Source organism: Anser brachyrhynchus (genome assembly GCF_964034855.1).
Source record: "Anser brachyrhynchus genome assembly, chromosome: 1".
Taxonomy (NCBI): Eukaryota; Metazoa; Chordata; class Aves; order Anseriformes; family Anatidae; genus Anser; species Anser brachyrhynchus.
In genome coordinates this window covers 151,573,038-151,717,216 of record NC_137694.1, presented here as the reverse complement: position 1 = coordinate 151,717,216, position 144,179 = coordinate 151,573,038, and the positions used below count along the sequence as shown (strand labels likewise).

The 144,179-nt window shown below is 37.7% G+C and overlaps 2 protein-coding genes and 2 long non-coding RNA genes across 16 annotated transcripts in view; 2 read left to right on the top strand and 2 right to left on the bottom strand.

Annotated features, from left to right (window-relative positions):
- Positions 1 to 1,069, bottom strand: part of EFNB2 (ephrin B2) — a 48,186-nt gene extending 47,117 nt beyond the window's left edge. Inside the window, exon 1 of the mRNA XM_080576766.1 lies at positions 1 to 1,069. This exon is cut by the window's left edge and continues 47 nt beyond it. Coding sequence (XP_080432892.1) covers positions 1 to 81 — 81 coding nt within the window. The 5' untranslated portion in view covers positions 82 to 1,069.
- Positions 1,070 to 1,189: 120 nt separating this feature from the next.
- On the top strand, positions 1,190 to 8,714 carry LOC308188111. The gene is made up of 2 exons (XR_013945171.1): positions 1,190 to 3,890; positions 5,564 to 8,714. It is a non-coding gene; the product is annotated as an uncharacterized lncRNA (long non-coding RNA).
- On the bottom strand, positions 6,752 to 17,354 carry ARGLU1 (arginine and glutamate rich 1). Of its 3 annotated transcripts, none has more exons than XR_013945157.1 (4): positions 16,739 to 17,354; positions 10,530 to 12,647; positions 10,014 to 10,097; positions 6,752 to 8,734 (listed from the first exon to the last, which is right to left on the bottom strand). XR_013945157.1 is itself a non-coding variant. In XM_080576767.1 (4 exons), exons 1-4 carry the CDS (start codon positions 17,092 to 17,094, stop codon positions 8,570 to 8,572), a joined length of 831 nt encoding a protein of 276 aa, XP_080432893.1. In that variant the 5' UTR covers positions 17,095 to 17,354; the 3' UTR covers positions 6,752 to 8,569. The 3 variants fall into 3 exon arrangements, 1 of the variants encoding a protein (XP_080432893.1); XM_080576767.1 differs by having other exon boundaries at positions 12,422 to 12,647; XR_013945158.1 differs by having other exon boundaries at positions 8,587 to 8,734; positions 10,014 to 10,587; positions 12,422 to 12,647.
- Positions 17,355 to 76,524: 59,170 nt separating this feature from the next.
- On the top strand, positions 76,525 to 128,745 carry LOC308188110. 11 transcript variants are annotated; one of them, XR_013945160.1, is made up of 8 exons: positions 77,600 to 79,717; positions 84,850 to 85,010; positions 85,773 to 94,703; positions 118,640 to 119,816; positions 124,374 to 124,465; positions 125,867 to 125,957; positions 127,853 to 127,911; positions 128,510 to 128,745. It is a non-coding gene; the product is annotated as an uncharacterized lncRNA (long non-coding RNA). The 11 variants fall into 11 exon arrangements; XR_013945162.1 differs by lacking the exons at positions 118,640 to 119,816; positions 124,374 to 124,465; positions 125,867 to 125,957; positions 127,853 to 127,911; positions 128,510 to 128,745 and adding exons at positions 76,525 to 77,585; positions 102,099 to 106,540; positions 107,147 to 107,415 and having other exon boundaries at positions 79,655 to 79,717; XR_013945164.1 differs by lacking the exons at positions 118,640 to 119,816; positions 124,374 to 124,465; positions 125,867 to 125,957; positions 127,853 to 127,911; positions 128,510 to 128,745 and adding exons at positions 76,525 to 77,593; positions 102,099 to 106,540; positions 107,147 to 107,415 and having other exon boundaries at positions 79,655 to 79,717.
- Positions 128,746 to 144,179: the final 15,434 nt, after the last annotated feature.

Genomic DNA, 144,179 nt, shown 5'->3' with positions numbered 1-144,179 from the left:
GGCCAACGCAGTTCTGCATAAAACCATCGCGACTCCCCAGCAGTACTTCCAGGCGGAGCCGTCGCGCCTCCGCGCTGCCATGGTCGCGGGCGGCACCGAGCCCGTGCCCGGCGCCTCGCCAACTCCGCCGCACCTGGGCGGGCGCCCGGTATCCCCAAGGCCGGGACGGGTGGGAAAAATAAAATAACAATCAAATAATAATAATAATAAAAAAAATCACACAAGGCGGCGGCGGGTCGACGATGCACTTGGCGAGAGCCGCGACAGATCTACTGAGTCATGTATGCCACCCGCACGTAGGGCATTGATTCTCCTGCGAGGTAAGATCCCAGCTGCCTCCGAAGTAACGACGGCGGTAAGGAAAAAAAGCAAACGCCTCAGTCCTTCCTCTCACTCGGGGTCTGCCGGCTGCCTTGGAGGATGCCACTCAAACTGCCAACTCCCATTTGGATCCAGTGCGCCATACACATTCACAGTGTCTAAGGCTCGCGTGAAAAGGAGTAGGAAAAAAAACAGCAAACGGTGCTGGGAGAAATAAAAGGGCTAGGGAAGGGGGCACAGCCCCGGCAGGAGGCTCCTGCTGCGTGTCTCTCAGCGCTGCCCGCAGTTTGCAATCCGCACAGGCACCAGCCCGGGCTGTTTCGGGGAGCTCGGGCGCAACCGCGAGTCAATAAATCCACTCCGAGAGTCACCTCCCCCGGTCCCGGGGAGGCGCATCCGCAGGGCTCCGGCTCCCCCGGGGGACACCGCCGCTGTCCTTGCCGCCGGCGCGGGGCGAGAAATAATATTAATTAAAAATAAAACAGAGGGAGGGGGGGTCGCGGCGTCAAAACCTCTCTCCCTTACAAGATCCGCAGTGCGTGCCGCGGCGGCAGGAGGACAGAGCCGGGCGCGGGGCTCAGCGCGGAACAGACGCGGCGCCAGCCTCCGCCGTTCCCCCGCCGCCTTCCTTCACCCGAGCCCCCGCAGCCGTCGTCACCGCTCTACCGCCGCCACCGCGGCGAGTCCCCAGCGCAGGAGCGCGGCCGGCGGCAGCGCGCCGCCGTAGCCATATAAGCGCGGCCCCGCCGCCCCGCCGCCGCCGCTCATAGGGCCGCCGCCGGGCCGCCGCGCTGGTTGGGCGCCGCGCGTGTCACTTACCGCCGCCGCCGCGGCGGGCGGGGCCGAGCCGTGCCGTGCCGTGCCGTGCCGTGCCGTGCCGAGCCGGCAGGTAACACCCCCCGGCTGTAACACCCACCCCGGCTGTGCACCCCCCGCCGGGCCCCGTAACACCCCCCCCACGGTCCGGGGGAGGCCGGCGGGGAGAGGGAGAAGCCCGCTCGCTTCGAGTCGCTTTTTAGCTGCGTGGGGCGAGAATGAGGAAAACGAGAGAGATTGGGGAAAAAAATGAAAAAAAAAAAAAAGTCTTGGCTAAAATTGAGCACGCTTCCGTCTAAAGGGCCGGGCACTCGGTGGGGAGCGGGGCTGCGGGCCTCATCCTGCCGTGCCCCTCCGGTGCCCCGCCGGCCCTGCCCACGCCGTCTGCGGCTCCGCAAAGTTTGGCCGTGCTGGGCGATCGGCCCCGGGCCGCCCCTGAGCCCGCAGGACTTGGCCTCGGCTCAGCCCCCCCGGCTCGGCACCGGCTTCCCTCGCCGTCCCCCGGCCGCCGCTCAGCGCCGCTTTCCTCCCCGCCACACTCACGGGGGACGATGGGAGGGAATTTTAGGATCCGGCTTCTTTTCACACCCCCGCACACCTCCCCGGCACCTGGCCCTTTTACTTCTTGTCGGTATCAATATTATTTTATTATTATTTTATTCGTTCTTAGGCCCGGACAAGGCTGGAAGTGCTTCCCCGGAGGTCCCGAGGCGGGGGTTGCGGAGAGAGCCGGGGAGGGGGCGCCGCGCCCCCGCCGCCGCCGCGCTCGGTGCCCGGCGCCCTGCGGCTCCCGCGGCACTTCCACGGGGCCACAGCTCCCACTAGCGGCCGGTGGCAGCCCTCGGAGGGGGACGGGGGGTCCCCTCGGCCGGCCCCCGGCCGCGGAGCCCTCGCGTCCCGTCCTCCGCCGGCGCCCACGCGGTTCCCTTCATGCCCCCCCCCCCCCAAAAAAAAATTGGCCGGTAGTTGGGGATAAGGAGCCAACAGCGCTTGCCCCGGGCTGTGGCACTGGGGAATGGTCCGCGCCCAGAGCCGTACCCCGGGTAAATCCTGGGTGTGTAATGTCACGGCCGCTCCCGTAAAAACGGAGGGGCTTAGCGAATTTCTTCCAGCAGGGATTTCTTTGCCAAAACAGTATCTGCAGAAAGGATTAAAAGTTAAATCCCAGGAAATTACGGCGCTCTTTCGGTCATTTCCCAGCCTTTTATTTCAAGCAGGCAAAGAACGTGCAGCAAAAGACTCTAATAAAGAGCCAATTCGGTCTAATTTCATTCCCGGAGTACCACTGGCATTTATTTAAAAACCGGGTTAGCGGCGGTGCTCGTCCGGCATTGAGGCGAACGCGAAGCAGACCGTAGGAGGGAAACGGCTGCCCAAATCCTTTCTTTCCCCGATCAATTTGGAAGAAAACGATCGCTCTCCCCTTTCTTTTCCCCAAAGCACCGCTGGCAGGGACCGCTCCCCTCGCCCGCAACAGAAGGAAAAAGGGTTTTGAGGCGCGCTCGATGGCCCATAGCTTTTGCGCTAATTGCGTCTGGTGGCTCCCTAATGCAATCTACCACTCAAGGAAACAAGGCAAGCAGTTTCCTTTTCGCGCAAAACATCGAATACGTTTTAAGCAAACTGCTTAATTCAATTTAATTTGCGGCGGGGAAGGAATTGCAGATCCGGCGACGCAATTTGGTGGAATAGGATCTGATTCCCAGGCGGGAGACTTAGCACTCATGTGGGAGACAGGGCTTGCGTATCTATGCACATCGAGGGGCATCAAAGGATACCTTCGCCAGCGAGGGAGAGAGAGAAGTACTTAATTATTCAACTTTTAAACAAACGGGTGGTGTGCGGCCAGGCGGGAGCCAAGGCAAACGGGGAGCCCGATAAATGCTTCTAGCAACAGAGAGGTGCAAATCAGCTTTACTTTTTTTTTTTTTTTTTTTTTTTTTTTTTTGTAACGCTGCTGCTTCTGTTTGTTTTGAAGTGAAAGATTACGGGCGGTGTTTTGTAAAAGCTGTGAGTAAACTGTGACCTCTAACTCGCCGTATCCTTGCTTTAAGTAAACCAGAGGAAATGAAGAGCCCTGGTATTGTCTGAAAATATCCTCCCGTGGCTAAATATATCCCCTGACTCCTATTGTCCAGCGGCTAATCATTTTACGTAAATACAGCTGTTGTAATCTACTCTTCAGCATCCCCACGATGCTCGCTATAAAAACCCGCGTGAATAAAATCACCGCGCAGTAGGGACGCGGAGCAAAAGTTATTCCTGAGCTGACCCCAGCAGCAGCTAAGAAACCCAGAGAACGAGTCGCTGCTCTCCTCGGGTCCCCCCTTTTGACATAGGGGGTCGGGGGAGCCGTGCCCAGCCGCCGAGCATCTCGCAGGAGCGGGGCGCGGACAAGGAGGGATGGAGAGGCTGCGGGCTGGGGCGGGAGGGAGGGGCGAGATGAAATAATCCGTGGGGAAAAAAAAAAAAAAAAAAAAGGCAAAACACGAAGTTAGCAGTAGAGCTGCGGCCGCGGAAGCGGTCTTCTGCAGGGGCTGTTTGACGGGGAAGGCGCACGGCGAGGGATTTCGGGATTCGCGGGGAAGGTTTGCTGCTAGACCGAGCGGCGAGGGCCGGGCTGCAGGGGGGAGCAAATCCTGCTGGCGCCGTGGGGAGCGACCCCGAGGTCCCCCTGCGCCCGGCCTGCCCTTGCCGGCAGGAGTGGTCCGCGGACAGGGATGGATGGATGGACGGACGGACGGAGCTGCTGGGTGAGCGTTACCTTCAAGGGGGAAAAAAATAAATCAGGACTCTGCCACTTGCACTCCGCAAACCTTTATTTCCTCTACTTCCGCCAGCCTTACGGCAAAAAAAGTCGGGTTTATCCCGGAATAATTCGTTTTGGCTTCTTTCCGGCAGCGATGCGGGCACTACTAACAATAACTATTTGCCCTGATCCTAAGAAACCCGCGACAAAAAGACAGTCAATCGGAACGGGAGCGGGACTGGGGCCGCGATCCTCGATTCTTTTTTAAACATCAGTCTAAGCGTCGGGAATGAGAATACGTGGGACAGGGTCTTATAAATGTAAATTTTTAAGAGGGAAACCCCACCTTCATTCGTTGTTACATGAAAATTCACCAATGTCAAAGTGGTAAAGATATAACTGAAGAGCATTGCCAAATCTAATGACAAATAAAAGCAGGTTATTGACACTTTTAAAAAGTGATTTAAACAGAGTTTTTACTGTCTGTACAAAAGGCCAAGCATGCTAGATACTTGAAGAAGCTCCTAAAATAACATTAACTCTACCGCAAATACAGAAGATACATTGTAATGGTGTTAATGTATATCTAGATGTTTTTTGTCTTCTCCGTGTCTGTTTTATAACCACAATTTTGGTTAACCATAGCTCTTTAGAAAAGGACCTTGGCTGCTCCTAAATATAGCCATAGAATTCAAGCACCCTTGAAATAAAAATCAGAGAAGTTGGTACATCCTAAAAGTGCATTTCAGTCCTTGATGTATTTTTATACTGATTCTCACTAGCATTCAGTGAGAACAAAAATTCTTATTTATTTGCGGTATAGGGTAGGAAACAAGACCAGGGACCACACTTCTGCTATCTTACCAGTCTTTGTATAAAGGTTTATGTTTCTTTGTACATTGCTGACCACTGAGCCAGCATAGCCCTTGGTTCTACGTGTCACAGTCTGGGAAAGGTGATAGCAAAAATAAGCTTGTTTTGTATGGAAATATCAATGAAGACTGAGCCCTCCTCAGCTGGCATTGGAAGAGGTGGATAACCCCGACATGCATGCATTTGGTGGTACTAGCATGAAAATGAAACAGAGATGCATGAAAAAGTCATGGTTCTGCTCCACTTGGACAGGACTTAGTCCAAAACTGTTTGAGCCTGGGCACTTCTACCATTTCCCTTATTGGAAAGGGCCTTCGGCACACAGACTACTTTACAATTCTCCTTCTGAAATAAATCACCTCTGCAGTGCAAACTGAAATGTATTCATCAACTTGAATTTCACCTGAACTTGCACTTGACACCCTACAAGAGCACAGCTAATCATTTTCCTCCCACTTGCCAAAGTACACATCCCAAATACCCTGAAAACGTTTAACACAACATTTCATGCAGTTAAAAGCAAATCACAAACAATTCTAAGAGACCTCTCCATGGTTGGGGTACACTTTTAGAACAGCAGAGAAACACTCAAATATCTTAAGAGGGTGCGTTAATAGCACGGGGAAGGTGGGTTTCTGATCCTCAGGCCAGCAAGGGCAACAGAAAGGTCAAGGTTTACGAGCTAGCACAAAGATTAAGAGAAAAGGAGAGATGATGAAGACATACACTTTTAAAAAAACAAGATAATAGATGAAGTATTGATACTTTAGTAAGTTAATACTGGAATCTTTTTTCTACATGTAGGTGTGCCACTGCTTGGCAGCTTAAGACATCTCACCAACCAAAATGCTTTGAGCAGCGTCAAGGACACCAGCTCTCCAATACATTTCACAGCAGTCAGCCTTCCACATGTACTTGGAAAAATAACGATAACGGACATAGGAAGTTTAATCTCCAGTGTAACTTTCCATTATGAAATACAGATATGCTAGGATAATGCTGTCTTGTCTTCTACTTTTCCTGCATCTGCCGGATGGCAGCATTGTCTGGTATTAAAATAATTCTCCAGGACATTTATGAACAGGGTTAAGAAAAACTAAGCTCTCCTCTGTTATCAGGTACAGAAACTGACTACTGCTCAAGGCAGGTGGCAACAAAAAAATGCTTACCCATCTCACTGTGGAGAGGGGGAACAAAAAAATGGTACAACAAACCTGCTAGAGTAACCAACAATTGTAAATTTAAAGTTCAAACTGTAAGAAGATAAAACAAATTAAATAAAAACCAAACAACTGACACATTCTAACAGCAGTTTCAGCAAGTTTTCTGGGTAAACTAGTATCTTCATGGAAACTGACACACATGCAAGCTTACACTGTTTAATCATTACCTAAATACATGTCCACATTCTAACATACTTTGCATTAGATGAGTATCAGAGGAAAATGAGAACATCTGAAGTTCTTACCATTAAATGTCAGTTTACCCCCCTTCCAAAGTGAGAGTTATTTCCCTAGAAATCAACAATATCCCAGAGGTCCCAGAGTAATTTAAAAAGAAAGAAAACCCCAGAACAATGCAAATACAAGATACACCCATTCCAGGTCTGTAAAATGCTAACAACTAAAGAGTGTTTTAAGACATTAAAGACAGTGGTTTTTACTGACTATATTTCTGCCCACCTCCCTCCACACCAAAAAAAATGTAGCTGTTTTTACTTTTTTGAGAGACGGGAGAAGGAATCACACATAAGAAGCTGTGGAATTGTGGAAGGGGCTAATTCTGACTGTGGACTTTGTCTACGGAGTAGTCCTAAATGTGTGAACGGAAATAAAATTGTGACTTAAGCTTGGAGAGGTTAAGTATAAAGAACAACTACTATTTGACAGCAAGTTGGTGACGTAGAACATAAAAGCCTAATACCCCAGAGCTGCTTGTATGAGAATGTAACTTCTCACTTTTAGAAGAGGAGAGGAAACAAAAATGCGTAGGTCTGTTTGAGTATTGACTTTTAATAGCTTGTTTCTCTTAAGGGAACAGGGGTTGTTTTCTGTTTTAGAAATACAGGTATCAGTTGAGCTTTAAATACAACCTGCTCCTGCCAACAGGTCACGTACACAATTTATTTGGCTTCAGTTTTTGTTTTTATGCATTAAGCAACCTTCAACCTTCTCTTGTAATACAATATATAGAGACAAATTTAAATACAGTAATAGTGTAGGTATTTTACTCTTTGCATTTTTTTCTTGACATACTGGACAAAGAGATACACATCAATCTGCCCCAAAGCCCAGGTTTCATACAAAGCATATTGAATGTATTGCTGTCAGTGACACACTCAACTTGCTCTCACATTTAATTTGCCAAATCTACAGAAACAGATCCGTAGGGAATATCAGGAATTATTTCCATCTTTGTCCAGCAACATTCCAATGCTCAGGCAACTACTGATACTTGTCATCCTATGTTTACTACAGATGTTGCATACCAACAGGAAAAAAGTTTTAAAACTGGAGAAGACATAGTAATCCAGGTTTTGGTAGAAGAATTGTAAACAAAAAGGGGATTCTATATATAGTTTTCAATCTGTATTTTTCAAAATAAAACCTGTACATACAAGTGGGTAACATTCAACAAGATCTTGTATATGCGTAACAGTTGCTTTCTGGCTAAAACAATACATTTAAACAGAGTCTTACTTTCTGTTTTCCTTTGGGGGGGAAAAATTTAATTTTTTAAATCCTTTAGGATCCATCAGATTTATTATATGGTAATGATCTTCACTTATAACAATATACTATATTATGAGGCAAACTGAAGGGGATTAGATACTGAAGTATTGGTGTGGGTGCAGTAAGCCATACAGCTGTTTAAACACGATACTACAGTTGAAATAAGTCTCTGTCAGAAGAAAAAAAACAACATTCATGAAAACAGCAGCAGCCATTAAAAACATTCACAACTGCAGGGATTTTTTTACTGTGTGTAATTTTGCATTTTAAGTAGGAGAAGCCACAATAGTTTAAAGCAAAATTAAAAAAATACCACTATAGTCTTGAATTTAATAATGTGAATTGTCACTTACAGCTGTTTATAGAAGTGTACTAAAAAAATTTACTTAAACATATGAATTTAAGACTTTCACTTTATTCAGCAAATTGGTTTATTTACACAACGGGGAACGCTGGTTGAACGCTGTCAATGTAATAAAAACAAATCTAACAGAGACAATACTGAACTCTCTCTATGTATTCATAGCAGAAATGACAAACTATTTCCTTACCTGTATCAGGAACATCAAGCGCAACAATGGGACAGTATCATAGGACACTGATTTAACAGTAAGCCACAGAGGTCCAGTAATACCATGGCAATTTACTCATGTATTTACTGACTTAAAAAAAAAAAAAAAAAAGGGGAGTCAGCAATACCCAGTATAAAGTTTTGTCAATTATCAGAGTCAAACTCTGATGAGTAGGTCAAGTAAAACCTTATCAGATCATCCACCATTCATAGTGACCTGATCTTTCAGACCACTAATACATAAACAAAACGTATGAGAACAGATTTCCCTCTAAAAGGCAACAATGATCTGATAAGGGTTTAACTTAATGGAAGTTTAAAAAAAATTAAGAATTGCAGAGCACAGCCCCTATTAGAACAAGCTAACTTTCCAGACTTTCAAAAAAAGACAAAAAAAATTGAGAGAAAAAAAACCACTTCAACATGAAGCTACCATACAAAGTTTTTGTTGTTATTGTTTTTTGTTTCCTTTTTTTTTTTTTCCTTGTAAGAGTTCAGAGTTGCAATTTAATCCTGGCTCTTTAGCGAGAAGGACAGTTTTGGCCTAGACTTTCCTTTGCCCAAGATAATTTTTTGCTCTTCCTTTTGCTGACGTTGCCTCTCTTGTTCTAGTTTCATCCTCTCCTCATGAATCTTTCTTTGTTCTTCAACAATTTTCAATTGTTCTTCAGCCTACATATGAAAATGGTAGAATTTAGGCCAACATGTTTTGCAGTCATAACAGCAATTTACAAGTCTGTATCCAATATCCAATCCTGCATACTGCAAGCATACTTGAGCTAGATGCCATAGCTGGTTCAATGGAACTATTTATAAAATGGTGACAAAGTGAGTTTAGAAGAAACGCTGAAACTTTTTACATTCATAGCTAACATTATCAAAACCTTGAATGCTTACTTCAATGTTTTTCAGCATTGCTATGCAAACAACGCATTACATTTTAAATACGAAAATCAGTGTATAAATAGAGAAATCTTCCTGACACCTGTCATGTCAGATGAAGTCATAATATAATGAAATAACAGACCTTCAAACAAAGGTCTCCCACCTCCGAGATCTATCTATAAGACCCTCCTAATTCAAAGCGATTTCTATTTGATTTGTAACAAGGTCAGTCTTTACACTGACTTAAGATTCTTACAGCTACTCCAATGGTCTTCTAAAGGTAGGTGGTCTTCTGAATCTTATTTTGTTAATTACACCATTTAACAGATTTCCTTATTATCCTGTTCCCCCCGTATAAGGTTGGGAAAAGGATAAAGCACAAACACCAGTGGAGAGCGTGATCTGAAGGAGACGTAGCTTAAGCAGTTTTAAGAAACATCATACTTACTTGAGAAGGTTATAAACACTTCAGCAATTGAAACTGATAAAATTCAAACAGGATTTAAAAAAAAGCTTAGTTTGGTTTATCGTGAATTGATTAGAATCAGCTAAGTGATACTGAACATTTGCATGAAGAAGCAACCTGCTTAAATAATTTTGGAGATCAACATAAGATGGACTTTCATAACTTAGAAGTTTTAAGCACATGTTGAAATTCTCTTTCAGCACTTCGCATTATCAACCTTATCCTAGTCTCAAATCCAGTTTATACTTGTCCTGCTCAACAAGGTAGAATAAGTTATTTCTGTTCTAGAAGCTGAGTATGTTTGCAAATTCATTTCAACCTTCCCCATAAGATACAGTTAAAAACATATTTTTTTTTAAATAACGAAGGCAGCAATCTTCCTCCAAATTAATAAATGACTAGTAGTATTTCTTCAGACTAATGTTATTACTAAGGGTCTGGTCTCTTATTCTCAAGGAAAACAGAGCACTGCTACCGACATAACCGGCAACAGAGAAGTTAAACTCTAGAAAGCTTTGATTTGCTTATTTTAATTGTGTTGCAAATCAGGCAGAGAGACCTGTATTCCTCTATAAAACTGTTAACTGCGTCTTTACATACCAGTTTAGCTTGTGCTTCTGCAATTTTTCGATTATTCTCTTCTAGTATTCGCTCTAGTTCCTCACGCTTTGCACGCTCTTCTTCCTAAACGGGAGGACAGGGCAAGATGTTAGTAAAGTATAACATTCAACTCCGTATGTCACTAATCTTTCTCAGAATTCTTTCGTGAACTGACTTAAAGTGGCAGCTTTACAGCCACCTATCTTGTCTCACAACAGTACATTGTGCAGCCACTAAAACTGGTCTCATCTCTCATACTAAATTTAAATCATCCCCGCCCAGTCCAAACAGCAACCAACTAAACCCTCCCTAAGCACAGAATCCTGACAGTTTATTACTACAATTTTAATATCACACAAATCAACAAGGACAACTACAAAAACTCGATAGTATTTACCAAATTAAAAAGTAATATATAAAATATAAATAAAGTGAATAGTTTGTCTCACCAATTAAGTATACCTACGTATTCTTTACCTATACTCCTTTAATCAGCATTAAAAGTTGAATATTTACTGTCTTGTCCAGTGTCCTGCAGAGTGTGCTCCTCGGCTGCCATACGCGCCAGCTTCCTCTTTAAAATGATTTGTACTGTTAGCTTGGCAATACCTGCATCAGCAGCTCAACCATTTATAAAGAAACAACATACAAGGAAGGCTGAGCTGAGGAATGCAGATGTTTATGATAGGAAGGAACAAAAATATGTAAATCATTCCTAAGGCAAACAATTAATAAGAAAAATACATTTACTGTTAGTGAAAAATACAAATGGTAATCCATACTTCATGGAGCTATGGGCTTCCTTCATGGGGAGAATGGACTTAACATTCAATATTTTGACAATTTTAAGACAGATGAAACTGTCATTTGCAGTCTGAACTTGGAATTCTGGAATCCAGGAAAGGCAAGATCAGGAAATAACGCCTTGTAATTGTTGTTTTCTTGGTGAATTTTATGGAACTCTTTTATGCAACCCATAAATATGAAGACTGCGTGAAAGATTTTGAGGTGTTTCAGTTCACATAATATATATCCAAATTATTTGAATATTTGGAAGATTTAAAGTTAGCCAGAGGTTTGTGTCTGTGTAAGAAAAAAAAGTTAATATGAACAAAGCAAGCATACGAAGAGAAAACTTCTTACTATGACTAGTAACCAGCTACTAGCTAGCACACTTCACTCCAGGCATGGAAGTTTATTCTGCATTGCAAAGAACTGATGGGGCATCTCCACATCATATTGACTATAGCAAAAATACTTAAAAAAAAAAAAAATTCATCAATCTGATCAAACAAAAACCTGTATATATAAAGCATTTGCTGAATATACACATCTAAATGTCTAAATTCAACTTCAATTCCTTTACAGTCAAGGTTTGAACTTACAAAAAAATGTTATTTAATATCCCTAATATTTGTTGTAACTTTTTTTTTTAATTTTAAAGACTGTGACAGACAGGTCACATTTAAGATGAAGGGTAAATCTTCATTGCTACTATCTCTCCTTTTGTAAGCCAATCAATATATTCATTTAAAATAAACTGTACATGAAGTGCAGAGTAAAAAAGGTGCTTGACACACGACTGTTTACTGTAAATTTTCTTCACACAATTTAAAGTTTGTCTTGACATTTCTGGATCCTGGAATGACTGGTGCAGGCAGGCAGGCAAAGCCTTTAGTAGCAAATTACTGTCTCACAGAAAGACATTTTCAGCTTCTGCTCCAGCTGCTGATTAAAAAAAAACACAACCCAAGTCACATGTTCAGCTTGCCTTCAGACATGGGCAACCTGCTCTTTTATAACTTCTAGGGAAAAAAGGAATTGTTAGTAGATATTAAAAATGGAAATAATGATTTGGACATAGATCCTTCGTGAAGACGTGGATGGGCTTATGCTCGAAGTTCCAGAATTAGTCCAATGTATGCTCAAGGAAAATGTTTGTTTTGAATGGAGAGTAAGAAACCTATTCGTTAAAGACAGGTACTGCAGCTCAGTGCTGGACCCTGCTCTTTGCCTGACTGAAGGCAAAAGCCTCTTACAGTCTAGGTAAACAAAATGAAACAAATGAAGGATACATAATTACAGATTTTTAATACCCTTCCCCAAAAAAGAAAGGACCGTTGATAAATCCTGCAGCCATGGCAAAAGTTTCAAACAATTCTGAAATATGTAGGTCAGTTCCATTAAAAATCAAGTATCCTTGTTCAGGTTTTAGGAGAATAACTGTTTAAGTATCAGTGAGCTCCTCTGAATAGGCTAAAAATTAAGTTTCGCAGCAATGCAAGTTTATACGAGAAGGGAATTAGATTTGCAGTATTCCATCTCTTTCTGAACCGAACAGGAGGCACAAACCGACACTGAAAGTTTTGCCATGGACTGTCTCTACTTTCCAAACGACCGAGCGTTACCTCTCTGGCTTTTTGTGCTGCAAGTTCAGCTTGTCGCTGTCGCTCGAGTTCTTCGAGCAACTGTTTTTCCATGATGCGCTTAGCCTCTTCCACCCTGCGGAGAACCTCTCGCTCAATCTCATCCTTCCGTTTCTCCAACTCTTCTTCTACACGTTTAGCCACAAGCTCTTCCACTCTTCGAGCAGTTTCTTCCTCTATAAGTTTCTCTTCAATTTCTTGTTGACGGCTAGAAAATGCAAACATGAAGATTACCTTTTTAATCAATAAAAATGGTTGCCCTCTTGCAAATGCAGAGCACCAACCACACTACTGAATCAACTTCTAATAGTTTTATGCTTTACTCACGTAGATTGGATATTTCAATGTTTTTCCCTACACTGAAGAATGTATTGTAGTGAACATTCAGGCAACCTGTGTTTCAACCACAGGGACCATTAAGACCATACCATATTTAATATCGCTCCTTATCTCTAGACCGTTAAGCTAAAGAATACAGCTTATCATACTACTACTTGATATGAAAACCCATAGTTTTTAGGGAAAGAACACCACTCCACCAAGTTTGGCCATCCTTCACACTTTAGGAATTTACATGGTTTCAAAGGTAGTCGTAATATATTGCAAAATCTTGTCTTAAAACAAAGATCTCAGTGTCACCAAACTAATCAGAAGTGATACATTTTATAATTTGAATATTTAGTAAGAATTCTAGGTGTTGTTTCTGCAATCTACTTATCCAATACCTCATCAAATTTCAAATATTTCAGCTCTCCTCTAACTTGTCTACTGCAGCAACCTGTTTCCACCATAATTATCCAAAACACAATATACCAACACCAAGCACTAAATAAATCCTTGCAACCTTTACAGTTTTTCATGTTCTGAATTTTGGAAGCATTTTTAAATGTCAGCTTTTCTTTATATATGTTTAGCAACAGCATTATTACTTAGTTTGATCACTGTTTAAGTTTTCATTAAAAAGGATACAGAATGATTAGATCAATTCCCAGGTTTACTACCAAATGAAGAAAGAAAATCTTCCAGGTAGTAATCACCAGTACAGTATAGCAATTAGATATCCGAATATTAACTATGCTCTTTTTACACAAAGTGAATACTGTATAGCTATGTTTCAGATGGCACTATTCATTTAGGATTATTACGGGCTTTGGGGGAGAATGCTGCTCTTTTTTAACCTTGAAACTGAACCATCATTTTAAATATTCCATAAAATACAAAACAATCTTATAAACCTATCTTGTAGCCTGTCAGCACCAGAAAGACATCAATCATTGTTAGTATCCTAATATACTGTCATTTTCATAATTCTTGCATATTTCTATTTTATTTATACTGAGACACACAAAAAGAACTTTACATATTATCATTATGAAGTACAGGTTGCAAATCTACATAGTCAGCTGAAATACCAAGGTGAAAAGCTCAGAAATGGTTTACATATCTTCTTTTCAACCAAACGCATAGTCCCTCTCCCTCACTGAAAGGTTTTGGAAACCCCAACATTCAACCCCAGAAGACAAAATTTATTCTTCCATTTCTCAGCAGATAGCGAACTTTTCCAATGACACACTGGGCCAGTGCTCTCTTTTTCTAAAGTGACGAAGTATCTTGAATTAATTTTTTTGAGGGGAAAGAAGGTCCCTATCAGTATCCAGAAAAATACATCAGGCCCATGTCTTTGCCAAGTCATTAACTTGTGGGCCTTTTTTCGACGGAAGTTGGAGAAGGGGTCAAAAGTTTTTTTTATTTATACACACACACACACACACACATATATATCTGTTAATACCCTTTATATCCAAATAATTCTTTATTTTTTCAGAAAAAAATTTTTCCCTCTTAGGATTATTTATTCAGTCATGAGTACTTTTACAGTTCTGAAATGATACACAAGTCTTTTCTACAGAAATCTGTTTTTCATAAAGCTGTTTATTCAATTATTTTAGCTTTCCTTTAATATTAAGGAAAATGAGAATAAAAGTTAGCTAATTGAATAATGATAGTACAAAGTTATACAAAAAACCTAACACTCACGCCTAAAGTAACTTTTCAAATATCCTCAGCAATCAATGATGCACTCAAATTAAGCACTATGCGTTGCACAGATTTCATTCTTCTCGCCTCCACAAATTCCATTTGTATTCCACTAAATCGAGCAAATATATCTTTTCACAAGCACAGGCAATGACAGTTTTATAAATATAACTGTTCAATATACAGGACTACATTTATTGGAGCACTGGAAACAAAACAAAGTGAAACAGATTAAGATCAAAATCTATTCTCAAAATTCATTTATAAGACTACCTTATGCTTATGGATAACGACAATATACTTCTAACCATTTACTGGGTGTCTCAAGAAAATCAAGTTACAAAAAAAGATATGAACCTCAGCGATTTGGTAGTGAATATCAACTACTCTTTTTTTATCACTTATAGTACATTATATACAGATTTAAGTTTATCACCCTGACTTACTGAGCAATAATCCCAGGGAAACAGAGAAGCCATTAATGTAAAAATATTTTAGTATGCTCCATTTAATTCCTAAAGACTAATTTTAGAAAATCTGCAAAAAAAATAAAAGCTTAGCATTTAGCAGATTTATGAGGAAAAAAAAAATGCTTATTTACCATCTTTATGAAAACTTTGCTATGGAAAACTATAATTACAGGTAAAATCGGGAGTTAGGCTGTGTGTTAAGATTTGAACAGACACTAGAAGAAAGTCACTTTCAATACACAAATTGTCTGCTAGTTAATTCAGTCAGCAAGGAATTACTTATTTTCTTTCCTAACTTGAGTATATGTAACACAATTTATAAATGAATTCAGATATCACACTTGTATGCTGTATTAAGATTTATTGTTTGATATTGTTTTTGAAATTTGAAGTGCATTTTGGAAACATCAAAATTCTATGTCTAATCTTTTCCAATGCTGCTTCTCACTCAATAGTTTACTATTCTGTTGCCAATATCAACCAAATATTTGTTCTGCAGAGACTTCATGAGTACAATTTCAAAGTTTTCTGACTTGCATAGAAAACATAGCAGAAAATAGACTTGAAATGTATGTTGCTACATGAAACTTATTGAATGAACAGGCTACTTTCAATTGAAGCACTCAACTGAAGCAAAACAGATCAAATATTTTAAACGTATTGTTAAGCACATTCCGAAGGTGTGTGGATTTTTTTTTTTTTGTTTAGGTACTGAAAAAACTGTAAACTGCAAAATTTGGGTTAATGATTCAAAAAACATGTAATGATTTGGGGGGAATTTGTATTGCTACATTAAGTTTTTATGACATCACTCTCAAATTCTGAAGTTAGCAAAGGAAATTATCGACAAAAAAAAGTGACAATTCAGGGTGATCATACCTTCTGAACTACAATTAGTATTTCTTTAGAATAGCACAGCTGAAATAAAATTCAAATGTCCACCAAAGAATTAACAGAACTAGTTGGCTTCACATGTACAAGTGCTATCTCTAGACTTGGTGCTCTGAGGAGTGAGGGCTGCATCAAAAAAGCATCACTTTAGCACAACTCTTACATCCATTGTTACCTCTGCTGCAGGTCTCTTTCTTAACTTAAGGACATTGCTAGACATTTTAATGTACACCAACATTCGCTTTAAAACGTACACCCAACATTAAACACGATTTACTTATCTTTATGGACTTTAGGAATTTATTACATTCTCCACAATGCAAACTGAAATAGGAAAAGCTTTATATGAAGCAAGTCTCTGGATCTCACTGTCCCATTTGAAGACAAATGAAAAAAGTAAAGTAAAATGCAAGGTTACAACAATGGTTGCTTAGCACTTCTTGAAACCCTAAGACGGGCAACTCTTAAATGCCTTCGCTGGACGCATAATAAGCACCACGCACAGAAGGGGAGGGGCAGAAAGTGTGGCAGTGCAGCACAAAGCCTGCGGGGAGCGGAGGCCTCAGAGACAGAAAGAAGTTTAAGAGCAACGCAGCAGAGCGACAGATAGGAAGTGAGCAGCACGTCTGGGTGACAGGGAAGCGACGTGCAGCAGGCTCTCGCTCTGAGTGGGCGGCTTTAGCACACTTGATAGAACAAGCCTTTAGGAAAGGGGAGGATGGCGGGAAAACAGGCAGAAGTTAGGCCTCAGAGAGGGCCTAAGCGCCTTTTCCCCATAAGCAAAGGACTCCAGCCTGGGGGGAGGAAGGCGAGGAGAGAAAGGCACTACGGCAAAGCGCACCTCCTTCCTTCCCTCCCCCTTACCCCCCCAGGATGCCCCCAGCCCAGGCCCAGCACTCACATTTTCCGCTGCCGCTCGAACTCGGCTTTTTTCTCCTCCTCCTCCCGCTTCTGCTTCTCGTCCAAGCTGCTGCGCTTGCTCACCGTGCGCCCGAAGATGTCGATGCGGTCCGGCGGGGACGAGGCGCGCTCGCGTTCGCGCTCCCGGTCGCGGCGGGAGGAGGGGGCCGTGTTGGAGCGGGACCGGGACCGCGACTCCCGGCGCCGGTTGCGTTTGCTCTCCCGGGACTTGGAGCGCTTCCGCGCCCGCTCCTTCTCCCGAGAGCGGGACCGCGAGCGGCTCCGGTTCTTCTTGTTGTGCTTGGAGCTCTTGGTGTGCTTGGAGCGGGACGAGCTGCGGCTGCGGGACCGGCCCATCCCGGCCGAGGAGAGGAAAGGCCGCGCCGGCGGCCGCCCGACTACCCCCGCCCCCTTCGCTAGCAGCGCCCGTGGAAGGCACGGGGAGGCTCCGGGCGCATCAGCGCCGGCCGGGCGCCTCGTCCCCTCTCTGTCCCCTCGCTCTGCGCGGCGAGGACGAGGAGCGGGCCCCGAGAGCGGCAGCAAGTCCGGCCGCAGACAAGATGGCGGCCCTTAGCAGAGCGGTGACTCTCCTCCCGCCCCACAATGCACCGCGCCGCGCTCGAGCCGTTTTCTCCCCCTCCCCGCCACCCCCGCCTCTGGCGGTTTTCCGGAGGTGCACGAAGCCACTCGGCAGCGTTCGGTAGCCAATGAGAGGCGGCGCTGCGGGAGGAAAGCCCGGCAGGCAGCGTTTCGTTCTGTGTATGCGCGGGGCTGGCGACCGTTGCGCAGTCGCCGACGCCAGTTTCGGGGGCGTTGTGGGGCGGTTGTGCGGGGCTGGCGCTCTGTGGGATGGTGTGTTTGTGGGGAGGGGGATGAGGTGGGTTGTCGGCGTTGGGAAAGGTCTCCCGGTCCCAGGTGTTGTCCTGGGTACCGACCACAAGCGGGAAGCGTGGCAGAGCCGCCCTCAGGTGTTCCCCCCCCACCACGGGGGGCTGGGAGCTGCCTCAGCAACCACCGCGTCCTGTGGCGAGGTGCTACGCAGCTGAGGAGTTACTGCGCTTGTGTTACCCAAAACTTTTATAGGCCGTGATTATTTTTTCAATTAATTTACATTATGTCAACGTAGGAGGTATTGTCTCCCTGCAGATTATGCAAGTTAAAAAAAAAAAAAACACTTAACTGCACCCCAAGTAAAATACTGAAAATTATTTTTGTCAGTTCTCTGGTGAACTCTGTAGTTACTGGGAGTGGTTTTACTGCAGCTAATCTCGAGCTTAGCACCAGTGGATGTCTGCCTTGATACCTGTTTGGGAGTAACTTTACATGTATGTATTGCTGTCCTTTGTTAACTGTAGGTACATTGGCAAAAGCCAGTTCAAGTCAGGTGGAGACTATGAACTGGTGGTACAGTGAGCATCTGTGTATGAGCTTTTTTAACCCTGTTCTGCCACGTAGTCATTAAAGTTTTCTCTCAGAACTTGTGTCTGATGCTATCCTTGATTTCTGATATTGGTGAATTTTCAACTAACATAGTTTCTACAGCATAATTTCTACAAAAATTTTCTAAATTTCTTACATTCAGTATTGGATGTGCTGGGCCTGACTTGGAATGTAGGGGAAAAAAATGGGACACATTAATTGCTTTACCATCAGTTATGGGTCATAAATGTGTTTTTAAAGTAATTGCTGTAAGCGTAGTTTTATCCTTGGTAAGGCATTGTTAGCAGAGTCTTTGCTTAACTTTTTGAAGAAATACCAACTGCAGAATTCAATTCCTTTTTAAAATCACTGATTTTTTTCAGAAGTATACAGATGCATTATACAATATCAGAACAATTTATGGTCAGCTTGCATAGTAGAATTAAGAAATGATATAATGAAATAATTGCCCTAAATCCTTATTATATTGCTCCGTCTCTGCTTGTTTAAACTTCTGAATTAATAGGAGAACAACTTATGTACCTATACTAGGATAATGACAGGCCTCTTACCAGAATCTAGTCTTTATAAGTGAGAAAGTACCTCTGGAAAAGAACTCTTATAAAAGTCCCTGAGAGCTACGCAATGCTGGCAAATTTGTAGAGGAATATTCCGACTTGTGATTTCTGTAATTTCTTAGAAGTTTGGTAGTTTTTTTCATCCTGTCATCTTACTTTGCATAGCTTAATAAAAATAAAATACATTTTTTTTTCAGGTATTGCTGCAATGGGTATGTAATAACATAAGAAAAGTGTTTATGAATTCTAAATTTAAGAACTTAATGTCATTAAGTATTTTTATTTCCCATATTAATTTAAAAGGAAGAAGGTCATTTCCCTGGTCAGTTCCCTTTTGAAATGTTCAATATTTAAATAAAATATTAGGATTTTTTTCTGGTTTATATTGTGAGAATTCTTGAGTTTTTCATCACGTGTAAACACCTTTATTCATGGCTGGTTAGCCATACTTAATTTCTATGAACTCTTGTGGTTTTGCATTATTTTTCTGCATTTTAATATGTTTGGTATATTAAAATGCATAATTTGCTTCTTAAAATAGTTGCCCTAGAGTTGGAAAGCACCTTATTTGATAGCCAAATAGTGGCATAATTAAAGCACCTCACCCATCAGTAATATGGCTACTATCATATGAAATCTCCCAACCTGTAAGTATTTGGTGGTAGCCCTGCAGTTACATTCTGTATCCTGATAATCTGCAGGTCATGCTTGCTCTCATGCCGTCACTTTTGTTAGTAGCTAGGTCAAGGGAATCTTGGGAGATTGAAGGTGGATTACTTGGTTTGTGTTGAGTGTAGCACAGCTGAATATTTCTGTAATAGGTCTAAAAGGGAAGGATTCTGAAGGGTAAGTAGAGAGAAAGTAACAGTACAGTTAGGTAAAGTGATCAGTATGTGATTTGCATATATGGCTCTGTCAGGTCATAGTAGTAGTAAGAGGAGAGAAGAAGTACAGAAGATCTAGTTCTTGGAAGGGGAAATGATTTAAACTGTCAATTCTTTCAAAGTAGCTATTTCAGCATGAGTTTATTACGAGGTCAGGAGCTGGGTATGCATGGTTTGTTTTTTTTATGTATGAGTCAGCACTGAGATTCATGCCACACTGTGGATTACAAAAGTTATGCAGGTGTAGAGATTGTATTACTTAATCACTTTTTCACACCTGATGCCAAAGTTGCTTATTTTACTTAGGCATTTTCTGTCAGCTGCTTTGTTTCTCTTTTAGTAGCACTATGGAGTTCTGAGCTGCTAAAATACAAAGGTAGAGAGATGAAGCATCAGGCAGAGTAGCAAAACAGTTGTGAGGATGTTTTTTCACATTGTACCTATACAGAAAGACTGTGTGGATCATCTGTGTAAACATAGTTAATAGCTAAACTTTCAGAAAAGAGAATTTTAGGTGGTAATTGTATCCTTAGAAAACAAACTGTATAGTGCAGGACTCTGTTGGAAGTGTTTTGTAATTTGGATATGGGAAAAAAAGGCACAGCTTGAGCAATCTGAACTAGCGTGTGGAGGTATGATAACATAAAAACATCTACTTTCATTTCCAACTAGATTTAGTTTTAGAAAATAAAATTACCAAATCCTGATCAACGTGGTAACTTTATACAGATAATGATTTTTTTTTTAAGTCTACTTATCTCTCTATTAATAAATATTTGGGTTATTTCTTAGTACATGGACGAAAGGGAAAGTGATGTCCATTTGCTTGCTTTGGTCACATTACCTAGTTCACTTACTGACTGAATAAAAAGCTCTTGAACACTATTAGAAGTAGTAAACGTAAGTTTTGATCGCAACTTGCGGCACTGATCTGCAAGATGTATATCCATATTCAGTTTTTCTCAGTGAATATTTTTAAAGACCAATGTTACATAGAATATGCAGATTTAATATTGTGCAGAAGTATTTATATCTGGACCTAAGACTTGGTTTACTGAAGACTGATGGTAGTAAAAATCCAATCAGCCTTGTCCAGCAGCTGCATAACTGTGGAGATATTTCAGCACTGTAGGCATATTCTGATTTACCTGAAAGATTTCGTGGCATTTGGCGTGTCTGACTAGGGACTTAACCAGAAATGAGTTGGGGTTTCCTTTAAGTCTCATGAGGGACTGATCCAATAGGAATACATGGATAGTACTTTTTTTTTTTTAATAGAGTAGAAACAGATACTTATTCAAAAACAGGTTGCTCGTGATCCACTGGTTAGCATAGTAGTTAGACTAGCTGGGCGGGTGTGAAGATTGAATTCAGGTGTGTCCTTAGTCATATCAACATCACTTCCCTCCCATGACAGTATGTTAATCAACAGGCCTCTGTCTAGGCTGGAGGAAGGTGAAAAAGGGGTTAGGAGCAAAGTCCCTTCTTAGTTGAAGCCAAGTGGATTTCACAAAATATGGAATATGCAGGTTCAAAGGCAGGAGGCAATATTGCTGTAACGTAATGACTATAGTGCTCTGGAAGGGGGAAGTGACTCACCCTGGATTTTGGTCCTTACTCACAAGACTGTTTCTGAATTTTATTAAATAGTCATGGGAAGAAAGACTAATCTTGAGAGCTGGAACGCAGAACTTGGCAAGTGCTGCAACCACTTGGATATTACATAACACTACTCCTACGGCAGCTGTATTTTAAAGAGGGTGAGCCATGCTCAGTTCTTCAAAGACTTGTAGGCACTGCCCTCAGGAGAGGACTCCCAAGTTTTGGCTCCTAAATAGATGAAGATGCCACCCTTGCGGTGCTGACTCAGACACCTTAGCTTTAACAGAGACAGCCACACCTCCCTGCACAGTGTTTCCACTTGGCTTGGTGACTCCTAATTAGTGCGTGTATTTTGTGAGTTCATAATTCTTCAATTTTGAAAAGCTACTTGGATAAAGTCCAGGCAATGGAAATTTTATTTGTAACCAGATTTTTCCTGTTTTTTTCCTACTTTTTAACGCTAATCTGCACAGCAGTACTACTTGTTCTGTGTGAATATGAAAATGACAGGAAGTGATGACTTTTTTTGAAAAGTAGACAAGAAGTAACTTGTTTCTTCAAAAAAAAAAAGTTTGGATAAAAAAAAGTCAATGTTTAAAAATTGAGTCAGTGCTACAGCAATTAATAGGAATGGACCCTGAAGCATTTTTGAATGTTCAACCCTCAGCCATGCTGTTAAAATTCTATCAAAAAAGGTTGGATAAAACCTTTCTTTTTTTCTTAACATTAATTCATCAGTTTGCCTAAAATTTGCATGTATTAATGGACAGAAAAATTGAGTTAATACTTTCCTATTTTTTTGTTAAAAAGTATAAGACATGTGCTGTATTATATGAACAAGCCAGTTTAGCAGGAAGTCTTCTGAGTGCCAGGTTCTGCCTTCTGTATTCCGAAAAGTAGTGCTCCATTTTGCAAGTTGATTCATTAATTCATTTGCCTGGCTAAATAGGCTAAAGGTTGTATGAATAAAGCATTGAGGCAGAATGCAATTTTAGTTAGCTTAGTTTTAACAGAAGCTTTTAAATTTGCTTTGTGCAAATATCATTAAAATAGCAAAAGCTGAGAGACTGTACTCGTAGAGGTCTTTCTTAATGATCTGAAGAAAAACAAAATACTAGAGATAAAATAGGCATCTTGAAGTCCATCCTTCTGGGAGTTCTCCAGAAAGAACAGTTTTCTAATGAAGACATCAACAATGGTATGGTATGTGTTGTTTGGCTCTATTGTTGTTCTTCGTGTCCTTTATTCCAAAATTGTATCAGTAGTACATATCTGTAGATGGTTTGATATTTTTAAACCACAAAGATAGCAGTTGTGCAGGTTAAATTGAACTGCGTTTTGATGAGGGATCTGGCTAACTTTGTCCCAGCTCACAGTCTGCCAGAGAGCCATAACCATGACTTTAGCAATACTAGACAGGATTGACTTGAATTCTTGGTAAGCTCTTAACACTGGGCACCCTCAGCATACATAGCATCTAGCTCACTGCTTATGTAGTGTAGTCACCTGTATTCACCTATACATGCTGTAGAATTTGTGCATAGTGCATGTAATCTGCCATCAGACCCTGTGCATTGATTTCCAAATGGTCTCGGGGCCTATTTCATTTGGATCCGTGTCTAAGATGGCAGTGTGTTAGAGCAGGATAGGTTTCCAAAGGCATGTATCTAGTGTCTACATGCACTTCTGTAGAGATGTAACTGACGTCAATGCGTATGTGGTTACTGTTCGTTGATAGTGTTTTGTGTTGGCATACAAATTTGATAAAGTCGTGTTCAAGTTTCTATCACAGATGCTAATTACAGCTTTATGAATTCTTGGGGTGTAATCTCAGTAGTGTGGGAAGCAATGTAAATGTGGAAAGGAATCCTTTCTTTTATTTGCATTATTTAAAAAGGTTTGAATGAACGAAGCATATCCATTTATGGTTTAAACAACTGCAAAGCATAGTGTGGTGGTATCTTGTTTGGACAGTTCCCTGTTAATTTGCTGTGTTCTGTTTTTGGAGATGAGGAAAAAGAAAAGTGTAGCAAGCTAAAACTTTTAAAGAAATATTATATTAAACACCATTTTTAAAGTCAGGTACTGCTGATATTTGCAGAACATTGTTGTAGTAGAACCGCCAATCTATGGATCAACACTAGCATTTTAGCTAGAATAAAGAGTTGTATTTTTACTGTTGAGACAAATCTGTTGAACATCGATTTGAATTGTGGAGTAATCTCAGAGTAGGTAAACTGAATTGTTTTTGAAAAAAAAATAAATCTAAACCAAACAGAAACACAGGAGTTAGAACATCAGTAAAAAAGTGCTTCCGTTCTGTGAAGGTGACTGAGCACTGGCACAGTTTGTCCAGAGAGCTTCTGGAGTCTCCATCCGTGGAGATGTCCAGAAGCCATTTGGCAGTGGTCCTGGGCAACTGGCTTCAGGTGACCCAGCTTGAGCCAGGGGGTTGGATCAGATGATTTCCAGAGGTTGCTTCCACCCTTAACCATTCTGTTGTGTTTCTGTGAAATCAGATGGTATACTGTAAGTCTCCATTTGCTGTTGAAGTTACAGTCTGCAGGACTCCGTAGACTGTAGTCTAGAGCTAGTCCGAAGTAAAGCACTTCCTAAAAGTATGTAGTGTGAGCATTTGATTCCCAGCAGCCATTATCTTAGTTCACAGACTTCTTATTGCAAAGCGTTACTTGCTGATGCAGACATAGCTGCTAAAATCACATACAGCTGAGTTAGCAAGTCTTTCAGTGTTGACTTCTTTGCTCAGGAGCACACAGATATTGCAGAAAGACTAGGCCAGAAGTTGACACGATTTCTTTGTGTATTGGATATATACTGACATAGCCCCTTAAGCCATTTTTTTTTTCCCTGCAGGATAGAAGACTGTGGTATTTGACTGCCAGCATCTGATAGATAGGCACCAGGCCAATCTGAGTATATAGCATTGGAATATCAAGTCAATCTGAATTTGTAGACTTTCCTGCTAGTTGGTTGATGAGTTAGCACTCTCTAGTCTCTCTTCATTTAGCTCCTCATTGGGCAATTATGTATGCTTTCCTGCCGAAGGAAGGTAGAAGAAATGAGTGGGGGAAGGTAATACTGAAGTTGAATGACACAGGAGGCATGGGAAGAGATGAATGCATTGCACTACATGGTGGAGGAGGATGTATGTAGCTTAGGGTTCGTATGTTGAAGGTTCCTCTGCATGCTTGAGTCTGGAGTTCCTGCTGTATATATTAAGTAATGAAATAATGCACTGACATGCTCTGACTGTTCAGAACAGGACTCCCAGGGCAAGATGCCATCCATGCTAACTCACCCTGCTGGATAGCATCGTCTGCAATTTTTCTCAAGCTGTTCCTACAGGTATTTGATCTTGATGGTGCAGAGGGATCTGGAATTCTCTAAAAGAAGCTGTACTTCAGGAAGAGGTGACTTTGCATCTGTATAAAGATGCTGCTGCAAAAAGAAAATGCAAAAAAAAAAAAAAGTCCTGAACTTCCATCAAGCATAAAGCCAAGATTCAGCTGATCATGAGACATCTGTTATCGGCAGGAGTTGCCAGTAGTGGAACTGGGGGCTACAAATTAGAGTGACAGAAGTACACAGTGACCTAGTGAAAGAGATGGGTTTTCTAGGGCAGAGGGTAGCAGTTAGAAGACAAAAGAAACTACGTACCTGAAAGAGAAGGGTTGAGTATGGTTGGGGGGGGTGGGTAATTAGGGGGCAAAACCACACCAAGACAAACTGTGGATGAGTAAGGGACAGATAGTAAAATGCATGCATTGCGGAGAAAGGAGCGAGCATGGTGAGAAGACATAGAAAGTGAACAAAAAAGCAAAGAAATGATGTAAAACCCTCAGAAAGTACTCACTGCATTAAGGAAAGGAAAACCACTAAAAATGTATTTTTTGATACTACTTTTCTGTATAGTCTGTTGCTAATGTTGCCAGAATGAGTGTTAAATAGTTTAAATGAAATGGTGTCTGAGATGAATTCTCTTGAACAGTACATCTCTTAGACAAATGCGTGAGAACTGCTGATTGGTTCATCTTTTTCAGACCACATGAATGTGAACACAGGAGAGGCTTGACTTGGTGTCCACATCTACAAATGTGGGGGGTGGGGAGGAGGGAGGAAAAAAAGTCTCCCCTGGGAAGAAAGGGAGTGATCCTATTATAAATGAGAGTCATACAACATCACTTCTGGAGGCATGTTGAAATTTCCCATGGGAGGAAGAAGAATAAACAAAGGTCTGTATTACTAATAGAAGAAAAATAGTTGGCAACCAAGGAAACAATAATTATTTGATTGCAGTGTCCTGAAAAGCTAGCAACAGAAACAATGCCAGTTAAAAGCAACAGGCCAAATGCATCTTACTTGCAACCCTACCTGTCATTACACCAAGAATGTGTTTGCATTACTGCTCTGAGAGCAGTGCTTTGCCAGCAAAATAAATATGCCCTGACTTTTTGCCTTTGCTACTTTACTCTTATGACCACATTGTTCCTGAGGGTTTATTGTGTTTAACTTCACAACACTATTGTGAAGCAAGGAGTTGCTATTACCTCTGCTTCACAACTGAGGAACAGAGCCTGAAGGAGAGCTGTGCTTACAGCCATGCAGACAGCTTATGGCAGGCAAGGGAGTTTCCAAAACACAGACCAGTAGCTATTTCTTGCTCACTTTCTGAGGTAACAGAAATTGTAATGGACTATTAATGCTAGGAGGGCATATATGATTTTTTTTTCCTCTTGAACAGTGAAGTTCACCTGCCAGGAGAAACTTGAGCAAAGCTCTGTATTGGAAGAAAACAAACAAACAAAAAAAACCAGCGCCATTCCCAAGAATTCAATTATGACTTCAAGAATTTCTAGCGATCTACATAGTTTTGAAAAAAAAAAAAAAGTAAAATACTTATTCATAAAGCATCAAGGTTATTTAAAACTACCTGCATTTCACTTTAAATTCAAGCTGACGAAGGCTGCTAACACGAGATTGTAGCAGGCATTATTGTTTCAAATGGAGGGGTGCGTGGTGAGCTAGACAGAAGGAAGCTCTGCAGTGCTGTGGTCATGTTTCCAGTCTGCATGACATTGCAATCACAGTCCCAACCCTGCACTTCCTCATTGAAGGGCACCATCTACCTTAGCTTTGTCATAGTGGCAACAGCTGTTCCACATTCCCAGTGATGTTATCTTTACTAACAGTATAAGTGAATTGTGGGATGTTGCTAGTTCACTGCGAGTTACCTTCTTCTTTGTTCTGGGTATGTGTGCAGAAGGGAGGCCTGGATTTGCTGGGAAGGCTAAAACACGGGTGTGTGTTTCCTGCCTTTCCCTATGTGACAATTCATGTTTCTACAGGAGAATGCTGCAGCTTCTTTCCAAATGTTTAAATCATACAGCAGAAAGAAGACAATGTGCTATGGCAAGCATCATTTTCTCAAGCCTCAGACTATGTGGAAAGTGATGGAGAGGCAGCACTCTATCATTAGAGGCCATCCTAGTCCTGTTGGGAAGGGCTGGGTTGTGTAATGTGAGCTCAGTCTTCCTTTGGCTAGAGAAAGAAAGGGAATGTAATGTTCCCCACAACGCAATAAATAATGACCCATCTGTATGGGCTGTAGCCCACTGCTTTTTATCTGTAGGAAGACAATGCCATTTGACTATATTTTTCCTGATTATTCTTTTTTTCTTTGTTTCAGTGATGCCTCTTTTTTACATTAGCTATTAACATTAGGGCAGGTCTTCAACAGCTTAAAAGTCTTCCTGTTTTCTCCATTTGCATCTTCTTTGCTTTTTTTACTGCATTTTTGCATTTTTCTTCTATCTCCTTTGTATCTACACTGGGCATCACTACCCCATAAATGATTGTTGTCTTTTAGAATTGTTACTTCCTGTTAGAGTAGTTACACTGGAGAACAGAAGAAAAACATCCCTTTGAGTTCTTGAGTTTTTGTTTGTTTGTTTGTTTTATTTATTTATAAGAAGCAGCATCTTAGTTGTAGCATAGGAGCAAAAACTACAGACCATGTAGGTTATTTCTACTACTGCTATGTTTTATCGTGCCTTTAGATTTCTAGGTATTTTAATGTTAAATAATATATTCTCCTTATTGAAAGAACGATGGACCTGAAGCTAAGTTTATCAACTTAGTTTGATAGACTGATAGTCTTAGCTAAAGACTGATAGTGATAATTGTACAGGGACTCTTTCAAGTGGTTGTGTATGAAGCTGTGTGCTTCATTTTGTAGTGGAGACTGTTAATTTATGACAGGAATTTATGCTATGAATGAAGTTAAATGCTCTTTTTCTGACAACTCTGAGAAGTCGCATAGTGTCAGCAGTATTTTCCAATGAGGTTAGAAATGTATCTTTCATTAGACTTTTGCATGTAGCTATTTAAAAATATCAGCCTCTTGAATTAGTATGAAAGCAATCAGTTCACATACACTGTTTTAAACAGCGATCTGAAAAACAGCATGCAAAAGTGATATTTTCTGAAATATTCTCTTTCTCTTTTCAGTGACTGTCTTGTTTGTAAGAAAAAAAGCGCCACATTTTAGTTTCTTCTTCTGATTTCGCTCTGTGGAAAATGAGGATAACAATGCTTTTCAGTCTTTTTACAATTCTTAAAGATATGTAGAAGGAAAATGCAATCAAATAATTCAAATATTTTGTGTTATACATAGTTTATTTTCCTTTGTCCATAAAGTGTGCTTGAAAATCTATTTTCTTGCCTCTTTCAAGATGGAATAAAGAGTTTTACCTCTGACTAGGTACTTTGGTGAACATTTTTGAATTGAAAATACCATTTTCAGGTCTCCAGATACACTCATGGAGGTTGGCAAAAGGATTTGCACTCACACCTGTGGATGTTGGATGATGGTCTAACTGTGTGCATTAAAGATGAATGCCAACATGATTGTATAAATATTACATTAGTATGCCCTCCTGAAAACAGTCTGTGAGACACCCTTGGATTGCACTACTCTAGAATTCATAAGTGAGTATAACTAAAGTAGGGATAGCCTGGATAAGTATGTATTTACATGTGCGCTCAGGCTTTGTACACATGGAGATAGATGCGTGAATGGCTAGTGAACTGGTTAGGATGCCAGTAGGTGGCACTCAAGAATTCATTCCCCAGTTCTACAGCTCCAGTTTTGTAGGGTGGATAACCATGTTGTGGTCATTGGGACGTTTTCTGTCCGAAGTTATCTGCATGGTATTCTTAATGAAAGTTAAGTTTGTTCTAATTGCACAGCTAAAACCTGGACTAAGGTGTTTGTATTTGGAAACTGCTACCCTCTAAATGTGAATTATACATTTTTTCTACTGAAGGTCACCAGCTTCATTACAGTTCTCAACACTTGTTTTTCTTGTACAATTTTTACAAAGCATGGGTGAGTTTAAATGAATGTGTTCATTTGAATGTATAAAAGGCTGCAATGAGAAGATTTAGAATGGTACAATTAGAGGAACCCTGCTTCCCATTCTGAACAAAAGCAGTGTAGACAAAAATCTACAGGAGCAGGTCAACCTTTGTTGAACAACATTCAATTTCCTGTTTCATGGGCACCACACTAAATGCAGTCCTTTGCCTTTGATTGAAATAAACGAGCTGTTTGTCAGACCCAGTGGAAGCAGAATTCTTGAATGAGCCTAAAGTTCCTTTTTATATGAAAGCAAATAAGTAAGAAAAGTCCTCAGTGACTAGTCTGATTTCTATTATTACTGGTTTATCAAAGCCTCCACCCGTTCCATGTGGATAATGGACTCGCTTTGTCCTTAACATAATTATTAGTCTAGACTGGAGACATGTCAGGTTAATATTTCCACAGAGAGGGTTTTTCCCCTTTAAAACCTGATGGTGTCTTGAATCATGGGACTAAATCTGGAAAGTGCTCCTCATAAGACCATGTTTTGGTCCCATTGGCAAAGATTATACTGGGAACCTCTCCCAGAAAGGGAAAAAAAATGTGAACCAGAAGTAAGCTGGTCAATTCCCTGTGGAAAGGATTTAGTGAAAAAGAACAGAGTAGGCTAAAGGTATTTTACAGTAGCCATGAGTTTTTTGTCATATTTGGGTTTGTCCTAGTACTGTATAGAAATTACTACAGCCAAATATATGATTCATTTCTGGTAATGTCAGATAGTATTTTTTGCTAAACCGTAATGAAAACCCTGCATGATTTGATTAGGTTACTATTTCTCAAGCTTGTATCAGATAGATAACGTGAAACATACCTTCAGCTTGCCCTGAAAAGAGAAAATAACTTTGCAAAGAGATTTGGCCGTGGAGACCTCTCCAAAGTACAGTCTCTTAAAAAAAAAAAAAAAAAAAAGTAAGAAATGTAACTCATGTCTCATTAACACTTTTCATAATACATCTTCACTTATGACTTACAATAATTCCTGCTTCAAAGCTATTCTGGGAAGTCAGGAAATTTGCAAGATAGTGATTTCTGTGCTTACATCTGTACTGAATTGAAAAGCCAGGAAAGGCTGTCATTCACTTTTTATATACTGAAGCAGAGTTTATCAAAGTAAGCTTCAGATTTTCACAGTGTGTCTGTGAGCATTTGTATGTCTAGCTAGCATTGGTGAAGTTAAATGTCCATCAGCATTTCCATTATGAACATTCATTTTCAGTGTTTTGTAATAGTAACAGTACCTAAAATTTCTTTCCAAGTGGAAACTTGGCCTGTAAATTCTCAGTCCAATTATTTCTCTATAAATGCTGAGACAAATCAGTTTGTCCATTCTTAAGTTTTATGGGAGATCATAAATTTTTTTGGCTTCAGTTGCTTTATTACAGTCTTGTAACAGTACAGGAATTCATTAAAAAGAGTTCTTCATTGAAAAGAGTTTGCAATAACAAGTATAGTTAAACAGAGCTTTTTATATTTTTGTATTTTGTTTTATTATTATTATTTTAAATCAGAAGGTAACTACTGTGTACGTTATTCTATTTAGCATATGATAATGTTTCACAGAAACATCTGCTGATTGTGGGGTGCTTGGCAGTCTCCTGTCAGAGATCCGTAATAAAGGACTATATTAAGTGTTAAGTGCCTGAGAATCAGTCTTCAATTAGGCCTGTGCTAGGAAATGTAGATAGGCCCAGGCCAGATGACCATTGTGGTATTGTCTAGCATAGACCCTTTTCCTAGCTAAAATCCAGAGCATCTGTTTTTTCTTTTTTTTTACCCTCTTGATTTAGCTAGCTGGCATCCATTTGAAGTTCCCATCATAATTAAACTCGCATATTTAAGCTAGGCTAAAGAGTATTAACTTGCATCTTCATGAGGGGAAAAAAGTGAGGTTAGGTCATGTGTGGGCTAACTCAGAACTAGTCTTGAATAATTTTCTCATTCTAGATAAACCCTTCCTTGTAATTCAAAGTGATAGAACATCATAAAAGTTGCTTTCATATCTCTACATTTCTTGAACTCCCTATTGTTGGTATGTTTTTAAGGGCGTTTTCTATCATTCAAGACTGGTGTAATATCAGATGCTCGTAAGTAGAAAATACCATACTTGCATATACTTGAGTATGTCTGCTTTATACTTGCTCATAGGTGAATACAAAACATTTTAAAACATTAATGAGGTTAAAAAACATATTATATTTAAAACCTATAAATTGACAAATAAACGGAATATTATCCTACTTGCTGGCCAAGGTGCTTTATGTGATAAAACCACTCTTGAGCAATACCTCCTCAGTATTAATGTTAGAGCAGAACAACCAGGAAGTTAACAATTCACAGAAAAAAGCACCTTTCCCTTTATTGTCCACACATTTGAATCCACAATTCTCTGAAAAGTGTATTAACTTCCTTGATGGAGAAATAACTTCATCATTAGGATAAAGTCATTCTTATTTATAGAAAAAAAATATATTTGTAATGGCAGATAAGTCTGTAGATACAGCAACATATCAGTCAGTAGACTTTTTTCTTGATCAGAATGTTTTTGTTGCCCATCTGATTTCTGTACTTCATTTTCATAAAAACAATTATAATGATAGCAATAATGGCAATGAAAACAATAGTGGATTATAATAGAAATACAATAGCTTGCTTCACAAAAACATTTGAACTCAAGTGCATTCAGAAAACCTATGCAGTCTGATACTCTGTTTTATAGTACATCTTTTAAATATGCCCAAATCCTTGTAGGGTTGGTGAGCGTCAACACAGCATGGGCCTCAGAAAGACAGGTATGACTGACTGAGGGCCTGACTTCATAGCTGATTTTAATTGGTTCTGTAGCTATCAAGACCTAAGAGAACAGCATTTTGAATGCCCCACTTAGCAGATTTTTACAGAGACCAAAGTTTACCAGCCATCTGAAGTGATTCTGCTCTCATCTAATGTCAGGAAACACTGTGTTATGTTTAATGATGACTCCAGCATTACTCCTTAGGATGTTGGGTTGAATGTTCCTGTAGAAATGCAAATGTATTTTTACTGTTATCATCATCATCATTATGAAGAGTTCAAAATCAGGCCTCAGACTGAGTAATCCTGTACAGTTCAGAGAAAGTGTTGCTTGTGTATGTCTTACATTCTGTGGCTGTGGGTGTCAATGTTTCCTTCTCTGAACCTCCAGTATATGCAATTAGGTTAGGCTGCCATAGTATGAAAGAAGCCAACTGAATATTTTGGATTTAGGAAATTCAGAGGCTGTTTTCCCTAATTCAGACACAGAAACTGTGTTTTGTATAGCATCAGTGAGATGCATCACTCATCCTAGAAGCCCATCACTTTGTCTTTGATCTTTTGTAAAGCATAGTAAAACTTCTTTTAAGTGAAATGTTTGGTTTTGTTGTACTTGATCTCAGTAGCATCATTGTAAAATCATCTGAGCCCTAAATGAGCATCATTTAAGCAGGACCTCTTCCGGCTTCACGATAACTATGATTCCTGCCTTGACCACTGCAGCCTTACTGCAAATGAAAGGGTGAGACTCTTCACTATGATTGACATCAGGAAGGGATCACCTCCCTGGGGCAGTGCCTGTGGGTGACTCACTGTTATCCTTCCCTGCTGGACTGCAAATACTTATAATAATAAAGCTTTGTGAGGGAAGAGACTTCCTGGCAAAGTGTTACTTGTGTCAAGCCACAGGGGTTTCAGATTTTCTTACGTAACCTTACAGTAGTGCCTCCGTACTGGCAAACCCTGGAGGAAACAGAATTATTCGAGGGTAGCAATTACCTCAACTGTAAAAAATAAAACATTCTAGGAATACAGTGTGGCTGGAGAGATTGAGTATTTTATGTAATGATTTCCTTTAATAATAATCATAGTGTAAACCATGTAACTTTAAAAAAAAATCTGTATTAGAGAGCCATGCTAATTTCATCTGAAGTTGTGTAAGAAGAGGAGCATACAAAACATCACAGAGTAGGCAAGTTCATTACACAGAACTTTGTTCTTAGCAGTAATATCTATTAAGGGAGTTTGTAATTTCTAAGGATGCCATTTTAGAGATGTTTATTGCAATATGATAGCTGCACAAGAAATTAGACCTTTCTTTGACTTGTCTGTGTAGCTATTATTGGATTGCTGCTGGTAGAAAGACGACAATTAAATATTTCTCCTGAAATCATTTTGATTTTGAAATAATACAAAATTCCAGTCCTGCGTTAGAATTAAAGATCACTTAATTGTTCATAGAATCATTAAGGTTGGAAAAGACTTCCAAGATCATCTGGTCCAACCGTCCCCTTACCAATGTCACCCACTAAACCATGTCCCTAAGCACCATGTCCAACCTTTCCTTAAACACCCCAAGGGACAGTGACTCCACCACCTCCCTGGGCAACCCGTCCCAATGCCTGACTAATCTTCCTGAGAAGAAATGACTCCTCATTTCCAACCTAAACCTGCCCTGACACAACTTGAGGCCATTCCCTCTAGTCCTATCACTAGTTACCTGTGAGAAGAGGCTGCTGCAGCTCCCCACACCTTCCTTTCAGGTCATTGTGGAGAGCAATAAGGTCTCCCCTGAGCCTCCTCTTCTCCAGACTAAACAACCCCAGTTCCCTCAGCTGCTCCTTGTAGGACTTGTGTTCCAGGCCCTTCACTATCTTTGTAGCACTTTTCTGGACATGCTCCAGGGCCTCAATGTCCTTGTACTGAGGGGTACAATGACTTGTACCTCATCCCATTGGCCTCTGCCCATCGACCCATCCTGTTCAGGTCCCTCTGCAGGGCCTTCCTACCCTCTGGCAGATTGATACTTCCCCCCAACTTGGTGTTTGCAAACAGTGAGGGTGCACTCAATTCCCTCATCCAAATCATCAATAAAGATATTAAAAAGGATGGGCCCCAACACTGACCCCTGGGGAACACCACTCGTAGCGGGACACCAGCTGGACTCAACTCCATTAACCACTACTCTCTGGGTCATCTCAGGGGAGACCTTATTGCTCTCTACAATGACCTGAAAGGAAGTTGTGAGGAGCTCGATGTCAGCCTCTTCTCGCAGATAACTAGTGATAGAACTAGAGGGAATGGCCTCCTGTATCTCCAGCCAGTTTTTAACCCATCAAAGAGTGTACCTGTCTAAGCCATGGACTGCCAGCTTCTCCGGAAGAGTACTATGGGAGACAGTGTCAAAGGCCCTGCTGAAGTGTAGGTAGACTACATCAACAGCCTTTTCCTCATTCACCAGGTGGGTCATCCAGTCATAGAAGGAGATGAGGTTGGTCAGGCAGGACTTGCCTTTCATGAACCCATGGTGACTGGGCCTGATCCCCCAGCTGTGTTGGGTGTTTTTTTAATTGGAATATATCCTAATGTATATATTCTTTGAGAGTAGCGCATTATAACTTAAAATGTTCTTTAAAATTCAAATATTTCTGAAGAGAAAATGTTTGTTTCTATTTATTTATTTGTTTATTTATTTAGAACTTGGAGTGTAGGACTTCTCATCTAACTTTAGCTATCTCTAGGGGTCAATTAAGTCCCTAAAATAGAAGAGAGAGGAACGTGCTGAGGTCCTGTCCCAGGAGATGTGGTGGTGTATGTGGGAACCATTGTCCCTGGCAGATGCTTGTCTTTCTTTTGCCTGGAGTGGGTTCTCTTCATGATTGCCTTGGGCAAGATCCGCAGTTGAGGGGTGAATCCCTCTTCAAATTTACAGAAATCGGGGTTATAAAATGGTTTAAAAAGTGTAGATTTAAAAAAAAAAAAAAAAACAAAAAAAACCAAAAAAAACATATTTGTCTCTATTTGTTTCTGAATGCATAGAACTCAGTTTTGAAATGATTCTCAGAAGTTTTGTAAAATAGAAGCTTTATAAAATGAAAACTGAGGAGAATAATGCAAACACTGGGAGCTAAGATTTGCTTGTTTGTTTGTTTGTTTGTTCTAAACGTATTAAATAATCCCATGAATAACGATGAAATTGTGAAGATTATCCATACTGGTAGGTAGGGACAGCTTTTTTATTGACCACGTAACTATGACATGTTATTTCTGTTCTCACTGGCATCATTTTTACTGATTCTCGTGGTGTTCTTATTACTTATAGTAACACATCATTGCAGACCTTATTAAGTTCAAGGACACTTAGACTTCTCTTTATTTGTGACTGATTCTGCAAGAAAAGGTCTCCTGTTTTGAAAAATAAATAAATATATATATGTATATATAGTGATTAGGATTTTGTTTGTTAGTTGGTTTGAAATTCATTTTGTTTTGGGGAGAGGGAGCAGAAATCATCTATTTTGCAAGCTTTAACAGCTTGGCTGAACTGTGATGATACCAGTTAAGTGAACCTTTTTCAGTTTTGCTGCATAAGGATTGTTGCCTGTTGCAACCTCTTGTCGGTGATAACAGTATCTCAAGAGATTTATGCAATAAAGAAGTACATTAAATACATTTGCAGCATTGGATGCAAACCATTTAAACCAACTCTGCAATTTGCTCTAGGGAACCTGCTTTGGCAGGGGGGGTGGACCTGATTCTCTCGAGGTCTCTTCCAACCCCTACAATTCTGTGATTCTGTGATACCATTTTGAAAGTATGGAGAACATGAAATTCATGACATGGTATGCTTCTGCATCCTTCTTCTGCCATCATACTCAGAAACAAACAAAAGACATTTTTTTCCCTTCACATTCATTTTTTTTTCTCGTAATTTTACATTGGCAGAATTTTTCATTGGCTTCTGTACTTCCAAGGTTGAAATTTGTTGTTCCACTGAAGGAAAATGGTTTTCCTTCATCTGTTGTTGCAGAAAATGAATAAAGGGGGGATGTTAAATAGGAACACACGTAATTTCCACTCTTATTTATTAACTTTAAGACATGAGTTCATGGCCTGCTGTTACTTAAGAATTTGGCTATTAAATGTAAATCATTTCTTCGCATTAGGTGTTTATAATTTCTTTTCATTTGTACCAAGTCTCTATAGCATTTTAAACAAGTGACAAGAAAGGAAAACAAACAAACCAAAAAACCTTTATAAATAATGAGATTGACTTTTATAGAGTGTAATCCTCAAATAACTTGAAAATTTGTCTGTTTGCTGAACAGTTTAAATTGTGTGTGAGGAGCATGCAGCATTGCTGAGGAGCTACAGAAATATAGTTTCAAATCATCTTTGCACTTCAGTAGAAATAATTAAATCATTCTAGGCAAGCCAATTCCTCAGGAGAAAGCTGCAGAAAAAAGAACTGCAAAACCACAGTCCCTACACTGTTGTGGTGTGACTGGCAATGTCAGAACCATTTTGCACCACCATAGATCTTCCTACATGGTGAGGAACTGCTCAGAAGCCACTGTCATATTTAGAGCACATTTTATTCTTTATTCTGGGAAGATGTTTGGCTGAGGCCAAACATCTGTGATAGCTTCATTTGTGACAGCTGTCTAGCATGGCTGCTACTGAACAGTGTGCAGTCATGTAAGATGAAAGTGAAGAGTACCTTTTTGGAAGCGTTCAGTCTTTCACCCAGCTAATGTGGAAGCTAAACCACTGCTACCCACTAAACTCTGGCAATAGTGCAGTAGAGGTCAGCATAGCTGTCTTTTTTTTTTTTTTTTTTAAAGGATGTTATGGGAGAATCACAGGAGCTCAGGAAATCAGTCTAAAAACATAGACTAGTGTTACCATGGGACAGTCTGGTGGACTGTGCTGGGACATTCTGAATCAGAAAGTTGAGTGGTACTAATACCTTGCCTTTCCTATGGCACAGAAATTAAATAAAATATATGTATTTGTTTGCATGTATGCTCTATTTTTTTATGCCCAATACGTGCTATTGTCCAAGTTACAGCTTGGTGCTACCTGACTTGTGATTCTTAAGAAAAGCCTTCTTTGGATTTCTATCTGTGTATTTCTCTTAGGTAGAAGCTCCTTTTTTTTTTTTTTTTTTCCCTTTACCCCAGTAATATATTTTCATTGTGCATTTCAAACAGTGGTGAACAATAGCTCTGATTACTCCACACAGACTGTGTCCCTTCAGAATGTATTATCTCAACAGGGACTCAGAATGAAAAGAAAGCTATTTCCTTGCTTTCTAGCAATAAGTCAATGGACTCTTAAGAGGACAAGCTTTGCCACAGATGCAATTCTTAGGCTATGAGCAAGCAGGAGATAAAAGAGATCAAAAGCTTCAAATTCTGGTGAGGGGGGAAAAGCTGCTGTTAGCAAGAGGCCAAAAGCTATAGCAACACAACTATTCTCTAAGAAGTGAAAACTTAAAAGGAACTTTTAAATGTGTATCAAACAAAATCTAGTGTATGTTCTCCGTGGACAAAGGAGCATATGCAGGCTCACCACTTTCTATCTCTCAGTGAAAGGTAAACAAAAATCGTGTTTGATTGGTCTCTTTTGTATTTGCCTAGTTACATAGAAGACAGTGGGGGAAGGAGCAGCTGAGAAGCCAGGACTGTGCTGAGCAAAACTGATTTTATTGTTCAGGGAGATGAGTTTTAACTGCTGGGTTGAATTAGTATATAAAATACAGCTTTGCAACAACTTATGTTTTATTAGACAATTATATTCATTTGTTCACGGTTCTCTTTTTAAGGATTCACAACTTTAGCTGACATAAACAACAACTGAAGCAGAGGGATACCACTAAATTATCTCCGATACTAAAGCAGCATTCAGGCTGTCATTTGAAGTATCTCGTATTTCTTTCTTGCTGTATATAAAAGCATTTACTGCAGAGGACTTCAAGGTTTGCTACATTAACAAACACATTAAGTTCTGAAGATGAAATCTATCTTCCTAAAAACATAAAAGTAATTATGTAATTCATTTACATTTAGATATGCAATCATATATAATTTGTGAGTTCATATAGACTTCCATACCTTTTGTACAAAAGCAGGTCATCATTGCATATGCCCAGGAGATGCATTTCTCATCAATAGAATATATGCTGGAATTTAGAGATACCAATTCTCATACTGTGCTTGTTCGTAGCATTAGGAATACAATCTTTGTGCTGCAATAACAGCACAGAAGAATTATATAGTTGTGACATTTTGTTCTGCCAGATTTTAGTTCTTTAGTTCTTTTTTTTTTTTTTTCTGGGAGCAATGTTGCTAGGTCATTTTCCATTGTGGACAAGGAAACTGGAAACTGCTCTGTCTCTGAGGTCCTAAATTTGGAGGAAAAATTATTCCTAATTAATTGCCTTTTGCCATTAAGGAAAGATGCTTCCCAGTTCACTGCAGAGCTTAGGCAAAAGTAGCTGCTTGTGGAAAGAGATAAACTCTCTAAGGCAGATAGTTGAGTATGTTACCAGAGTTCACAAGAACTTCCACATGTTGCACAGAGTTTGAGAGAGAGAGGGCTTTAAAATACTTTTTAGGACTCTAAATCCATTTTGCTCCTTTTATTTTTAATTTTCTCCATTTGAATCGGATTAGGTTCAATGCAAATCTTTTACACCTTTTTCCTCTTGCTAACAGAAAATATTTTACAGCTATCTATCTTCTGAAACACTTGTGCATGTACAGATAAATCAGGAGCCTGAACAAGATTTAGTAAATACATACAAGGATACAGGTTTTCATCTTAACCAGATGGCATTATTCTATGAGAATGAGTGTCTCTGTCTCAGGTCACAATATACTTTGTTGGTGAGAGGTTCAGCATTAATTGAATTAAAAAAAACAAATCCACAGATAGCTGCTTTTTGTTTGTCTGTTTTTCTTTCATTGCACTCAGATGGCACTGGTCAAATTAGACTTCTGCTTGAGGTCCTTTTTTGTTAGTTCAGATTTGGTGTAATTCACTTTGTACTACCACTAACCCAAACTGTTCCTTAAGCCTTCATGAAAATAACCTTTCATAAATCCTTAGCAAAGTCTCTCACATAATCAGCAGGGAAAATAATCTCTTCTTCCTGTTCTGATATCTGTATGCTATCTATGGCAATAATCCCTTCATTTAATAAAGATAAGAACACAATAGCTAGGTTAAGTAACACAGAACAAATAACATTCCTGGTTTATCCTTCTGTTTAGCTTTATTGATTTAATTACAGTTTAATTATCCACATGGGTGCACTGGTCTCTATTACAGTATATAGATCCATTCAAATGTCTCTGCAGATCTGCATTTCTTTAAAACCTTTTCAGAAAAAAAAATAAAATGGTTATGAGTCAAATGTCTTGCTGGCATTCATGGTCCAGAAATTCTTAAGTTCATTAATTATCTTGGCTGAACTTCCTGTGTGGAGCAATTTCATTATGGTGATCAGCAAACAGTGCCCTTTATTACAACTGCTTTAGCCAAATCAACTAACTTGGGAATCAGAGTCTTAGACTTTGCATCCCATAGCTTAAGAGAGACTTTAGAGTGTACAATATGCAACATTGGTGTGTAGGATTTACAGTGTCCTGTGCTAGGTTTGACATCATCTGGGTAAATATAGACAATATTACAATTAGCTTACCTACCAGTGTAAGAGAAGGTCTGCTTTATTTTAAATGTAAATGGCCTAACATTTATTTCAGTCTCTCTTGTATTTTGGGCACTCCCCAGCCATTAATAATTAACAGTTTGATTACAAAACTACATTTATGTAGCTAATATCTCTTTTAAATGTCTCTCAAAAAAAGTTCTTAATTGTATTAGTACGAGGCTTGGTTATTCATTTAATTTTAGTCCATTTTCTTTTGATTTAATAGGGAGAACATATCCTGTGGCTTTAATTAGGATGTAAGATTGTTTTATGGGGTATACAGTGTTCAGCAGCACTTTCTTTTGAGTCTCTTCAGTCTCTTCCATGGGCAAATTGCCCATTGTTGAATTGTCTTTGAAACAAAGCTTTTCCCCAGCATGTCATAGAATCATAGAATCACTACGATTGGAAAAGACCTCCAAGATCATCTGGTCCAGCCGTCCCCCTACCACCAACATTACTCACTAAACCGTGTCCCTAAGCATCACATCCAACCTTTCCTTAAACACCCCAAGGGACAGTGACTCCACCACCTCCCTGGGCAACCCATTCCAATGCCTGACTAATCTTCCTGAGAAGAAATGTCTCCTCATTTCCAACCTAAACCTCTTTTAGAGCAACTTGAGGCCATTCCCTCTAGTTCTATCACTAATTACCTGTGAGAAGAGGCTGCTCCAGCTCCCCACACCTTCCTTTCAGGTCATTGTGGAGAGCAATAAGGTCTCCCCTGAGCCTCCTCTTCTCCAGACTAAACAACCCCAGTTCCCTCAGCTGCTCCTTGTAGGACTTGTGTTCCAGGCCCTTCACCATCTTTGTAGCACTTTTCTGGACATGCTCCAGGGCCTCAATGTCCTTGTACTGAGGGGCCCAAAACTGAACACAGTACTTGAGGTGTGGCCTCATCAGAGCAGAATCCAAGGGGACGATCACCTCCTTGGTCCTGCTGACCACACTATTCCTGATTCAAGCCAGGATGCTGTTGGCCTTCTTGGCCACCTGGACACACTGCTGGCACATATTCATGTAAGCATCAACCAGCACCCCCAGATCCTTTTCCTCCGCACAGCTTTCCAGCCACTCTGCCCCAAGCCTGTAGCGTTGCACAGGGTTGTTGTGACCAAAGCGCAGGACGTGGTGTTTAGCCATGCGTAACCTCATCCCATTGACCTCTGACATTTTGAGTCAGGTTCTTCAAATTTGACTAGGATAAAAAGCTACTGTTTAAAATTGCTGTTTTGAAATAACATTTGCTTTTTTTTTCTTTTTGATGGCAAAAAAAAAAAAGAATTTACTAAAGATCTGACATGCATTTCTTGACTTTTTTTGACCCATTTTGCTTTTCTGAACAGTCACTGGAGTAAGCTATATTCTGAGTAGCACTACAAACTGTATGTTTTTGTGGTATAGTACTGGAGATGACAAATTGTAACACTTAAAAACAGTGCCAGCGACCAAAATAATAGTTAAGTAACATAGGCGATCAGGTCTAATGCCTGGGCTCCCTCCTCAGTTCTCTTTTATTTAGCACTATACCTCCATTCCTTGAAGAATTTACAGTATGATAGATGTCTTTCTAAAAGATCTGTTACAGTTGAAACAGAAGTTATGAATTTGCTGAAAAGATACCCATTAAGAAACAGTAGAATAATTTATGCATGAAATTAGTCTAAATAAACGCCGCAATCCTTCGTAGTGTTAATATGTGTGACCATATGTGCCATGGCTGGGTTCTCAGCAAAGTATTCTCAATAATAAGGATATTTTATATTTCTCTCTGAAGATTATAACTCCTACATTTCAAATTTTTTTTGGTCAAGTTGGAATAATAATAATAGTAATAATAATAATAAAACCTGTTTTTCACTCTTCCATATATATCTATAAGATTCATATTTTGTCTCTGTAGGGTTATAGAATTGCATATCATTATTATATATTGGTTTCTGCATGCTTCCCCGCTGTGTTGTACTACCTCTAGATGCATTCAGTTTTAACTGTTGTAGGTATATAGACTGCAGCTAAAGAAACAGGGTTATTTTTCCTCTGTTTTCTCTAGTAGTTCAGTATTGCAGATGTTCTTCCTTTTCACACTTTTTGTTCAAGTCTTCAATTCACCACTGTTTTCATCAGCTGTGTAGTTTGTTAGCCTATTCTATGTCTTATCTTTAAAGTCCAAAGGCATTGTTTAACATTTGGTACAGTTCCTGGGTTGTTACAATGCTGCTGTTTGTATTTTCCAGGCTGCAGAGCTGCAGAGGTTCATATCTGTGGTTTAAATCATGTAATGACTTATACGTGCCTTTTATATAGTAGAAAAATTCTTGTGATTTCTGTGGGAACAGTTAGAGAGTATCAATTTGGCATGACAAAATGTTGGTAAAAATTTACCAATAAGAAGCAGTTTTGAAAATAAAACAGTACTTTTCTGGAGAGCTGTAGCTTCAAATAGTAGAGGCATTTCTCCCGTTTTTTTTTTTTTTGTTCCCCTCTGTCTGAAATTGTATATTTTTAATCAGATATACCAGTACTCATTTGAGTGGCTATTGTTTCTGAAACAATGTAATGGGTCTCTGATGAGATAGGCAGGTAGTAAGCCTAACCAGATTGAAGTTCATTGTTTTGACATGGATTTCAGGAGGGCCAGGACTGATCCCCAGAACCTTAGTGGCACAGTGAAATGTTGCATACCCCTACCCTTTGCCTTTCATGAACTGTACATGTCTTACAGGCCTCTGCTGTGAACCAAGTACCCAGGGTGTGGCTTAGTGGCCAATATAATTATTGCCACAAAAACTGGCAGTCCCAATCCTATCTCCTTACTCATTTGTAACCCTGCACCTATTTCTAGCCATATGGTTCCACCTCTTTCTTTGTGCCAGCTTTTGCAGTACGACAATTCGTTTTACTAGTCTGGCAGGAAGCTAGTCAGGTTTTCTTCTGCCAGATAAGTAAAGTGAATTGGCTTGCCAAGGGATCTGATGACAGCTTACTTTCCATACTGACAACTGTCTGAGAAAAGAGCTCTGCAGACAAACCATACACCATCTCTGAAGCAAGCTTCCCCACAGCCAAGTTCTCCCAAACACCCCACGAGCTCAGTTTTGGGGAACACATGCTGCGTGTAAATACAGGCCAAACACTGATCTGCAAGGTCCTTGGTTTGGGCGTGTTATTTTCCCACTGGAATTTCACATGTAGAATGAAATCACTTAGGACAGATGGATAATTGGCAAAAGAGGCCTAGTCTTGATTTGAAGGTCAGCCCCTAGGGCACACCTGTTATGTCTTTCTTTAGTGCAGTTCTGTGCTGGTTAGAGCCAAGGATTTTAAGTGCTATGCCATTAATTTACAGAGTATTTTGGAAGGTCTTTACACAGGAGGCTTTTTGTGATGTTGCCTGTCTTTCCTGGAATCTGCTGTAGGCAAAGCAACTTATGTCTGACTGCAGGTGGGCCTAGTTTTAGACTAGAGGTTGCTTGGAGAAAGAGAATATCCTGTCTACTGACACTGAATGACTTCAGGATGACTAGGGACATTGAGGATGTAGTTCAGATGCTGGCTGTGAATGCTTGTTCTTTAATGGTAACAAGAATAAGGAGAGAAATTCTTTGCCTCAGAAAAACAAACAAACAAAACAAACAAAACAAGACACCCCCCCCACGTGTGTGTGTATGTATGTATATATATATTTTTGAAGGGAATAATGTATTTCATGTTATATTCATCTTCTAATAGACATCCTCAGAGAACTAGAATTCTCTAGTTCTCATGAACTCAATTTTCTGTCTCCAAAATATATACAGGCCATGCTCTCCTTTAGTCCCTCCAGAGCTCTGTTTCTGTATGCTGATGTGATATATTCATACTGATCCTGTGGAGGGTCCAGCTAGGAATGGGGCATCTGGGTCCCAAGACACATGCCTGAGAAATATTGGAGAAGGCAAACGGCATAGGACCACCCTCTTCATGCAAGCAATGTTTCAGCAAGCTGTGTTTGCTAGTGGGAGAAGACCAAGCCTGTAGGGTAGTCTCCTTGCTGTCTGCTCCTATGTTGGCATGTGAACAAATAAGCCTTATGAATACAGAGTCCAGACCATGGCCTAAGTTTCCTCCTTTTGTTAAGAAGTGCTGGCAGTTACTGATACAAGTCAGACTGGGCATTTTGTGTAGGTCATAGGCGTATCAGATTGCTGGCACTGTGATAGAGGCATGGGGGTGGAACCTACCTAGGAAAGTCTTGCTGGGTAAGGACTAGTGGATAAGTATTGCTTCTTGGGATGTGCCAGCCTTGGTCCACTCTGTCTGTAGTGGTCTGAAGGTGCTCCAAGATCCTGTATGGGGAATAATCTGCTCCTTTGTGATGCCATGACCAAGACCTTTTTCAGGAATAAATCCACAGTGGAAATGGCCAAAAGGGAACTAAAAGGGCAATCGTGAATGAGAAAATGCGTGGCTTCAAAGGAAAATGCTTCTTAGAAATTTTCATGTAAGACATCATGTTGCACTCTACAGGCAGTGCGGACTGAGTGAAGGCTGCTTAGTGGTTAAGTTTCAGGCAACAAATTCTAGAGTTTCAGAATATTTCATGTACCTGACTAACAAATTGACCACCCAAGTTTAATTCCTGGGAACTTTTAACAGAAACATTTATTTTGCCTTTTTTGAGAGGTGGATACTCTCCTAAATACTGAGATAGTATTCTAGTTTCCTGGTCTTGGTGAAATCAGACCCTAATAAATTAAAACTAATAGTGATTTAATTTGAAAATGATGTGAATACCTTGCAAGTCATGGATAAACACCTGCCTCATTGTCTTGATTGTAATCACCATTTTTCATTATAGCGACATTTCAATTTTTAAAAATTTTAAGTGACTTCAGCTTTTGGAATAAAACTTGTACAGAAAAAAAATGAGTTATTGTTTTACCAGCAATACAGCCTTTATATTTTCTTTTGTTGGTTTATCAGCAAAGCTTCCATTGTTTTTTTGTTGTTAGTGTTGTTTTTTTTTTTTCATCCCTGATGATAAATTACACTTTTTTATGGAGTGCGAGTCATAGTAATTTCCTTGTTCCAATTTCATTAACTTCCTGGTAGTATTGTCTGGAGCAACCAGATGCTGATGTGTAATCCAACTGTTTCCCTGCTATGTGGGAAGCAGTAAACTGTTTGTTTATGTCATAAACAGTTCTGGCTATATATCTTTGGCTGTTTCTTTCCCATGCTAGATTAAGATTGGCGTAAACTGTATTCTTATTGGCAACCACGTAGTAACTAGAAAACAGGGACAAAAACATCCTAGACCTCTGTCATTAGTTGGGGTTCACAGAAGTTATGAGTTGTTTTATTTTGTTTTAAACTCTGGGCTGGGTCATGTTATTTTTACATACAATTTAGACATGAATAGTCTCTAAGAAACTGGAACTTGCTCATAAAATTCAATACTTTTTTTTTCTTAGAACTATACCCAAAATCTTCTGCAAAAGTGTAGTTTAATTAGCATTTAAAACTGGTGGAAAAGTATTGAACAAGATATAGCAGAGAGTTTTCCTTAAATCTCACAAAATATAGCAATTTCCATGCCATGCCAAAAATAACAGGTTAATCATTCTAAATGAGTGCTGAAAAATAGGCATTTGCATATATTTTTATTATTATTGTTGTTGTTGTTATCATATTATTATTATTATTATTATTATTTTACTTCAAGAAAAGTGATTTTGCTAAGCATCAATCTGTATTTGGGTACATCTGTGTATTTCACATTGAATCTGTAAGGTTTTATTTGAGATTAACATTGTTGGCTTTTGAACACCTCTTTTCAAAAAAAATAAATCAGAAGAGTGTTTTCAGGCTAGTCTCAAAAGTGTTTGAAGCCTTTAATCACTGTTTTTAATGGTGTAGACAACAATGTCAGAGATGTAATCAGTCACCTATGCATCCTATTCATAAGCTGCTTGAACATTTGGGGATGAAATATCTCTTCTCTTCTCTTCTCTTCTCTTCTCTTCTCTTCTCTTCTCTTCTCTTTCTTCTCTTCTCTTCTCTTCTCTTCTCTTCTCTTCTCTTCTCTTCTCTTCTCTTCTCTTCTCTTCTCTTCTCTTCTCTTCTCTTCTCTCTCTTCTCTTCTCTTCTCTTCTCTTCTCTTCTCTTCTCTTCTCTTCTCTTCTCTTCTCTTCTCTTCTCTTCTCTTCTCTTCTCTTCTCTTCTCTTCTCTTCTCTTTTCTTCTCTTTTCTCTTTTTTTTTTTTTTTTTTCCTTTTTCTTTTGGAAATCAGACAGAACAATTTGAATTTAAACTCTGGAATTATATTTGCAGGACTGGTGTTATCTTATTTTGTGTTTATAGAGAGCCCCTTTGCTTTATTGTAATTGGTTTGGAATAGGCATTCACACTGATTTTTACACAGTGTGGCACATTTATAGCGTTTCTTTTAAATGCTGTGAAGTTGGCTGCAACTATATATAACTTTGTATATGATATAAGTGCTTGTAGGTCTAGGTTCAGTACTTAGGCAAATATAGATTAGTCACTGAAGTTACTCCATTTTGGTGCCCAGATACTTAGTAGGCCAAAACTGAACACCTAGGATTATTATATAAAGCACAGAGTGACCTAGGTGCCTTAAGAAGATAACTATGTTTATGCAGCAAGATGTGTATTACTGGCAAATAGGAAATTGGAGCAGGATTGCAGAGGGATCTCTACCCTCATCTGTACCTCATCTACATGAATGCTCACCTTGGAGACCTTGGAACTTGGGAGTACTTCTCAATTTAGTTGTTTAGACATAGTCTATGGGAGCCTGCATGGTTTTGCAGAGGGCTTCCAGAGCTAGCAATTAGAAAATACTGAGTACAATTATGTATCTAACATCCTTACTTTTCTATTGCATGTCCCTGGGTTGTAGGTAGCCACAAGATCCATCAGCTTGGTATCCAGAGTTCAGAAGCTACTGCTAAAAAGACCTTGTCTACATCCGACTGCTGAAATAGTAGAAAAAAAATTAAACCATATTTTCTTAAGTTTGTATGTTTTCAGTGACTTTTCGTTTTTTAGCCAATGACTAGAGAGTTCCTTGTAGACTCCCTGAAGCACTGGTTGAGAAGAACTCCTGTGTCCCACCCAAGTGCTTTCACTCTAAGATACAGAGCAATGTTTCTTAGCTCTCCTTCTGATACTCTGAAATTCAGGATTTTTGCTGCAAAATAGGCTAAGTTTCTGTAAAGAAACTTAAGAGTGCTTTTTCTTGCCCAAATAAATTTAACTATCCTGAAGGTGAAGTGGCAGCTCAACATGAAATTGCTATTATGTACACAGGCCTTGTATTGGCATATATTTTGCTTTAGATGCCTGTGTCCTTTACTGTATCTCATTCTTAGTTTTGTCTACATAGTGCAGTAAATTGGCCTACAGAAATACTGAAACTGTTTTCTCAGAAAGATAAGTTAGTCTGGCTGGAGAATCTCCATAATGCAACTATACTAACACTGATAATTTGGATATTTTACTTACAGTTAGCTGGTTCTAGATGGAACTGGTCTATGAAGTGTAGAAGTATTGCATTATATCCAGAATTCTTGAGATTGGAATCTACTATAGTTCTAATAGGGCAACTAGAGTAATGCCAAATTTTACTGCTTGCAAAGTAGTTATTAGTTTGGTTCATAAACTGCCAAAATGGGCATAGCCTGTGGACATTTTTATTATCACTTCTTTTTATTCCAACAATGAATAATAACCAAAGATATCAGATTTAATGTTTTAATAATGTCTTGGGTTGAATTTTTCATTTAAAATATTTATAGGTAAAAAACACTTCTGTGTCTTATAAAAGCAGTAGTCACAAACACCAGAGTTAAACGAACCAATGTTTTTGTTCAGCTCCAACTTTTTTTTTTTTTTTTTAAATCAGTGTTATTTACACTTATTTGCAGTGCATTTAGTGAAAAATGTCAGGTATTGCTTAAAAGGAATACCAGTAGGGATGGAAATATTTTAATTCTGATAGTAAACATTTTACTGGAAGAAAAGTTTTATATTAACAAAAAATAATTTCTATGTTAGATGTAGATCTTTCAGTTTTAATTCTAGAAGATAAAATTAGGAAACTCACAGACTGTAATTTATAATTTGTTATTTTTCCATGGATTGGTTTTAAAATTGACTGAATCAGACCTTGTTCTTCTAGTCAGATTAGCATTGCTGGTATTTTTTTAATACAATTGTATTATGTAAATAATAACTGAAGGTAATAAATATTTATTATTTTTTTCATGCTGCTTAACAATCCTGTAGGAATTTATTTAAAAGCACATACTCTTCATTTAAAGATGCTCCACAAAATGGATCAGATTAAAGCCAAAGGAATTGTAGTTCTGAGCATTTCAGAATGTTTGTATGTACAAAAGTCATACCTACAGAGAATTTGTCACACTGACTGTCAGAAACCATAGTTTGATCAAAAAGGAACAGGTTCAATACATGCAGTAAATGAAACAACTCTAAGTTATCTTTTTTGCTAAATGCCTAAGTAGGGTTTAATTCAGGCATAGTAGTTTTAAAATGTTTATGTAATCTCTCTTTTTCTTTCAGTAATATAATACTTTTGAACACACTGAATTGTATGCATCAGTCTCAGCTGTTGTGATGAAGTTTAGCATCTCTTCCAATGCTTACTTCTTGTGAGCATGGAGGGAGATGGTTGGAGACTGGTCTTTGTGAGGAAACAGAGTGTGGGGAAGCTGAAAGAGAAGGTGGAAACAATACTGGATTGAATGTGTAAATCTGCTGAAAGACTTAATGCATATAATATAAAGGCTTTTTTTTTTTTTTCCTTCTTCTTGCTTCTGTTGGATGGTCATACCGGGGGGGGGGGGGGGGGGGGGGCAAGCATTCCACTTGGAGCCACCTTGTATTTCAGTTTCTTTTTTGTTCATTTGTTTTGTTGTTTGTTAAATGGAAAGTTGTTTTCCGAGCAAGAGGGGATCAGATTAGAAGATCATCACAAAACTGAGGAAAGGAACTCAGAAGTCTCTTGCTGAAGTGCAGTATTGTTAATTGCCTCTCCCACTATAAAATTCTGGTGTCTGAGAAAAGCTGAAAGAGCTACAAGTAGTGTTTTAATCTGTCTTCAAGCAGTGAGTGCCAGCAAGGATAGAAGACAGCCAGCAGTATGTTTCTTGTTTTTAGACTTTTTTCTGACACCAGCTGGCACTGAAGCACTTGATGTGTTTAACAGGCAGGAAGGATAGCTATGAAATGGTTTAAAATAAGTTTGCGGAGTACTGAAATCTGTGTTAAAACTAAACATATGAAAGATGTTTCTAAATTTGATAGGAACTGTAGATGAAAAGCAGAGCATTTGTGAGTATTTAGAGGTTGAACATCCTCAATTTTGAGAGGCTGAATCCCAGGTGATAGGCCAGATTTAACTTCAATCTGGAACAAAAATCTCTAGAAAATGTGCTGCTGAGATACCCAAAATTAACCCTGTGCAAAGCAAGCACAATTGTGTTCCTCATTGCTCTGCTCTGGGGACATAGTTCTAACTTCTAGCTGTGCTTTGCTATTTTTTTATTTTTTAAAATCCTTGCTCACTGCCATTATACAAATATGAAATTTATTAATTAAATTTGTAGGTAGGTAAATTTCCTTGCCTTGTTTTGATGTCTTCAAATATTGTGGAAATTCTGTGTAAATTCACACATAGAGAAGAACCATTTTGTTTAACAGTTTTGGAGACTCGAATGCTTTGCTCTGCTGTTACTCTGCATTTCCATTTTGGAAAATCAGTGTGAGAAGGTAGTTCTATAAATAAAATTTGTCTCAAGTAGATAGTACATCTTGGATGTATTCTAGTTTGGCTTCTCGATTTTGTCTGGTGTTGAGATTATTTTGGTCTTTAACATAATTATCTGCAAACTTTGACCCTTGTACATATGCTAGAGCTCTCAGCTGCTGATAGGAGGGAAAATTCAAAATTTCTTTTGAGTAATTTTCATATGTACTCCAAGTGTGCAGGGCACTTATAACACTGAGCTTCAGGATTGTTTGTTTGGCAGTTCTGTATAGCATACTTATAAACCGAGGTATACATTTGTGCCAAAATAAGAAAGTCTTATGATATGCCTATGGTTCATATCAAGCGTAGGTCCAGATTTCTAGCTACACTGGCAGATTTACCTCAGATTTTTCTAAAAATCCTGTCATCAAGTGTAGAACTGTCTCTCCACTTTTTGAATGAAAACCTGATTTTTTTGAAATACAAAGCACAATAAATTTTCATACAGTCTATAGCCAAAATAAAGAGAATTGTGTAAATGTTGTCAGATAGACTTGAAATGTGTAGAGATTTCATGATGGGCTGTACTGAGAAAGAAATCCAACGTATTTTGAGAAACATTGGCAACAATAAAAAATATTAATGTTTGACTGATTTTTTTTTGTTTTGCAGTAGCTTAAAGCACTATATGTAACATGCTAATTTGTATAAGCAGCATGTATGAATGCACATCAGCAGGTGCATGGGTATATATAACTTTTATATGTTATATGTATATGGAGTATATGGAGTTATTTGGTAGAAATGGGTAATTCTGTATTGTCAGCTCATCAGCAAGAGATTTGAAATGTCATATTTCTCACAAAATTCAAAATTAGCATTCACAAACTAAGGAGGAGATGAACAATTTTATAATTATGTAGAATAAACTACTTAAAAGCTAATAAGGGCAATTAAGGTAATCAGTTGTCGGAATTTATGAGCATTGGTTTTCAAAAGGAAACAATGGGATAGAGTAGTAACAAATGTATTTTTAAAGTGCTTTTGTTGATACTTGATTTTTTTTTCTGATTCTTCTAAGTGTGATCTAATTCAAGCTGCAGAAAAGACATTTAGACAAAAGACCTTTAAATATTAAGTTATGTGTAATGTTCTATGAGATTGCACTGATCTCAATCCCCTTTGGTGGTAGCATTATGGCATCCCATAATAACATGACAGTGATTTTGGAAGAAGAATGTTGAAGAGAGAATAGGAGAGTTGAAACAATACATTTATTAACAGAAGGAAAGGAAGAGAATATGCTGGCCATAAAAACATGAAAATAGAAAACTTGACAAATATAGGGCATCCATATGAAGCTTTAAGTAATAGCATTTGGCATAATCATTTTCAGAACTTCAAAGGAAACACTTACAAAAAGAGAAGTATCACTTTTGTCAAGGAGGGGAATTTAGACTTTGAATTAACACTGAACTAAGCGAGGGTAATAGGTGTGAATTGAAACTAATTGGTGCTTCAGATCATTGAGTTGCTTGAAAATAACTGTGGTGAGAACTGTAGAAGTTAAGTCTCTCTTAAATGCCTAATTAAGCACAGTTTTGTCGTGCATGGAAGAGACAAAAATGTTTTGTCACTTGCTGCTTTGTACTAAACTGACTGATTTAAATGGACGGTCAGTCAAAAGATTTAGCTTCTGTGTGGTAAAGTTCTCTTTCTGATTAGTTTGGTCTACTGGTCCAAGAAAGGGTAGTGCTCTGAGGCATAGCTATAGGCATACAGATGGGCACACGTATGATCAAAGTTGTTCAGAAAACATTGCATAAATCAGAACAAGCAGGTGGTTGGCACAACTGATGAGCATTTTCAAATGAGCGATTAATCTGCACGCAGAAGTCCTGTAGCTGAGTATCTAAATCTGCTCACACTCTGTGGTCTGATTTAAGCACACATACGTGAGTTAGGTTATGAAAAGGACAGCAAAAATGAATTTTCCAGTGGAGAAATTATCCATGAAAAAGCATGAAAGAACCTCCATTCTACTCCAACAAAACAGAAGTAACAGTTAGTTAAACTTATGTAAAGCAAATTGGAAAATTTGACAGGTGAGGTCCTCTAATTTCCAAGAAGCTCTTGAGTTCACTGGCCACAATCCAACAGAAAAAACAAAATGTGTAGAATAAATACTGTCTATAGCAGGTGGAGGTAATGCCTTACTATACACAAATGCTGTTTTGTGTTGTGTAACCTGGGGACAATTTAACAGACAATTTCGTACTTAGAAAAATCATGGCTTATGCAGAAAAGGAGAACCACGGATAATGAATTGTCTACATCTGAAAATACCACACTAGATCTGAAACACATGTCTTACCACGTTGTCTTATGAATTCAAAAGCAGAGGAAGGACGAGAGATTATTAAATTTAATTTCACTCCCTCATATCACTTTAAAACAGATGTTTAAAAACAAAAACTTCTCTCTTATTTCCAGTATTTATTCTTAAGTATTTTAGTACCAATATTTTGTCACTCAAGACCAAACATAAACAGAGTGGCACTTATTCATTTTTCAAGAAAGAAAGCTATTGTAATTCTGTGCATGTAAACCTCTGTTTATTTGTAAAAAATAAATTAAATGCTAACAAAATGAAATTCTTCTGTGAGAAGTATGGGTTATGTGTATGTGTGCATGTGTGACTGCTTGGTTCCAGGGGATGTGGATCTCTGAGGCATCCTTTCCCCAATAGTTTTTTACACTCAATCCCACACAATCAAGTGCTGATATTTTCGTGGGAATAAGTCTTAGCTGAGATGTGAGTTAAACATTTAAGAAGCTGGGAGTCATCTGATGTATTTTTTCAAGACCAGGGCATACAGATTCATTTCTGACACAGTTTTGCTAGTTATAAGTAAAAGGGAAACTTATTAAAGCTTTCAGACTGCTAACATTTTCTGCAAATGAATCAGTTGTCTTCACATTCCTACAAAACTGGTAAGGCAAAATTATGTGAATATTCATGTAGGAGCATGCAGCCCAACAGACTTGAGTGGAGTATTAGACCCTGCATCACAGCATCACCAATACATTACTGCAGTTCAGTGTTTCCAACTTTGAGATGTAAAAGAAGAGGGCCAAGAAACAACTAGTTTCATATGCAGCATGTTTTGCTGAGTTCATCCAATTTCATAATTATCAGTAATAGTACTTTTTCTTCCAAGTGATTTATAAATACTGACTAATTTATTCTCACAATTGTCACAACAATCTGGATTTTACTCTCCCAGACTAAAAAATATCATTGAAGATAAGGAAACAGAGTCTGTCATAAATATTAATCAAAGGCTTCATTTCCTCTGTGAAGTCAATCTCAAAATGAGGTTAGACCAGATCTGGGCAGTTCTTATCCAGTAGACATCTAGTCATTAGGCACTCGTTCACTTGCTTATTTTCTGTGAAGCTGGTTTTTCTAGAACCTTGTCGCCAGCAGACAGGAAATATAAAAATAATATATATATATATTAAAAAAAAAATAGAGGAAGCTTTCAATTGGAATTTGAGCTGGTTTTGTAAGTTTACTTCAGCTTTGTTCCCATCTTTTTGGGTTAATGCTTTGCTCTGCATCTATTCCGGTGGACATGCTTAAAGGAAATTTATGTCATCCTCTCAAGTGTGACATATGTAAATGTTATCCACAACTTCCCATTCAGGCAAGTGCAAAATAGGTATGCTTTCATTCTCTCTAGTATCACAGAAAGGAAAGACGAAGGGAGTGAATGACATGATGGAGCCATGCTTAGCCCAAGCCCTTGATGCTAATCAGAGGATCTGGCAAAGCTGTCCAAGGTGGCTTGGGTTGGAAGGGACCTTAAAAATAATCTGGTTCCAACCCCCTAGCCATGGGCAGAGATGCCACGCGCTAGATCAGATTCCCCAGAGCTCCATCCAGCCTGGCTTTGAACACCTCCAGAGATGGGGCATCCACAACTTGTCTGGGTAACCTGTTCCAGTGTCTCATCACCATCTGAGAAAAGAATTTCCTCCTAATAACTAATATAAATCTCTCCTTGTTTAGTTTAAAACCATTCCCCCTTGTCCTATCACTATCTGCCCATGTAAAAAGTTGATCTTCATCTGACTGAAAGGCTGCGATGAGGTCTCCCCAGCACTCTCAGCCTTTCTTCATAGGAGAGGTGCTTCAGCCCTCTGATCATTGTTGTAGCCCTCCTCTGGACCCACTCCAGCAGGTCCACATCCTGTGCTGGGGGCCCCAGACCTGGGTGCAGCACTCCAGGTGGGGCCTCAGAAAGGCAGAAGAGAGGGGGACAATCACTTCCCTCGACCTTCTGGCTACTCCTCTGTTGATGCAGACCAGGATACAGTTGATTTTCTGGGCTGCAAGTGCACACTGCTGGCTCATGTCAAGTGTTTTGGCCACCAGAACTGCAAGTCCTTCTCTGCAGAGCTGCTCTCAATGAGTTCTTCTCCCAGTCTGTACTCATGTCTGGGATTGCCCTGTCCCAGGAGCAGCACCTTGCACTTGGACTTGATGAAACTCATGAGGTACACATGGGCCCACTTCTCAAGCTTGTCCAGGTCTCATTGGATGTCATCCCTTCCTTCTCTTGTATCAGCTGCACTGCTCAGCTTTGTGTCATCTTTCTGAGGGTGCACTCAATCCCATTGTCTGTCATTGATGAAGATATTAAATGTCACACATCCCAAGACATACCCCTGAAAGATACCACACATCACTGGCCTCCACCTGGACACAGAGCCATGGATCACCTCTCTCTGTCTGTGGCCATCCATCCAATTCCTTATCCACCGAGTAGTCCATCCTTCAGATCCATATCTCTCCAGTTTAGGGATAACGATGTCATGTGGGACCGTGTTAAAGACCTTACAGAAGCCCAAGCAGATGACATCTTCCCTTGTCAACTGATGCAGCCACTCAGACATGATTTGCCAACCATACTGGCTGTCTCAGATCACCTCCTTGTCTTGCCTTAACTTTGCTTCCAGGAGGATCTGTTCCATGGTGTTCCCAGGAACAGAGGTGAGGTTCACTGTTCTGTAGTTCCCTTGGTCTTTCTTTCTATCCTTTCTAAAAATGGAAGTGATATTTCCCTTTTTCTGTTCACTGTGGACTTCACCTGACTGCCATGACTTTTCAAATATGATGGAGAGAGGCTTGGCAATTGCATCAGACAGTTCCCTAGGACCCTGGGATGCGTGTCGTCGGGCCCCGTAGACTTGTATCTGTTCAGTTTCATCAGGTGGTCTTGAACCTGCTCCATGCTTACAGTGGGAGGGACTGTGATCCCACAGCCCTTGTCTACAGGTTCAGGGGCTCAAGAGATGTGGGAAGCCTGACTGGCAGTGAAGACTGAGGCAAAGAACTTGCTGAATACCTCAGCCATCTCTATGTCTGTTGTTACCCATTGTCCTTTCTCATTTATCACAGGAGGTACACTCTCATTGGCCTTTCTTTTCTGAGCAATGTACCTGCAGAATCCTTTCTTATTATTCTTTCATCCCTAACCAAGCTCATTATATTGTTATATTTGTGCTATGGCTTTTCTGATCCCATCCCTGCACATCTGGACAGCATCCCTGTACTCTTCCCAGGCCACATGTCCCTGCTTCCACTGCCTGTGCATTTCCTTGTGCCACAGTTTGACCAGCATGCTGGTTTCCTGCCTTTCCTGCTTGATTTCTTACACATGAGGATGGAAAGCTCTTGTACTCTAAGTACCCTTAAAGAGTCTCCAGCTCAGATCAGTTCCTCTGTCCCTAAGGACTGTGCTCCAGTGGTTCTCATCCACTAGTTCTATAAACAGCTCACAGTTCTCCTAAAATTCAGGGTACTGACTTTGCTCTTCTCCAGGCCCGTATTCCTCAAGATCACAAACTCAACCAGAGTGTGGTCCCTGTATCCAAGAATGCCTCCAATCTTAACCTCTTTAATGAGTTCATCTGCATTGGTGAGCACCAGGCCCAGTGACGCTTCTCCTCTGGTTGGTTTGTCTAATACCTGGACCAGGAGGATATCCTCAACACACTCCAGAAGTCTTCTGGATTGCTTACTGCCTGCTGTGTAGCTTTTCCAGCAGATATTTAGGTGGCTGAAATCCTCCATCAGGATGACAGCCTGAGAGCATGATGCTTCTTGAAGCTGAAGCATGAAGACCCTGTTATGTTCTCACTTCTCTGAGGCAATTTTTTTTCTGTTGCCCTCTCCTGCAAGGACATGACTTACACCCATTCCAGTTATGGCTAGCTATCACAATTTATCCTGTTGATCCGAGTGGGACTACTCAGGGAGAAGACAGTATTTGTAAGCACAGTTGATGATAGTGGATATGAAATGAGTAGCATTCCTCAAAGATTTGAGGTACCCTTTTGTACCAGATCAGCTCAACCCTATTTGCTTGGTAAAATGTTGTGGAAATCATAGAATCGTTAAGGTTGGAAAAGACCTCCAAGATCATCTGGTCCAACCATCCCTCAACTCCAAGAATAGAGTTTCAAACAAAAATAAACATTTAAAAGCTTTTTTGCTTTGCAAATATTTCCCCAAATGTGACATTGCCTGCATACATACCCACATGAATGCAATGGGATTTTTAGCAATCCAATTTCTATTTTGCTTTAATGTTCCTTTAATAATCACAAGAACTTTACCTTTTAAACATTTGACATTTTGCTTAAATTCAAATATTAAATATTAGTGAGATTTTAATCTGAAAAAATATGAGTAGTTCTACTTTAATTTGGTTCCAACCTTGTGTTCACCTTGCAACTATCACAGAGAAGCTTGAAACATTATTAGCTATAATTTGTGACAAGCTTATCTCTGAAGAACATTACATGAAGTCCAAAAATGTGACTTCCTATTGTCCACAGGACAAAGAGTTATACCCATTCACTAGGGCAAGAGATGGGGATGGCTATTAAATAGCAATGTTTCAAGGTTTTATAAAGATACTGTAAAAGATTCAAAGCAGCTAAAAATTTTAATGTTTATGGAATTTGTTCAGGATGTTAAAATGGAAGGTGCAATTTAATCGATGGCATGCTAATAAAAATTTCAACCTTTCATCCTGAAAAATGAGATATTTTTAAATAATTGACTGAATTCTCCAGCACCTGCCACCTCTGAGACATTGTAGGTTATTGTCAAAAGATGACCGGAATACAGAACCACTAAATATTTCATCTTAATGATAATGTATGCTACAAAAGGTTTGAACTTTATATTGAGCTTTGAATTGACTTTTGATAAAAGACATACTGGATTCTCTCTCTCTGTCTTTCTCTCTCTCTCTCCCTCTCTTTTCCATTAACTTTGTGCCGGGAGCAGGAGTCAAAGCTAGCATTTAAATTCAGACTTTTCTCTGTTTATTACTTGTGAAATGGGGATATTGGCGTTTTTATTTATTTTTATTGTTGTAATTTTTAAAATTTGTCTGGATGAAGTTCAACTAATTAGGTGTGTTTTTAAAGAGATGGATGGAATAAATGTCAGAAGTGTTCTGAGTCATTTAAATATGTCCATATTCTACTGAAGTCAAATGTAGTCTTATCATCCCTAACACTGAAAACTTTGTGCTGTACTCAGCTGTGCACCCAGCTGAATACAGCTATGTACTACGTGCATGTATTAGTCAGACAATCTGCATTACACAGTAGTGACACAAGAGCCAAATGTCTATCATGGTAAAATGGGCTGTCGTTCAAGACAGTTTAAAATGTATTTCCTCATTTTCATGATTGGCTACAACACAAAATGAGGTATTTCCTGCATGTCTAGAGTTGTTCCTTCTTTTCTTTATTTTTTAAAGGGATCTCAGAAAAAAAGTTGTTAACAGTAGCAAGTCTCACCAAGTTCTCTTTTAAAAGCATTTTATAATCACAGTTCTATTGCTCATAGTTTCTTCCATATATGAAACAGCAGTTAGTATATCTGCATTAAAAATAAAACAAACAAAAAACAACAACAACAACAAACCTGGAGGTAATCTTCAGGGCTGCAGGTTTTTTTCCTGATAAATTTATTATTTTCCCTTTACACTTATGCTTTTTATTGTTGAATTTAAGTCTTGAAAATATATAGACTGCTTTACATACTTTAATACATTTTTCAATTTATGAAAAAAAAATAACCAAAAAAAACCCCACCAGCTCCTAAATAGTCTTGCAATGCAGCAAAAATAGCTTACCACTCACATAGTTCTATCTTTTGGAAGAATTTCCAAAAATTTACCTTTACCTCTACTGTTTCTAAATAAGGGTATCAACATTGTTTTAGGGAATTAGGTCCTGCATTTTCCCCAAATTAACCTGTTTATTATCAGTATTCTAAAAAATAACTATCTTCAGGCATTTAACAAGTGACTATCCTGTCACTGTCCAGTGACTGATTTATAACTTAGCAGAATTTAAAAACTACACACTTTTGCTATATTATCACAAGATCTAAGTATCAACAAATGATTTTTTCCTTATTGAACTGGCCATTTGAGATCTCCTTTTAAGAATGGTCCTGTTCAAAGAAGCAAAATGAGCACAGAGTTTGAAAATAATGGCAGTCAAACCATCTGTATGCTCCATATCATATCTGCTTCTTTTCTGGAACCAAAACATGCTTCATGGCTGCTGCTTTCTTCAGTTACTTGTATTGTTTTGCAGCAGCAAAATAGAGTAAGATGGTTCCAGTGCGTTTTGTGCCTTAACTACAGTTCCAAGCTGTGGTACCACCGCTTGCACTCAAGGTCTCTGAAAAGTCAATTGACAAACAGTATCAATGAGAAGCAAATGCATTCAACTACTCGTAGGCTTGAGACTTGTGAAACAAATAAAACTTGGGATTTACTCCCACCATCATTAAAGTTGACGTTAAAGTTCTTGCTGTCTGGAGTGGTACAGGATAGCACAGAAAGAGGAAGCTTGGGATTGAAGGATGATGGTCTATGGGAGGTAATCATGGAAAGAGAAGTGGGGAAAAAAATGCAGAAAGCACAAAATGTTGTTTGCTTTGCAATAACTGAATGAAGCTTGGAAGCTACAAATTCTCTTGATCAAGGCAGAGGAAAGAAAGAATGGAGAGGATGTCAAAACACATAAACTGCAGCAGATCAGTGAATGTGCAGCTGCTGCAATTAAGCTCTTTAAAGGGCATATGTTAATCTGTAGAAGTTTGAAGTCGTCAGAAACATTTTTTTTCTTTTTTTTTTTTTTTCCTGGTATTCACAGTGCTGGTCTACGAACATATATAGCACTATGCAAACAAGTGCATTTTCTCTGTTTGTCCCAATCACTGAAATGAGTGCTGTGGGGTGGTGAATTCCTGCGTTGCCCGATGTTTGTGGGAATAGGGAGTGAGCGTCCTGCCTGTTCTCTGTGTGATGGAAGCAGAGCATTTCTTGCTGTCACCAGCACAGTGGGAGCTCAGTTCTTTTCCATATGTCTTAAGAGAAAGAATTTCTTACCACTTCTTTCTGTCTATGCTACATACAATTGCAGAGCAAAGTATGGTGTTGCAATAATGTTTGTCACAGTATATTAGTTGGGGTATACGCATGTTACATTCTAATTACCTTAATAACTTTAATCAAGTCTCTAATTAACGTAAAACATTCAAGAATGCAGTTAAAGCATTACTTTATAATTTTTGTTCAAGTGTATGTGCTAGAAAGGAGATTGGGGAGGAAAGGAACATCAAAGTTAAATTCTTTAAATTAATAACTCCTGGTCTTCCAAATGTTCCTCAGATGTTTTATTATGACCGTTGACAATAGTCTCACTACTTTTCTTGGGGTCATTTGTAAATTTGAAAGTACAACAATGAAGCATAAAGCATCAGGATGAAAAGTAGAAGAAATAAAAATAGTGACCCCTTCTTTCAGCCTTCTGGCAAATACATATTTACTGTTGGATATACAGAGCACAGCACAAAAGTCTCTCATGAGAACTTTGTGCAAGGAAATGCACCGTGTCTGTCACTAAAGGAAAAAAAGAAACATGTCATCACTCCAAGTGGTATTGATTAAAACAATAAGGATTTCCTGGTGCCAGCAGTTGAAACAACTGTGTGAAAAGTAGTGAAGAGGTATTACCTTATTGTTGCAGCTTTCTCAGGAAAATTCCAAGTAAACTGAAGGATTCCTGTCAATATTTGTACAAGGAAACATGCTGCGGCCTGATTCTGAGGCACTTTACACACATGCGCGCACATGCGTGTGCACATGCACCCCCCATGTGCAAAATTCTTGAAAAACTTTATTACAGCCAGATTAAAAAAAAAAAAAACACTCAGAGTTTGGTGCACTCTTTCTCATGCTAATATTTCCAACATTGATCTCTTATTGTTGGTATTTGATCTACATTTCTCCCAGCTCGAGTCAATGGAAGGCACAGCTGCTGAAACCACGTATTTTGTGGGCAGCATGCCTTTGTGTTCTGCAGCTGGGAAGTTCTCATGTCCACAATAGCAAGTCTGAGCACACTAAATTAGGAAAGATTATTGTTTCATTTATTGACTACACAAGTTTAAAACAGCAAGTATATCATTTGTTTCATGTTGTATTTGTTAGGGTCATTTTCACCAAAAGCTGGACACATGGTCACAAATATAGGGCAGCTGTACTTCCAGCCACCCCAGCAGGAAGAAAATTACAAACATTATTGAAATGAAATTGAATGGTTGGTTGCTTTCAGGAGGCACAGCCTCCCACCTGCCTTCTTCCAGCCATCCATTCGTGAAGACTTGCTGCAAGGTTTTCTTCATCTTTCTGCATCCCAGTTCCTTCCCAATGAAGCATTTATCCTACTGTACGATTCATTTTAAGCAAATCTAGTTTCACAGTGAAAGGGAAGACAAGCAAGTTCAATTTTTGACCTCAGTTCTCTTAAAGGTTCTTCATGGAATGATCTACAGAAAAGGAAAGGCAGTAATTTTAGCTGGAAGCAAATACTGTATTGGAGTAACAAAAAAGAAGGGGAAAAGAGAGACAAAAACCTATTTAACACTTTAGGATATAATGGTATTTGAATAATATATTTTTCTGCCATTTATTCAGTTGTGAAGGAGCTCAGTGAATAATAATAGCTGCTGTCAAAGATATTTATATTTAAGAAGGTCTTTATGTAAAATCATTTTTTTTTTATCAGGAATGATTTTTCTCCAGGAGAATTCTGCCATCTCCTAGCAACCGATATGGCTATCTTTTTTAACAGATGCTGCAGTAACAATGGGCGCCTAACCTTTTATATGGAAGCATTTGCACATGTACAATCAGAACACTTATGAATTCAAACCCAGTTGTTAAAGTGCTCCAAGGGAGACACTAGTTACCACTTTATCTACTATGCATCTCATCTACCCAAGATTTTATAATGGCAGCCATTTGAGTTGTAGCTGAGTACCTCCCAATGAGCTTCCAAACTAGATCTGCAAATGACCCACATCTTAACTTTCCTCTCTGTTCTCTCTCAGGAAATGAGTGGAATCATTTAGCTGCTTAGGTTTTATTCCCTTCTCTTTCATTCTGGTTGTGTCACTTCACTTGCAAAGCAGTAGTATCACTTAAGTTTGTCAGCTAAAGGTTTCTTTAGATTTATAAGCATGAACAAAGACCCATATCTGCAAATGGATAATTACTTTTTGAGGTATGTAACTAAATTAAGTACCTCTGGCTAAGGGTAGGCTCTTTCACTTTCTCCGCTTGGCTGCTTAGACATTTTGAACCACACAGATTCGGAAGATTTTGAAGAGGGGAAAAATCATACTAACTATAGCATACTCATGTCTGCTTTGGTGATTCAGACTTGCATGCCTGCTGTGGGTAGTGAACACCACATACCACCAGGAATGACCTCTGTGATAAAAAAGTGGGTAACCATGCAAAAAAACTCTTGTGTGTGGTACCCCAGGAATTGTGGAAACTAGCTTCCAGTAGCTCAGAGCTCCCCAGGATGTCTCGGCTACTGCCCAAAGGCTGTTTTGAAACATGTTTCAATGAAGGGTCCTCCAAATTTCTTCTGCTTCATAGAAAGAAATAGAAACAACTATTGGCTTGGAAAGAAAGAAAGAAATAATGAACCTTTGGGACATGTACCTGATACATGGCCTCTGTTCCTGTTCCTGTGGCTAATATCGTAAACTTTCTTTAAAAAAAATACAGGAAGAGTGTGGACAGCAAACACATTGCTGATGATAGGAGAAAATGAAACAAAAAGCCATGTCATTCCTTTCAACAGCATTGTTATACTGGTAATTTCTTGTCTGTCTACCCCAGTGGGTAAAGTGAATGCAAATCAGAAAGAAAATGAGGAACAATAAAATAAAATTGTCTCTTAAAAACTCTTCTATCAATTAAGTACAGCTAAACATTGAACTAGAAAAAAACAAACCAAACCAAACCAACCAACCAACAAAATCAAAACCTGTAGCTCAGTTTTCCTGTTTAGCAAATATGTAGGAAGCTATGACAAATCTATAGGTGTGATGACAGACTCTTTATTTATCTTCATTCATCTCTGATCCCAGTTTATCCTCCTCAATTCTGCTATTGATTCCATTCAAAAGTGATGTTTCAAATTCATAGCCTGAAAAATACTTTTTTTTTTTTCCTTCTCTTTTGTGGTTGAGCAAAAACTTGATTGAAAACAAAGTCATCTTATGTATGCATTTCTTGGTCAAAAGATTTGAAAGCTGGAGAAGAAAATGGAAGTCATCTACTGAGGAAAGGATTTTGCTTTCTCGTATTACTAACAACATTATCTTTTCATCTCAAAACTGAATTTTTTGCAATCAATCTTCTTTGTATTCCCTTTGTATTTTCTTTATTTTTCAACCAACTGCAAATTCTTTTTGCACACATTAGGATACTCTTTATTTAATGGCTGAACATTTTTCAGATCTGCTTTTGAAAGCATCCTCCTAGGTACTACCTTTGAGTCAGAGTGTATAGGTTCTTCTTCTCATTTTTGATATCTATGTGCTGGCATTTCTGAACTGATTTAGTGTCTTAGACACTTATTGCTACAAGATTTAATGTTTTCTATTATTGATGCTCTCTCCTTCATTCCCATTAATAAATAAGACTATTGCGTTTGTTTATCTACAACTTTTGGATTGGGATTTAAGCACTTCCTTATAACTTTATGTATATATATATTTAACAGATAGCTTTCATCAAGTATATTGTGTGTTAGGTCAGTGTAGTGCCTTCAGAATGTATATAACTATAGAAAGGTTTTGTACCCAGTGTTTCTTTTAAAATACATGTTGATCTTAGATTTTTATTATTATTATTTTACATAAATCCTTGATATGTCCCGGGAGGGGGGGGGAAGAAAACTGCAAAATCTTGATGCCATGGAATTTATCAAACATTCTCTGATAGTCTGATGCATGTCATTGGAGTTTTTAACTACAAATCCTTAATTTTGTTCTACTAAGAGAATTAATTAATATTAGATGAGTTCCATTCACTACATGAGTTATTGAATAATAAAAATAGGGAATAATTTGTGCTGGATAATTTACTTCAAAAGAGCATTTGACAAATTTAGTCTCTTTCTGTTTATGGAATATCAGTGATGATAGACCTCTGTTTTATAAGGGCATGAGATAAGAAGGGATGTCCTGGTTAATGGGGAAGAGCTAGGGAGCATCTAGGACCTGGCTACCAGCTGCCTGCTGTTGCTGACAGCCAAATTGTATAATTCCCTTTAGAAACTTATAAAGTTATATCTTAAAAGTAGTTAAGCCGCTATCTTATATCTCTGGCAATTAGAAACCTTCTTCTAATTTTCCAGTGTAATCTTACACAAGACTATTTTTTGATCATTCTTGGATGAACTTTGTTTATTTCAGCTGTACTAGTTCTTTGTCTTCCCTAGTGAATATTTGTTTCCTAGCATCTGGTTTGCAAGGCTTATCTAAATCTTGCTTCTATTCCCTGGACCATCCTAGGAACTTTTTTTTTTTTTTTTGGTATTTATACAGATTTCTTACTTTTATTATTATTGGACTTAATTCAGTTGTTTTTTCTAATTTCAGAAACCAGTGTCGGGCAGTTTGTAAGAATTAAATAATCAACATTCAGTGCTGATTGGTCTAAAGTATTGTTTTTACTCATAATCTTACTCTAAACTTACTTTTTTTTTTTATTGTAGCTCACTTAAAATGGACTGAATCAAACTCATAATAAAAGGATAGAAAATGTCACTTTGTTTTCACTTTTGAAGGTTTCTTTCAGAGTTACTTGTCGAATTACCAGACAAATAAAATTAGGTTATTTTAGAACCATTTAAAGTGTTTTTCTGGGTCATACATGGCTTTCCTAGGGTTATTGCACTAGAAATCATCCTGTTTACTAGAAATTTATTATGCATGATGATTCAAAATATTTACAGTCTACCTTTCTATGTCTAGCCTGTTCTATGTCTATTAATCCTTCCTTTCAATCCTTCTGCATGGTCCTCTTCTTACCTGCTATGAAATTGCTAGATGACAATGGCTGGATGAATCATTCCTGACTGATTTCAATGGTATTTTTTTTTTTTTGCTTATAAAGTTAACCTCATTTCCCTGTTACTTGTATGTTTAGCAAGTCTCTAATTAGCTGTTTCCTATTCAGACCTCCCAAGTGTCTCTACTTCATTTCAATTTGAGTGAGTAAAGCATCTTGCAATAAATCAGGAAAGATCTGCGAAGAGGAAATTTGATTTCTAGTGGGTATCTTGTCATTGGTAGATCACAAACTACGGTATGTATTTAACATATAAGGCCGAAGGGGAGAAGGTTGCCTGCTGAGCTGCAAATATGAAGTAAAGACCTAACTAAGACAGAAAGTGAGGCAGAAATCAGTTGTACAACACTTCTTGGATCTCTGACTTGTTACAGATGTTGTCTGTGTTCTTTCTCTAGATGTTTGCTATAGTTGCTTGCTGAACCAAGTTAGATTTTGTGTATTTTATCAAAAAGGCAAAAGTGAGGAGATAATTAGCTCAGCTTTTCCTTTGTAATGTAACAATGTACTACATATTACCAGTGAGCAGGAAAGCTTTTGATGAAGTAAAAGATGCAATTTTAAGAAAAATATTGTGCCATTTAGTGTGGAAGGTTAGACTCTGCAGGTGAGAAAATTGTTCCCTTTTTCCTGCTGAAAGCAAAGTGAGAGCTGATGCACCTTTCCCTGGCTTGGAAAACTGCTGCACTGGAGCTTGCTTTCGTTGTTGGCTGATGTACTGAGAGCTCCCCCTCCTGTTTCATCCTACTTTTAAGTGCATGCATAAATCACATTTCAAAATCACAATTTTCCGATGTCATCCTTTTTTTTCTGCAGTATGATATACTAGCATAGAGAATACTTTTTAATGCCAATTAAGTATATTTCCACAATCTTAAGTGTAAGTTCTAATAGAGTGGAGAGAAGGAGATCCTGCCCAAGACTTTTACATGCAGTCCCATTTTTCCGACCCCTGATTTTGGGATTATGGCATTGATTTTCCTTTTTCTCAGTTTTCTACCTGTAAGGTGAGGACCATAAGATTTCCTACGCTAAGCAATTAACAAAAAAGTTAGGAATTTTATTTGTACACTTTCTCATGTATTTTCATATTAAAAAAATATATATTGGACAACCAGATTTAAGAAATATCACCAGCTTAGATTCAAGGTGGGACACCATGGAACCCAAGGAAAAGTAATCATGACATAGCATTAGTGGTTCATTGCTCTGAGGCAAGAGGAGCTGAAGGCAGGTGAGGAGGAGCAGGTTGTGACTATGAGTGAGAAGGGTATCAAAGGGGGTTGGATCCATGCAGATGGAGCTTTTCACTTATTACTACATCTGTAGTACAGAAACCGAATGATATCTTCTGGGGGCTGGCAGTAGATTTGCATTTCCACCATTCACCAGCCACTCAGGTCTGAGCAGAAACGACCATGGAGCAATTTTGATGATCAGAGGGCTGGACCACCACTCCTATGAAGAAAGGCTGAGAGATCTGGGGATGTGTAGCCTGGAGAAGAGAAGGCTCTGGGGAGACCACATTGCAGCCTTTCACTATTTAAAGAGGGCTTATTAAAAAAACAGGGAGCGACTTTTTACTTGTGCAGACAATGACAAGACAAGGCGGAATGGTTTTAAACTAAAAGAAGGAAAAATTAGATTGGATGTTAGGAAGAAATTCTTCACTCAGTGGATGGTGAGGCACTTGCACAGGCTGCCCGGAGAAGCTGTGGATGCCCCATCCCTAGAGATGTTCAAGACCAGACTGGACAAGGCTGTGGGCAACCTGGTCTGGTGGGAGGTGTCCCTGCCCATAACAGGGGGTTTGGAACTAGGTGGTCTTTAAGGTTCCTTCCAACACAAGACAACACTATGATTCTTTGACATTTTCATGAAGCTTGCTATTGGTATCACATAGGCTTCTAATTCAGAAAGAACCATGGATGATGGTATGCATCCTCTTTAATGATTTGATTTCAATTAATGAACAACTTCAAGGAGCCTCAAAGGTTGCTAATGGAGAAGAATTCCTAGCAATCATACAATTAATTTTTATTTTCCTTCAAGTAAAAGATGCTAGAAGACAGAAGATTCTGGAATCAACCTGCTGGTAAAGTTAAGTGATCAAAGAAACAGATGTTTGCTTTTGTGGAACATTGTTCAGTTTTGTGTAAGAAATCAGGATTACATAGTTTGAATGTCAATATATGGAAAATCATGATTAAATATCTGTCTGTAGACGTACGTAACATTCACATTACTTGTGCTAAGTTAACATAGGAGTTTACAAAAATTCAAAGTGTTTTATCCAATGGAGAAGAATATTATATCTCTTTGTGACAGATAAAAAGAAAAAGATTGCAAAATGAAAAGCAGTGACTGCTGAGGTACCAGTGCTTATGACAGTTACATTTTGGTTATACAGACAAAATAAAGCTCCAACCATGAGTTAATGCAACATCTAGAAATTATCTTTTAAAGTTAGGTTTTTATAAAAAAAAATAAAAAAATATCCACCATTTGATATGGCATTTCACCATTTCTCCTTTCTTGCTTTTTGCATTTTTTTTGTGTTATTCATAAAGCTCCCTTTCTGTCTGCTTTTCACTTTCCTCTACACCCTCCCTCCAGATTTGTGTTCTGAATCAAATACTTCTGTTTTCTCACAGTGAACACATTTATTCAAAGAAAATGGAATAGAGGCAGGAGAGAAGATGCTATAGTCACGAAATCTTCCCTTTGTGTAAGGTGTTGAAGAAAATGCATAAGAAGGAATTTCCAATAAATGCGACTAGGTTTAATGATGTTTTGGACTGTCTTATTTTTCAATGGTCCTTGCAATTCTTTTTTCACTGATGAAGTTCTTCTGGAAAATTACACAATTCGTTCCTCATTGTGTGTGAGAAGATAAACCATTTCTGTAAGATTCCCTCCCCGCCCCTCCCCCCCCCCGCTGAATTTATGAGAAAGACAAGGAAATAAGAAGAAAATTTTTCATTATGTCTGAGGATTTAAACATAAGTAAACATTTTAAAGAAATCTATATGAACAAGAAGACTTCCCATCTGAGGGATGGCCTTCCATAATCTTCTTTGCTTTTATGAATTCATGTAAAGCAAAGAAGGAGTCAAGAGCTTCTTCCTTTTCAAAGGAAAGCTTCTTCCTTCCAAAATCCTTCTTCCTTTTTCTTTTTTTTTCTTTTCTATATTCTTCTTTTTTTTCTTTTTTCCCTTTTCCTTTTTTATTTTTTCCTTTTTCCTTGTTTCCCCCCCCCCCCCCCACTATTTTTTTTCTTTTTTCTTTTCTTTACAGGCTCTAATTTTCCTGTTTAACCCTGCTTTACTGTCTTTTGTAGTCCTGCAAGAGATAGAGACAGCCTTTGGAAAGTTCTGGGAACCAGTGGCTTGCAAAAAAAGAGTTTTGGTGACATGAGAACTCAGCAAGTCAGAGTCTGAGAACTGAGACCAGGCGCCTGAGAAAGAAACATCGATGTCTGGAAGGAAGCAGGGCCTCAGGAAGGATACAGTGAGTCTGGGACTTGCAAAGTGCATTGTGTCTTAGAACTGCTGGTGAGACATTACATTGCTTTAAAACTGTGTTTCGGTTTTGTCTACAGAAAGGAAGATCATTTTTTTTTTGCTTTAGGTCTCATACATCAGGCTTGATATTCCATGTTAGCTTCTTTGGAGTTAAGACCTGAAGATGCCAGTGCATCCCTGGTGCTGAGGACCTTAAAGACTCAGACTCTTAAAAGTGAATGGGTCTGCTTTAGAACAACCCTACTTAATGATAATTTCAGTAGTGAATCACATAGAAAAAGGTGTTTACATCCTCTGGATTGCCTTGCTTTTGGGTATGTTTCCCAGAGGTGCTTGCACATTAACTACTACTCTCCTTCTGTTACATAATTCACCTTTTCCTACAACTCCAGCCTACCCACAAGCACTGCAGGTTCACACGTAAAAGAGTGTTTCTGGAGCCCACTGCTGTAAGATTGCTTAATCATTCATGCAGTTTATTCAGCAGAGAGAGTAGAATGAGGCTACTTTGCTGCTGTTGTGTGTAGTATATGCAGAAAAGCTATGGCTAAATAACAGCACTAGCAGCCAATGAAGCATCTGTATTTGGCTAGCCACACAAATGGACAAAAAGGAGGATTTTCTTCCTACTTCTTCATTAACATAAGCAATTATGTGTTGTCTCTGCTGATCACTACGTTCAGGTTACAGCTAAATCAGGGCAGAAGACTGTGAGAAGAAGGTAAGAGACTGTGTGAAACAGATGGAGAAATATATTGGAAGGTAGCTTTGGGAGGATGACAAAGAGGAAAGGGAAAGAGTGAGATCATTGCCCTGGAGATTAAAGACCTCTTCCTATCAGTGAGGATTAGGATGGCAGGGGAATGTTCTTATAGGTTGTTTATAGGTTGCTATTCATTTGTCTGGATTTTGTTTGTTTGTTTGTTTGACTACATAATTATAGTCAATAGTCTTGGGTAGAGAATAGGCAATAAACATCTATGGCTTTAAAAGCCAGAACACAGGTGACGTAACAATGACTTTTTTTTTATCTTTGTGATTTTTTTAAGACAAATCACTAGAAATGTTGGCCCTGACTGTGCTGATTCACAGCTTTCGACTGCATGATTGTTGATAGGACTTCCAGTATGATGGACCAGTCACAGCTGTGTTTCACAGGATATGGTAGCAGTACTCACTGACTCAATAATTTATTTAATCAATAGTGTCATTTATTTCATAAAAATATAATATACGTAACATGTATTTGCATAAATTTTACACGAAATACTTTATTTTTAGTCTTACAGTTAGTTACTCCAGAAGTGCATTTAGTTATTTCAAAAGTATCTCAAGCCACTTTCAGCAATCTTAAGCCAATATGGATTAGCAAAACAAACTCTATGTGTTGCTCAGGCTGAAACTTGGTATTTGAGTGTAACGAATAAGAGTATTAAGGTAGTCCAGTTAATATTTAACTACTCTCTCTGCTGTTTTTACCATAACTGTTTTCCTTGTCACATGTTACTGTACATCTGGGTAGACATATATTATTGTAAAAATAAAAGCTACACTTTAAAATCTCTAAAATAAGCATCTAAAATAGAAAATGTTAAGCACTTCTTATGTACTGCATTTTCAATTCTCAATGTATTTCCTAGTGAAATTAAAAAATTGAACAGCTTTATTAATATATTTCATGGCATCCTCATATTATGGGAACAATATATTCTTAAGCACTCCATGCATCTGAAATTTGTCTCGATGTGGCCCATTTATTTTAATTTGGGTCTGTCAGTGAAAAAAAAAAAGAAGTAATTAAACTTGTAACTAGCATGGAGAAACGTTTTGCGTTCTAACACTGTAGCTCGATACCCAGTAGTTTCTTTATATTTCTTTCAGTTGTCAGATCAAAGTCTCTCAAGTACTACAACTAACCATGCTTTGATTAATTACTTCACACAATGAATTTGCAAATTATATTTCTGAAGTGATTTATGTACTTTTAAACTTCAATCAACCCTCTCTCCCCCATTTTTTTTCCTTCCCTTCTCCAATTTTATTCACTAATGTAGTCAATATACACCTTGGAAAAATATTTTTGAAAAATAACTGATGTTATTTTATGCTTAACAAATTGGTATAAACAGAGGTTCCCAGTAGAGAGCAAAGTCTTACCTGAACAGTGCCATTGAACAGAACTATAAGTATCACTTAATCTGCTGTCACCCACCAGCAGTCCTAGTCAGGTCGTGAGCCTCGCTGCTTTGTGCAAATACATGAAGTCCCTCTCTAAAAATTCCCAGCTACAGGTTTTATCTAGGCTGAGGTTTTGTTCCAGATAGGGCTACTGGAATAGCTGGGCTAAGGCAACATTTAAGATGCATGTTCAAAACAAATATTTGGTTACTGTAGTTAGACATTGGTAAATGGTATATAGGGAAGTAATAACGTGTCTGCAGCAGTGATGTGCTTGTCTGGGCAAAGTTTAGTGTTTACATTTGTGGTTTCATTGTGCAGTGAACATGACATACTGTTATTCATGCTTGATCCCTCTGCATTACACAGTGGTATCTTATCTCCACTTAGAGATATTGTGCTTATAAATTTCCATTCTGTCCATACAATTTGATCTGACAAGACTCTGAAGGAGTGTTATGAGTTTTTTTTTTCTCTCTACCTCTATGTGATCTCATTAGCTATGAGTGTTTGAACATTCACACCCTTTAGAAATCAATTTGATCTTTTTTTTTTTTTTTCTTCTTTTTAATTTAGAGATGAACTGGATAAGGACATATGGGTGGAGGTAAAGGACCTGTATTGAAGTCTGGTTTAGAGACATGTGACTAGAGTACTGTCCCAAATCTTCTTGTTCCTTCTCACATCTACAATTTAATTGTTTTGCCCATCTGTACGAGGAACCGCACAGAGTGCATCTTCACTGTTAAATGGGCTGAGGTCTTGAACTATGAATTCACTCCCTGGCTTCCTTTTGAAGTACACTAACAGCTCTCTGTGAGACAAAACCCAGCTATGGTTCTGGGGGATCATACATTCTGAAGGCTCCTCATGACAGGAAAAATAAATGAGATTTCAGTAAATTTGGTTCTTTGGCACTTGAGGCAAGTTTTGTGCTCTAGAATAACCCCAATGCCTTCACATCATGTCCCAAAATGTGCAATAACTTCCTTAGTATGTGACATTATGTGACATATAACTGCTCTGCTAGTGGACTGCAGTGTTGATCTCACGTTTTGTACACATTGAACTAGGAAAAACAAACAAACAAACAAAAAACCACAAAAACCCATAAAAATTTGCACATTAAAAAATAATTTTGAGGCCACCAAAATGGGACATAAGGGGCACCCATGGCAAATGACATGCAGGGTGGATGAAGCCACTCTTTGCTCTCTGCTCTAAACAGGGGCAGCCAAGTAATGGATATGAAGGCACTCTGCAGCGCCTGACACAGAGGTGAATGATCATTCCTTAGGACAGATGCATTGAGCCATACAGGTATAACACAGTCAGATGAAGATATCTAGACCAACTCATGTCTCCAGTAACAGCTGGTAGCGGAGGCTTGAGGTAACGGGTATGCATTTTAATCAAATTTAAAGTGATACTTTTCTTTGTATACCTTTCCTATCCTAGCTTGATTATGCTTTCTACCTTCAATTTTAAAAAATCTCATTAGCTCTGGACCTGATCCTGGATGTTGGTAGACACAGACCTATTTCTATTTGCCAGGAAATACTTTTCAGATAAATTTTCCTGGTCGTTCTGAAACTGTGCTATTGTAACATTTTTGTAAGAGTTTCAGTAGACTTTATGTTTCCTTTGCAACATAGTTTCTTATAATGTTCACACTTTTGCTACTGAAATGCTAATTTCACCTAAACAAACAAACAAACAAACAAGCTTGGAATTAAGTAATATGAACAGTACTTGTATACAAATTCACTTTACAGACTGCTTAATTTGGTCACTAAAACTTAGGCAGGGGAATTGTGGTTTCTTTAGTTTGTCTTGCCATTGCCAAAGCAGTGTTCATGGCACTTTTCAAACTTTATTTAGATAGTAAAATGAGCACAGACTGTGTGCAGTTGTACAATGTCATTGTAAGCTGGGGCATAGTGTTGCCTCCATCTTTTAAAAAGCAAGTTCAGCTGATTCAGACTGAATGTCCATGGTCATTAAAAGGAGTCTGCGAGTGCAGTATGTTTTCCCATGACTCTCTCTAAGGATACAAAAAGTATGGATCAAAGTCATAAGGTTGTTTCCTACTGCTAGGCTCCAAATCAACAAGTGAGAATGTCAACAAGCTGAGTGCCAGCTTTGCATGAAATAACAGTCATGGGAGGGATCCTAATGATATGGATAGGTTAATTTTTATTGAGGGTGCAGGGATATCAATGTCTCTTTTATACTGAAGCAGGAAATTCAAGTGTAATGTTCTTTAGCCATGTAACAAATATATAAAAAGATTACTGTTATTGTAAAATAAATAAAAATAAATAATATATTCCTGCAAGGACCTTACACTTCTTAAACTAGGATTCATTCTCTTTGAGTTTGTTTTTCACCATGTTTATACGTATCTGCGATGATCTTTGTAAAGAATCTGTTAGGACACATGATATGTACTTCCTTGTAAGTATAAATGAAAAAGTTCAAAAGTAATTATTTCTTTGTACCTATTATTACCTGTGTGTATGGATTCAGATTTTCCTCTGTTGCTTGTTAAATATTGTCAAATCTACCTAAACTTATTTTATTTTACCATTGTAGTATTTCCATTAGCCTGGTAAACATTTTGCAATTGTTTATAGTTTAGCATTTCATGTAATTTATGCTGTTGTCTCCTTTCAGTTTTCAAGTTGTTTCTTAATAAAGGAAATATTATTAATAAGTAAAGAAAATACTAAAACAAAAACAATGCACTAACCTCCTGAAATCTGTGTATGTAATACCTAGTGATATTTGATCTAGAAAAATAAATGAATAGTGGCAGAAAAAAACATTGATATGGCCTATCACATTATAGAGTAAAGAATTATTGTAGCTTGTATTGACACTGGAAATGATATTAAGACCTGGATTCCATGTCCTCAGTTTTACCAGTTACAGTCCTTTTCCTGCAACTCAGGTGTTAGGTCAGCTTTTACACATCTTTGTATGACTCATAACCATAGCAGGTAACATTAAATAATTGATTCCTTGATAGTAAGAATGTCTTTTAATAATTTTCAACATGCAAAATTAAGCTCTTGCATAAATCTTCTCCAAACTTGAGTGTGTTAAACCCAAATTAGAGCTAGCCATCTCTAACATATAAAAATCTGTTGAATTAATAGATGTTTGTCCTGCTCAATGAAATTGAATTTATCTTCCCATCAGAAGAAAGTCAAATAGGATGTTTATTTTCCTAGATTTCTTTCTCTTTTTTTTTTTTTCCCTTTGTTTTTCTTTTTAAATAAAAGTAGGTATTATGTCTTTTGAAACATCACCTAAAATAGTTGTGAGGGAGAGACAAGTTAAAACAGTTTCTTTTTTTGGTGTGGCCTTCTTTCTTTCCCTGTCACTTTCCTTGCCTTCTCTTCCTCAGGTATCGCTACCTGATTGCCTGTAGAAGTAAATCATCAGGCTGGGGAAAGAAGAGCAGTTCCTTTATTACAATAGGAAGATCCAAACAAGAAGTGGTTTCCACACAGTGCCAGCACAGCTATGAAATCTGATGTGTGTGGGAACTCATCCATTTTTACACAAAAGGACTGTCAACTGGTTTAAATTAGGACAGTGCTGCTGAATGGTTCTGTGCTGATTTAGACAAGCTAAGGATATGGTCATTCTTATTTGAAAGAAAAAACTGACTTCAAATTCAAAATATGAGCAGACACTAATTTGTGCTGAACATGTTTTTCATAAGGAGTTTCCAAAATCATGGAGAAAGGTTTGTTGGCTGTTCCCACACTCCTAAGTGCACTTGAATGCCAGCAGAAAAAAAAAAATCTCAAGCTGTGTCTGAGGAAGCAACTTACTGACAAAGCAACTCTTCTCTGAAGGACCAGAAAAAATAACCCTGAAACATCTGGTTTCCGTTTCTACCGGAAACCCAGAGAAGTTGCCTTCCACGTAATTTCAGCATTTAGGATATGCAAGCATATATTTTTGTCTAGTTTCCAAAAGGAAAGCTCCTGTCACCATGTTGCATGTCACTATGTCCACTCTCATTTTGCTCTTCTTAATAACTTTGGAACCTATTGGCCAATTTCTGAATCAGACAGAGAGGTAGATATATGAAAGATACAAACTTTTCATATGGTTTGTGAAAACAGCCAGACAGAGAATCTGATTAATGCCCTCAGTGAGGATAAAGGATAAGGTATGAGCTAAGGCAGAGATAAGAGACCAGAACTCCCAGGACAAATATGTTATGAATGGTTTAAACTGGGGGCAAAACAAATCAAAATCTTTCTAGTTACTGTTTGTAAATTTTTTTATTGATCAAGAAACCTACACATGATATTACTCACAGCTGGCAAATTGGTCCTCTGATGTCTAGTAAGTCATAAACAGTGATTCAAGTTTTTACCACAGTTAGGATTTAAACTTTTCTTTCTGCTGCATGGATGACCCAGTATACAAAAAAGTATTCTAATTCAGCTACAACAGAAAAGATCTGCATGATAAAAATCTGCTGGAAACTAGGATTTTTAGTTTAGAGGCTCACATTAGATCAAACTGTAGGTATGGGTCAAGACTGGACAGCTTCTATCTGTTTGGTGTCTGCAATAATGCTCATTTCAACTGCTCTGCACCCAACACTGATCTCTTCATTTCTTTATGTTTGCTAATTTAACTGCTTAGCCATATTCAATTCACTTCCTAAAGCATTTTCTACATGTTGTCTTTTAACATTTAACCCATAATATGAAATGAATGAGATATACATATTAATAGTCTATTTCAAAGTGTATTGAGTTTGATTGAACTTTTGCAGACTTCTGTCTAAGCATCTCCTCGCATATGATGAGGGATATTAGGCCAAAACGCATTATCTTCCCGTTTTTGCCAGGTACTACAGAGGACTCTGGACATGAACTATATGATTAGACTGAGACTTCACGGACTTTGTGGAGAAAGGCTGAATAACATTAGACTGAAAAAAAAATAATTTCTTATTGTATAATTAGTCCTTTCCCAAGTCCTGGATGTTTTTCTCTGAAATTAATACAACTCACAAACCTAGTTCATGTTTACCAGCCCTGCAGTTGTTAACTCTTAAACCCTATGCCCCAGCACTTTTTTGGCATGCTTAGTTGAAGTTGAGGCATGGATATAAGATGTCTCTAAGGACTGGAACCAAGGGAGCACACTCCCTCACATGCAGTTGCAGATTTACTTCTTGAAAATGGCAAGGGGCTTTGGGCAACTTCTCCACCCCTCTGCTGCACCACTAGGACTTGCTTTTTCCTAACATGGTGCAGGGCTCTCTGCTTTCTGCACTGAATAGAGAAAAGGCAGAAAAAGTGTACCTCAAAGCATTCACAATCCCTTATCTTGGGCTTGCTCTCTTGTGTGATCTAGTAGATAAGGTAGATAATCTTGCTGAGTGATGATCTGGTGCAGAATGAGGCTTGGCTTCCATTTCCTCATTTGTATTAGGATATTATATTTGTAAAGAAAACTTAAATTCTGGGTAAATCTGGGTAAAATAAAAGACAAATTTATCTTTTCTTTCTTTTTGAGTCCTGTATCCCTGGACATTTTTTCTGCAGTTTTGAAGGCATAAATAGCCCTTACCTTGCCATCCCTGCCTTCTTGTTCCACCTGTGCATTGTTCCCTGTGTTGCACAGCTGCTGTCGTTTATGAGACAGAGTATGCACCGGGCTAGGATAAAGGAAAAATAACTTTTTTTTTTTTCTTTGACCTAGGTTGTTTTCTGAGCTGACTCAGTGTGCCCAGCTGAAGAAATAGAATGGAGGAAGCTTTATGTTGGGTAAGGAGACATTTAAGTCAGCCCTACCTCTGAGACAGATGTAGCCACAGTATTAGAGGAAGACACCCAGCACTGTGTGCCTGCACTAGTTGAATTTACCAAGAAATTTAAACTCTCTTGTGGTGGACAGTTATAATCTGGCTTGATTGAACAAGTGCTTCAGATTGGAAAAATATTTATAAAACACAGAGAAAACTGTGATTGATCAGAAGAAAATTGCAATTATTTCCTCCATTATTTATTAATCCTTAAGCTCCTCCAAGATATCTATATGTTCATTAATAAAATAAGATGGTAGGAATGAATGAAACTTCCTGTGTATGGATAATAAATACCTGTTTTGAAGACCTTCATATTCAGATCCTGTCCCTTCCATAAAACACTCCCCAAGATAAACCAATAAAGAGAAAAATGGTATTCCATGCATGTGTGAGCTAATAACAACTGGCATGCAGAACATAAACACCACAGTGGGTCACACTAAGGCAAACTGGCAAGCTGCTGTGCCAGCTTAGTTTCCAAATGCCTGAAGATAATTGCTCCAGTGTATCCATGCAAAACTTACAAAGAAAAAAATAAGATTATCCCAAGCATGAAACTAGCTGGAAAATTACTCAGCAGTGTTATTGAAAACTCATTTTACCTGCTGTGATATTTAGCTAATATGATTAGTGGCATTAAGACGGAGACTTCTGCTATAGTTTGGAAATAGACTCCAGCCTACCTATCACAGTGGGAAATATTTTTTTGTTCTGCAACAGATCAGCATTTCCTGCCTGCATGAAATCTCTTAAGCATCCACCTCTACTTTCTTATCTCACTAGTGTCAAATTCAGAACTGATTCATGTACAATATATAGTTCAGGAACTTCACACTCAGTGGGAATGCTAAGAACAGTAAGAGAAGTATTGTTTCAATAATTAATTACATGGAGCAAAGGTGAAAATCCTTTAAAAATGATTTACAATAGATTTGCATGTGCAAAATACTATTTTCATGCTGAGCTCAATTGCAGGCTTTTGCATGGGGAAAGACTACTCAACTTGTAAGGGGAAAAAGAAGTTGAAATACTAATCTCTGTTTTTTATAAAATATAAACACAGTTTTCCCTTTCCTTAAACTATTTTCTTTTACTTCATTCCTCACTGACTGTGCCATCTTCCTGCTTAATTTGGTAATTACACTTCCCTCTTTCTTGCAAAGTCTATAATAATATCAGTGATTCTAATAAAATAATATCACATAACTGTAGCACCTGGGGCCTGCAGCCATAACAAAGACCTCATCTGGAGAGGTCTTTAAAAAAAGCACAGAACTGGAAATTAGTTTTCCCTTTCACTGTTTCTCAAGAGAATATATTGTAAGACAAGAGATAACATAATACACACTTATGGGGAGACTGCAAGAGAACAATGATATCAAATAAGGCATGTGTGTGTAAAGATCAGGCTCTTTAAATGAGATAGTTTCCACTTGGATCGTTTGAATACTATAGCATCAAACTTGAGGATTGAGGGATAAAGCCTTTCTGTAAAATTTATTAGAAATTGACCATACAGAAGATAGAAGCCTGTGGATTTCGTTCATGAAAAGGAGAAACTTTTCAAGACTGTTGATATATTTGTAGGAAATCTGAAATGTGCTAGGGCACAGTTCAGTAAAGGCATCCATATACTTAGATGGGAAAGATGTACCCAGGCTTCTTATACAAAGACATGGAGGAAATTATGCATCTTGGAATAGAGGGAGGAAACTACCTGAGGTGAGTAAATGGGTGTAATTCTGCCTAAATCTAACCTGCTGGTAGACTGGGGATATGTCTCAAATCCCACTCACTGCTTTTCTCACCCATGGTTTCTAGAGATACTCCTTTTCACGTGTAATCTGCAGCCCAGAATTCAAGCTCTCTTTAGGAGGCAGAAACATATGGCATTTTAAAAAGGAGTGGCCCATTTTTGTCTACTGTTTTTAACAGAGCATTAACACTTCCCTCTGAGAGTGTGTGTGTGTTTGTGCGTTTGTGTGCGTGCGTGTGTGCCTTTATATATATGCATATGTGTAACCATTTGGCTTTGGGGACCCGAATTCAGATCCCTTTTTTTTTTTTTTTTTTTTTTTTTGCAAACTACGTGCTCCAGCTATGAGGTCACAGCTGTCATTCACTTTTTGTTCTTTCTTTTCATAAAATCATAGAGCCATAGGACAGCTGAACATGGAAGGGACTTCCATGGGCTGCAGCGTGGAGAAGTGCTCCACCATGGGACCTGTGGGCTGCAGGGGGACAGCCTGCTCCACCAGGGGCCTCTCCACAGGCCGCAGGGGAACTGCTGCGGCGTGCCTGGAGCACCTCCTGCCCTCCTGCTGCACTCACCTTGGGGGCTGCAGGGCTGCTTCTCACTCCTCTCTCTCAGCTGCTGTTGTGCAGCAGATTTTTCTCCCTTTCTTCAACCTACTCTCCCAGAGGCATGACCAGTATCTCTCACTGGCTTGGCTCTGGCCAGCAGTGGGTCCCTTTTGGAGCCGGCTGGAACTGGCTGTGTTTGCTCTGACAGCGGTTGCTGGATCATGACATTAAAACAGGTACAGGGGTATGTGATACTTTTATTCTGATCTGTTTTAGGTAAGGGGAATGTGTTTATTGACTTAGTCCTGTGAAAGCTGAGAGACTTCTGTGCATTCTGGACTACCACAACTCTGAAATTACTAAAGGAGTTAAGGTAGCTCCAGGATAAAACAGCAGCTGGGAAAAGGCTTTTCAGAATACTACACTTCGGTCTTATGTGTCTATATTTTGCATAAATCCAGTGCTTGAGCTACCTGTTATTGCCTTCATCTTGTGCTGTCCTTTTGGATACCTCAAAGCACAGCTCATGCACAGGCTTTAACAAAAAAAAAAAAAAAAAAAAAAAAGCATGACTTAAGCTAATAGTCAGTGCATGCATAGGGACAGATAAGAAAGGTATAGTGTTTTCTGTGCCTTGAGGATTCCCAATATTTCAGGTCACTAGGCAACATCTTTTCCAAGCATTTCTGGATAGTAAGACTAAGTAATCTCCCTGTCACTTTCTGTACATATTTAATCCCACACTCAGTCTGTTTCTGGCTGGATCTCCCCTTTTGCACAAGCAGCATATGTACTTCTGCGCACTGAAGCAATGAGCTATTGCCAATGAGATGTAAGAGGAATGAAGGTGAGCTGGAGCTAGTGCCCATCTTAAAAATCCCTGTTTTGCAATCCCCTCCTTTAGAATCGGGATGGTCTGCTAGTAGCATGTGCAGAGCGAAAGGCACTGTTCCTTGGGGGCTGGTATTGGGACTGGCACTGTTCAACATCTTTGTTGGCAACATGGACAGTGGGATTGAGTGCACCCTCAGCAAGTCTACTGCTGACACCAAGCTGTGTGGTGTGGTCAACATGGTGGAGGTAAGGGATGCCATCCAGGGGGACCTGGATGGGCTTGAGAGGTGGGCCTATGCAAACTTCATGAAGTTGAACAAGGCCAAGTGCAAGATCCTGCACCAGGGCCGGGACAATCCCAAGCACAAATGCAGGCTGGGCAGAGAAAGGTTTGAAAGCAGTTCTGAGGAGGACCTGGAGGTGTTTGTTGATGAGAAGCTCAACATGAGCCAGCAATGTGTGCTTGCAGCCCAGAAAGAACAACTGTACTGGCTTCATCAAAAGTGTGGCCAGCAGGTCAAAGGAGGTGATTCTCCCCCTCTGCTCTCATGAGACCCCACCTGGAGTACTGCATTCAGCTCTGGGGCCCCCAGCATAAGAAGGACATGGATGTATAGAATGAGTCCAGAGCAGGGCCACAAAGGTGATCAGGGCCTGGAGCACCTCTCGTACAAAGACAGGCTGAGGGAGTTGGGGTTGTTCAGCCTGAAGAAGAGAAGGCTCTGGGGAGACCTTACAGTGGCCTTCCGTTACCTAAAGGGGGCCTACAGGAAAGCTGGGGAGGTACTCCTTGTCAGGGAGTGCAGTGATAGGACAAGGAGTAATGGCTTTAAGGTAAAAAAGGGTAGATTTAAATTAGTTATTAGGAAGAAATTCTCTATGTGTGATGAAGCACTGGAACAGGTTGCCCAGAGAGGTTGTGGAAGCCCCATCTCCAGAAGTGTATATGGCCAGGTTGCATAGGGCTTGGAGCAACCTGTTCTAGTGGGAGGTGTCCTTGCCCATGGCAGGGGGGTTGGCATTAGATGATGATCTTTAAGGTCCCTTCCAACCCATGACATTTGATGATTCTATGAAAAGTGAGTTTAGTGGTGGTCATTGCTGTTAAGCTGAACCTTTCCCAGAGGGGGTGCTTTAGATGGGCTATTGTGTCAAAGGCTGTGAGCCAGCTTAGGCTGCCCACACAGTTCTGACAACTGATGTGAAATCAAGTAACCTCTTTCAGAACAGACAAGCATTTTAACGGTTCCACAATCTTTCTCTCAGTCAAGCTATCCCACGGGTATGGTTGATTTTCCTTTTGAATAAAACAGGATTGACTTTAATAACACATTTTTAATTTAACTAAAACTTTATCAGCACTATCAGTTGAATCTTAAAACAAATGTGTGTTTTTGTATGAAATTGTGGACAACAGTATATGAGAGTCCAGTTGATTATTGGCTGCATTTGTCTGTTACTCTCTGAGAAGATTTGAAGGGTGGACCTCCTCTTGTCCCTCTGCTTCAGCTACTGACAGGAAAGTGCTTCAGCAGTAAGTCACGTTTCTCTTGTTTACTCCCATCAAGACCTTTCTGTTGTGTAATTCTTTTGTTTTCCACTGTTGTAATCTCTGATGCACATGGATTTTGGACAATGTAGATGACCCGTGTGGGATGCATGAGGTTCTCTGTCAAGATATTGTTGTCCCTCACTGGCTGGAATCCAGGTTTAGTACTAAGCATAAAAAATAATAATAATTAAAAAAGAGAACAATGGAGATATATATAGATCCTGTTGGGAAAAAGAGTCCAGCACACTGTCCATCCCAGCCCTTTGATGCAACGCCCACAATGCAGTTTCCTTTGACTTTCTCAGGGATTCCCAGATATTCATGGTAACTTATGCAAGCAAAGCAGACACCACCTGACTAACATTTGGCTAACCCTTTGCAATCTCTTTCCCAATGCAAGCTACAGGAAAAAAAAAAAAAAGCTTAGCGCTATAACTTAGGGTCTCACAGTGTGCACACTGAACAGTACTGGAAACAACTGAAGTATTGATGTTGGTACCAGAGGTAAGTCAGACCCCTGGTTGCAGGGCATTACAGTGCACTCCAAGCAACAGTGCCTGAAGCTAATTTGGCAAGTCCAAGATCCTCTGCTAAGTCTGGAATTCCTGTTAATAGCTCCTTCAAAATACTGTTAATCATTGACTTTGGATAACTATTTATTATTTTGGTTAATAGCTCAGTAATCCAACTCACTTTCAAAGCCTCCATCACGGTTTTATTAGTTAAACTGATTACTAAGGCCAGGTCTGTAATACTAGCATTTCTATATAGACCTGATATTTAATTATTTAAAAGGAGAAGGGCATAGTGCTTGCACTAAGCTTCTTTATTAAAATTCTGAAGGCTTGGCAGTGAGGCAGGGGTTGCTCCCATCCATGCTTAGTGCTTTATGTTTTTCTCAAATGGCTCCTTTTTTGAGGGCTCTTTCCCTTTTGAAGACAATCTGTTACTGCTGAAACTTTTTCTTTCAGAAAGCAGAGTCTGTGTAATACATTATTTTGAAGCCCATTTTGTAATTCGGCATATATTATTGGTATTTTAAGTAATGGAAATGCACATTCCTTTTCATTGTGTGTTTATAAATGCCAAATCCAGAGTAATGTAGTTTCATAGAATAGTAATGTAGAATCATAGAATATCCCAAGTTGGAAGGGACCCACAAGGATCATCTAGTCTAACTTCTGGCAACACACAGGACCACCTGAAAATCAGACCATATGTCTAAGAGTGTTGTCCAAATGCTTCTTGAACTCCAGCAGGCTCAGTGCCATGACCACTTCCCTGGAGAGCCTGTTCCAGTGCCTGACCACCTTCTCGGTGAAGAATCTTTATACATAAGTAAAGTTATACATAAAAATTGTATTAAGTAACTTGACTTACTGGTTAAAGAAAAAAAAAAAAGAGAGAAAAGTTCAGTTTGTCATTCAGACACTCAAATCACTGCACGAAAGTGTAGCCAGGAAAATTAGACTGTATGGGACTATTTTTCCTGCCATAGCCACTAGTATATTGACTTTAGATACTGGCAGACCACACATCTTAACAGGTAATCTACAGGTAATTTCATTTAAAAAAATAAATTGTTTTACAAAATTTAAGCATAATTTGCATTTACTCAGCAGTTCTCATCCAAGAGGATGCCATGACAATTTTGATCTGCTGACTTGAAGTAACCCAAAGTAAAGCTTGCCAATGCAGCTCAAGATTTTTGTTTGTTTTTTGTTTTTCAAAGTTGTAAAATGTTGGTTTTGGCCACTTCTTTTGAATTTTTGCCTCATTAGTTAAATTGCTTTGTGCTAAAATAATAACTTTTTTTAACATGACAACATTTATGTTAACATGAGGTAATTGAAATACTTTTTTCATTTCAAAATTATATTTTTATATACAGTTCATTTAAAACACTTTAAAAATAAAAGCATTTTATATCATGTTAAAAGGTATATAATTCGGCTGCAAATTATTTTCATTTTTATTTTAATTTTGTTCACATGTGTATAAAAATTAATTCTAAGTATGTCCCAAATTTTCTTTTCGATTTAATGAGAAACTAAAAAAAATAATAAAAAAATTACTCTTGCCTGTCCCATCATAACTTCTTCTTTAATACACATTTTCTCAGTGGGCCTCTTTGGGATGAAATTTGCATTATAGGATTTAGTCCACAAAAAAATTGGGGTTTGAAGGCTGATAATATTTTTTGTTTTCTCTCTTTTTGTCATCAAACCATGTCACCATGAAGTTTCATCATTTAATCGAAAAATGTTGGGGTGGAGAGTTACAATGAGGAGCTTGAATAGTATCCCACTTGGAAAGTGAAGGAATAACTATCACAAGGGCTTTAGCTTGAGTTCCAAACTGGCAAGCTATTTCAACGCACAACAGTCTTTAAGGATTTGAAAAGTACCATGAGACCCATTAAAATGATTTGATACATAATTTGGTGAAATTTGAAAGCTTTTCTTGTTCAGAAGTTCTGGTTATTTCTCTATAATATCTCTTTGACCTTAACCTTTGTAAGTAGGTATTATGTTCTTCTAATCAGAGTGTATGTGGATGTTGTTTTCATTTGTTTTTAACTTGAAGGTCTCCATTTAATATAAAACTATACCTTTAAAATTATCAGACTTTATTAATCCACTTAAAGGCTTAACCATCTGTAAAAATGTACTATGCAAATTGGACTATTTCCCTTCTTCAGACATCATAGCCAAGCAGATACAGCTTGGGGAAATTTATGCATTCTGACCATCTCTAAATCGTTAGAGGCCAAACCAATTTAAATAGCAATCAGTGACCAAGAACACCCTTTGCTCTCTGAAGGTTTTTCCTTGCTATTCTAATTAATTCAAGTTTGTTACATTCAGCTCTGCTGGATGCTCTGCAGACTGAATTCATTCTGCCTTGTTTAATTTGCCTTTTTCTTCTGCCATTAGTTTGTTAGCTCTCAAGATGAGCACAGAGCACTAACTCACCACTACATAGTATGAGCAGAAGCTGTTTCTTAAATTGCTAAAAAAGATAGGATGATCCTTTGACATTTGGGACAGAGTTTTTGCCTCTACTTTAATTGCTTTCCTGGCCTATATCATTATTCCTAAGTTTTCCTACTTCTGGAAGACTGGACTGATCCCATTTTATAAAGTATTTAGAAGTCTTCCAAGCTCCTCCCTACAAACAAACAAATAAACCAAACCAAACCAAAATGAAAAATAATTAAAAAAAAAAAAAACAAAAAATAATGTAAAGAATTGTTATATGAATTTGTCACTGATTTCAGTGGAGTCAGAGTTTAACTCTCAGTTCTGTGGAGCCCATGAGATCTCTGGATGTAACCACAGTACAAGTGGGAAAATACTGCAAAAATTTTAAAGGGTTTCTGAAGTAACATCTCAGAGTGGGGCTGGAGTTACTCTCAAAAATGGTAACAAATCCAGATCATCGAAAGACAGCATTTTCCTTAAGTTATTAATTGTCTGCTGGTTTAGAAATTGTATAAGTTTGAAACCCACGGTAAAGTCTATTCTGTTGGAAATGTCAACACAGGTATTTAACTCTGGTGTTACTTTTACTATCAAACGTTTCATACCTTGTGCAAGATTTGGTCTATGAAGTCTTTACTGGGAATAGGTGGAAGAATCTACTACTAGTCAGATTTTTATGTTTGTGTCCCTCATGAGGTATGTGATGTTACAGCTTCTATATACAAATGATGTATCTTCTATAGGAAGATACCTATTCTTATGTCTTGAAGTGTGCTGAACTCATTACAGCTTTTGACTTGTTCCAGCCTTCAGATTAAAATGGTTCAGGTTACATCATTTTAAACTGCACAAAGGGTCAAGAGACCATATCATTTCAATGAGGCCACAGTTCATTTGCTTTGGCTCAGGAGAGCTGGAGGGTGAAATAAATATTAATAGTCACATTTTGAAAGAAGGATTGAAGCTTTGGTATTACAATGAAGCAAAACATTTCATACATGATGCAGCAAAACAGTCACTGTATTTTTACCAGTTTGAAGGAGATAGAGAGGGAGAGAGAATGAACAAAAATATAATTAAAAATGCACCTGGTACATTTTTTTTTTAACTTTTCATTATGGAGAGAAGCAATATTTGCTTTTTGCTTCATGGAGTTGAAATCAGTCCATTAAGAGGGTGGGAGAAAAGATTAATAGGTAAATTCAACATTCTGACTCCTTCATGTAGTTAATGTGCTTAATCTTACCTAGGCGATGAGCTGCATTTACACTGACAATGACTGCAGAGAGAGAAAGAGAGGTTAAATATGTGGTTAGGGGAAGTTAATGAAAGCATATTACATGATTTTACAAAAAACATATATTACTGTTCATTTAAATTAGTCCTTGGGACAATTACATCCCTGGTGTAATCTCATTAAGCTAATGAGATCACATCAGGGATGAATTTGGCTCTTGTATTTGAAGTTTTAAAATGGTGATGTTATCATAATTTTATTCTTTGCTTAGAATGTGAATGAGCTTTGGAAGCCTGAGAAAAAAGTATTTTTAAGGATGACAGAGACCAGTGCAATAGGGAGGATGCAGAGTAGAATACTGAGCTAGTTCCTTTTTAATTCTCTTTGTCCTTGTCCAGACCATTATTTAGAGTTTGTGTATTAACTTTGCACTTCTGTATGTGGAGAAACTACTGTCACCTGAAATCCAGAGTCTTGAAGATGTAAGGCACCTACCTCTCCATAAAAAGTGCCCAGCTTCACCTTTAGGCATGACAGATACCCTCTAAGTCATATTCATCTGCACTGATCAGCCTGAATACATAGTCAATGCTTGAGTGTTTAAGTGTGTACAGCTTCGATGGTGTCTCAGAAAGTCACTGAGCATCTGACAGTAGGTTTCCTAACTGAAGGAAAAAAATCCCTAACTTCCAAAACACAGCTTCTCAAACAAAACATTTTTCTGTTTCTGTCCCCTGTGATCTTGGTCTTTCAGGTGTGTTCAGACTGTACATAAAACATACATAACATAGTCTTCTGTTCTTTTTTGCCTTATGTGCTTGAAAATAGCATGGTTGTGAAAATAGCAAGTTGACTGTGTGAAGCTTCATCCGTGTCCTTTGTTTTGATGACAGGACTTCAACTTCAACTTTGTGAGAACTCCAGCCGTCAAACTGTTGGGTTACCTGGAGTTTTAATTCATGTAAATGATGGGATAGTCATTGGCTTGGAACTTGCACCAACAAGTGTGCATGTCTTCAACACAGGCACAGCAACTGTTTCCTTCTGTGGCATGGTGAGCAAAATGGAGTTTTTCTAATTGGGAGAATGGTACAAACCAGTAACATATTATTCAGTAACTAATTGCTAAGGGTAGTCTCTTGTAAAGTGAGTTCAGATTGCTGCCTCCATGAAGCTGAAAGAAAGATCATTTAGATTCAAGTCTCTCACAGCACAGGTGAATGACTCAAGAAAACATCTATTTCATGCTTTCTCTATTTTTTTATGTTATTTTATTGGACATTGGGAGAACTAGATGTAAATGTCCTTAGAGTAAATTTATACCTGACAATCTGTCTCATAGCAAAGAAATATAGGCCTGGTGCTTCACATGGTTCATGTCAGTGTGACAGGGGTGTAAGCACTGACTGAGTATTATTCTTTTTTAAGTTGTGCACAATCCTGCTTAGCTAGTTTTTGAGATATTTGACTATCCCCATCATTAAGAGTTAAAGCAACAGATAAAAAAAAACCACACAACACATGGCTGTAGTGTAGCAATTCTCCAATTATTCCTGTTTGCCAGAACCAACAAGCAATCCAGAATCTTTGAGTTATGCCAGCAAATCAAATCTGCCATATTTCATTGGAGTTAGCTCAGTAAGATTCCATATAAAATAAATTACGCTTCTATGAAAGTTATCCTAAAACCTACACAGCGATAATGCTTCAACATTTTAGAATTGCCCTATATTGCTCTAATTTCTTAATAAATCTGAGAATAGTTAAAAAATCCCTGTAGATTTTTTTTTCTGATATTTTCCCTTAAATATTACAGGAATTTTCCAGCTGAGATATAATAGCATTATTTCCTTCCAGCCTACCTTCTTGTTCTACGCCAGCAGACTCACAATGAACATGTTCTCAGAATGCACACCCAGCTGCACTTTCCTTTTATTACTTATGACAAACTTCAGAGTGCACAGGAGACATTTTTTTTCTCAGACCTTATTCTTTATTTGTCATGACAGTGACACAATGCTTAAGATCTTAATGATCTTATACAATTTTATTTTTGCTCTCAATAATAGTTCAGACACATGTATAATCCCCTTTCTCCTTGCTTCCATCACTAATGTGTTTTTAAATTTTTAAACAAGATGTGTAAACATGTCATTTTTCTAATAATTTTGCATGTTTTACCTAGTGTTATTATTATGTGATATTCATTCCTGTTTCAGCCTACTGCCTCTTTGCTATGGTAGTGAAGGATGTAAGGTTTTATAATCTCATTCTTCTGTTCAGCTGCATTTTGATTTTAAGCAAAGTTGGCTAGCCTTTGGAATGTATATTATTTTGGAAATTCTGAGAGTAAATATCTTATATTTAATTTTAAAACCGACTGAAAATGTGACCAAATAATGGCATATTGATGGATATATTCTGTTTACAGAGCACTGAAATTTTATACTTTGATTCAGACCTGCATTTTTTTTTTCCCCACTTTTGATTCAAAAATGACTAAAAATGAAATACAGCTTTGACACTGTCAACATTTGCTATCAAAATGTTTCAAACAAAACAGCCCGAGTCAGGATATTTCCTCATGCGTCCTTCCTGTAAGCAAAGCAACGGTTTTCAACATAAGGACATTATTGTTGGAAACTTCTCACTCCACAGCAAAGCTGACAACAATTTAAGGTGTAGAATTCTACTGGAATTAAAAAGGAGCCTAATCCCTTCTGGTTGCACCTTGGTCCCAGGGAAGACCTGGGGGAAAGAGGAAGGAAACCCTCCCGTTGTGCTGCAAGAAGGCTCCTGCCCAAGGACAATTCTTCCTGAGACCAGAGTGCAGTCTTGCCTGCTCTTCTCTCCTGGTCACAGTATCAGGTTTAAGGTTCTTAAGTAAACCAAACAAACAGGGAAAGAGGTAAAAGGGCATTCTTGGTGCTCAAATGGTGATGAAAAGGGGAAAAACATGCTATTGCAAGCCCGAGGGAGATATATAACTACCCAAAGGTGGAGGTAAACAAAAAGGGTGAGTGAAATTTGTGTCATTCACAGGTTGTGTTTGAAATGCACTTCTCCTGTTTTTTTTCCTGCAACATAATAGGGTGGGAGGTGAGGGTGGGAGTTCAGAGAGCAGAAACATTTTATTTTGTGCTACTGCATTCAGGAGCCTTTGTGGGTTTCGTTTCGTAGTGTGATAGATGCTTCATTTTGAATGATTCAACATTTATGAGCCTCCCAGCATAGACGAATGAACTCCGCTGTTATACCAAACACATCATTTTTATATCTTCTTGCTGGATGGTTACAGTTATTAACAGCAGCATTTAAAATTACTTTTTTTCTTTGAAGGAAGCCCTGGCTATAAGAAAGAACAAATTACAAGTACTATGTGTAATGCAGTAGTGTTAAAGCTGCTGTCAGCATCCCAACGTGGCCATATGTCTGACATAAAGTACACAAAAGAAAGTGTTGAGGATTGAAGCACAGTCTGATGATAAGTAGGCCTTTTAAACAGTAAGCCTCTCAAGTGAGCAATATACATTCTGGTCTGTTTTTCTTACTTTGTGCTGCTTTAAATCAAAGTCCATGGGTCTGCTATTGCTGGGAGGTTGGACATGTTGTCTGCAAATAAATAGGCCCTCTGCCAAGTAACTAGAGCTCACTCTTGGTAAAGGAAGAACATTGTTCACTAAAATAGTTTGTCTTTTGATGCCAAAGGAAATCAAATTGTAATCAAGGGCTGAGAACGGACTGAAGTCATAAAAGCTGGCTTGCCTCAGACTTTGGCAGCCTCGCTTGTTCCCAGGCATATTAAATATAATTTACGTTTGCGGAGGGGAGAGGCTTTATTGCACTGGAAATTTGTTTTAAATAACACTTAAGTGAAACACTGTTGGGGGTAGCCAGGGATACATTTCTGCTGTCATTCATGCTGGTGAAAATCCAGAATATGTTCATGGACTTTAACAGATTAATTCTGAATTTTTATCTGTGTAAATGGATATTTATGGTCAATGTTGATTAAAACAATCACATTTCCTGGGTCATCCATTCCAAGTGGAAAGTTCCAGTTGAAAGGCATGCCTCAATTACAGAAGGTGTCAATATGTTTTTCTTCCATTTTAATCACATTAACTATAAATGATCATCTTCGGGTGAAAAATCCTGAACATTTTATGAAATTAGCTAAATCGATTCTGTCCTTAATCTGCATTGTGTGAGGTGGAATCAATTTTACTGACAATTTCTGCGTACAAAGTTGAAGTTTAAAATATATACTTCGAGTTTTCAGAAAATGAGCTTAATAATACTTCACAATTATTATTTTCTGATTGTTACTTTTTCAATATATGTATATATTTAGAATGGCAAAACTTTTTTTTTTTTTTTAACCATAGAATTAGAAAATAACTTTAAAATAACTTCTTCCAACAAGTGATAATTCTACTTTTCAGCATCTTGCTCATAAGGAGCCAGCTGAGATAAAATATTGTTTTAATTCTTTACACACTTTTGGATAAGATATTTTTCTTCTAACCTGACACCATGATGTAGGTTACATCTGAAACTTGTTTTACAAATTTGCACTGAGTCAAAGCAATGCAATCTGTCGACAAAAAAAAAAAAGATCTGCCATGAATATCTACTTTAAGGTCACACTAACTCCTTTATTTTGCAGCTATGTCACATTGCATGTAGCATTTGTCAGCAAATTCATTGTAATTCCTACTGTGTAAGGGGAAATTTGATCTTAGGGAGAATCATAAGGGATAATTAAAATACTAAAGAAATGTTTGGATATCTGTTGTCTTTAAAAAGGATTTTTTTTTTGGTCTCAATTTTTCTGTTGGAAATAATATTGAAACAGCACACTTCCACCATAAAACAATAATATTGGGATTGTTTTTCACTGCTCACCACTCTGACATTTGAAGCAATTTAATTCTGTCACAAGATTAGGACAGAGTTTAGACCTTGCTAACTAATTTGGAGGTCTAACACAAGCGTTTAAGAACCTTAAGAATATGTTTTCTGTTTCTCAGTGCTTCAGGGACCAAAATGGGTAGGCATCTGCCTGAGATGTTTCTTAAAGCCCTGCCCTTGTCTGTGCATGTATTTATCTAAGTCTTGATGACGCCTAACGTCTAAATGACTAGTTTAATGCCTAAACTCTTGTCACCTCAGAGTAACCTGTGGCCTCATGACTAAGACTGGAGGCTCCTTTGAAATGATGTGTTGTTCATGTACTGCTAATTCTAATTTCAGTTGACTCAGGGTGGTGGGTCTTAATAAGAGGTGAGGTGCCTGGAAGATATGACCTGCATTTCTCCACATTGCCGGAGTCCTTGTGTGAGTCTAGCCGAAGGATAGATGAATCTTTTCCTGGAGCTAAAACCCTCCTTTTTTTTTTTTTTTTTTTCCCCTCCAGGAGAGTTTAAATGCATTATTTCCTGAACAAAATTATTTAAATTGTACTATTAATATTCAATAATTTTAAGTCAAAAAGCATGATTTTGCCACACACACAAAACAATCACGTTTTGTTATGACAAAAAATAAGCAAATGTCAAAAATTCCAAAAGTTCCCCAAATACCCTAATTTATAATATCAATGGCTGTTCTGAGGGGAAAATGACAGGGTAAAACTTTTTAACACCACAGCATAAAATACCAAGAGTATTAGTTGTAACTTATGGCTGCCCTTTTTTCCCAGCTGTAATATACATTTGTAAGATATATGGTGAGGGCTAAGAAACTACAAAAGACAGAAGAGTGACTGAGAAGGTAAATGCTGTGGCTCTCAGACATGAACTAAACATCCTGGCACCTATGACAGCCACAGGCATTCAGGGGATTTGACAAATAGGTAGTCACTTTAAAATAGTCCATGTCAATGAATAATACCATATGATCATAGAGCATGGGCTTTTGAGACTAATAAAAGCTGGGCACTGCTAAAAATACAGACTGGGAACACATTCCAAAAAGTAACTGAAGAGACCTCAGGACATGTGTTCCCTTAAGTGCATGCAGGGATTAAGCTGCTATGTGAGCTTGCATACTGTGGTTCCTGTGAAGATCCAGAGCTCAGATATGCTCTGAAGTCAGGGAGATGCTTTGAGGCATCCCCACACACTCAGAAGAAATCCACACAAAGAGCCTTTCACAAGGTGACTTCAGGATCCAAGCCTGTCTTCAGTATTCCCTTCTCCAGCTCCACACAATCCTGTAAATCCTGTATTACACTTTTCAAGTGCTCTCAAACTTTCTGTTGCTTTTCTTCTCCTCCTCTTTCAGACAAACAATGCAATACAGTGTATTCAGATGTTAATGGGACTGTCTGTGTATTTCTTAAAATAGGAACAAACAGACAGCTAGAAAAGTTTTTACTTTTATATATAGATAGGCATATGGAGATATTTATACCTTTGTTATGTTTTTCCCTTCCTTTTGTATTGTCTTGTAAACATGTTATGATCATGATCCTTCATTTCTGAAAACAATAGGAGCTGGATGCCGACTTGAGTGGAAGCAAATGAAAGACCCATCTCTCTATTGTTGCAGTTTTCTTCAAACAAAAAAGAAAAAAAAAGAAAAACAACAAACAAACAAAAGTTAAAGCATTCCAAAACATTCTTTGAAATAGATATGCATGTTAAAAAAAAAAAAAAAAAGGAGCAAGGAACATAAAAAAAAAGAAGGGCATATTTCAATGCCCAAACTGTAACTGCTATTCCATACACTCACAGTCAGGGCAAATTCAGGAAGCAGGGAAGCACATATAAAAGAAAACCCATCTGAGTGTGGAAACAGAAAGATGTGTGAGAGATTCAAAGCTTGTAACCTGACTCTACCCCCACCTCACCATTATCTTGTCTGTAGATGCTCCTTGGCAAATCAGCTGGCACTATCCTGCTGTGTGTTTGGGCACTGAAGGGCTCACAGGTTTTCTGAAGTAGGAAATTGGTCCTCATGCTACAGAGACTGGGCAAACTATTTCTGTCAGTTTACACTCTTTTTTTTTTTTTTTGGTGTTCTCTCAAGAGACCCAAAACCAGTCAGTTCGAAGCTAAGAACTGTTCAAGTTGTCATTCACTTTTAGAGGAGACATGAAAATGAATGTGTGCCAGAATTTTGGCTGATGAATTTAACTCATTTTGACAAAGAGATCCTCCCCCTAAACTTCTTCAACATGCTCAGACTTGGTAATATGGGAAAAACACAGCTGATGGGGGTAGAATTATTAGTCTATCATCTTAACTATGGACTTTTGAAAATAAATGCTCGTTCACAGGAAAGGGATTCTCTCACATGAGATTTTGTCTCAGAAAATGTACAAAAGTCTGTTAGAACAGTATATAAACAATAATGTTTTAAGATGTGTAATATGCATATTAATTACACAATATTGTTAAATCATCATTCTGAAGTAAAGAAAATAATTTTCAACAGACAAGCAATCAGGTGACAGAAAGAGATGGGTGCTATAGTGATGTCTCCAATTAAAACCATCTGAAACTAGTGTACAAGTATACATCTGTGTGGATGCACATATATCTATGTTGCAACTAAAACCATATTCCTCTTTATATAAACACCAAGTATAATTTCATATAATTCTACCTAATTAAAATACCATTCAGACTAAACAATTTTCTGTTAACTCTTCTACAGCAGCAAACACTTTTTTTTTCTATGTCTTTCAGAGCCGAGATTGTGCAAAATAAAACATGCCAAATCAGCTGCATTGCAAATGCCCAGTTTGTATGACCTGTAGAGGCCAAAAACACACAAACTTTGGTTTAATCTGGTGAAAATCCAATGCCATGAAACAGTAAAAATGAGCAGCCTTGCTATGATGGGACAAAGAAAACGGTAAGCTTGCTATTAGAGTCCCACCATACAAATAACTGAATGATTTCAGCCAAAATAATTTAAACAAACAACCCAAGATCAAAACTCTCACTCTGGAACAGGTATTTATTACAAGGAATGTCAGAAACATGTCAGATAAAGCATAGAAAAACAAGGGATTTTTTTGGAATGCTTTCACAAGCAGATATATCTGTTAACTTTAATGAATTATAATACCATCTATTCATTTTTTTTGTTTGTTCAATTTTGATGCTCCTACAACATCCCCCCCCAACTCACAATACAAATAGCTTTAAAAATTATATTGCATTCATCTAAGCATTTTGCCTGTATATTTGCACTTTTTAAACAGTACCATTTGCTTGCTAAATTCCTTAACTGCTATGACTGTGACAATTAAAAAAAAAAAAAGACTCTATGACAAAATGATCCACTTTTCCATTAAAAAGTTAAAAAAAAAAAGATTTTTAGTAACCTCTAATAATGAAGTCTCAGTGACACAAATATTAATGAACAATGAATGATATAATTTTTATAATGATTGAAACTATTGAAGAATACTTATAGATATTTTTGCATTTTTCTACAATATCAACTCTTCAATACTTTCTTACTGCATAATTTGTCCTGTACATTGCAGTTCCAAAAGAAGACACACCAAAACAAGCTCAAAATTCAAAGAAAAGAGAAAGCATGTTTTCTTTACAGTATCAAGAAAGGATGAATAACTGTTGTGTACCTAATATGCAGACATCTTAGTATAACAAGATACAGCTTAACTCCTAGAGTCCTTGCTATTTAATCCATTTAGTTCTGCCCAGGGATCACATGAATTTATGGAAACCCCCTGCTACCCTCTTTGTTGACTTCCATCCCTGCTGGGAGATCCCCATCTGCTGGGAAGTGAAACTCTGTCCTGAACTTTACCTCATTTAACAGAGTGCCACATGTAAATCCAACTCCTTCATTTATTACTTTGACGGAGCAGATGGCAATGGGCTTTTAAAACACTGTAATGTTGCTTAAAACCAGCTATATTTGTAAGATATAATAGTTTTAGCTGCTTGGATTCTAGTGTCTGATTTTTAGGAAAAGACTCTGATACAGGCAATTAAATTTTTGAGCCATCAGTACTTAGTGATGCATCATAATTTAGCTGTTTTCAGAAAATCATATTGTGACCAAATAATCATTCATTAAGACAGAAAATACTTTTTTTTTAATGGAAATTTGAGACTCATGTTTGGTGGCTGATATGAGTGACTAGTTTTCTAATAGCCTTAATCACTGGAGTATTTCTTTACTTGTTCATTTAAGCTCATTAATGAAAACGTATGATGTTAAGCCTAATATCTGCTAACCCTTGATGACTGTTTTGACTTCCAGCATTGTCCTATCAATAACTGTGAATGATATGCACTGAAAATCAAAGAGTGTTATTTCACTGTGATTAAAGAGAACAGGTTTACCCAAGACTTCCTTTTTATCCAGTAAGACCACAGAGAAATTCTTTGTTAGCTTGAGTCAGATGTAATATACTTCAAAATGTCTCATCCTTAGACATGTTACCCTAAATGCATAATGCAGTTTTAAAGTATAACCTGAAAATTCAAATTCAGCCAGTAAGTTTGCTTATGGAAGGCACATAATGGGATAGGGAACATCATGCACAATCACAGCATCCTGGGTTTGATGACCACAAACACTGTAAACTGCCTGTCCTCAAGATCCAGTCTAATGGCTTCTTTGTTTGTATGTTTGTTTATATTCAGTGACGTCCAAAAGGAGTTTTAGCCCTGAAGAAGGAAAGTAAACCTTCCATTGCCAGTGCTGACTGTGCTTTTACAAATTGAACTATCAGCTAATATGATGCTCAGTAAAATTCAAAGAGCTTGTGTTTAACTGATATAACTGGGATCTTTGCTTATGTTCATCTTGACCATGAACCTTCTGATCATATTATAAGTATTATGGCCAAAGGGCACTGGTTCTTGGCATGGCACTTTGGTGCTCTGTCATGCAATCATGTCATCTTGTATGGCAGCTTCAGGGTGAGACCTCATATGAAGTAGACAATCTGTGTTCTCTGGTTAAGCAAATACCTCTAATATGCATTTTCATAGTTTAAATCAGGCATTTTAAGGTATTTCAATCCTATGCATATGCATACACTAATGGCAGATACTGTGTTTCATAATATGTCTTTGCCTCTCTGATGATAAATAACACCATGTTTAGAAACGGGGACATCTGTCCCCAAAGGGCTTTTATTATGAACTGTGCAGGTTTCCTCTGTAACTTTACAGGTAAAAATTATATGACACCATACCCTCATTTCATTGATCATATGGATAACTTTATACCAATAGGGTTTTATCTCTCAGTGTAATTTCTTGTATTATATTTTCAATTTTAGTGCATATATTAGAACTTAAGATTTAACCTCAGGCTGATTTTCCTACTTTGTTTTCAGATAATTTTTAAGATTCTTGAATTAGAAATTAAAACCTAAGGGCCAACTCCTGCACGAAAACCATAGCAAGATAATCCTGTTGGCAAATTCCTTTTGCAAAATTTCTTGCAATATGACATTCAGAAAAGTGATGCACTCTCCCTGCAGAATGAAATCCAGAGAGCCTCTGTTCTTACCTAATAAATTCCCAAAGGAAAATGTAATGAAGATCCGAATCTGACTTGGCTGTTCCTACTTTGACTATATCCTCAACAACACACCTCACCCTTACCAATGATGAAATGGCACCAGCAATGTTCTCCAGTCCTACTGCTGCTGACCTACAGAGGTGATAGGAAATCAGTGGATAATTAGTGAGCATGTATAACATGATCCTGTGGAGAGGCAGCGGAGTCCTGTTGGTGCAAGGTGTGTTGGTTTCCACACGTGTGTATGGTTTAACGCTCGGTCTAACCCTGGGTGTTTTATGACATGACAAAAGTTTTATTGACTTTTTTTTTATTTTATTTTTTTTTTATTTGAGAGCCTACGATTAAATTTTAGTAGGGGAAAGGTTATTACCAAGCATGAAGAAAAATGTTAGAATCAGGATGTTAATATTACTATTCTAAGATGTCTATGATTAGAATTGTATTTTTCTTTGTAATTTAAACTTAAAACAAATGTAAAAAATGCAGTTTATGCTATCTTAGTACAGACAGAAAGGTAATTACTAATTAAATTTAATACCACACAGAATTTAAAGAAAAAGAAAAAGAAAAAACCAACAACAACAGCAAAAAACCCAATGTGATTGCACAAGGTTTTAAAAAAATCCCCACAAATGTAAACTGGTCACTTCCTTTTTTTCAATAGTTGTGTGCAGGCAGTTTATGGTATTTCGGTAATTATGACCTTTCTTTAACTACATGGCTATATGCCAATAAAAGGAGAAGTTCAAACAAGCAAAGTGATCATTCTGTGCATAGCTAGTTAAAATTCATGGCTCGCAGGGAACAGATTGCCATAGGAAAACCCTCAGCCTGTCCATCTACTGGTACCATACCACCAGCAGAGCTCCTTTTATTCAAGCTTCTCCCTGTAGTTGCCTCTAATTCTTTTGCAAATCTTCCTTTCCCGTCACAAATTTATAGCCCATTGACTACTTTCTGTGGGTGGCTGGAAACATCTGGGTAGCAATCCTCCAGTGTATGTCCTGCACCCTGCTTGGAAACAATGGCAACAAAGGCCAAGAAGAGCACAGCAGTGCCCAAAAGCAAAACTAGGAAAGAAGAATGGAGCTGTTTAACATGTATATTCATTACCCACACTCAATTAAGGGTGAGTGAAGGTGGAGGAACTCAAGGCCCTACTTTGTCAGCCTCAGAAAAAAAGTTCTTGTGATTGTTACATCATGTTTCATTAGACTAATTCAGTTTAGGCAATGCTAGTTTTGTCCTTGATGTCAGCCCTATCACTATCAGCTGCCACTTTTACAGGAAGTTTTGCAGTAGACTTGTCTAAGCTAAAGCTGAGCTAGTTGAGCTCACATATCCCAGGGCCTTCACAGTGACAGAGGAAATGTCTTGAAAGAGTACATAGAATTCATTTACAGGAATCTTAAATTTAAATTAGTGTAATGGATTTTAATAGCAGAGGACAACTTTTCCGCAGAGCTTTAAAAGCATTAGATAGATGAGATAAAATTCTCTAATGAACTCTAAACTTAAATATTTTGAACTAAATGTCTATGCATTTAGAGATCTATCTGAAAATCTATTTCTTTTAATAGAGACTATTTTTAGGATAACCAGGCAACATGAGAGAAGAAAGGGTGGAAGAAACCTTTTCCTGATTTTTCTGCACAGCATAATTATACTAGGAGATTAAATTAGGAGGTTTACACATGTAATAAATAGTCTCCTCCCTCCCTTCCCCTTTCCTCCTTACTGATATATGCACATCTGAGAGTGTTTAGTGAAAGGCGGAGGAAGAGATAGCATACTCTTCCTTTGAATTTGTTCTTCAGTGTGTAACAGTGCTCTTAAATGACAAAAGCTAAGTCAGTCACTCAGTTATCTTTACTGAGATCTGTCAGACTAGACGGTTACTTGTTTAGCTCTCTTCTTGTTGGACCAACCAAGTACTGAATATTATGTTCATCACTGGGAACTGAATGCAGGAGGCATCACAACTTACAGATCCTCGTAAATTCTGGGCAAAATTTTGCTCCAGTCTAGACTGAACGTCCCATTTTAGTATCTCAGAATTAGGTACTTAAATTCCATAAATTATGTTGTTTTTCTTGTCATTATGTTCTATTAGACAGCTGTACCATTAATTTTTGCAACTATGGGCAAAGATAAAAAGGAAAAGCAAAAAGCAGCACCTCCCACTGTAACCCAGACTGTATCATCTTTTGCTGAACTTACTTCCCAGCTTAATATCACATCTGCATCAAGTAACCTGCTTCATCTTGTTGTTCTGGGACAACAGATCCGTGATCTCAAAAGATGTGCTTCAAATCCACCCAAGTGGCCAAGCAGCTGTAAGATGACATGCTAGTCTATTGTTCCCTGCAGAACAGTAAAAATGCCAGGCAATGAGGCCAATTCAAAATTGGTATTGATGGGACACGAACCTGTGCGATAACAGATGAACATGACTGGCCTGTTAAGCTCTAACTGTGTTTCTTCAGCGTGTGGTGAAGAACAATGATGGCTATTAGTTTGTTTTTACAGAGAGAGGACTACTAGCAGGTGCTTTAAGTCTCTCCAGAGAGCTTTGGTACAAAAATGATTAACTGCCTGAGTCAGGACTTGGAGCACACACACAATGACTCTGTGTGATAGTAGAAAAGACAGTGTATGTAATATTAGGTGGGATGGGAAACTGCTTGCATATCAGGTAACAGATACCTAGAGCAAATCATTAACACTCAGTCCACAGTACAGGAAAATGTTTCTTTGGGAAAGAATATTTGGTTTGCAGTTCTTGGTTTGCAGTTCCTAAAATATAAAAACTTGCTAAATTTATGGAGAATTCTTTTTGTCTGTCTCTAAAGAAAGTGTACATATACAACTGCTAAGCCATGCATTACTTATTAGAGAAGGGGATGAGACTATCATTGAAGAAAACATAATTCGTATTTCAAAACATGATAGAAATTCTGACTTTAAAAAATACTTCTTGTGGAAATGTACTTTCATACTTCGATATTCTTATTATTTTTCAAAAACAAATGTCAAGAATTTAAACTAGAATAATAAAAATCTTTTTTTTTTTAGCCAAAACAACCCTTGTAAAAACATACTAGCCACATATTACATTATATTTTTAGTTTACTTATATTTTAGTATATTTTTAACAGTATATTTATTAACTAATAAAATATTTTTCAACGAAATTAATTTGTGTAACAACATCTATGACTTACATATGAATGGATTCATGTCTGAGGAGAAAGCAAAGGTGTGTATTTTAGTCACTTATTGAAATCCTTCAATAAATTCCTGCAGGCTACATATGCCATTGATTGGCATCTGTATACACTTAAAACAAAGGGAAAAGAATTCCCACTGGCACAACCCCTGGGGACTGGGGAATTTCTTTCTTTTATCTATTGTGGGTGTAAACACTTCATCTCACCCTTCCAAACCAAAGCTTTTGCTCCTGAAATTAGATATACTTCGCGCTTCTTGTCACATCCCAGCTCTCTGTGCAGAGAGGTCCTCTAAGGAGCTTCTGCTTATCTTGTTTTACTTTGAAACCTGTTCAAAGGAAAGAAGAAAGTTCCCACTTAGCCTAGTTAGCCTGAGACTAGATCATTTGGTTTGCTTATGGAAAGGCTTCCCTTTAAAGATAAGAGCCCTTAGAATGTATCAGATAATTTGAGCTAAACTTTTGGGTTGTATGTCTTACTGTTGGTTTAAGTACTTCCGCAGCTGTCTGCTCTAGCATGTGAGCACATCACATCACATTACAGCATCCCAGTGAGATAAGAAAATGTCTTAATTTTTTGCCTGGGGAGCTGAATCACAGGGTAGGTGAAGAATCTCGCATGAAGTTAAATGGAAACTGTGGGAAGCTCTGTGGTTGATCCAAGGTACTCAGACTAGATCTCATGCCCCAGAGCAATGCCATGTCCACAAAAGCAACTTTTCTTCTACTTTTGTCATCTGTGATAACAGCTAGAAAATGCTTTTTGTTGTGAATCTTGTCCTAATCATGCACAGAGCTGAATTGGTGGCAGTGCTGCTTAAGTAGATGTACAGCATTTTAAGATGCTATTCACACCATGCACAGATACATTTTTGTAGGATGTTGAGTGCTGTGCGTTCTTTCCTGATATAAATAAACATTAAGGACTTAGCCATATAAACAGATTTTTGTGGCTTCCATGGCAAAATAAATGAATGTGTTCAAATGCACTTTAAAGTTCAGAGAAAATAATTAAGTGAACTTGTTTTTGTCAGATTTTTAGGATAAGAATACATAATGATTTACTATGATTCAGCTGATTCATCTATTCCAAATTGCAATATTAAGACCATTTTTATCCCCAAATTTGCACTGTTATAATACAGACATTCTGTGACCAAAGTGAAACCATGTCCTTCAATAGTGATCCTCCTCTGCCTTCAAGTGTGCATTAACTTGATTCTGGATTAATTTTTCCTGTATGTTTAGCAAGAGGTAGTTAGAAATAGGATTGATTCTTCAATGGTGCATTTTTTTTCCCCCAGTTTAAATAAGACTTAGCTATCATCTAAGTCAATTTATGAAACCAGTTAAGGAAAGGTATCTGAAACAAGTTATTTTGTCTTCTTGTGTGCTCTGTCTACCAGTAACAATGAAAAAGGGAATGATGGCACTTGGACTGAGGTGGATTAGACAGCACAGCATCATCTGGTGCAGAAACTCATCCCTGTGTAGTGTTTGCCTCACAGTCACTGTGTCTCTGTTGTCTGTGTGAGTGACACAGGGAAGGGAAAGGTGCATCTTCTAGGCTGCAGCTATAGCAATTACTGATGTCTCTGGTACTCAGTGATTGCTTGTGACAGCTGCTGCTATCTGTGCATGTAACAATTTTCACTGAAAGTCTGTATGGTGGAATACAGAAAGTGCTACCAAAAAGTGCAGACATCCCCATGAAAGTGTCATGACATTAGAGGAGAGACTTAGAAGCAAAATTAAGTATCAGCATATTTCTGTTCCAGGTTAAGTAAGAGATTGAAATCTCCACCATCAATACTAGTTGTGCAAGTTGATAGGAATAGTAATAAGTATAGAGATACTAGCTGAAGTATGCTTATATTTTGATATTTATGTACATACACACTTATATGTATCTCTATAAATACACATATATGTGTAACTGAACATTTTTTTTTCTTAGACTGTTCTTGCACTCTTAGAAGTATAGATGTCAAACTGATAGAAAATCACATTCTTCTAGTCTGCCTTTGGAGTCTCACTTATTCAGGTAGTTAGATAAAAGTTGTTTTAAATGTAAGTGAAGTATCATACACCATCATCTCTTTCTTCTATTACTTTTTTTTTTTTCTGTCATAAGCACCTTGTTTTGTGCTACTAGATGTTTCACTTGTTTTAATATTCAACTTTTAGCAATCATTAGCTCTTAAGCCAACAACGACAAGAACATTGTAAATTTTTATTCAATGAAAGATTTCTTTGCAATTTTATTTGCCTAATATTAGACACTGGACTGAGTAGTGAAGTTGTATTTTTTCTATCCTTGCCTGACTGCCTGGCAAATGTGTTGGTTTTAGGATTTCAGTGCCCAGTGTCTTCTGTCTCTTTTGTAATGGCTCTTGTTCACTTCCATAATCTTTCTGGGATGGTTTAGATGACACAAACTAATTTTATTAACATGCTTCTTGGACTGGACTTGGACTTGGACTTGGACTAACCATAATCTTGTAAGCAATCCAGATACTGCACATGCAAAGCAGAAATGTTATGACTGTTGCCTCAGTGAGCTTTAACTTTTGATATTGCTGTATTTTCCTTCATAGTATCACTCAGAGCCTTCAAAAGCACTGCTGGCTTCAGAAGTTTGTAGTTGCATCATCATTTTTCATAATACAATGCTTCCCAGGTGAATGAACTTATCGAGTATAGATGATGAACTTGTAACTTGTAACTGACTTAGTAAAATCAAATACTTTGAGTACAGCAGTAAGATAATGCAATAGTTCTGTGCATCCTCAGGCCTCAGTTCTCAATTACAGTATATATATTTTTTTCAGGTTACATATTGACTCTGTTGGCTGCCAGATTTTTGGCAGTGTGGAGAAATTTATGGTGATGTTGATGAACAGAGATGATTCTTATAATCTTTAAATAAGAGATATTTGTGTTAGGCTTCAAGTTTGTGGAACTACTCTTATGGCCTTTTTCCTCTACCTCCCTACAGTCAAAATAGATACTGGACTGTATTTTCTATTCTGGCATGATAAATGACACATGAAAATGTGATTAAAGTATGTTAATTTTACATTAGTTAAGGATCTGATTCAGCAAATAAAGTAGAAAAGTTAATCTAGACGTAATACCCAGAATGATATCACTCTGCAGAGATCTTTTCAACTGGATTTATTTAGCCTATTTTTTGCATGTAGACTTTGCATATAGATTCAAAATTCAGGGAAGCTGGAAGAGAGGAATCAGAAGGGAGGTTTACCTAGCATAAAAACAAAATGCCATAAGAATTCCTCCTACTCAACCACTAGATACCAGAACCTGTCATGCAATAGTGGTTTATCATGGGAAATAAAAAGAAAGGTTGTGTGTGTAAATCAGGGTGTTAGCAGAGTTGTGACTCAACTTCAAAGACTTAACACTTCTTTTCCTCTATTTTACTTTTTTACTATGGCTTCTTTTCGCAATGAAAACTGCCTTCATCTGTATGTAACTCAAGGTCTGCCTTCCTGGGTACTTAAAACACCTCTCATTATAGCAGGGGTTTTGACCTTTTGCTTTAGAGTCATTGTAACTATCAGAGTGCTGCTTGGGAATGTTATAGATGGTCTGCAGCAGTGGCCTGAGAAATACTGAACTGCTTTCAGAGGGCAAGCTTCTTGTTGCTCTGAAACAACCAAGGGTCATGTGGTAGGGTAGCCATTAAAAAAAAACAACCAACCAAAAACAAACAAACAAACAAACAAAACCCCCACGAAACAACAAAAACAACAACAACAAAAAAAACCACTTAAAAACCAGCCCAAATAACTAGCATATTTTCATGTGGTCCCTGATACCCTACTGTCTTTGCCTTTGCAGATGGACTTGGCAGGATGCCTGAGTAATAATTACCAATAAGATTTTCTAACTTTTCTTAAGTTAAATGAGCCAGCTACTGAAAGAAATTTGTTCACTTGTTGTAGAACAACACTAGAATATTAAAGTGGGTAATATCATAATAAACAAATACTTAATGATTTTTTATTTCTTTACCACTTAAACTTCAGTGACTTCAAGGTTAGCCTAGGGTTTTCCTCTAGTGGAAGAGGGAGGGACGTCTGAGGAAGACAGAAGGCCCTCTGGAGATGGATGAGTGTTTTCTGTCTTTTACCAGTGATTTTTAGCAAAGGACAAGCTAATGAGTGTGTAAGTATGCAACCATGACAACAGCGCAGGAAGAGAGAGCCTCATTACCCACAAAATTGCTGAAATTACTGTTCTCATAGGTTTCCACTGAAGAGTTTTCCCTAGACTGCTTTTCTGTTATTTGTTCAGATTGTAGACTTTTTATAACTTTTGTAAACTTTTCATCTCTCTAATAAATTCTTTCCCAAACAGCTATGCCCATCTTGAAATCCAAAAATGTGATTGCAAGATGTAGAAACATAACCAAGAAACAATCCTATGTGCTTGCTAAACTTGGGTGTCAGCAGCATCTGCAAAACTTTCCCAGGACCCTACACCAACTTGGAATCCATGTTGATTTTGGTTCATATTTATTACTTGTCAATCTAACTTGTTTAGAACTGTTTCAGGTAAGCCTGCATGAACTGTGACATCATTTTTGAGTTCCAGTGTATACTATAATTTAAGTTTTGCCTGTTTACTTACCACTTCCTTTTGGTACGTATTTAGTGCTCAATACTGACTGTAGATAACAAAATTTTAGAAAAAGTCCATGATTTGGGGGGCTATCTGCATATCTGAAGATATGTGTCCTTGCATACTAAAGGAACCAAAGCAACTTGACCCACGGGAACGGTGTTAAGCTGAAGCAGGGGAAATTTAGGCTAGACATCAGGAAGAGGTTCTTCACCGAAAGGGTGGTTGCACACTGGAACAGGCTCCCCAGTGAAGTAGTCACTGCACCAAGCCTGTCTGAATTTAAGAAGCGATAGGACTGTGCACTTAGTCACATGGTCTAAACTTTTGGGCAGACCTGTGCGGTGCCAGGAGTTGGACTTGATGATCCTTATGGATCCCTTCCAACTTGGGATATTCTATGATTCTGTGATTCTATGAACTTTTCATTTGCTTTTGCAAGGTAGGGGAGCGTTATGGTTGATCTTTTATCTGTGCACTTTTGCATTCAGTCAAAACTTTTGCAAAGCAGTTGTTGTTTTAGTATGCCAGAGAGGAGTGCATGGAGTGGGCTTTTTAAAGATCCTAATTTTGTTGATCCTGTTTTGTTCCTCCCTATGACAGAGTATATTGATTTAATTAATGTAGCTCCTAACTGGGGACAGAATCATAACAATATTGAAGGGACGCTGAACCATTAAAAAGAAATGACTTGTTGAGAACAACACAGCCAGGAAGAAGCGACAGATGGGACAAAACAGAGAATATTGGCTCTTCATTTTCCTTTTTTTTTTTTTAATGCCATTCTAGTCTAATAGTTCTCAAGCTGACTGTATGTTACATATGTGAGCTGAATTAAGCATGTCACCTTCCAGATCATAATTTAAAACCTTAAGTGATACTTGGTATAATAGTGATTCCTGCAGTAAACCACTGGCCAGCTCTCTACAAGTTATTAGACTGTCACTTACCGCTAGGTTTTGTTTACACTACTTGCTTGCTCCTCACTTCTACCATAAAGATCCTATAGTTCAGGCACTAAACTGTCAGTAATGAGAGTTAAGACATTTAGCTCATTGCTGGTCAGCTCAGTACCTTCATGTCCTTCCTGGAAATGGTTGACAAAAGAAAAGGTTAAGAGTTACACAGTAATAAGGTCATAAGACGTAGCAGGACAGCAACACAAGGGGGAGGAGAACAATGGCAAGGACAGCTGGGAGAGCTGAAATAGTAAAAGTTTGCTTGAGAGAATAACATCAAGAGGAAATGGAAACAGTCATGAGAAGAGAAAAGCAGATCATTAGAAGAGAAATAAAGTGTTGAGTATAGAAAGAATCCAGTATCATGTTCAATTAAACCTGTATTAAATATCTAGTCATGACACCCAGTCAGAGATTAAAAAGAGAAGAAAACTGATTGACCATTTAATAACTGACTTTTTATTTCAGTTAAAATAAGAACCAAAAAGAAGGATGCAGAAAATCTCTTTTATTGCTTATTTGCCTTATAAATTCTGAATTACCAAGGTTCAACAGGTTTCAAGTGGAACAATACTTCTTTATCTTACCACACGTCTGAACTGGGGATGTGATAGATAATCTAATATTATAAACTGCATTAAAGATATTGTGGGATAGTCATTTAAGGAGAAGTTTGTGTAATGTCACTAGTCACTGTATTCTGCACTATTAAAGAAGAGGCTTATTTTGAATTATTTTGCCATAGTTCTCTCTTAGGATGTAAATCAACTGAAGTTTCAGTTCAAGGAAATCTTCTTCAAAACTTCTAAGGTCTTTTCTCTTCCTCCCATGTGCCTCCCAATTAAATTGCATTCTTGATTACCCTCCAAAATCCATTCATTAATGCTGATTGTTAAATATCCACTCCCCATTTCCACTAACTACATAATTATCAGACTTCCCACAGCAAGAGCATTCATCCTGTCCTTTACAGTGCTCTCATATTGACATCCCTATCCTTTCCTCTGACCACTGACCTTCACCTTCTCCATTGACTCCACTGTCTTTTCTACTGTCAAAGCTCCTTCCCTCTATTTCTACCTGATCTAATTTTGAATGGATTTTGGTAAACATTTGATAGGTCTCAAGTAATGAAGAGTGAGCCTGAAGATTTTATGATAGTGAATCTTCAAAAGTTTTTTTCATCCTTCTGAAGTGTATTTTAAGGTGAGAACATAGTTTTGAAACTGAAAAAAAAAAAAAGTTGTATCTTTTAATATGTTTTGCAGATTATTTTAACATCATTTGGAACATGAATTATTAAGAGGGAAAAAAGTAAAAAAGTCATGGGAAAATGTAGTAAATATTTTGAAGTAAAGAAGAGAAAGCAGAAGGCCTTTAATTTAGTTGAACACATTTATTAGTTTTCTCTTATTTTTCTACCTTATCTTCTTTCTCCTTCTTCTCTCAATCTCCCAAACATTTATTTTTTCCTTGCCACTGAAAAATGAAGTGATGTATCACTGTTTGGTAGGTTATGTGGTTGGCAGAATCCAGATCTTGTCCGGTTGCAACTGCATTGAGCCACTGCCAGAACTGAACAATAAAGTTTTTCCTACCATAAAGTTACAGTAAAGGTTTTTTTTGAGATCTCTGTGGGATGTGATGATCAACTTTCTTTTCCAAATAACTATATGAAGGATCCTAATTCTTGAAACTTTAAGGTTTTGTTTAAGAACAAAAATTTAGAACAGATTTTTTTTCTCATTTTCTTTTTTTCTTTTTTCTTTTTTTTTTTAATTCCTTTTATTTGTCTCTGAACAGAAAGCAGAAGGAACAAATTTCTCTCCACACAGGGCTTCACAGAATCACTATGAACCTCTAACATGACAGGATGTGTTATAGGCCTGTCTGAAGGAGCGAGGTGTTGCCTTCTTTGGCTTTCAGGGCTGGAGTGGGGAATGGGATGGTGCAGGGGAAGCAGCTGTGCCACCCTTCATAATAAAAATGGAAAACGAAGAACTTTTCTCAGTCCTTTCACCTTAATAGGAACTGGCAGCAGTTTTGCTTTGTATTTTTAGATGCTTGCCAATGCATGAGAGTCCCTTTGCTTCCCTGTTCTGTTTAAATCAAAAAGCCAGACAAAGGTCACTGGTTTTATGAACTGTGTCATGTGGAGGGGGCATGCCTCTTAGGTGGAAAAAAATGATTGAAAATGAACAGGTGAATATAACCAAGATTTAAATCCCCTCTTAACATGGTAAATTCTGTGGGGCAAGTTAGCACGGCAGTGAAACAGGCAGGCATGGAAGCTCATATTTCCCCAGGGTGTGACTAACGCAGCTCTAAAACAACATACGTAATCCAAAAGTATTAAAGCATTCATAAAAGAACACTCCTCTAAGTCCAACGAATATTGTGTGAAGTGTGTGTCTGCTTTATATGATGTTGTTCCTTAGTCACACTGCCTCAGCGTGGGATATCCTGGTGCACCTCTCTCTTTCTCTTCCTCTGTTTTATAGTGGAAACTTACCAATGTTAGTTGAGTATCCACTAGCATTTCTAGATATACAGGACATTTTTTTTTCCCAGGCAATAATATAAAGGTTATCTAAGCGCTCCCTGTCTGGGGCTGTCTAGGTGCCTATGCTTCAACTATGTACTACACAATATAAAAGTTTGTGACGGGAGACTGTGGTACTTTTTTCTGTTTCTAGATAGGTAGTCATTATTTAATTGCTATGTTATTTCACAACATTTTGTAATTACCGGCCAGATTTGCTTCTGACCCATGCACCGATGTTCCAGGTTTTTCTTTCAGGTACACTGGAGTGGTGTCTTTGAATTAAACAGGATTGGCAGAATGTGCATTATAAACAAACAGTCCTTCATGTTTGAACATCTCAGAGCATAGGTTGGTGGGAATTTTATGTATAAAAAACAAAACAAAACAAAACAACAACAACAACAACAACAAAACCAAAAACAAACAAACAAACAAAAAAACAGAGCCTGGCCTTTCTGCATAAAATTCTACGTCAAAAAAGAAAACTCAGAAAGTAGTTTGTTACAATCAAGCGGAAAGTCGACAGAGACTTTTGAATTTTCCTGTTTTTGTTGTGTCTAATATCCAGCAATTGGTTAAGACTAATAGCCAGTTTCTCAGGGTTACATTAATACTTCAAAGAATTTGCCCCGGCCACGATTGAAAAATGGTTCTTCCTTTTCAAAATGTTGATGGTAAGTTTGATTAAAATCTTTTATCCCCATAAACAACTTGTGCAGTTAAATAATCTTTTTATTGTAGGCTTGTTTAATTTATTAAAGTTTTCATCTCATCTGTTTGCTTAGTAAAACCATTTATTTGTGAAGGTTGACAAATAGGGAGTCTGAGATTCCTAAGTGCAAATAAATATCTGTAGATGAAAGCTTCTACATCTACTTGAGAACAAATTATTATTTTGAGCAGAACCCTTACAAGATGTTTAAAGAAAAGAGAGGATTCCTCTGTCCCAGTCTATCACATAGCTGTGGAAATACTGGAACTGGAGATTATTCTCACTTAATGAATGAAAAGGGGTTTACTACTCTTAGCATGACGTCTTCTCTGGGGAAGACTGGGATTTTTAGCCCGGCCTTTGGACATCCTTATCCATGCTTTAGCTCCTAACTGCTTTAGTGTGAGAATATGAGACCGCAATACTCATACACACATTAAGGTTTTTCTTCAGACAGGCTTTAGCAGCTGAAATGCAGACTGTGATGGAAATAATTTTGAAAAATGCTTGTAAAGTTGAATACCACAGTACTAAATCATTCTATTTCTTGTCATTTGCACTATTCCAGAAACACAGGGGTGAAGAAAACCACCTAATCGTCTTCAGAGAGAATTTCCAGGTTTCCAGCAAACACTGAGCTTGTCTCTAATCAATGGCTTATCTCCAAACCAGTAGGTTTCATGTTGGATGAGTCATCTGTTGGCACCATGCAAATAGGATTGCTCCACATTCATGAAAGAAGTTTGATCTGCACTCCCCAGCTGCTCATCCACACTTCTACACCCTCCTTTATTTAATGAAGAGCATTAGGGAGACACGTAGGAGAAAACTAGTACAGCTGAAAGGAAGGAAGGAAGGAAGGAAGGAAGGAAGGAAGGAAGGAAGGAAGGAAGGGAGGGAGGGAGGGTGGGAGCGAGGGAGGGAGGAAAGAAAGGCAGGCTAACTTTACCTGGGGTCTATGTGCACTGGGTGTCTGAATAAACACAGTGTCACCATAAGGAAGAAAACAATGTGGGAGTGAGAAGTAGTGGCTGTGGTGATGGGAAGGCAGGACTATGTTATTTTGGGGAAATGTTAGCTAAAAGAAATAGCTGAGCTACAATGAAGCTTTATGCTGGTTTGAATATTGGCTGTCCTTCCAGAATCACTGTAAATCTGGTATAATAAAACTGCCTATCAACATATGTTAGCTAATTTAACAGAACTGTGGTCATATAGCCACTCCTGATCTAGGCAAACTTAAACAGTATGTGACCTGGCAATGCACAGGGCTGATACAGGTGATTTTGCAGCCTGTCTCATTTTGTAACCAGCTTGCTCAGAGATCAGGAGTTACAACCATCCATCCAGCAATGATGTCCTTCCCACTGCATGAAATCAGCATTGGCAGAGCTAGGCATCCAGCCTGCAGTTCTGTCTATGCAAGTCATGCTGTTACTATACAGCCCTTACAACACCGATATTGTGTTAATGACATTTGCTATGTAGATTCAGTACAGAACATAGATATTCAAAAGTGGCCATATGCAATTTCAGTTTGCATATGCAAATTGTGGTCAAAAAGTCATTTCTCAGACAGATCATTTGGATTTTGTTCCTAAAGTATAATAACAAAACATGTTCGTACTGAAATAGTATATAGTTGTGTTAATTTCAAATGTTAATTCCTTCTTTAAGATCTCATCAAAGTAATCATTTGAGTAATTTACAGTGTGTAAAGAAAAAAATATAAAATCAAATATGAACATCCTATAATAACAGAGCCGACAGAATGATTAGTTTGTGAAGTCAAGCATTCATCCTGACCTTCCTAGACACACCATTGACTCTGCCTAAAATTTTCTTTCTCCTTGTGCCAATACACAGTTTCTGCAATGTTGGCAAAAAAAAACAATTTTTACTGAAAAGCAAACCCTTTAGATTTCTCATACCTTATGAAATGGATGTAAATATATGTCCAGTGGCCAACAGCTTTGGGGTATTTAAATCACATTTGCTGCTCAAATTTAAAAAAATTCTAGTGATCTAGCACTCTGCTGACCTCTGGATAGAAAATAACTCTGCCTGAATATGTATTATTCTCAATACTGTGAACAATCACTTAGCTGTTTCTTGCAATTTTGCTTTCACCAAGTTTCTCTACTTTGATTTCCACCTATTTTTCATCCTGACATACATACACACTAATGGTTCTTAATATCCTTTCTAGAAACTGAGTCCTGGTTACATTGCTCTTCAGGTAATAGCTAGGGCTAGGCAGGCAAGGGACCATAAAAATACAATCTTTAATCTTAAGGACTTCCTGTTCAGGAAGGAGTAAGTGCAGACCAAATGGCACCAAGTGAACAATGTGACCTGTGCTGACTTTTAATGTGAATAAACAAGTCTGATTAAGAGTTATTCACTGCTAGATATTCTCAGCAATTCTGAAAGAAAAATAGTAGCTCTGATGAAACTGAAATTTTGGTTGTTTCTACCACTGGCGAATTGGCATGTTGGATTTCCTTTCCTCAGTTAAAGAAACGGATATGTTCGCACGCCACAACACTTGCACCTCATGATCTCTCTCTCTCTCACAGGTACAGACATGCAATCAGCAGCATGTTCCTTTCTATTTCTGTTATTAGCTTTACTCATAGAAGTTGAGCACTGCAGTAGCTACCTTTGGAGGACCCTCCTTTGTAAGATTCTCTTCCACAGTTCACATTGGAAGAATGGAATTTACAGGCTTAAAGCTTTTGAATTCCTGAGCTTTACTGCATATAATGCTAGCCTTTTTGCTTGGAAACTGGCTGAAGTCAAGCTAGCTCTGGTTCCCTGTGTTCTGTTGAGATGATGGGCACCAAGCTTTAGGCATATCTGAGTATTTTCTTCCTGCATACAGGAATGTACAGGCTTTTTTTTTTTTTTTTTTTTTTTTTGGTAAACCACCAGTTAAAACATTTGTTTGCTCAGTGTTGAGTTAAAACATCCCGATATAGTTTTGTTATTCACATTGTCTGTTATGTGGGATTTCATGTTTGCTCTACTCATCTCTTTTTAGCTAGTGTCTCCTGACAACTTGGCATATTACAGAAGGATGATGTAGCTTTTTCTTTCTTTTTAATACAGATTGATCAGATTCCCACTCCTACCCTCTCTCCTTTTTTTTTTTTCTTTTTTTTTCCCTCTTTATTGTTAGTTACAGTGTTTATCAGTGCAAAGCTTGGAGCAAAGAATTTCTGAGATTCATCTATGCAAGTAAACTCTATGTACTCTAGTATTAGGAGCACTAAATACTGTACAAGACTTAAGTAAAATCTGTGACTGCATTTCACAGGTTTTAAATATTCCCAGGCTTACTAGATACTTTCAGATCCGATTAATATCTCAGTGAGATACAATGATGTTAAAGAAGAAAAGGATGAGAAATGCTTAGCGTAACTTTCAAAATTAGGTTCCCACCACGATTAAGCTATTTTTTTTTCTGTGTGCTTAATCTTAGACAAAACCAGCTTTTTACTAAAATAGACTGTCCTTGTTCAAGTGTCCCTTGATACACTGAAAGCAGCTTCCTTTCAATTTGGGAAAGCCAAATCTACACTTATCAGAAAAAGTAAGGTTCGTGTTTTCCTTTTTTTTTTTTTTTCTTTTTCTTTATATAGATTGCTTGTTGCTGACAAGAGGTAACTACTATAATGCTTCTGATTTGGTAACAAGTATTCACTGGGCAGGAAAGATTTGTTTGAATTTAACAGGATGCACAGTAGTTTTAAAACTTTGAAATGAACTTAGTGGGTGAGTTTTATTTTGTGTAACCAGAAGAAAACTCTCCCATGAAAATCACTGTCCTGATACTTTAGAGAACCAGGAAACAATTTTCACAGCTCATTCACACAGCAAATGAAATGTGAAATAGGTTCCATGGTTAGGTGAGACTGTGGGATGTTCTCTGTATCTGTGGTTAAAGCAATCCTCTTTCCAGAACATAAGGGTAAGGAGATAAGCAGAGCAAAAAAAAAAAATTTATTAAGACCAATGAATAATAGAGGGAAGATGAAGCCCAATGCTTTATATTCTTGTTTCTATCCAAGAGACATTACTGAACATTTGAATTGATGAACAAAATAGGTGTTTTGTTTCATCTAGACTGGACAAGTTTAATGTAAAATCAGTGGATAAGGATATAGCAAATCAGATTATAACAGGTATCACCTTCTCTATAGGTTGTCAAGGGTGTCACAAGACTAAATCTTCATGCAAAAGCAGAGATAGCTGTCAGTGCTGCTACAGTAAGTGAAAAAAGGAGTTCAGGTAGAAAGATGTATCTCCCCTCCTCCGCAGAATTTCATTGACTTAAATCAGGCAAACTGAACCATGCAAATGCATAGAAGGATCACAGGACGAAAGCTAATTAAATTTTTAAAATAGTCCCCCCACCCCTCGCCCTTATAGTCAACTTGATTGACACTTAATAGTTAATGCCAGTCCATTTGTTTCTTAAGAGTGAAGTTCCCACAGCAAAAAAAATACAGCACAATAGTCTGTGCTGGAGTCTTGCGGGCAAGTGCAGCAAGCATGGAGAAGCTCTGATGAGTCTATTGAAAAAGCAGCTGTTTCTGCCTTCACTTCTGACCTGGTAGTGCACTCCAGTATAGCTGTGTTCAAAACCCTTTCACTCTTTACTCAGTGCTGCTTGCATTCAGTGGGACAGAAGCAAGATCTTTACATTAGTTTTAAACTACTTCAAGAAGCAGATGCTGCAATTACCTTTAAAAGCAATAGCGAGATGGACCCTGAATGGTGGCCTGTTTTTATTATTGCTGTCTGTCCAGGGAGCACTTTTATTGCTAGCAATCAATGTTAGATCTTCAATAGCAGTTGATCATTTTTGCTTCAGGCTTTTGTGTGTCCATATGTCTGTGCATGGAGAATGCAAAGAAGAACAAACTTTACTACTAGATTAGCAGTTCTTGTCTTGCTTTTTAATTTCACATTATGCTCTATTGTGTGCATACTGCAAAATGAGGGAGCAAATGATTAAGCCGTAAAAGATAGTGAAAGTGAAGGAATGTATGTCTCAATCAAAAACCACATCTCTGGGCTCAAAAATTATTAACATGGTAATTATAGAGGGTGTACAGAATTACTGACACAGATGGCTTGGGAAATAATGTATACTTAGCAAAGTATAAAATGTTCCCCAGAAGTTAGCCCAGGGGTGGTACTGATTTCTTCACATGATAAATTTGTAATATACAATTGGTAGAGTTCAAAACGATAGGGTTGGAAAAAGTAGAACAGTTATTAATAAATGCACAACCTTTTTATTTGAGCAATATAACTATTACACACTTTTGTGTTGTCAAGTATTCTCTAACAATATAACACATTCATCTTAAGTGATGATTTATTTTCAAAGACTTCATGGATAAATTTGCCATGCCTATGGCCCATTTGTCTCAGATTCAAACACAGACATTTTGTCTGTTTGCTAGTTTTGAAAATAACAGTGAGCAACTAAAGACTGAAAGATTCAGTCATAACTGATATTACAGACTGAATAAATTCTGCATTAATTGAAATCCATGTAATTTCACTAATTTATATAGGATTTCTTAGATGTACCAAAGACTAGATGTGCTGTACTATAATTAACTCTGTCAATGCTTATTGGTAAGAACCTTGATAAATCTTTGTATTTTAACAGGAAAGGTTAGTAACATTTTATAGACTTTTATTGTAAGACTTTTTGTAATTGTCTTTTAATGTAAAAGACAGTCATTTTTTGTTGGGGTATTATGCAAGGTTTTATCTGCTAAAGTAATTTGAACAGTCTATTTATAATCAAAGCTAACATCTCTTTTTTATTCCTCTGGAATTCCAGAAAAAAAATAATTAAAAAACAACAGCAATAACAACAACAACAAATACCTTTTATTCTAGACTTCTATTTTGTGACTCATCTCACAAACCACAACTCATAAAATACCTGCTCTGAAGAACCAATATTATCAGCATCTAAATTGTATTGCTTTCCTCATTTGCTCTCCGCTGCAATCTAAAAGACAAGTGACCTATGCTATAGCAGTGATAAATAAGGAGTAACTAGAATTCTGTGATAGCTTATTTATCAGTGTTGAAACAATAATGTCAAATGGTTATTTGTGGAAATAGATTACATTGCAGTTATTCAAACTGGCCATAGTCATCTTGAGTTACCTGTGACTATGGATGAAGTCTATCTGTAAACAGAAAAAATAAATCTTTCAGGAAATAGCAGTTTGGGGAATTAACTTCTCAGAGAATAGCTTACTGAGGAACAGATGGGATCACCAGAGTTACACACAATAACTTTATATATACACTACGAATTGCAGATAACTATACTCCTTCAGAAGTGCTGCTCTTTGTATTGAAATCTTCAGGTCACCTTATTCAGCTGAAACAGTTGCATGAAAAGTTACTGGAAGCCAGCTTTGAAAATTCAGAGTCTGCAAAACTTTTGGAGGAAAATAGACTTGTGGGGTACATTTCTCCATGCAGAAGTGTAACACGCACTTGTGGCTGAATCAAGGTATCTTTACAAATTACCCACAGTTTCCAAATGCTACTATACGGTAGCTGATTTTGCAGTAAGGAGATAGACACATAATTTGAAAGTGGTCCATGTACTGCGAGTATTTAAAGAAAATGAACCAGAGACACCAGTCTGTACTCTCTCTCAGTGTTCTACAGGGGTCTTGAGTCCATGGGACTAGGCTACTCTGAAAGAAATCCCCCAGGTATATGGAGATGCCTCAGCAACAACGGGTTCAATGTACTGATCTGTTCTTATTTCATCAAATTACTTACTAACAGGCATACTTTTAATCAGCATTAAATCAACATTAAATTTGCCGCACTAATATTTGATGTAGTACAATCACTGGAAGAATATGTGAAGAGTGAAGGAACATTATCTAGGGTTTTAATAGTTTGATGATGAAGTATTGCCTTTGAGTTTGTGGCAGTTGGATTTCCGAATATTTTTCACCTGTAAATTGCAGCCCATTTCAAAGATTTTGAAAAAATTTTTAGGAGCTTGTGCTGAGCAGTAAGCTTTCACTGGTTTATTTGTTTTGAGGAGTACATTTCTCTATTTTGTAGTGAAAGATTAGACTTGGGCTCTCTATCTAAATAACTGCTTGGGAAGGAGAGGAGGTTGGAAGTTGATACAAACTTTTCTCAAAATTTACCTGTTTAAAAAAAAAAAAAAAAGAGGAAGCAATTGTTAATAAAGCCATGATTTTCAGTGTTTTGAAAATCTGGTTTGCCAGATAAAACAGTTGCTGAGATGGTAGAAATAGGTGAGGATATACTTTTTAATTAAGTTGTATTTGTTTAATCAGCTAAAAATCTGGTCTGTGTTTTTTTTTTTTTTAATATATATATATTGCTGCAATGTACTGCAGTTGTGTGAGAACAACAAAACAATTGGTTATATAATGTTTCTGTCTTAAAAATCTGTACATCTAGATAAACAGAGAAAGATTTAAAAAATACAAAAAGTGAGCATCTGGATTTTACACCCAACAGAGAACAGGCTGTGGCTTTGCTAAGAAAATGAAATTTCCATCATAAAAAGGTAATCTCTGAAACTAATAAATAAGATTATTATATATATATATGTTTATCAGAGGTTATTCTCAATGGCATATTAATTTCTCTGTAACATGCAGCTCCACTTCTTTCCTCCTAGAAATGGCAGGGGCAAGACGACCCTTTCCTTTCCTGCAGGCTTTGACTGACAGGGTGCTGCCAAGGAGGGAAAATGATTTTCAAAGTCTGACCTAAGAAAAACCATTTCTTGTGCTCTCACTGGACTTTTGTTGCTTCAGGTGTTACAGGAAAAACAAATCTCTTGACTGCTCTGGTTCTTAATAAGAGTATTATTAAGATCCCCAAGCATAGCTGATACTACTCTTCCAAACAGACCAAGGAACTCCATTCATTTATTGATGCATTCTCCATGAAGGGATTATGTTTCACTTTGAAGGACCTGAGAGCCCTTATTATTTTTGTTTGCAGAAACACTGTGGTGCACATGAAAGAGACACAAAGAAAAAAAGCTTTATTTTTGGTGGGGGAGAGTGGCTGGCAGTTGACTGCCTCTTTTTTTTTTTTTCCTTTTTCATTTGAAAAAGCTTCTTGGATGATTGATTTCTGATTTAGATTACCACATCCTCCCTGTTATTCACTGTTCTCTTTACTGAAATTTTTAGCTGCCTTGTTCAGCTGACATTCAGGATATTGGTAAGGTTAAAGATAATGACTGAGTTGCTTTAGATGCCAGGTAGATCTTCATGTCTACCTTATTTTCACAAAGACTTTCCTCGCAGCCATCCAGTAAAGACAAAGATTGGTTTAGGATTAAAAATAACAAAAACAAACAAACAGACAAATAAACAGCAACAACAAAGAAGAAAAAAAAAAGAAAAATAGCCAAGAAAAAGAAAAACTCTCTCATTTAGATTCTATCTTAAAGTCTTATACAACAGTACTCATCATGGTGGAATGACCATGAGTGTTCATGAAGTGTCCTGGGCGTGGGGCAGAGAACCCACAAGCCAGCCATCAGCTATGTCTCTGCTGGCAGATTTGCAACTCCTGGGAGGTGGCAAATTTGGGCAGCCACTGTACTTAGGTCATGTGGCTCTGTCAAGGCTGCTCAGGTCCACAACCCTGTTGGCATGCAAATACTGTATGAAAGCCACTGGAAAAGGGTGAGGAAAGGCTGACAGGGTAGTATGGGATCTGGGAGATCACAGTATATCTCCAGATTAGACCCACTCCACTTTCAGCAAGCCTGGTTAAATTATTAAGCCTGAAAAATTGTCTTTAACATATATTTATAAATATGCCATATTTCTTTTTTTTTTCACCCCATTTGGAAACTAACCAAATAGAATGTTTATGGCCTAATCCCATTTTCTGCACTTAAATCTTGAAAAATCCCAGTTGGCGGCTCCATTTATTTGGGAATGTCAGAAAACCATTATAATAAGGAGGATGTTTTCCATACTAGTACTGCTGAAGTACAGTATTTTGACTCATCTTTCTTATACCTAGATTAAATCATAATTGCTCTTGCATTTTCACTTATCCTGCTTTCCTTCTCAGTGTGAGTCAGCCTTGGACAAACAGTCAATGAGAGCCGAGCAGGATTTAATGTAACTGGTGGACAGCATGTGTAGCACAAGAAATTACATCCCTTCCGCTGTTCCACCTTTGTGTCTAGCATAAAGGGAGCTTTACATTTTTTTTTTCTGCTTACCAGCAAGTGCAATGGCTACTGACAACTGGGAAAGGCCAGGATGCTCCTGCATCCTGATTGTATGTCCTCTTCAGATGTCTCCATAATCTACGTCTGCTCGTGGATAGTTCTGTGGGTACCTCCATGCTTACTTTGTGCATTGGTAGTGAATGGTGTAATTTACTTCTGCATGAAAAACAATTTGCAAAATTGATACACATTTGCATAGTAAAGCAGATACTGACACTTTGATAAGTAAAGGAGACATTCATTTTTTCATTTGTACTAGATCCCCTACTGGAAATATGAGATGTGTAAAACTTGCAGTCTCTGTCACATACCACTAGTGGCAAATTAAAACAACAAGTAATAGATTTTCTTTTCCCTAACAGATGAAAATAACTTGACACAGCTTCTAAGTCTTTAGTGAAAAAAAAATAATAACAACAAAAAAAAGTGCACACCACTTTATTAATAATGCAAAATGAAACACATTAAAATATTACTTAGTTTATACTGGGCCTATTTTTTCACATATATTGCATGTTTTAACGGACATAGTTTCATAGATTTTGACAGATTTCTCCTGGGTTTCCAGGATGTAATGCAGGGCCATGTCTTTTACTGTTAAGAGTGTATTTGCATTTAAAGGAAGTCCTTATAGACAACTATTAAGCTAAAGGTTAGAGAAAGAAGTACAAACTTCTGTTTAAGCTATAATAGGACTACAGCAAAGTGGAAGAGGAAAGATATTTTTAGGCTGTGAACTGCTGGCTTTTTTCCTGTGTCGTAATTCCTGCTGCTCAGACCTGATGTTTTAGACTGACAACAAGTTTTGTGTTTTTTTACTCCCAGTTTTAAACTTTTCTGCAAGATAAAGTCAACTTATTCCTGCAGTTATCTATTTTGATAACAATGTAAAGAAAAACAGTAAGATATTGGAACATCGTAACCTCACTGAGATTTCTGAAGATTCTTATAAACAAAAACAGGGGAATTTGTTCTTCTTTGTGCTTCATACTTGTTACAAAGATAAACCCAAAATCACACTGTGCTGCCGTTGCCAGTTTGGAAAGAGTGGAGGTAGATTTGGTTTCATCAGAAAGATAATAAAAATAATGATACTCAACAAAATACTCAAGAGAGAGACAAAGTTTATGCACTTCAGTTCATATTCTGCAGGGCAGAGTTTGCCTCAGAAAATGTTTAAAGTTTCCAAATTCTTATTGTCTAGAAATGGAGTTTAAGGTGCTCAGGAAAGCTCTGTCCTTTATATCTTCAAAGGCAATTGTAAAATGAAACTGATTTGAAAGTGCTAAAGTGCTAACTTTCTGCTCAAGATCTTTATTCTCAATGGTAGCAAAAGTCTCAGGGAGATTCAGGGAAAATTACAAAAAACAAACAAACAAACAAAAAACCTATGAAGTGGAACATGTCGTTTATGTAAAAATTTTGATGAAAATTACCAACCTTCTCAGGTAGATATATGGCTCAATCTCATCTTCAAAGCTGTAAAAATCATCTCAGATTCTCTCACACCAATAGTATGAGGCTGATATACACCAGCTGAGAACCTCTCATGGAATATATGTATATAAACTGTAAAATTAGTTTTCCACAGAACAATGTTTAAAACATTTAATAATAAAACACTTTGTGTGAAACATATTCTGACTTTTGATAGATAATATGCTGTGCAGATTAACTTCCATATTGATTAGCACTTAAATGAAGATTTTCATTACTTGGTCAAAAATGAATCCTTTTTTGATTTCTCTCTCTCTTTTCCCAAGGCCAGTTGTGTTCAAACTTTATTTTGCAGAAATAATTCATTTGATTTGGTTGGTATACCATACAGCAGAATTTAACATAGCTATAATTAAAGAAAAACAATTGAATTTTGGGCCCCTACATAACAAACAACTTACATCTAAATGTTCCAACTGATGTAGTTATCCAACGTTTTGTGTTCACCCAGTATTGATCATTCATTGCATGAAGTTTAACTTCCATGGCTTTAGTTTAGTTTAGTTTTGTTTTACTTAGCCTTAACAGAAAGAAATCATTCACTATGAACTCACAAAATAAAAGGTACTTAAAGGTAGAAAAGCCCTAGAAATTATGACCATGTTAGACTAAGTATATATAGCTTATTATCAATGATATAAACCATATATTCACTATAATAATAAATATAATAATACAATAAATAATGCTCATATTTTAATAAATATACAAAATATTTTAAAAAGCAGCTATGATTTCTCATATAGTTAATGAAGATATTTTGAATAGAAATATTTATAGGTATATTGCAGGTAATGTTGGAGATAACACTGTAAGGAATTAAGGAATTATTCTGTCTTAGCAACAAATGGATCTAGATATTGAATATGATGGAGACATCCATTCATGAAAGGATATATGGCACATTGCCTTCAGTAGTCACAAACTGTTTCCCTGGCTGTCACCTCTTTTCTTTTGAAATAGTATTAGACCAGCTGATTAAAGTTCTACTGCAATTGTGTCTTCATATAGAGAATTCTGTTTATTATTATGCTGTTTCATGATAAACATGTATAACCACTTTAATGTGTTTCACCTCAAACCCTCTCAAGCAGTTAATCATAGAATCCACTAGGTTGGAAAAGACCATCAGATTATCAAGTCCAGCCATTAATTATACGAGGTATCTGTGTCCTTCTACTTCTTCATTATTCTCTACCACTCTTCCCTTCTCTGCCCTATTTCCCATACTGAGGAGTTTTTTCCTTCTTCTTCCTCCAGAGCCACTGCATTCCTGTGCCGGTGACAAGCAGCACGCTGAATGGCAGATGTGCACAGCAGCCAACTGCTCTGTCAGGAATGGCCCTCACAGACTGGCCCTGCAAAACGTCAGTTTCCTTTGTGCCTCATAACAAGCAAAGAGATGAGAAACTCTTAGCTGAACCCTCTGGACAGGAGGACTGACTGCTTTCTCTACTTTTGGTCATTAAACTGCCTTTTCCTACCACTTTTCCTCTTGCAAATCCTAGGACAGTTCAACCAACAGATTTGTAAATTCACTCAGTGTTTAATGTCTAACTATTAAATTGCTTTGGGGTCTCACTTTCTGGGATGGAAGAGCCCTTTCCTGGAGGGAAGATCACGCTCACAGAAATCATTTCATTAAGTTGTAAAGATTAGAAACATGCCCCTAGTCTATTTGGTATAGAGTTGAAGAAAGGGTCTCATCTCAGGACCAGCAAGTTAGGTTTGCATTGCACATGGTGATGACAGGATTGCCCCCTGGTGTGTCCTGCTCTGTGTTATGTGCTGTGCCCACTGACTTTGAGAGCCCTTTAAAGAGCAGAATAGTCCTAAAGATAACTTTTGTAATGAAAACTATTGTAATGAGCAAAAACTCTAGCACTATTATTTGTAGTATTTTCATTTAAAATACAACTGCTCTGTTCTATGTAAGCCCTGTAATAAGGCATGATTTTAGATACTGTGTGTCTTAGATGGGCACTCAGAATATTAGTCTCCTGCAGAGGGTTAGTCCTCTTAGGAAGAAAGTCTGATAACTTTTCATACCACAAAACAAAACAAAATAAAACATAAAAATAACTCTCATGATTCTTGTTTAGGACTGGGATGTATCTTCACAAGAAGTCAGGGGCCGATATTGGTGCAGTGGTGTTGCAGAAAGCAAGGAACACAATCAGAGGAGATTCCTCCATATGTTAAAGCAAGGCTGCAAAAGGAAAACAGTCCTCTTCCTTTCATGCAGAAAACAGTTTCTAAATCAGCTGTGGTCATTATATTTTCACCCTCTTTGCTGCAGTTCTTTTCCTTAGCTGCACATAGGAAAACCAGTCTGGAGGCTTCCTAAATTAGATAGAAGATAGTCTGACCCTATGCATAGAAGACGTGACAGCACAACATAAACTAACAGCCAAGTAATGGATAAGACTCAGAAACAGTAAGTCCCCTCACATTTTGCATTTACAACCAGTACAACACACTGTCAGAAACAAAGAACTGTGTTAAACAGATCACTGGTTTGATCCAGAATCTTCCCAGTAACTTGCAATCCGACTCTAAAATAGTAATATAGTAACATCTGGTCTGGTTAAATTCACCTATTGTTGGCATGGCATTAAACCTGCAATCCTTCCAAATTACTTCCATTATGATGACTTTAAATAAGATTGATAACTAGCATGAGTCGTAAAATAATAAACACTGATTCTAGAAAATATTTTCCAAATATATATCTGATGTATCTTATATAGGTCTGATGAGTATTTCTGTAGGGAAAAGAGAACCAGAAGGCATGGGGAAAAACAAACAAACAAACAAACAAATAAACAAAACACAACAACATCAGCAAAAACACCGTAAGGCAAAAACTGGGAGAATTTGGATGACTTTGGTCAGGAACTTGGACAGGACCAGGTCAACCAGGGCCTAGTGCTGGGAGAATATTGTCAGTCTAGATCAGAAGACCAAAATCATGTGTGATGTGGTGGCAAAATAAGAAAATTCTTTAGAGGTGTACAAAATCTGAGTAATTCTCCCCAAAATTATGAAAAAAATTATTTTACATCAAAAAATTATTTTTCTTTCCTAACAACTTTATGTCGGTTCTTTTCTCTCTAGCCATTCAGGGGAAAAGCTAGAGCAGGCTGAAGGTGAAACTAAACATTTAAAAATTACAATCTCTATGTTTTTGACTCACAGTGTTTATTACATTTCTATATTTTTCCGTGGTATGCCTGCCCAGAGGAGAAACAGTAATCTGCCTGCTTCATGACAACTGCACTCTAAACATTGCAATGGACCATTTCATTACCAATTGTGTGCACATGGAAGGAAGAGTTCTTTTGTGATGGATCTGAATCTACAGCCTGTCCCTCTCCTCATGAATCTGTGATGGGAGGTAGTAAGTGCTGTAGAGTGTGCCTTTGCTGGCCAACACAGGCACAAATAACACAAGCAGCCCCTTAGCCACCCACCTGGCCAACTTAAATGTCTTCTCGCAGAAAATATCTTATGAAAGTATTTCTGTGAGAAAAACAAAAAACAAAAAACGGTCAATAGAACTGAGATGAATTTGCTTCCTTTTGAAAGAGTACATAAAAGAAATCCACTCTTGTCCAAATTCAAGAAAAAAATGACTTCTCTCTTGAAGGGTTTATCTATTCATTTGATTGTCTCTTCTAAGTGAGCTGTAATTAGAGCTAGTCCTCTTCTAACCCTTGTGCTAATGAGGCTTTGCTCACTTCTATTAGTGACAGCAGATTGTATTTTAATAAGGATCCCCTGGTATGGCATGGCAGGACCTCCAGATAAGGGGAAGGAAAGCAAAAGGAAATGTAAAGAAGTGGAATCAGCAGGGGGTCCCCTTCTTGCTACAGTGCTCTACAGGAAGGCACTGGCTAACTTTGTCTTAGAACTGTCATTTGTATTAACTTCTAACCCATCACCTTCCCTGGTAGGCTAGCTTTACTCAATGAAGCGGGATAGATCCTTGGCTTGGCCTCTCTATCCCCTATTTCAGTAAACTGAATAGAACACAAAAAGTTCACAGGGAAGCATTTAGGGAGATGGTGTTAAGGATAGGGTCAAAAAGAGCTTTTAACTCATCTTAACATTACTGTCTTTTTCCATTTCAACTCTGCCCATCATGGCTTTTGGTTTGCTCAGTCATCCATTGCTAAAAACAAAACAAAACAAATAAAAAAAACCCAAAAAAACAAAACAAATCACAAAAATCTTCCAAATAGAAATTGTATGTGTTTTGTGAATCCACCAATTTGCTCTATACCTGCACACTTTTTTTTTTTTTTTTCTGCTGTTTGAATCTTGGTTGGATGAGAAGTCTTTGGCTGATTCAGCCGTAGTATATGCTGATGCAAATTGGGGGTAATTTCTCTGCCATTCAGTAGAGTTAGCAGGTAAAAGAGAATCAAGCCTTTTGTATCTTTTGTGTAACAGTCTTATATCTCAGCCAGAAAAACTCTTTATGATAAAGTCTAGTCTTAGAGATAGTGGAGGCTGTGACAGATAAACAGCTCCCTGTATGCCAGAAGGTATAAAAGCATTTTTTTTTTTAAAGTTCCTATCAATGACTTCCCGAAAGCCATAAGCAAAATATATTTCATACTGTTAGTACTTTCAGAGACTACCTTGGGATCTTTCAGAACTCTAGGGACATGATTCTGCTCTGCCTCAAATTACATAGGATTGTTTATTTGTCAGTGAAGTGAATGCAAAACTTTACCATTTTCACTCAGTTTGCTACCTTCCTCCCCTTTTATGCACATCTGTAAATATCTTTACCAAAATGTCATGCATCGAGGAATGAAGCCAACGGCTTTGCATGAAATACTGAAATGTACTTAAAGGTGTTATTTTCCCCTTTGAATATTATGGTATACTTGGTCAGCTTCTTTTCTAGGAGGTCATGTGTTACTGGCTATCTTCCTGGAGTAGATGTTGTCTGGTGACAAAGGTGTTCAATAGACAGCATGGCAACTGTTCAGTCCATTATTGATACTGTAGACAATTAGGATTCATAGGGGTATGAGTTTGTTTATGTTAGCTCATACTCTAGTTCACACTCAGATCATTGGCTGTCCATATTGCCTGTGTACTGGCAAGCACATGAGCACAATTTTGATGAAAATTAACTGTCTCCTCTGCTAAAAGAAACTCATTTTGGGAGGGAGTGGAAAGAGAACCGACATTAAAGTTTTGCCTCTACCTTGTGTGGACCCAAGAGGGATAAGACTTCTTTTCAGGTGACATATCACAGGTTTCTAGGTATTCTAGTAAGCTTCATGAGTTCTATAAAATTATACCTGTTTTATCTGTCCTGTCTTTGGCTGTCTCACTACAGAAACCTGTATTCACTTTAGAAACTAGCTCGTTTCTTTCTGGATGATTCTTCTAGGCGTGATTTCAAATGGCTGGGGCAAAGCTGCCTGAGACACCAAGTAATTGGATGATCTTTCTAAATATCACCTGTCTGCTGGGATCAAAGTCTGTTGCAAATTCTGTTCCTTACCATCAGCGTGTGTTCTTAATCTTGGATGCTTTTCTGTCCCCGGTTGACTAGCAGATCCACCATCACCTAGCCCTACTGTCCACTGCTGTCCCAGCATAGTGTCTTGGGCACCAGCAGAAGCCTTCAAAGAGTAGCAGAAGTCTTAGGGTCATGAGATAAGGTAGACAATCTTAAACTAGAAGTTTTCCAGGGCCACAGATTATATCTTTTATTGGCAAATAAGAACATATTAAAGTACACATTCTGGAGCTTTTGAGCTTTTCCTGTTGTCTGTAGCTAGTTCACATGCAGTCTTTTCCTTTTCCTTGGCTGTGCTAGTTACCTGTTGTGCCTGTTACCTCAAAATGGTGCTGTGTGTTCCATCACTTGGTCTGGCTGCAGGATTGTAAGTCCCATAACAGCACTGTTAGCATGTACCATAGATGTGATGCTGCTACATGCAGTTCTTCTGTCCCTTCTGCCACCTCATTCTCTCTCACTTCATTCTTCAAATCCATTTCTCTAGACACCACTGACTCTATCCTGGAAGACAACCAATCACAACTCTGACCATACCATGGCCATTCTCCCCATACTCAGTTTCTAGAAATAGTAGTTACAAAAGTTACTGTATAGATGGCAAAATCATGAACAGCTGGAGAAGAAGATAGTAAAAAAAGAGAAAAAAATGGGGAACTGCCTGTACTACAATCTACATTTTACCCATGGTTGCTATTGAAAATTCCTTTCATGTTTCTGGCATGTGAACAAATTTGACATGTAAGGTTTTGTTTGTTTGTTTTGTTTTATCTATTTGCCTTTCAGTTGCTTCCACTACTGTATGGACACTGGAGTTACAAGTAGTCAGATGCAGTGAAATAACATGGTCACATAATAGCAGTGAATCTATGACAATGTTGCAGCCTTCAATAAGGGCTCCGAATGTCTCAATATTTTTTACATCCTTACCCTTACAGATTTTTTTTTTTTTTTAACATTGTCGTCATCTTACAGTTGAGGAACAGATAAGGATTTCCAAAATGATTTAGATGTTGGTCTAATGGCAGAACAAAGTTTAACCTCCCATAACTACCTAGTGGAATTATCAGACCTCACTTATCTGGTCAAGTTGGTCACATGAGCATATGTCTATCAAGTAAAAGCGGATAAGTAAGCACCTAAGAAAAAGTCCGAATTAGCTATCTGAGCACAGATTTAAATGGAGGACATAATCAACACTGAAGCAATCGATCAACTATTGATTCAAAAGGTAATTTAGTACATTTACTTCAGTCACATGCAAGAAAAAAGATCTGATGCAATAGCAGATTCAGTGACACCTTGCCTTTTGTTGAAAATTTGGTAGATAAATGAGTTAAAAAGCAAATATATATACATACATACATAAAATTATACAGCTTTAGCAACTGATCTTCTCAACAGGCTAGTAATATGTTCTTACTTCCCTTCCCCCACCCCATTCTACAGGGCTCCTGAACTATGAACTTACTGCTGAAGCTGAAGACATATCAGCCATTTGTCTCTTTGTTATCTGCCTTACAGCATATCTTTGTACTCTGGTGAGTTATTTAAAGAGCTTGATATAGTTCAGTTTACTACCTTTGTGTTTAGAGATCATATCAACATTAATGTCCATGCCTGGTGTCTCATTTACTGATGAGCTGAAAGCACAGTTCAGGCAATTTATTCAGCTGTTCCAGAAAAAGGGAATTTCTATCACTATGAGAAACAGTACAGTCATATTCAGGCTATAGTCCTCGCTCATCATCATCTGTCCTGGTCCCAAAGATGAGGATTCATGAGCTGAGGGGATGAAGACTACCTGCATCATTGGTATATGGGTGTCATAAGAAGGTGTCACTTCTCGCTATATTAGAGAAATTCCTGCCAGTGAGTGTGACATGCTTTTTTCCATAAAGAGAGTGATGTAAACTACAACTCTTTGTTAAGAAAAAATTGTTCCAACTTCTGACAAGAGAAAATGTCCCAACCACTTACACAGAAGCAAGGTCAATACTGATATTTCTTTACTTACATTTCAATACATACTTCAATGCTGGCGTTGTTCTAAATATTATAAAACATCCTCCTTAGATTTTAAGTTCTTAAAATAATTATTTTTATGTTGTAGAAGATGAAATCATACCTTATAATTACCAAGTTTACTTTGACACCTGTGTATTCAAAAGAGATACCAAAGAATATACGTGTCCATATATGTGATAGTTACTGTCTAACTTGAAAAGAATGTTACTCAAATATATATATTTAGTTCAAGAATAACCAATGTACCATTTATTCTTTTGAATTCCTTTACACTTTTCCAGCTTTCTTAAAAAATCAGATATTTCAGTCTCCATATCTTATGTTGTATGAGTCAGTGAAGTCTGAGTCTTTTATTTTGTACAGGATAAAAAATATTTTTGGAAAATAATACTCTAATGCTTTATTGGAAAAGAACAAAAATCTATTTTTAGACTAATATCTCTTTTAAACTTTTTCTCAATTAGTGTCACAAATGTAGTTTTGTATTTTGGTCTGTGTAACATGTTCTTTCTGATGATTCTTTAAAGACTTTATAGAATTTAAAGTATTATAGAAGAATCCCTAATAACATGATCATAGGAGATTTTAATTATATCATTTTTAGCCTTTACTTTTACTTTAGAATTCCTCTTCATAGTAACTAATAAATGCTGTAAAATAATATATTTATTTACTACATTTTCATCTGGGTGAATCAATAAAACCTGAATCTGCTAAATGTATAATTTTCAAATTATGAAAAGTTATCATTATATTTTGTATTCAGTTGTAGAAATAACCAAGAAGATTACTGTCGTTGAGTTGAAAATTTGACAAGCAAACCGGAAAGTCCTTACCATCAAAGACTTCTTGCCCTTAGGTCAAAGTTGTGTGCTTTCTTAAGTATGTTTTTTGTAACACTTGTTCTTTTCCAGAAAGAAGAAAAGGTAACAATGAAGATCTTTGAAAAATCATTTATCAGGCTACAAGACCCCTGGCGTGTTGAACAAGGAAGAAATCATGGAGGTAACTTCTGCCCCAATGGATCCCAGATCCAAAATCTTCTTTGCAAACATAGGCTTTCATTTACTACAACTGGATCATAAAGTGACAAGTTTTCCCCTAGAATTTAGCCTAAAGCCTCTTCTGATCAGATTAACTCTGTTGTATTCAGTTGCAGACCTGGATTAACCCCTAAGAAACACTGTATTGTTTCTCTTCATTGCATATATCCCCATGTCTCCTATTATCTCCTCTTTACTTCAGACAAAGTGATACAAAGTTTAATCCATGATAAGCTTTTTTTTTTTTTTTTTTTTTTTTAGTTTTGGGTATCTGTTAAGAAGACTTCTTTGACAGTTGTTTCCCCTTTTAATACAAACAGCCAGTCCAAATAGAAAACCTTGTCAATAGAAATTGTTTATCTGAAACACTGAAGGGACAGCAGGAGAAGTGCTATTATTTTATGGGTTGCAGGGACAAAATTGCCAGTGCTAAATCCATTGTCCCTTTTTGTAAGCAAATTGAACTCTTGTAACCAAATTGAAAACATTTATGTATGTATCAAATGCATAGTTCTTGTGATAGACCTACTACTATATTGTATTTTGCAGTGAAAGAAAAACTGTGAAGTTTTTCCAACACAAAAGAACTTTTTAAAATAATTAATTAATTTATTTATTCAGTAAAAGCTTTTCTAAAGCTTTTTTTTAAAAAAATGCTTTGTCAGCAATTGTTTCTGATACAAGTGACAGGAAACCTAAAGAATGCAATTATAAAAGTGGATACTGGAAGGGAAGGGATTGGCGTTACTTATGTACCTGCCTAACTACCTACTTACTAGAAATAATAGACTTAGAAATAATATAACATGGGGCACATTAATGGTTTGGATAACACAGCTGTATTTGGTCAGTGATGATTTATATGAAAATAATATAGGACTTGTTCCATCATTGCTACCAATACATGTTGATGTAATATAACTTAATAGCAAGCCCGGCTCTTTTTCAGCAAACACCTAAGATCCAAGGAAGCTTCACTGGCCTCATCACATGAGTTTTGCTAAGGTCTCTTCAAATAAGTGTTCTTTGTGGGGTAGAGTTAGGGCTAAACAGAGATAATCCTGTCAAGACTTTAAGATGTTTTCAGAAACTCAAATCAGGACACAGTACAGCAGATTATCCCATGGCCTTTCACCTCCAAGGCAAGCACACGTGGTATTGAGAGATGAGACATAGCTTTTAAAAATGTGTACATTAGAAGTTTCTGAACTGACTGGTATTAACTATATTCCCACAAATGTTTCCTGCAGCCTTTGGATGGCAGTGTTATACACCTGGCACAGACTGACTGAATTTCCACAGTCTTTCTGATGCCCTCCGATAACTTCTTAAAAGAGAGACTTATTTTTTCTGTTTAGATTTTTTTTCCCAATAAAAAGTCTTCATATTTTCCTTTAAAACAACAACAACAAGAAACAAACAGAAACTTATTTTTGCTTTCAGGTTTAATTTCCAGAACTGGAAATAAAATGTTTGGGAGCATGGTGAGGCTGTAATCTCCGTTTTTTCAAAACTTTATTTTTGACAAAAAATATTTTGTCAGAGTTTTTTAAACTACCAGTAACTCTTAGTTTGAGTATACTAACAGACTTTATAAAGAGTATCTCTAGAGATCTAGTACAGAAAAATTCTTCTGAAGCTCAAAATGCAAGATAGCAATGTCTCTTGTTCGTGTCATTTCAAGATCTTTATTGTCATTTGATCACTCCTACTATTTCTGTACCACTTACAAAAATTCTGGAAGTAGATGATGCAGATATTTGATTACACAACTTACACAGGGAGGGCTGGGTAAAATTAAAACAAAATACATATTTTGTACCAGAATTGTGAATTCTGTCTTGATTCATCCTCCAGCATAGTGCACTCCCTCAACCAATTCTGTTCAGGGACATCAGAAGACTTTTGGGCCTTCGGTAAGTGTTTGAACATGGAGAACTCTGGCTGTGAAACATATTTCTGCCTGAGCTTTGGAGGGGTCATATTTCCTGAAGAATAATGAACGTAGACTGGACTTATTCAGAAAACAGGGTAGAAACAAGATGAAGTTGTTATCATTGGCAGAGTGGTGGAGAAAAATGAATGATTTCATAAAATGAAAATAGATAAGCATGAAGAGGTAAAATTGTACAAACTTCTGATATTGCAGTGAAACAGTGTCAGTACAGCATAGTGAAAAGAAGAAAAACACATCACACTTCCAGGGTGGAAGCTGATTAGCTGATAAGCTGATCTCAGTTTGCAGGGACTGAGTGGAGAAATAACTACCCTAGGGTCATGGTGCTGTAGACATCAAGGTGTGACATACTGATGGGTTGGACTGCAAATGGCAAAGTGAAAGAAACCATTATAGGGATGCTGAGAAAAAGGATGGGTAACTGAATTTGGATACTATATGTAATCCTTTAAGGTGTGACGTTCTCATTACAAAATGTGTGAAAATCCTCTCCTTCATTGAAAGATTTTGTTTGTTTGTCTGTTTGGCAACCATCCCTTCTGTCTCTTTCATGTTAGCTACAAAGGAACTAAATAACCATGCAAATTTATGAAGATGCCTCAAAGGAATGTCTCTACACTGTAGCTTGTATCTCCATGCAGAAATTATAGTACTCCTGTACTTCACTTTTCTTCAAGAGTCATGCTGTTCAGCTTGTTAATAGGGTTTTCCTGAATTGTGCTGTTGCTAATATCAGTTCATGTGTCAAAAGAGAATACATTAAAATTAATAAAAATAAATTTATGAAAAAAAATCCATAAAAGGCTACTAGACCCAAACTTATAGAAACCCTGCTGCACAAAATTCCTAACACTAAGATTACTAGAAATTAAAATGGAATATCAGAGTAAATAATGTATTATCCTAAACACAGTATTATCTATTAGTGGCCATTATGTTAGCTTAGGCCATTGGTTTGATCCAGTCTGGCATCTCCTATTTTCTTAGTCAAAAAGCACATCATTAAATATATATTATAATCCATCCAGCTGGTCTGGTCACTTAGAGAGGTATAGGTATTGACTGAATTTATTTTGTGATAGGTCTCTTTTTACTACAGTCTCTTACTCTTGCTATTGATCACTGTACTTGTAGAATGATTATGTGGAGCTGTAAAATTAACACTGATTTGCTACTAATTACTACTCAGTTATTAAATTGATTTTCCAATGTGTCCAGCACTCTTGACCTGACCTGATACATGTTGATTAGTGCTTAACATGGAACATATACAAGTTACATTGTTTTTACATAATACAGATTTTCAAGATCTTAAAGTTCTTTGGAGACTTATTTTGCTGGACCAGAAGACTAGATTTTCTGTTTGGAAATTAAATTATGTTGTTATTATTAAGCATTTTGTTGGTTTAGTGGCCAGAATGCACCTATTTTACTGTATCAGTCTTTCAGTTACCATGGTAAGTATGGTACACAAACTTTCAAAAACAGCTGTCTGAAAGATATCAGTATTCCTCAGCTTGTTACGAATACCACCAAATATCCACATCTTTCTGAATTTCAACATTCTGAAACATATATCTGGAACAACATTCAAAAATATCCCCTGGGGCTAAAAATACTATTTTGGGAACTGAATGTTCCTATCAGTAAGTCAGTCTACCTAAAATTGGAAGTCCTGTATATGTGAGTTGTAGAGAAGTTATGAAAAAATGTTGGAAACGTATATTCATTCTCCACAGTGAATTAATGCTTTAGAGCACTTCTTCTGAGCCACTGAGAGTACTGAGTTCCCATTGTAGGTTTTGAAGGAGGAACAACTTTAACAAATATTGAATGAAATCATATTTGAAATGAATACATTGTGGAGGCCTTTGAAGATCCTGTGTAAAAGTGTGAAAAACAGTCATAACAGTTACACAGTACAAATTCATATAGAGGTACCAATGACTTTTCTCATTAATCTTATTAAAATATGAAACATATTGCTCATATCAATGGACCTTACCAGTGCAGGTTCTTTTTTTACAAGAAGCTTCTCTTAATGATATTTAAAACTATACGGTTTCCAAATGATACTCCTCTAAGCAGTTAAGAATTTGTCTATAAAGTGGAATTTTTCTCCCAATCCAATTGCATTTTTTTTCTCATTTTTATTCCTATTTATGTATAGCTGTCTTTAGCCCTTTGTAAATTTCCTAATTATATATAAAAAAAAAAAAACAGAAACAATATACTTAGCCTTATCTGCTGTTCATCTTGCTTTTCACCCTCTTCCTTCCCTTTCACCCAGAAAAGTGACTTCAGAAAGAAAGCTACAGTTGTCTTTATACCATCATTAACTATACTTATAATCAGATGAAAAATAATATACTTCAGAAAGAAGTGTAGATGTTTCCACCTAAGCAACAAATTACTCTCATGACCTATAAAAGACTGAAGAGCATATTTCTGTTAGATCTCATCATTTACTAGTTCAATAGATATTAGCAGGGAGTTGTCCTGCTGGATGCATTCTACCCAGGCAGTGGACATTAATCTGTAGCATGCACTCCTGATCTTTACAGTAGTTACTATTTCATAGATTTATGGTAAACATAAATAACAGACCCTAAATAAATGTGAAAGGCTTCTTATTCAATTTAATGATGGACGTTAAAGGCACAAGACTTTGACATCCAACATCCATCTGGTAACAGAAGATAAATGCTAAGATCAGTGAGAGAATAGCAAATTTGAATTATTTTAGTTTTACAGAAAGACTTGCTGTCTGTCACAGTCTGAATTGGTAGTTTGAAATACTGAAAACTCATTCAAAAAATCTCACAATAGTTGAGAAAAATACCCACTATTTTTGATAGTAGAAATGATTCACACAGAGGACGTTACTCTTGATTATAAAAATTATACAGCAACATCTTCCTTATCTGTAAATCAGTATAGAAGTGTAAAATTATATGAACATTGAAAAGTCATACCGTTATCCTACATTGCAGTGAAATCAGTCACATACATATGGGATTTCCAGAGGCATTCACTGATGTGCAGTCTGTGTATCTGTAGCTAGGTGGGTTCAGGAAAGGAATCAGGAAATATCCGTATTTATGGAAATCATATATCAATACATTCTACACATTAGTAAAAGTGTACAGTTTTTAAAATAGTACACTGCAGCGATAAAAGTTTTCTGATAAGCAAAATGATGAGCTTTGATTTTACAGCCTTAGCTGAGACAAAATTTGCTTTAATTGCAGGATGATATAAATAAATTTTATACTAGTATTATTACTGGGGATATGACTTTGTATTGCTACGACTGTAGCAGTACAAATGTGATTATAATGTATGTGCATATATTTGTCTACTACACTGTGCCTTCACCATTCTATGGAGGAAACTTGGTGTCCAGACTAGTTGACTCTTGTGGTTCCCTGTGCATGATCCAGTGTTAAGTCAGAGTTGAAGAGGAACTTAATCATGCAGAAGTCAATTTCGTGGGGCAATGTAGAAGTGTAGCACAGGCTGTTGTTATCAGACTAAATATTTTTATATCAGTATAGATTGATGAATGAAATATCTTCTTTCTTTCCTTCCCTCCCCAGGCCCTCTTCCCCTCCCCCATCCAAAAAAATAAAATTCTAAGAAGCAGACTTATTCCATTCTGGGGATGACCTAAAGTAAAATGGCTCACTCATGGATTACAACCTGTTGTTTGCTGAACAAAGTGAAAGGAAAAATGCACTTCTAAAGGGAAATATTTCTTAAAAGACATTTTGTTTTGTCCTTTTATCTGGTATAGCAATGCTCCACATTTAGGATTTATCTCATAGTGAGTTTGGTTTTTCTTCCCTTTTCTTTGTCCAAAAGACTAAACCTATACACTTGCCTGCCCAAAGGGAGTGCTATTACATATCTTATGTGCAGTCTAGTTATCACCTCCAACTCAGCCTTATTTTCAGAACACACCCCAGCACGTTAGATTATTATATAATTTTCTACTGTCCCATTCCTTCTGCTTTTGAATAAATTTGGTCTAGGTGGAAGCTTAGCATTGAATTACTCTTTACCCCTTTAATACATGAGTGTTTCCTTGGGAGTGATGCTTATCACCATATGTATCTGTCTCTGACCATATGCTACAGAGATAGTAGAGAGTGTTGATGAATGCATAGGACAAGGGGTGGTTGGGAAAGTGAAGAACTCAGGTTTCACAGGCAGGGTCTGAAAGAATGGAAGGGGAAAAGAAGCCATTCAGAAAAAGAAAAAAAAAAAGAAAAAAAAGGAAAAAAAAAAAGAAAATTGGGGGAATGGAAAATGAGAAGATGGAAAAAAAGTCAGTCTGTCTCTGCCCAGTCTCTTTCCAGCTCTGAGCAAATCTCCCTCGAGCCTCTGGATAAAACCTGACAGATCTGTATATCTGCCAAGACGGATGGAAATTATTGGATGCATAATTAAAAAAATAAAAAGTTAAAAACAATGTAAGTAAAATGGAAAAATAAGCACAGATAAGCATGAATGCTACTACTTTGGGCCCTATAACTTTGTATTTTTGTATCTATGCACACCATGAATAGACCCTTTGACATTTATGGAACTAATATCAAGCATTCAGATCCCTTGCTTTCAGGGTCATGGTCTTACATTGCATATAGAGTAAAGCTCAATCTTTCAAAACCATAAGCTGGTCTGGATTCTATTTTCATTTCAGTGGAACATCCAAACTGTAATTGATTTTACAGAAAATTCAGCTTCAGTGCTTCTTTGGTATGATTAATTCTAATACGATATGTATACATTTTTTCAGCAGGACACTTACCCAGGAGTCATGTGCACAGAATCATTGTATTTTAAAGAAAAAAACTGATACATTTTTGCATGTTTAATAGCAATCCTATAGGTTGCTTAGAGAAGGGATGTGAATTAGTGTCATACTTATAATCATACAACACTGCTAATGGTTTGGATATCTGTTGGTATGTATGTTCAACCCCTCTTCAAGCTGTTTTCCCCTTCCCTGGATAAATGAAGTAATCATGAAGATAATACACAAAAGGTACCACAACCATGTGAACTTAATGCTATATGAATGAGTATAAGCCCATACCTACATTGTAAGGTTGCTTGTAAGGTTGCTTTGCAGGTGCCCCTTTGTACATTTGTGATTTTTTTTTTTTGATTGGCAGCATTAGGAACTTCGTGACACAAAACTGAGAAGTAAATTTTATGTACGGCTGAATATGTTAGGTGTGTATTTGAACAAAGGTGTTTGATCTACTACTGTATGAGACGGGAATTAGGAATGCTTTAGGTAGGCTTACTACTGTCCTTTCTGTCATCAGGAGTCTCTGGTGGCAAACAGATGAATAGATCCCTGCTTCCTGAAAAAGGTTAAATAATTCCTGGTATGATACATTCTTTGATGATATGCATGTTCTAATTAAGTTAGGGTTGTTAAAAAAAACAACAACAACAACAAAAAACAACAAACAAAACAACACAAAAATTTGCATCCAGAAGAAGTAGTTTTTTGTAGTCATGAACACTGGCTGAACATGACTTGCAGAGAAAGGTAATATACTCTATTACATAAAATGGTATAGTTGGAAAAATTAGGTAAGATTTCAGGTAAAAACACTCCTTCAGGTCTAAACAACTTCAAAAAGCAAAACTACGAAGCTAGGAACAGAATTCTATTCATCATATCTCCCCTGTATGTTATTGCACTTACTGTATTTATAATAATTGTATTTAGCTCCACTCATATACTATGTCCTGCCTGGAGGAAGAAGAATCAGCCAAATTTAGGTCAGTTTTATTCACCACTGAAACATTAGTTAAACGAGAGGAAGTGCACCAACATGGTTAGTAATGTCAAGCTGATCCATTATTAGAGGAGATAATTTGAGGGTAAAGTGCCAGCAATCCTAAGGTGAGTACTTATTAAGCTGTGGTTTAGCAAAGCACTAATAACATATGCAAACTTTCTAAATACTACCTTGGCTGTAACATCCACTTCTTTTGTGATTTAAACATAAGTTTGTGCAGGCACGAGTCTAACAATATTCTGCAATGTTCAAATTTCTTAGACATGTTTGGGTGGGGTAAAGGTGTTGGTGGCTTCACTTAATCATACCAGTTATTAAGGTTGGTGATTTTAGATTATTAGTTGTCTTGCATAGCCATACCATAAAACCTGAACAATAGAATCAGGTAGAAATGGATGCAGTCATTCTGTTCTTTCAGTAATCCCAAGGGCTTCCTAAATTTATGTCCATTTGTCATAAATGGGTCTATCCTATTTTGAAATATATTGTATACACCAATTTTGAAAAGTCCTTCAGTTTCTTTTGGCCAGCAAACCCCAAAATTAAATTAAGTAGAGTTATGAATGTATATTTCATTTAAAGTATCTTCATGTAACAATTAAGAAATTCACTTTTTTTTTTCTTTTTTTCTTTTTTCTCATAAATCCCTATGTTTTCATGGAGATTTCTTTCTTTACTCAGTAGTGTATTGAAAGGAATGAAAACTGGGCCATAAAGTTTACTTAGAAGTTTACGTATATATTGTTTATATAGTTATATATAAACTATATATGATTTATATATAATTATATATATATACACATAAAGTTTACTTAGGTTATATATACCTAGACTATATTTAACATATTTGGATCAAAGAATCACAGCCACACTCAAATTATTAAGCTAAACTTAACCAGTCCTTTAGAGGCATCAAATTTGCTATGTGAGCTTCTACAGAATGAGATAGGTCTGAACCTTCTTGTCCTGGTTTCGTCTAGGATGAAGTTAATTTTCCTCCTAGTAGCTGGTATGGTGCTGTGTTTGGGATTTAAGATGAGAATAATGTTGGTACCATGCTAATGTTTTAGCTGTTGCAGAGCAGTGCTTACACTAAGCCAAGGACTTTTCAGCTTCTCACTCTGCCCTGCCAGCAGGCAGGCTTGGGGTGCAGCAGGAACTGGGAGGGGACAGGACCAGGATAGCTGACCCAGACTGGCCAAGGGGGTATTCCATACCATCTGACGTCATGCTGAACAATTAATATGGGGGGACTGGCTGCTCGGGAATAGGCTGGGCATCTGTAAGTGGGTTGTGAGTGGGTGGGTTAAACCACAACACTTCTTGACTGGATCTAGCCCTTTCCCTTATGGACAAGGGACTTATTTTCACATTAGGGCACTATAATAAATCATGTGACTTTTACAGCTGTTGAATATATGAAACCCCCCACTGAGTTCAGTGGTTCAGTCACTTCAAGATCCCAACCTAAAGATCCTTTCTGAAAGAAACAGAAACCTTTAATCCCCATTAGCCTTCTGACTAGATTATCTCATTCTTTATATTTTAACTATCACTCTTTCATTTTCACTTTATTCTTCCAGGGACTTTTATTATCTATTTTGCAGATTAATATTATTTCTTCCTCTCATGCCCATCTGTCCACCCATCTGCTTATTTTAGCTACATTTCCTTTCACCCTGCTGACTCTTGTATGTCTACACCACACCCCAGGCATGTATCCTTCAACAAAATTTATAACGTGAATCATTTTGAATACTCTCAAAATAGTGGTATAAGAAAATTGGATTCCTACCTTTTGGTGAGTAAATATAAAATTATTTATTTATAAGGTTAAAAATGAATGTTGTTGCCCTAAGGAAGGTTTTAGTCTTCAGGTAAGATTTCATAGAAAAAAACCACAAATACTGATTATATCTAGAAGCTTAAGGACCAGCCAAAGCTGTTGTCTCCCCTCTTCCTTCGCTGGTGGAAAGAAACAGAGCCTGTACATCTGGGCCAGATGGGTCCTGGGGGCACCATGATACACACCTCAAAGTGTGACCATAACCTGGGAGCATGCCTAGATATCACCCACAGTGTAAGTGAAAGCACATTTACAAGTGCAGCAAACTTCTATGTGGACTGTATTAACAGACTCTGTAAGTTGATTCTCAGGGGGAAAAAATCAAAGAGCATTTTCCAACTGTAATATCTTACTGAATATGCACAGTAGTGGAGGTCAGTATAAAAACTAGGGAAGTGTCAGAATGGAAGAGAGTACAATCTGACCTTTGTCTCCTCCCTTACATTAATTTTATCTTTGTTTGTGTTAACTTAGCAGAACAGTGAGGGAGAGCCATAATAATATTTTGCTGTTTGCCTATTGCTTAGCTTAGAGTTCTTCTAGAGGAATGGCATTTGGCGTGGCACCTGTCTTAGGAAATACCATGTAGGTGGAAGACGGCACCAACTGAGAGAGGGCTGCACTCCTCAGTTCCCCATGCTCCTATTTGGCTTGGTTTAGTTCATTTGAACTTTTTTGACAGCCTCACTGGGACAATAACATCCAATTTGCTGATGCTGAGGAGTCTCTTGTTGTCCCTTCTTCAAGAGCTCAGAAGGAAAGCAGCTGAGGTACCACTGTGCCACATGCTCAGGGAGGGCTGGCCAGCATGGGAGTATGGTACAAAACCAGGCAAAGAGCAATATGCAGATGCTGAAGGAGGAGCAAAAATCACGCTGAAGCTCCAGATTATGAGATTTTTACTACATACACCTGGTACTCTATTCCCAATGCACATTTGCATGATGTGTAGCACTGTCTACTGGGTTTGCAACAAAAGATGCTGGGGGAAGGTCTCCAGGCTTCCCTTTGAGGCAGTGGGCTCCATCCCATATATCTAGCATATGGAAGTAACTGGGTGCCACTGTTTCTACTTTCAAGCTTCATACAACAGTCTATTCTTTTGTACCATTAGCTGTTTTCAGAAAGTGTTGATGTTATGAGTGTATGGAAAGTTAGTTATACTGGAAATACAGGAGATCTTCTGTGTTGTAGATATATGTGTATTTTTCTCTGTGCCCAAGAAAGAAGTATATTAATTTTGTTATATAGCAAGATAACTGTCTTTATTTCTCCACAATTGGTGATAAAGCTTTGTTCATTTACATATATAATTTGCTTTTAAAATATATGATTTAATTAAGTAGTTTAACTTACAGTATTGATCTGTATCAGTAAGAAATAAGTAATCATATCTCCTTCTGGTAAAAAGAAAGAAATCTTAGCTTTGTTTTGTTAGCAGACTGTCTGCCTATGTCTAAACGCTTTGAGTAGACTCTAAAATTGAAATGCATAACTCCAAAAAACTGAATGATGACACATCTATTTTATGTGCTGAGGAAAATGGAAATTAACTTAAAACAGCTGAAATCTCTTCTAACAAGTAATTTTTGACAACTATTTAAGCAGTAAGAGTTTTTTGTATAACAGTATGTGATGTAATTGACTTGTATTTTAAAAACTGCTATTTTTTTCACAAAGATGATTTTGTTTCCTCCCTTTAGTAAAAAAGTTATTTTATTAAAGTTTATTGACCTGACTCATGTTAAATCACCACAATCTCCCTAGCCTCAGTCATAGTCTCATTTAGCAACATTACGTTCTTTTTTTCACACAATTGAAAGTGCTTATAACCTATTTTGGAACAGGCTTCAGTCCAGAAATATGTTTTACTTTATTATTTTCTCTTCTCTCTGGGGATGCCTTCACAAAATGGTAAAGCCCAAAGACTTCCTGAAGGCTAATCCCTTTCTGGGTCATATGATTCTTTTCAGATTCCGTCTTGAGAGAGTTTTCTTATAACAATAGGTTCTGCTGTCTGTGAACTGGAGAAAATCCTGTTGCTTTAGTGTTAACAATGAGTGGAATTTTAGCACAGGAGGAGTGTTTGCTTAATACAATAGAAGTTGGTACAGGCTGGACTCACAAGTGTCAAGTAAACAGTGTGGGAAAATCTATACTGCAACTGAGTCAACAAGGCGCCGAATGCCTAAATGTGACTTAACTGTAACTGCAATAACTATCTGGTTGACTTCATCCCTTCCCTCCAGGATAGGACTTGACACATGTCTTATTGAGAAGGGGTTAAACAAGAAAACAGGCTGCTAACAGGGAAAAGATGAACAAAGCAAGTATTCAGTCACACATTAGAAACTCCACACAAAGTGCAATCACAGCTACTTTTTCAGGATCAGAGACGACTGACTTAATAAGCAAATACGATGGAAGATGACATTTTAGCCTCTGTCATAATTACATAAATTCACTCAGAAATGTTAAGCAAACAGTGCATAACTCACAAAAGTGTAGCTAATTGATTTTCAAATATGTATATATATATTTTAAATAGTAACACTCCTCAGATTGATAACAATGAAGATAAGCCGGGAAAATTTGAGTTCACTTGGCAGTAACAGGAACTACAGCATCCTATTCAAGTTAAGACTGAGAACACAAATTGACTGAACCCTTACCGGAGGCAAGACAAATGAGACAACATACATTTATATTCAATAAAGCAATTAGAAAAAGTAATATAAATTTATCAGAGTCAGAAGCCACCGTTCAATTTTAGTTTTCAATGCAAAAATATTTTTCTGTATAGTTTTAGTTGAGATTTTTTTAAAAAAATAGTTTTATATACCTGTCTCTTCAGGAATAGGAGGTTTTAAAAGTATTTTGTCCATAATTTTCCTTTATGATTTATATTTATTTACACTGGTTTGCAGCTTCATTCTTAAAAAAAAACAAAAACAAACAAACAAACAACAACAAAACAAACATATTTATTCAGGTGATGCCTATAATTTCCACTTATGCCTAAGACTCCATTCAGCCAGAATTGTCATGAAATTCCTATTGTAAGATAAAGATAAAAGAAACAAACCAAACCAACCAACCAACCAAACAAGAAACAAAGGTCAGTTGCTGTCTTTCAAACTTCTTCAGATTAGGTACGAAGCTAGAGAGATGTGGCATAGCTCCTACCTACCTAGCCTACCAATGTGCCCATACGAGAAACACTCCTTGGAACACTACAACTTCCCTCCACTTGAATCAGTGGTGAGATGCTTCAGCATTACCAGTGTTGATTTAACCACTATAACCAGAACTTTTATGAGAACTAGGCTTCTGACCCATATAAAAATGCCTGTAGACTACAGTACTTCCATAAGTAATGGTGAGCATCCATGCACAATTAGTGCAGGACTGGAAAACTGCAGCTGGCTCATGAGAGCTACGCCTATGTTAGGAGTTCCTGTGACTCATAGTCAGCTCAGCCTAGGAAAATCATGCAATAAAGCCACTGCCCTCTTTCTCACACCCAAGCTAGTATCCCTGCACAGCTTCGCTTGCCAACACTATGCTGTGTGCCAGCCTTGCTGATATATATGTACATTGTGGTGTTTTGTCCCATGCATAGCTGCTCTATAATTAGAACTGATTCAATTTTCTGTAACTGATACATATACATGTATAGATTTTTTTTTGAAAAAAAATCATTATCTCTAGACACATGCACATGTACATCTACTTATACCCATTTATCTACATTTACATATGCATCTACATTTGCATATATAGCTTTATCTACATCTCTATATAATCTCTGTATCTCATTTCTCTATATCATATATTTCTATATTCCTATAGAGAGAGCTATATATATAATCATATATTTATAGATAGATATATGGACACATACATACAACAACCCAATATGAAGTATTTTCACTAATGAAACTGTTCCCCTTATTGCCTGATGCAAGGAGAAGAAGGGAGAAAGAAAGTGAAAGAGGGGCTCTTATTTTTATTTTGGAATATTTAGGAAACAGTCAGATGGCAGGGGCAGAGCAGATAAAGACAAATAGTGCCTTGCAGCACCAGAAGTGTTTGTTATTTGTGTGCAGATTTGTGAGTCAGTGGATATAGGCTTGGGCTTCTCTTACTTTTAGGCGTGATTCTAGATATGTCTGTAATTCATGAAGCTTATTGTTCGGTGTTTCTTGAGAAAATGTCAGGAATATAAAAAAGGGAAAGACTGTGGCATTCAGCAAATGCTCTGTAGGGCACATAATAATGCCTCCTTACTTTGTAAGAAGATATATGACTGCTGTTTCTCAATGTACCAGCCTTCCTTGAGCTCTTCAGAGTCCAAGGCAACATGCATGCTGCTCTGCTCTTTGCATCTGGCAAGCTGAGAGGATAATGCTGTGTTCCATTCTCCTTCCCAGTGCTCCTTGTCTAGCTCAAAATGAATAAAAGGCTTTAGGTTACGTAGCTGATGGAGATGAAACAATGTGTGGACATAAGCACAGAGGAATTGTTTTCCTGTCTTGTTTGCTCCTTAGACCCAGTTATATACACAAGAAAGAATCAGAGAGAAACTTGTTTTTAAGAAATTAAGGGCCACTGATGGCAAACGAATGTATTTAGAGCAGCAGGCTTTTTCTGTAAATCTCATTATAGACTCTCCTCTGCCCTTTCTTCTTAGAATGATTTGTAAACAACTGAACAGCCCTATGCTTGCTAAAGCTTAAGAGTAACATATAGAGGATGCTTTCTATGTATTCTATAGGTCTTCAGTGACCTTGAAGGGGATTGTAAACCAAATCACTTTATTCTGATATTGCAAATTATAGGAGTTTGGTTATCAGCCAATTCAAACAACTGCCAACATGCCATAAGTATTTTTAAGTGCCATCACAGAAGTAGAATTAAGTCTCAGAAATCTAGATTACTGCAGGAGGCATATCAATACTTTCATTATACAATAGTAACAGTTTTCACTTCTTTCTGGGTGCAAAAATGAAATGCTCTTTCTGAGACGTGCTGAGGCAAATTGGTTTCTCTCTCTCTCTCTCTCTTTTTTTTTTCTTTAATATATGTGTATTATATACATATATAAAGAGAGAGAAGGGGAATTTCTGGTATGCAAAGATATAAGCATGTAACTATACTTAAAGAAACCTTTCCATACATTAGAAAAAGTAAGATAGCAGACAGAAACTTATGGAAGATCATGTAGATTAAAATAAACAACAGATAGCCCTCAAGAGAACCCGAATAAATTTATTTCTCCTGCTCAAGTGCCCTCCTCTACCCTCCAGAATTGGCTAGGAGAACATATTTTATTAAAAATATTTTTTATTTGTTTGTGTTCTCCTAGGTCTGCCAGACAACCAACTGAAAATTAAAAACCTAATATTTTCTGTTTGTGTCAAGGACCAAGCAGAAAGGAAATAAATAAATAAATAAATTTATCAAACTTCAGATGGGCCAACCCTCCATTTTGCAGAAAATATTGACATACTTCTGCGTAAATGAATGAAGAATTTGGCACTATAGCCTTTCCTTGTTTGCCAGGATCTTAAGACATTTCAGAGACTTTTCTGTAGAATATGCTTTGAAACATATTCTAATCACAAAAAATAGTTTCTAATGTTGAGAGCTTTGCTATTCATATTTAATATTACCAGTATGATTCATATTTTACACTGCCTGGTCTCATAGGTTTCATAAAGCATTTTACAAAATAACATCCTATTTGCGTTAGTCTCTATAAGGACACACCATAATGAGTAACAATTCTGTCTCTTTTAAGCCACTGCATTTTGATATCTGCACTACGGCTTGTCTCATGAATAGGTGAACTGCCACATCCTACCAAATACTATCCTATATGCTCTATATTCACTGCAGGTGCAGGACCACACAGTTTTGTCACAGGAGTATAGTTTCAGTGCACCCATGTTGCACTCCTTTTCCTTTTATTATAGCGTTCTGGTGAAAACTGGGTATAAGATTTCTTTGCAGTTAGAACAGAATAGCAATTTTGAATCATTTTCTCTTTGAAAGTCTACTCTGTCCTCAGACCTCTAATTCTATTATTTGAAAAGAACATCAAAAGGAGTATCACTGTCTTGTGGTAAACATTTAAATTCTTAGAAATGGTTTCTAATATAAGCGGTTTTGAGAATGCCATAATTTTATTTAGTTTGAATACAATCATACTCAAATATATTTCTCTTTTTGAATTCCCCATATTTTGCCTCAATTCTAAGGATAACATGTGGTGAACTTCATCCACCTAAATGATATAAATCTCATCTCTGACAGGGTGGTACATGTTTGTCTCCTACAGGTTTATTCTGTTATTCTTCCCTTTTTCATCTCTGTGCAGTTGCTGGTAGCAAAACAATTGATCAATGAGTTTGCATTTGTTTTAGCTTTCAGGACAAGGATGGATAGCAACAATTATGAAATAAAATGAAGATTTGGAAAGGGAGAGAAAAGGCTAGAAATGATAAAGGAGTAACTGCGTAGTTGTATTTTAATAATGAGTTAAATCATGAAAGCAAAAGTTTAAGCAAAGGTCTTTGCTTTCCTTATCAGGAAGGGTGAAAAAAATGACTAATTAGATTATGCAAACCAACAGATAGTCCAATTACACTTGATAGGCCAGATGTAATCCAGGGGACGCTTCCACGTGGAGGAAACAGGGAATGGTTGCTTGATCAGCAAATACGGTGTAACAAGCTGAATACCTCTGTGCCTGCCAAGGGGTGGAAGGAGATGTTATTTCAGCTCCAGGAAGATGAGCAGATCAAGACTGGGAGGCAGGTGTTCTCCAGAGTCTGTCCACTCCCAGAAAGAGCCCATCTGATGGACTGGAAGGCCCTGGCCAAAGTCAAGGTATCACTTAGACATGAGGGGGACCCAGCTGGTGCCTTTTGTCGTAAAGTAGAAATTACTGTTCTTTATTCTGTGTTTTGGGAAACTTCCTGATTACTTAACCATAATAATAGGCCTGCACTGTAAAGCCTGGGAAAAGAGCCTGATGTCAAATTTTGAGTTGAGGGCCTGAGGGCCTGGCCATGTTCTGATGTTATGTTAGGGTGACACGTACAGGCTAAAATACAGCAGTTAATATCCAACATCTTGTTGACTTTTTTTACAGACAGCTATGGACCAGAAATTATGTGCTTGTCTAAGATCTTTTTTTTTTTTTTTTGTATAGGAGGAATGATTTTGGAAACTCTACTATTTCAACAAAGATTTTCATGATTTTTTGATTTCTTTAACAGTTTAAAGAATTCTGCATAAATCTGAGCTTAATTTTCTTCAAACTCAGTTATGCTGATTTTATAAATACAAAACTCTTCCCACTTTGTGAACCTGTGTAGGAACTCATGCATCAGCTCATGTTAAAATTTAGCATTTATCTAAAAAAGTAACTCAGAGTTTCTGCAGACTAGAGATGAGTTCATGTATCACAGTGTGGTTACAGTTACTCTGGCTTTCTTTCCAAAAGAAAGAAGGAAGAAGTGAAAAGGCTAGCATATTTGTATATAGCACATGCTTAAGACAAAGAAGCTTAAGATTTAATTTTTTTCTTCAGTATAAATGTGTTACATTTAAACATGTCTTACAAGCTCCTTTATTTTTTTTTTATTTTATTTTTTTTTTAGATTGTACTGAGTATTATACTTCATGTGTTTATGACTCATCCTCGATGAGTATGTTGCTCGTGGAATAAGCAGGCTCAACCATATGTTTCGTTTGCATATGCTGGTTTGGAGAACTCATTCCCTCTCTTTCTCGTCTTCTTTCTCCCTACCAGATTTTCTTCTCTCTTTTTATTTATTTTTTTAAATTTTTTTCTTTTCAATTTAAAGAAGGAAACTTTAGCAAACTGGCAGAGCTGGTAAGATGGAAGGCAAGAGACGTGTCTGTGTAAATGTAAATCTTACAATACAATTCAGTTTTTTTGTCAACAAGTTATGTTCTTCCATGGCTTAATCTAGTAACAGTCACAGTGACTGTTTTTCCAGTCACAGTCTGAAAATCTACCTCTGTTGTTAACATGATTAATCACTGTGTAGTGAGAAAGTCCTACTTTTATAAAGTAATTAATTGTGTTTGTGTTTTTTTTTTCCCCTTAGGAACAAAACAGAGCATTCTTTTGTTTATCTTTGTTTTTGTCTGCCACATATATCAACACGTACAACAAGAAGCTATTAAACTGCGGAGAGGGAGAATGATACAATATTCAAACTCTGAAAGAGTGGAGAGCTGAGGAAAAAAAAAAAAAACAGGTGTTACTGATATGCAACATACAGATAGCCCAAACTGAAGATGGCTAATTTGCTAAAAGCTGTGCGCCATAGAGACACTGTGTTTTACAGTGCCTTAGATATCACACATTCTCTTTCAGCTGGCAGTCTTACAGGGGTAACAGCTTCAAAAGAATGCCTGCTCTTGACTTTTTTTCTTAGTTTTGGCACAAAAGTAGCTTCTGTCAGCAGTCAACATGCCTGGTATTTTCCTCCCACCATCATTATTTCTTGGAAATCCACA

Bases quoted from the DNA above. Each gene is read 5' to 3' on its own strand.
- ARGLU1 (XM_080576767.1), bottom strand. From the start codon at position 17,094: ATGGGCCGGTCCCGCAGCCGCAGCTCGTCCCGCTCCAAGCACACCAAG. The intron at 12,648-16,738 runs GTGAGTGCTGGG...TGCATTTTCTAG, and splicing joins TTCGAGCGGCAGCGGAAAAT to CCGTCAACAAGAAATTGAAG. The intron at 10,098-12,421 runs GTAACGCTCGGT...CCTCCCGTTTAG, and splicing joins CAGCACAAAAAGCCAGAGAG to GAAGAAGAGCGTGCAAAGCG.